Source organism: Oncorhynchus clarkii, chromosome 3 (assembly GCF_045791955.1).
Source record: "Oncorhynchus clarkii lewisi isolate Uvic-CL-2024 chromosome 3, UVic_Ocla_1.0, whole genome shotgun sequence".
Classification (NCBI taxonomy): domain Eukaryota; kingdom Metazoa; phylum Chordata; class Actinopteri; order Salmoniformes; family Salmonidae; genus Oncorhynchus; species Oncorhynchus clarkii.
The window spans coordinates 10,017,173-10,161,351 of record NC_092149.1 but is presented as its reverse complement, the minus strand read 5'-3'; the positions used below and the strand labels follow the sequence as shown (position 1 = coordinate 10,161,351).

Below are 144,179 nucleotides of genomic sequence, written 5' to 3'. Positions count from 1 at the left end.
AAGTATTGTGGTAATATGAACTTTATTCAACTGAAATATTCCCATTACAAATGGCTCCATATCAACACAAGTTCAGAGATGGATGGATGTACCAATCTCACACGGAACAAAAATATATAAATACAACATGCAACTATTTAACAGATTTTACTGAGTTACACTTCACAAAAGGAAATCAGTCAATGGAAATAAATGCATTATGTCCTAATCTATGGATTTCACATAACTGGGGATACAGATATACATCTGTTGGTCACAGTAGTTAATACTTCTGTCCTAAATGAACCTTTTTTTGTTTTTGCTGGTTTTCAACCTTCTTTTAATAATCATGACGTAATCTATACTTGTCTAATGATGTGGAGGGTAGATCAATTGATCATAACTGAGTTGTCAATACGGATTGTATTTTAGAGCCCCGTGTGTGTGTGTGTATGTGTGTGTTAGTGGATGCTGGCCCTGCCAGTTCGGTGTATCATGTAACTCTCCTGCATGCGTTCATATTCACGGAGCGTGCTCACTCTGTTGCCATATTACCATTGAACAAACCCTTAGTTTATGTTGTACTTGGTCAATTAGACCGAACAACCTGTTTCCCTGCCCTTGTGTTGCCTTATTTGAATGCCTGCGCCCACAGAGCCTGCCTGGCCCAAATGAGTGGCTGGGTGCTCCATCGGCTCCCCAGACGTCAGGCAGGTCTGCCACTAACAGACAGCACAGAGCTCATGTCCTCCATATCCTCTCTGGTTGTAGACCTGTATCTGGGTCTTAGTATGTCTCTGGGTCTTAGTATGTCTCTGGGTCTTAGTATGTCTCTGGGTCTTAGTATGTCTCTGGGTCTTAGTATGTCTCTGGGTCTTAGTATGTCTCTGGGCCTTAGTATGTCTCTGGGCCTTAGTATGTCTCTGGGCCTTAGTATGTATCTGGGTCTTAGTATGTCTCTGGGCCTTAGTATGTCTCTGGGCCTTAGTATGTCTCTGGGTCTTAGTATGTCTCTGGGCCTTAGTATGTCTCTGGGTCTTCATGGCCTTAGTAGTTGGTTACAACTTATTTCTTTGTTTTCAGAATTTAATGTATCAGTTTGTTTCAAATGTGTGTTTTATTTGTCGTTTTCAAATGCTGCCCCAGAGAGTACAACTGCAGACTGATCTTTGTCCCGATACTAGTAATTGGGTGAAAGTGTATTTTTAACACCTACACCTATTTTGCAAACTCTTCCAGCATCAAAGGTGGGACTTGACGGTGAGCCAGAGGCGTCCTCCCCGACCTCATCCTCACCCCCAGCCGACATGGAGGAGTCCTGAACCCCCCAAACCCTAACCCTCCCCGCCACCACACACCCACACACACTCGCTGGGTCCTCTCGCTCTTTAGACCCTCGACTGTCAGATGGATCAGAAGCTGGACTGGAAACAGAACAGAGCGGTCTTGGAGCGGTTGCCGTGAGACCGAGCCTTGCATGCCAATCAGTTGAACCACCACCAAAGCAAAACAACATGGACTTACTGGAAACCATCAATGTATTATATAGAAGATGAGCTCACAGGATATTGGAGGGAAATGGAGTAAGTCTGACTCGTTGTTGCTCTATTTTACAGCAACATTAAAATGAGAGGAACTGGATATCTTGCAGGTGGTCTTGAAGCCACTGTGACAAGTGCACATCCTTGATATCACTCTGAGCACTGTGGCTGTCTGCGAGGTGTTTTCAAAGTGGAGGAGATTGATGTTTGCCATTTGTGGAGATGGGTCTTTGGTAGACAGCAGTTCCATTGTTATGTGACGTCATAATGCACAGGAACGCTGATGGATGAAGACTGCTGTACAATCAGGCAGAGTGATGGAAATAGTTGGTGTTTTAGTGCTTATAATGGTCATAATCAAGGGTTCTGTTAGAACTCAAGAATCCAGAGTCAAGGATGATGCTCTAAAACCAGGGAAATTATTTATTCTTTATTTTTTTAACTTGTGTTAATTTGTTTGGATTAGGGCATAGGCAGACCTCTGGAGTGTTTTATTGACATAGGGGAATCATCTATCACAATCTTAAAGTAGTCAAGTTCTCATGAACTATTCAACTGTTAAATCTGCCATTATTCAATAAAGCTGTTTTACTAATCAGGACTCTGCTTTTGTCTCTGTCATGTTTCTTTAGGCCTACGGTACCTCTTGCATGGTGCAATAGCCAATGGTATTGTGTAACTTACACCACTAGTGTTGAGTTGTATCCTGGTACTGGCCGGGAAGTCTGAAATACGAAAAGGAGACGAGGTCGTGGAACGGGGTGCTTAACAAAATCATCGTCGTTCAGTTTCAAATGGGGAGAAGATCTTGACGAAACCGGGAGAAATCCAGTGGAGGTGGTTGAGCAACACTGGGCTATGATTGGAGCAGAGATGGATAGGAAGGTCGGGAGGTTAGGATTGAGTGAGGAAGTAGGAGAGGTTGTCTGCTAAAGTTCTTTGTGATGGAAGTTTGGTGTGTTTCAATGTTAAACAGTATGAGAAGGTGCTCAAACTCCAGCAGGTATGTAAAGTGTGGTTGATAGTAGCCTGCTGCCGGAGTTATTACCGGAGTTATTACCGGAGTTATTACCGGAGTTATTACCGGAGTTATTACCGGAGTTATTGCAGGAGTTATTGCAGGAGTTATTGCAGGAGTTCCAGAAAGTGTGAACATGCCAGAAATAAAGGACCACTTGAAGGTCGGCTCTCTTATTGAGGCAAAGCACCTCCAGATGACATGAGATGGGAGCAAGGTGGATAGCTTGTCAGTGCTACTATTGGTATTGCCAGGAACAGTTAGGATTGGGTGTGAGTTACTATGTGTGAACATATGTTCCGACACCAATGCGTTGCTGTAACTGTCAAAGGTTTGGGCGTGTGGTGTGTAAAGGCAAAAGGAGATGTGGGTGGGGACATACATACGTGGAGACGGTCCAGTTACAGTGCTGGAACTGTCAAAGGTTTGGGCGTGTGGTGTGTAAAGGCAAAAGGAGATGTGGGGGGGGACATGCATACGTGGAGAAGGTCCAGTTACAGTGCTGGAACTGTCAAAGGTTTGGGCGTGTGGTGTGTAAAGGCAAAAGGAGATGTGGGGGGGGACATGCATACGTGGAGACGGTCCAGTTACAGTGCTGGAACTGTCAAAGGTTTGGGCGTGTGGTGTGTAAAGGCAAACGGAGATGTGGGGGGGGGACATACATACGTGGAGACGGTCCAGTTACAGTGCTGGAACTGTCAAAGGTTTGGGCGTGTCCACAATGGAACGCCAGAAGTTTGATGGTGAATGGGCAGGAGTTCAAACAGGTTCTTGAGTTACCAGCCAACCTGATGTGATAGGTCTCCAGGAGACATGGCTAAAACCTCGTCTAGATGTCGTATTACAAGGTTATGTTGCAGTGTGTAAACATAAGAGGGGGGGGAATATGGTAATAGTCAACTTTTACAAGCAGTGTAAGAGTTTCTGGCCCTTGGAAATGTAGAAGGTAAAGATAGGAGACAGGTAATGTGATGGGGGGATTTTAATGCTCATAGTACGCTCTGGGGAGGGTTACAGACTGATAAGTGTTGGAGGAACTACTGGATGAGAAAGGCCTTGTGAGTTTTAATGACGGCCGGGGAACCAGGATTGACCCAGTAACTGGGATTGAATCAGCTCTGGATCTTACTTTATTCTCAAGTTGAATGGCAGGCAGATGTAGTTGGGAGGCTTTGGAGGAATCTACAGGGGGTAGTGATCACTGTCCTGTTGACTGTAGGATTGAGGGAGGAAGAATCAGTAGGAAATGGATTGAGGAGTAGGATATTTGGGAAAGCGGAGTGGGATCAGTTTCAGGAGTTGAGTGAACAGGAGCTCTCTCAGGTTGATCTCAGTTCAGATATAGAAACAGGCAATGATGTAGAGTAAGAGGTGCAATAGTAGGGGTCGCAAGGCAGGTGATTCCTATGGGTACAGGGGGGAGAAAGAGTAACGCAGGTGATTCCTATGGGTACAGGGGGGAGAAAGAGTAACGCAGGTGATTCCTATGGGTACAGGGGGGAGAAAGAGTAACGCAGGTGATTCCTATGGGTACAGGGGGGAGAAAGAGTAACGCAGGTGATTCCTATGGGTACAGGGGGGAGAAAGAGTGACACAGTCCCCTGGTGGAGTGTTGAGCAGCAGTGAAGAGTAGGAACAGGGCTTTCAGAATGTTGAAAAGGACCCATAATTACCAGCACCTGATACAGTAGAAACAAGCAGTAGTAAGGAGGATCATTAGGACAGCTAAGAGGGCGTATTGGCGCCAGTTCTGTGGAAACAAAGGCAGGACCACTCCTGTGGGAGAGGTATGGTGGATGATTAAGAGGATGAGTGGGGTCAGAAGAGATTGGGATCTCCCTGTGTGAAAAGGGGGAGATGCTAGCCCAGGCATTTGTGAAGGTGCACAACTCAAATAATCTGACAGAAGAGAGGTAGGGTGGGAGAGAGAGGGTCAGAGGAGAATATCTGGGGGTCCTGGATCAGAGAGAGATGGTGGGGGATACATTGAATGGCCCTTTTACGTTGGCTGAGATGAGTACATTAGCTAAAGCTGGGGTGTTACATCATGATGTGTTACATCATGATGGCTCATCTCAGTGACACTGCAATGGGGAAAGTATTAGGCCTTTACGATAAGGTGGGGCATGAAGGGAAACTGCCTGGAAGTTGGAAGCAGGTGGTAGTGGTGTCAATACGGAGACCAGGGAAAGACCCTACTAGTCCTTTAAGCTATAGGCAGATAGCGTTGACATCTCACGTATGTAAACGATAGAAAGGCTAACGTACGTTCTGTTGAGGACTAATGTCACCAGATCAAAGTGGGTTCAGGAAAGGCAGGGGAACGATGGATCCTGCACTGTGCCTAGAGTCAGTCATATAGAAGGCACAGGGAAATAAGGAGGTGGTGGTAGTCGTTTTCTTCGATGTAGAGAAGGTTTATGATGTGGAGGGAAGGCCCCCCCAGGGAAGTGTCATTAGTCCTTTGTTGTTCTCCGCTATGATTGATGATGTGTTCTCCCAGGTGAGACCTGATAATGGGAGGTCATTGTTTGCCGATTATGGGGCACTGTGGAAGAGTGGGAGAAATATTACCCATACAGCCAGGAGAGTTCAAGAAGTGATTCGTAAAGTAGAGCAGTGGTCCCTCAGGTGGGGCTTCAAGTTTTCAGTTGAGAAAACACAGACTGTGTTTTTTTCTAGAAGGAGGAAATTTACTTGAAGCTGTATGGAAGGAATCTGGAGAGGGTGGTAGGTGTTTAGGTTCCTGGGGGTCTGGTTTGACACTCAAATGACATGGGCGGAGCATATTAACTGAGTAGTTGTCAAAGGAAAGAAAATATTGAGTGTGATGCGTTGCTTGTCAGGAATGGAGTAACAGATAGAATGGTGTTGAAAATGATATATATATAGTGTTGTTAAGGTCATCAGTGGATTATGGAAGTATAGCATATGGATCACCAGCTCAGACATCTTTAAAAAAGCCCTAAGAATATGTTGTGGAGCCCTTAGGACCTCCTGGTGGCAGCGATGCAGGTAGATTTAGGAGAGATGCTGTTAAAGTTAAGAAAACAACAGTTAGCCATGACATATTGGGTAAATCTACAAGGACATAAGGTTACACATCCTACAAAAATGGTGCTCCTAGAGTGCTGGGAACATGAATAGAAATCTGAATACAACTTTGGGTGGATAGCAATTACATGGCGAGAGAGATGGGGTTGTTTAGGAGGGAGTTTAGCCCCTCTGTGGTTCTTCCTGCTATCCCACCTTGGTTTCTCCCTCAGCCAGTGATAGGTCTAGGGTTGCTTGAGAAGGTAAGAGATGTTGAGGAAGGAGTAGATTCAGTTGTAAGGGAACATTTAAGAACACAATACTATGCTTTCTTGAATATACCCTAAAACAGGAAGGACAGGAGCAGATTTTAAGTGTTCCTGAGTTTAAGGTGGCTGTGACGAAAAGAGCAACGGATCATTAATCTGTTTACACAATGGAGTTGTTGGCCATACTATTGGCTGCAGAGTGGGTGGAGGTGGTGTAATCTGCTCTGACTCCTGTGCAGCACGGGTGAGGTTTTGCACTGCTTGTATAGGGTGAAAGAGGCGGCGTATTTGTGATCTTCCTCTGGGTACCAGCTCACTTGAGATAGAGGGGAATGAGGTGGTGGATGTTATAAACAAGCAGGCTCTTAAACATCCTAATGTTGCGATAAAATTGTCAGTCGGTAAAGCCAAGGGGTTAATCAATCAATCAAATGTATTTATAAAGCCCTTTTTTACATCAGCTGATGTCACAAAGTGCTGTACAGAAACCCAGCCTAAAACCCCAAACAGCAAGCAATGCAGATGTAGAAGCACAGTGGCTAGGAAAAACTCTGTAGAAATACCAGAACCTAGGAATAAACCTAGAAAGGAACCAGGCTATGAGGGGTGGCCAGTCCTCTTCTGGCTGGGCCGGGTGGAGATTATAACAGAACATGGCCAAGATGTTCAAACGTTCATAGATGACCAGCAGGGTCAGATAATAATCACAGTGGTTGTAGAGGGTGCAACAGGTCAGCACCTCAGGAGTAAATGTCAGTTGGCTTTTCATAGCCGATCATTCAGAGTTCGAGACAGCAGGTGCAGTAGAGAGAGAGAGAGTCTAAAACAGCAGGTCCAGGACAAGGCAGCACGTCCGGTGAACAGTCCATGGCTCCACAGCCGCAGGCAGAACAGCCGAAACCAGAGCAGCAGCATGACCAGGTGAACTGGGGACAGCAATGAGTCATCAGGCCAGGTAGTCCTGAGGCATGGTCCTAGGGCACAGGTCCTGCGAGAGTTGAGAGAGAGAAGGAGATGATCATTGTCAAGAGGAGATGGAGACAGTGGAACATGTTCTATTTCAGTGCCAGAAATATGTGAGAGAAAGGGAGTGATTGTTATTAGATTTTAGGAGTAATGGGGCTGAAGAGTCAGTATTAAGTGAACTGCTGGGGAAATCTTCAGGGGATGTATTATTTAATTATGCATTTCATTTCCTTAGGGAGAAGAGATTATTGGGTAGGATTTAGACCTTCACTGTCTCTGGTCCACACTCCAGTCCAGTTGGTGGCAGTAATGCACCTTAACGTTGGTTGCCAACCGCCATATAAAATCCAAAAGACGAAGAAGAGTTGTATCCTGAATGCTTTATTTCTGTTCAAGGGATGCAAGGGGAGCCTTGATACGGAAGGGGAATGAGCCTGTGAATCTGGTGTAGGACAGGAGGAGGAAATGGCGACTGTGCTTGAATCCAAAAGTACGGCAAGTAAAGTGTGTAATAATGAATGGAAAATAGTGACATCAAAGAATGGAACAAAACAAGCAAAAGTTGTAGTAGAAGACAAGGACCGGTCCAATAAGGCATTTCTTATTAGACTGCATTTTTTTGGACAAGGAGATTCATTTTGGAAATCCATTTGTTAATATTGAGTACTGTGAAGAAAGCAGTGGGAAAGGTGGTTTCAATAAAGGTGACTAGAAGCGGCCTTGTTTTGGTTAATTGTGTTGATGAAGAACAGAAGAATCTTGCACTGGATCTGCCTAGATGTCTTGATCTTCGGAGCAGGGCACCTGCCAAAGGAGTTATAGCTGGAGTCTCGTTGGATGTAGATAATGAGTACCTTAGTCAGAAAATCCAAGGAGTGGCCTGTGCACGTCGCCTGACCCGTATGGTAAATGGAAGGGAGAAAAGCCTGTCGATATTATTGTTGTTTGAGGAGACTCTACCTGAATATATGAGGTATGTGGTGAGAACATTTGTGTCCAAACCATTACAGTGTGGAAATGGTAAAGGATATGGGTGTAACAGTATAGCTTCCGTCCCTCTCCTCACCCCAACCTGGGCTTGAACCAGGGACCCACTGCACACATCAACCACAGTCACTCACGAAGCATCGTGTGACGTCATCGATCGAAACGCTATTAGCGCGCACCACCGCTAACTAGCTAGCCATTTCACATCGGTCACATGGGCACGGGTTACATTTTTGCAGACGGAAGAAGTATGATATTGAAGAATCTGTGAATGGAAAATGTTGCAACTGTGGTGGGGATCATACTCCGTACTTCCTTGAGTGCGCTGTTAGGGTGAAGGAGGTCGAGGTTTCAAGGATCAGGGCTGCCAGCGGATCGCCGAGAAGTTTTTGGGGCTCCAAGACTTCACAGCAGAAGCACTACAAGGACTTTTGTCGCTAGGAAATGTCCCGCCCTCACCGGAGGCTTCTGAGGCTGTGTTGGGACCTGATTAGAATGAGTTTTTTACAGAAAAGCATGTTGATTTTGTTTAGTTAATTTCTTTTTTGACAGTTTGTATAATATTTTATTTATTTTTACCCAAATGTTTTCCTTTTTGGGATCCTTATTATCCACCTTCACAGTAGGTGGCGGAATGCACATCTAATTGTTGCGAATGCCATTATAGCATAGAAGAAGAAGAAGCCTTTTGACTTTCACAATATTGTTGCGTCACAGTATCCTGTATGAAGACTAGACTGTAGTCTATCTAGGCTAGACTACTCTACTATGGGGGGTGATAAGTGCCAGAATTAAGCCTTGTGAAGCTGCTGATACCTTTCACGAAGTCACTTAATGTCTTCCTAGCGCCATAAAATACCACCATAAATTAACATGGACTGTCAATGGAGACAGTTTTTTTCTAAGAAGTCAAACTGCTGACGTGTTCACTTCACGTTCATGTCACGTGACACGTACATGTCATGTAGACAGACGTAGTGTTCACGCCATGTAATGTGGCACTGATACATCATGTGTCAGTTTGCTTGTAAATTTATTATGAACGATCTTACCATGAGCGCCTTAAAAGTCTACATGTGTTACGCGTCATGTTAGTTTGTGTCTGTTTACTTTATTATTAAAGATCTCACCATGAACGCCTTACATCTAAATATGTTTCATTGCCAGAGTAATCTAATCAATTTCAATTGAAATTTGTCAATTGAATATCACCTCAATACAAAAATGATTAGGCTAGTTGATATCGCAGCCAGCCACCATGACTGTGATGATATGCCTATTTCTCACATCAATACAGACACAAGTGCTTCTTTGTTGGAGGTAGCCCTATTCAGAAATAAGAGGTAGCCTAGTTCTCTAGTGGCCATTCAAAAAAACTCAGAACTCTGCAATCTTCAGTGTGTTCAAGACAACTGGGAACTCGCAAAAAAGCAAGCTCAGACTGGGAAAAATAGTTTTGAATGGTCATCCAACTCGGAATTCCAATTCAGAAACTCTGGCATCTTTCTCTGACCTGAAAATCCCTGATATCATGACTTGAACTAGTTTTTCCCCCTGAGTTTCCTGTTTACCGGTTTAACAGACACAATCACTGTCACCATGCAATCGTTAGGCTATACGTTTCTGTGGAGATGTCTTATGGTTAAAAGCAGGGCTCGAATTGCAAAGAGAATGACCTTCAGGTTGTCCTCCCACCATTCCTGGAACCCGTCAAGGGACTTGCCCATTGCAGTCTTGAGGGTGTGGCTGGTCTGTTCATCCAAACCTAGAGGAGGGGCTAGGGAAGGGATATCTACTGACAATGGAAGATATTGAAATGTCTGATTTTGTACCATGGAAAAACAAATACTAATAGTACCTTGTTTCAGAGTTCATGACCTTGGTCAATCAAGATGACCTCAGGAGAACCGTAGGTGTTGAAGATGTCCATCATCACCTTGGAGGTGGCCTCGCCAGTCTTGTCCTTGATGGGTATCATACAAAATAAACTAAATGTTTGGTTCCAAGCACCCTTTTTAAATGGGTTACAGAAGGGAATTTAGAGTTAAGCACATTCTCTTCCTTTACAGACCTTAATGGGTATTGCCTCCCCCCATATGGTAAAATAATCGGTCGCCGTCAGACACCAGCTGTTGCCATTCCTGGATTTCGTCAAGGGTCCAATGAGGTCCACCCCAAACATAGAAAGTCGTAGAGAGAAGATTACTTAATTCTTACCCATATCTGTCGTTCAGTATGCAGATTTTCATATTTGTAAGGGTATGACACACAATCAATTTTTTTTTTTATCTCCTCCCCCATCTCTGTCTGTGTGTCTGTCTAGCAAAGACACCTAGTTAAGACACCTAGTTGGAATGACCATAATTGGTAAGACCTATCCATTTGATTGATCAGGGTTAACTTATAGCTAGATACCTCAATATGACAGACATTTAACTAAATGTATAACTAGCAACTTCTAGATGGAAAATGGTTGTTGAAAAATGGTTGTTCATAGCTGAATCCTTCCAGTTATGTAATAGAAGTTAACCGCTTTACGTTACCCTGAATAGTGAATTTCTGCCTCCTACGAATGTTGCGCCTCTTGTCGAGATCAGTGGTGCCTTCATAGTACTTCACCTGTTTGGAAAGATAAAATAACATCTCCTTGAGGGATGCCATTAAAGTGCAAGCTACATACAAACAGAAAGCTACAAAAACAGTTAGCTAGCTAGTTAACGTTAGCTAAACAAATCTGTCTGGCTAGCTAGCTAGCTGACTAGGGAGGCTGATGTAAGTAAATAAGTAACGTTACAGTAGCTAGCAATTTCAATCCAAAAGCAGTTTAATTTTCCCCCTATTTAATATTTTGTTATATAAAGACAAATATATGGTAAAGAAAAAATTTGTCAAACTACATACGGAGTCTTCTTCTTTGATACTATGGCGGTTTGCAAACAAATGTCACAGGCGCATGCTGCCATCCACTGCCCTGGCTGTATATCAGCCCAAATACTTAACAAAGTAAACAAAAACAAAACCCAACATAATCCTTTAGTCAGATTCAACTGCCAACACCCATCCCTACAGGATATGGGGCCTGAGAAAGAAAAGCATCTTGAATTGCCATGTTTGAATTTTTCAAGAGTTCACAAAGAGCTACACATGTGTATATATTTTATTGTAGTGTAAGTGCTATGGGATGTATTGTTACAGGGAGTGTTGTTTTGTTCGTCGGCAGCGTATAGTTTAAAGAGGGAGCGACACAAGGATGCACTCCTATCATTTACATTGAGTTGATTAGATTTGAATCTGGCTGTCTTCCTGTCTTTTGTTTTAAGCAGTCAAAAGTGCAAAGAAATGTTAATTCAGGTTGGGTATCAGTTTCTGCTTGAATTTGGTTTAAAGGACAGTGAATTTGTTCATAATTTGAGAACTTGCTACCAAGCTCCTGTGTGTATCAGACACACATTGTGTTTTCTCTTAGAGCCTATTCTGAACTGAAGACACGTGTTACCACGTTGTTTTAGCCTATTGGTGATAGTCATATACTTTGTGTTATTATGTAATGTATAATGTATTTCATGTACACTGTCATTTTTTGTGTCAATTATTTCATGCTATTAGTTAAATAGAGTAACTTCATTCCTTGTTTACAGAGTCATTATTTGATTGGTATTGGTAGTTGTTATTTACACTATACACATACTGTAGCATATTATTGGGTACCACCTTGACATCTCTGATCTGCTTGCCTCAATTCATTAATGCTAGAACATTGGTCGCCAGGATTAGCTATGTGTATCTAGTCTCTTAATAATTGCATAATGGTGCAGATTAGGCATGTTCATTATAGTCATACTGAGTAGGTGATGCATTCTTTCGCTATCTTGCTAGATCCTCCAGAGTCACGTGCCTGTTGCATTTATTTTGACAAAAAAACAGAACCACTACTGCAATATAGGCCTGCAACTTTGAACGTTTTCAGCAACCTCTGCTCAGACTTAAATAGCAGTGTTCCAAGATCTTCCACTAGGGGTGACTGTAGTATCCTCAAATGGACAAAAAGGAGACACCAGAGGCACCCCTCATTTTAGATCACAAGGGGTCTTTATTTTCATACTGTATGCTCTCACTCTCATCACTATCTCCTTTGCCATCTTCTCATGTCTTTTCTTGGAACTCCATCCACACACACACACACAACTTTAGCATCTTGTTTACAATTTTCAAATTTTAGGTGTCCAGCTGAGGCCTTGGATGGATCATGTTGCAAGGAGATGGGCACAGGGGTATGTACAGTACAAGTCCAAAGTTTGGACACACCTACTCATTCAAGGGTTTTAATTTTTTTAACAATTTTCTACATTGTAGATTAATAGTGAAGTCATCAAAACTATGAAATAACACATGGAATGAAGTCTCTTCTTCTTATTGGTGTCCTTTAGTAGTATTTTCTTTGCAGCAATTCGACCATGAATGCCTGATTCCTGCAGTCTCCTCTGAACAGTTGATGTTGAGATGTGTCTGTTACTTGAACTTTGTGAAGCATTTATTTGGGCTGCAATTTCTGAGGCTGGCAAAGCTAATGACCTTATCCTCTGCAGCAGAGCTAACTCTGGGTCTTCCTTTTCTGTGGCGGTCCTCATGAGAGTCAGTTTCAGTCAGAAAAATAAACCCATAGCTCCAGCACAGAATGGCATGTAGGGATAGTTTATTACAATGTAGAATATGTATATATCCTATAATACAATGTCATTTAGGAGTAATGTATTACAATGTGAAATACTATATATCCTGACGACATGTTAGTTACATGTAGGCGTCACGCAGACGTTAGTAAGGCGTTGGTATCATGTAATGTCAGTCAGACGTTCAATGGTAGGCAACAGCCACACGGTGGTACAGTTGCCTAAGCTTAATTCTGGCACTTGTAACCCCCCATACTCTTCTGTTAACGACAGGGGTGTAGACAAGCCGTTCATTTGCGGAAGTGTGGATCTAGGTTTTAAACAAGAACGCAACAACAAAGGGCATTGCTTTGGAAAGTCGTGGAAATACGATATCTATCGCCAAGGCATACATATTCAGTTGGTTGCTCCAAATTTGACACGTGAGTCCATCGTTTATACTTTTTTAGCCTTTATTAGTTTCCCCTTTCAATTTGATTGAATCTTTATTAGCTGCATGTTCTCACTTATGTGAGTGTTTGATGCAGTCTACCCTAGCCAAGATACCCGATGGAGTTGAGTACGGAGGCGATGAATTTTCGACTACATTGAGTCAGTATCAGTCGATACTTGTAAAATGTCCAGTGACAGGCTACCCTAAATTTAACAACAAGTTATTTCTTCCATCGTGACTTTTGAAGTTAACAAAATGCCACGCTTTCGCTTTCGCTCTGTAGTTTGCCGCGGGTCTGATACTGTTAATAAATGATAGGCCTACACTGTAACATGAAGTACATAGTTGCAGTCTTATTGAAGTTGTACTTTTTTTCTTCAAATCTATTCATTTCAGTCACACCATGGCTGCCGCGGAACCAGTCTACAGTCCAACAACAGTTTCAGAGACCAAATCCAAAAAGTGGTTAATTGTACCAACAGATAATTTGGATAAAGTCAGATGTTTGATAAAGGTGGTGGAAGTGGTAAGTCATATTCTTGTCATAGTTCTTGTTATGATACTGTTATTGTTAATGTTCCACTGTGTTGGGCAAGTCTTAATCCAAGCATAACATTGAACAAACAAATGTAAAGTGTTGGTCCCATGTTTCATGAGCTGAAATAAAAGATCCCAGACATTTTCCTTATGCACAAAAAGCTTATTTCTCTAACATGTTTGGCACAAATTTGTTTACCTCCCTGTTAGTGAGCATTTCTTTGCCACGATAATTCATCCACCTGACAGGTGTGGCATATCAAGAAGCTGGTTAAACGGCACGGTCATTACACAGGTGTACCTTGTGCTGGGGACAAAAGGCCACTCTAAAATATGCAGTTTTGTAACACAACACAATCGCACAGATGTCTCAAGTTCTGAGGGAGTGTGCAATTGGCATGCTGACTGACTCTGGTGGACATTCCTGACTGCAGGAATGTAGCTAGAGAATTGAATGTTCAACATCGTTTTAGAGAATTTGGCAGTACGTCCAACCGGCCTCAACCACAGACCCTGTATATGGCGTTGTGTGGGCGAGCGGTTTTCTGATGTCAACGTTGTGAACAGAGTGCCCCGTGGTGGGGGGGTTATGGTATGGGCAGGCATAAGCTGTGGGCCATGAACACAATTGCACTTTATCTAAGGCAATTTGAGTGCAGAGAGACACCGGGACGAGACCTGGAGGCCCATTGTCGTGCCATTAATCCTCCATCACCTCATGTTTTAGTATGATAATGCACGGCCCCATGTCGCAAGGATCTGTACATAATTCCTGCAAGCTGAAAATGTCCCAATTCTTCCATGGCCAGACGTCACCCATTGAGCACGTTTGGGATGCTCTGGATCGACATGTACGACACTGTGTTCATGTTACCGCCAATATCCAGCAACTTCGCACAACAGCCTGGCCAACTCTATGTGAAGGAGATGTCGCACTGCATGAGGAAAATGGTGGTCACACCAGATACTGACTGGTTTTCTGATCCACGCCCTTACTTTAAAAAAAAAAAGTATCTGTGACCAACACCTGCATATCTGTATTCCCAGTCAAGTGAAATCCATAGATTAGGCCCTAATGCATTTATTTAAATGGACTGATTCCCTTATATAAACTGTAACTCAGTAACATCTTTGAAATGGTTGCATTTTATATTTTTGCTCTGTGTATTTCAGAGGAGAGACCAGAAGGTTGTCTTCCTATCTGTCTGTCTGTTCTGATGGCACCAAGTAGTAAAACAGGGTTAGATCAACTCTGGTGACAATATTACTTTTATCTAGTGGTGTCATCACATGTTTACTTTGTGCTCCAGATAAGACCAGATGAACAAGTTAGTATGTAAAATGTCCAAGTATAAACACCTGTCTCCCTTGCCAGTTATGATACCACGTTCCTTGTAAGTGGATGGTCTGCGTGTAATAAATAGAATATGCCGATTTTCAAATGCTACCATTGTTTTGTATGTAACTGGATCTGGCTCCCAGAAACTGGGGGTTGTCTATCCCACAATTAACAGGCCAGTTTGTAAATCATAACCTTTGTCTTTCTTAGGGTGTGACCATTGTCAGCTGTTTTTCTTGATTATTCCTTGAAATGTGAAGGTCAGACCATTCTATAGAACAGTTGCAACAGCGATGATGCACCCATCAGAACACACTCATCACACCACCACCAGTCCTCCCACATCCCCTTCATGATGGCCTGGGGTATTTGTCAGCATAGAGATGACCCTCAGGAACCTTTAACTGATCGTCAGGCCTAAGACAGCTAAGTTGTTTTTCAGATTTCAGAGTCCAGATCAGTCACTATGGAGCTGCTGTAACCAGTTGAGGGTAGCTGACATCAGATCCTGTATCTTTAGCTCTATATAGCCTGTCTAGAACAGCACTCCAGTTGGACATATCACCTAGCTCACATATTAAAGAGGAGACTGGGTCGGAAACCATTTTAGACAATTGAAATGCCTCCGTGTTTGCCTATATGAAAGAGCAGCCGTGCTTAAGTCAGCGTGTGTGTGTGTGGTGCGCATATGTTCGGGGTGGGGGTGTCTTTAAAAGCAATTCTGTTGAATTGGGTGAGGCTACTACAGCTTGGAATTCTGTTGAATTGGATGAGGATACTACAGCAGACTGCTGTTGAATTGGATGAGGATACTACAGCAGACTGCTGTTGAATTGGATGAGGATACTACAGCAGACTGCTGTTGAATTGGATGAGGATACTACAGCAGACTGCTGTTGAATTGGATGAGGATACTACAGCAGACTGCTGTTGAATTGGATGAGGCTACTACAGCAGACTGCTGTTGAATCATGTTTGACCCCTTTCTGTGTCCCGCTGGTCATCACAAGTGGCAGAGCTGTGACATGTCTACATTTGAACTGGATATCATGAATGGCTTACTCTTATTCCTAGACCCCAATGTCAAGGCTTCAACTATTTGACTGCCTTCGTAACTGCAGTGAAATGTGATCTTCAATTGAATTCAAATCACATGGTTTATGGCTGCTATCTTGTATTTCTCCCCAGTTAACAAGATCTTGAAACAAACTCTTTCCCTGCAGAGGGAGGGCTTGTTTGGGTGAGGGCACCTCTTGTACTATTAGGTTGGCCTGTGAGTAAGCAGGTTAGAGGTCGATGTTTACTAGTTGCCATAGTTTGGGATTGAGCTCTTAGTCCAGGCAATTTTTAAATGAATTTCATCTCCTTCTGAAGCAGGAAATCTGAGTTGGTTCAGAGTTTGTCTCTTGTGGAACTGCAGTCTGGAGACAGACAGTGATGACACGGCTCTGTCTTCCTCAGATCACTGGGTCCTTAGTCAAGCTAATCAGAGTCAGGTGTTAGCAATACCATCTAGCGGTGCACTGAAAATGAAATTAGCAGCCAGATGCAAAATGTCATTACCAGGGTTATTTTAAGCCTTGCTGTTTGACCTTCTTACTGTGTGTGAGAGAAACGATGGATTCCTCCAAATATGATCGACATTGCAAGAATGCTTGGCAAGCTCATTGGACATAAATATCTGTGGATTTTAATGTCATGTAAAGCATTTCCCGCTTAAAGCCACAAAGAACCCTCAGATCTAATGCTTTTTAACTCTCTGCTCTTTCTCTTGCAACACAACACTTTGCTAGAGTTGTGTGTTCATATAACCTTGTGGAGAGCACACACAGTCTTACACAGCTAACCTTGTGGAGAGCACACAGTCTTACACAGCTAACCTTGTGGAGAGCACACACAGTCTTACACAGCTAACCTTGTGGAGAGCACACACAGTCTTACACAGCTAACCTTGTGGAGAGCACACAGTCTTACACACAGTCTTACACAGCTAACCTTGTGGAGAGCACACACAGTCTTACACAGCTAACCTTGTGGAGAGCACACACAGTCTTACACAGCTAACCTTGTGGAGAGCACACACAGTCTTACACAGCTAACCTTGTGGAGAGCACACAGTCTTACACAGCTAACCTTGTGGAGAGCACACACAGTCTTACACAGCTAACCTTGTGGAGAGCACACACAGTCTTACACAGCTAACCTTGTGGAGAGCACACAGTCTTACACAGCTAACCTTGTGGAGAGCACACACAGTCTTACACAGCTAACCTTGTGGAGAGCACACACAGTCTTGCACAGCTAACCTTGTGGAGAACACACACAGTCTTGCACAGCTAACCTTGTGGAGAGCACACACAGTCTTGCACAGCTAACCTTGTGGAGAGCACACACAGTCTTGCACAGCTAACCTTGTGGAGAGCACACACAGTCTTGCACAGCTAACCTTGTGGAGAGCACACACAGTCTTGCACAGCTAACCTTGTGGGAACACACAATTCAGTGCTATTCAAAATCCCATTTTCCCTAACCTGTACTCATACCCTAACCTTATCCCAAAAACCTAACCCTAGCTCCTAACGCTTAACGTATTCTAACCTGAACACTATTTCTAACCTTAACCCTAAACCCCCTAGAAATAGCATTTGACCTTGTGGGGACATTCAATGTCCCCAATTGGTCAACATGGTTGTTTATTTACTCTTCTTGTGGGTACTTAAAAATAAAAATTCAATTTGGTTTAACCTTTATTTAACTGGTCCCCACAAGAATAGTTAAACACACACACACACACACACACACAACAGACTGTAAAGAAAGTGTTAAAGGTGCTGCAGAAGATGTCCTGTTGAGTAGGAGGCCCAGTCTTTATAACAGTGTTGACGTCAGCCTGTAGGGTCATGTAATAAACTGCAGATATAGAGCTGTGGCTTCATTAACACTATGGCTGGGGGAAAACAGCCCATGGTGCATTTTACCTTGTAATATGGAACAAAGGCCTACATACTGTACAGTTTAGCCACTGTTTTTATAGACACACACACATATGGCACATTCTGCTCAGCACCGTATTACAGTGAGAACATGTTTGCTGTCTATTGTTTAGTTTTCGGTAGCCATTTAGCACTGTCTAGCTGAATAGTGTGAGGACAGATCCGCAGTATGCTGTCTGGCGTGGGGACAGATCCTCAGCGCAGTATGCTGTCCGGCGTGGGGACAGATCCTCAGAGCAGTATGCTGTCTGGCGTGGGGACAGATCCTCAGAGCAGTATGCTGTCTGGCGTGGGGACAGATCCTCAGAGCAGTATGCTGTCTGGCGTGGGGACAGATCCTCAGAGCAGTATGCTGTCTGGCGTGGGGACAGATCCTCAGAGCAGTATGCTGTCTGGCGTGGGGACAGATCCTCAGAGCAGTATGCTGTCTGGCGTGGGGACAGATCCTCAGAGCAGTATGCTGTCTGGCGTGGGGACAGATCCTCAGAGCAGTATGCTGTCTGGCGTGGGGACAGATCCTCAGAGCAGTATGCTGGGGACAGATCCTCAGAGCAGTATGCTGTCTGGCGTGGGGACAGATCCTCAGAGCAGTATGCTGTCTGGCGTGGGGACAGATCCTCAGAGCAGTATGCTGTCTGGCCTGTTCCTTCCAAACAATAGATAAGGAAACGAAAACAAAAAGCAGGAACCCATGAGTCAGTTAAAGTGTGTTTTTGCTGGCCTTGTGGCCTTTCTTAGGAATATTTATTAGTAGTGGCTATTGAGAAATCAAAATGGGGTCTGTGGGTGTTGTAAAGGGGTGGATCCTTTAGTTGGTCACCGTTCTAATGGCAACATGAAAAAGCTATTTTGTGTGTGGTGCGGTATGAATAGAGCCAGTATGTGGTGCTTCCATCACGCTGTGATGAGCTTTTAAGAACACTGTGATGGTCACACCAGAAGAATCCTCTCATTGTGAAGATTACATTAAAGAGTTGTCCCTTCCTCCAAGCCCAACTCTGAACAACGCATGAAATATTTAGACATTTACATATACCCTCATTTACATAGGGCTATGATAGTCACTCAATTCTTCAGTCAACTCTACTGATGTCACTATATTGGCACAACATATAAATATAGCATCAGAAGACAAAATCCTGAGTTCATCAGTACTCAAGCATGTTTGACGACACTAAATCACCTCTAACCTGTTTTATATCTGAGACAAAAAAATACAACTTCCCATTTAGGGTAGGCTGCAGGGTAGCCTAGTGGTTAGAGCTTTGGACTAGTAACTGGAAGGTTGCAAGTTCAAATCCCCAAGCTGACAAGGTACAAATCTGTCGTTCTGCCCCTGAACACTGTTCCTAGGCTGTCATTGAAAATAAGAATTTGTTCTTAACTGACTTGCCTAGTTAAATAAAGGTTAAAAAAAAGATATATATTTTTTAGCTCTGGTAGTACTACAGTGCCATCTGTTGTTGAGACTGAGGTAGTGCATGATCAGTTAGTTTTGACTTGTGTGTCCTCAGCTCCTGTCGTTTGTGGCCTTCATTCTTGAAGAGGTAGTGACGAACTGTATGAGCTGCTCTCCACTGTACTTCTTTGAGTTTGTCAGCTGCACAGCCTTCCTCTTCACAGCTCTCCTCCTCATCCTCCTCGCTACCACCCTGCACAAGAGAGTGGGCATCAGTTGCTGGCCCTCCCTGGTGAGTTGTGTGTGTGTGTGTGTGTATGAATATACACATATGTTGATACATGAGGCCCACTGACCTGCCTAACATTTGTATGTTTATCATTCATAAGACTTTGTGTGTGTGTGTGTGTGTGTGTGTGTGTGTGTGTGTGTGTGTGTGTGTGTGTGTGTGTGTGTGTGTGTGTGTGTGTGTGTGTGTGTGTGTGTGTGTGTGTGTGTGTGTTTGTGAGAGGATACTTGTATTCCCATTTAAATGTATGCTGGTGTATAACCATGCTGACTTGTCTCTTGCAGGACTTTGTGTACACAGCTTTGATGGCTGCATTCTTCCTCATCGCCTCCATTGTGTTTGCCTCAGATAATGGTGGAACTGACCTGGAGAATGCTGCTGTGGTAAATGAACATCTTCACTCAGACTGTCCTCATACCTCAGGGTCCTGGTTACTGTTTTTTCAAATGAAGACAACATATCAGCCCAAACCAAGCTGGGTTTAGATTGAAAGGAGAACCTTTTTGTTTGTTTGTTACAAGATGTTTTACTAATGTTAATACTTAGTAATAACTTATTACTATTTATTTTCAGGCATTTGGCTTCCTGGCCACTGTGGCATTCCTGGTGGATGCTGGCTGGTTTGTGAAGACCAGGGGTTTTCCTTTTAAAAAGACCAACCAGCAAGCTGCAAGCAATGGCGGGGCCCCTGTGGCAGAGGCCGAGAAACTCAACAGGGAACAGAACGAAGCAGACTAGGCCCAGGGATACCTAACGAGTGTAACACTGGTGTCTCTTTCTCCCACATTTACACACGCAAACAGGCAACACACTAAGACTATCAGAGGGCCACCTTATATCTGCTTAAAGGAAGGAAAGGAATCTCCAGTAGTTTTAACAGCGGGACCATTTTTGTAGGAGACATGGTCTGTGTTGTATACATTCTGTTTCCTTGGACCATGGAGCTGCTTGGAATGGGACCACTCATTGATAGAAATAGACCAAGGCTCTCCAACCCTGTTCCTGGAGATCTATCCTCCTGTAGCTTTTCACTCCAACCCTGTTCCTGGAGATCTATCCTCCTGTAGCTTTTCACTCCAACCCTGTTCCTGGAGAGCTATCCTCCTGAAGCTTTTCACTCCAACCCTGTTCCTGGAGATCTATCCTCCTGTAGGTTTTCACTCCAACCCCAGTTGTAACTAATCTGGTTCAGTTTATAACCATGTAATTATTAGAATCAGGTGTGTTAGATTAGGGTTGGAGTGTGAACCTACAGGAGGGTATCTCTCCAGGAACGGGGTTGGAGTGAACCTACAGGAGGGTATCTCTCCAGGAACAGGGTTGGAGTGAACCTATAGGAGGGTAGCTCTCCAGGAACGGGGTTGGAGTGAACCTACAGGAGGGTATCTCTCCAGGAACAGGGTTGGAGAGTCCTGGAATAGACTATTATGAGATTTTAAGATCACTGTATTGCCTTACCACTGACTGTCATTCCTGCATTTCTCAGTGTTACTGGGATGAGCACCTATCTGTACTTGCATCTTATCAAGATGGCTCCAGCTATGCAAAATGCTGTATCTAATCTCTCTCTAAAAAATGGTTTGGGAGTTGAAGAACAATATTTATCCAGTTATTTACAGTCAAACATTATTTAACCGGAAGAAATCGTTTAAAAAGTCGACATCATTTATTAGCCAGTTTAAGGAATGACAATATGATTCAATTCAAACTCTTTAGTAAGGAAAGGGAACAGTAATGCCAGAATCGTTTTTACAGAAATATGATCTTTTTTAATGGGCCCCTATGTCTGTCATTTTATTTTAGACCTATTTCTCACAAGTATCCCCAAGTCATAGATTTCTATGGTTTTAAAATTTCAGTCCATGCAAGCAAGCTCCCCAGTATTTCTATATGAGGCCAACTCCACGTTCCTTATTGGTGTTCATACCATATAGATTCATTTTAAATATAGCAATCAATGAAACTAACTGACTATATCTGTAATGTTTTTAAATGCTTTTTCAATCGCAGTTTATGTATTTTAATTGTATGTGTTTTTCTTTATTTCAGAAGTAACTTGGAGGGGTCAGGGAGGGAGGGAGGGAGGGAGGGGTCAGGGAGGGAGGGAGGGAGGGAGGGGTCAGGGAGGGAGGGAGGGAGGGAGGGGTTCAGGGAGGGAGGGAGGGCGGTCGGGAGGGGTCAGGGGAGGGAGGGAGGGCGGGGTCAGGGAGGGAGGGAGGGCGGGAGGGAGGGGTCAGGGAGGAAGGGGAGGGGGAGGGGTCGGGAGGGAGGGGTCAGGGAGGGAGGGAGGGGTCAGGGAGGGAGGGAGGGCGGTCGGGAGGGGTCAGGGAGGGCGGGAGGGAGGGGTCAGGGAGGGAGGGAGGGGTCAGGGAGGGAGGGGTCAGGGTTTTGGAAGATTTAATTATTTATTGTCCTGGATGGATTTTATCTTTCAGTTTTTCTTCTGTTCAGTCAGGTGACCTTGTGTGTAATGAATTTAGTTACTTTCAGCTTAGAATGAGACCTCAATGTTCATATTTTAGTCAACAGCTAACTTAGCGATATGACGTAGATGCACCAAGTGAACAGCATAGTGGGTCAATTTCCACAACTAAGAGCGTTGGCGTGCGAGTCTAAACTTCTCCTCTGTTCTGTTCCCGTGGCTACCACATTGTAAGAGGTTTAAGTGAACCTGTGCAGATATTGTGTGACTGTGTGAGAGTAAAGTCTTGCAGGGTTGCTTGTGCAACGTCATTTCGCTGACCTTTAACTCCCAGGTTGTAGATTAATAGTTTTGAAATGTTCGTTTCAGAGAATATCCTGGGATTGTACTGATGGACACCTCTTTCCCCCAAAACGTTCGTACACATTTGATTGGCCAATGAATTACTTACTTGATAAGTAGCATGGTTAGGGTCAGAAATCCAGATTTCTTAAAACATTTCTTTAAAAAATGTCATCGGAGTCAATCAACAGGGAAATAAATGATATGCTGGATTCATCCAACAGCTGATCTGAAATGTCTTAGGTGATAGTAGAAAGTAATAGGGTAGACATCTATAATACGTCTTTTTTCTAGTGTTGGAATAAGACAAGACATTCCCATCCAAGTACAGTACAATAAGTGTTTTCTCAGGACAAATACTGTAAAAGGTTGATTCATGTGGTGTTGTCGATGAAAGCAATGTGATACTAGTGCCCTATTCCTAATCCTATCAGATACACAGTACATTAAATAACTTGAAGGTTTGACTTGGAATTGGGCATATACATAGCCCTTATCTAAACCTGTGCCTTTATACTGACTAGTAATATTCATAGATAGCAATATCTACTCAATGTTTTATGCCTTCATTTTTGTAATTTAAAAAGCGTCTATACTGTGTCAATAATTCGTCATGCAATAAATGGCATCACTTTTCTGAAGTATTTAGTTTCATGGGATTACTGGTTAAGAGCTTATATCTGTACATCTATCTCTATCTATCTATCTATCTATCTATCTATCTATATATATATATATATATATATATATATATATCTATCTATCTATATCGATCTATATCTATATATAGAAATATATATATATCTATATATAGATATAATATATATATTAAAGATGAAGCGTGGCTGGGTCTTTCAGCATGACAATGATCCCAAACACACCGCCGGGCAACGAAGGAGTGGCTTCGTAAGAAGCATTTCAAGGTCCTGGAGTGGCCCAGCCAGTCTCCAGATCTCAATCCCATAGAAAATCTTTGGAGGGAGTTGAAAGTCCATGTTGCCCAGCAACAGCCCCAAAACATCACTGCTCTAGAGGAGATCTGCATGGAGGAATGGGCCAAAATACCAGCAACAGTGTGTGAAAACCTTGTGAAGACTTGTTGTTAACAAAGGAAATGTTGCCAACAAAGGGTATATAACAAAGTATTGAGATAAACTTTTGTTATTGACCAAATACTTATTTTCCACCATAATTTGCAAATTAAATTCATAAAAAATCCTACAATGTGATTTTCTGGATTTTTTTCCCTCATTTTGTCTGTCATAGTTGAAGTGTACCTATGATGAAAATTACAGGCCTCTCATCTTTTTAAGTGTGAGAACTTGCACAATTGGTGGCTGACTAAATACTTTTTTGCCCCACTGTGTGTGTGTGTGTATATATATATATATATATAGATCTCACTATATCTATCTAGCTCTATATATATCTATATATAATTGTTATTTAGCCCTTGTAATAATTCTACTGTATCAGAGATAGTAGCGTTGTGCTGGTCCAACCTCTCAACCTACGTGTGAATTCAGTTAGTCCACAAGGGGGCACATGTTATTCACGACAAAACCATCAGTAGTTCAACAGGAATTGCTTTAGGGAATGCGAACCATAATATAAACCTTTTTTTAACCACTTTAAAGATATTAATAAAATGTTCATCCCTGAGGTCATTTTTGCTATTTTAAATCCAAAGCTTATCATTTTAATGCAGTTTTAATTTTTGTATTAAAAAAATTCAATATACTATCCTTTTACTTAATTTTTTCATTTTAGCAATTTAGCAGACGCTCTTACCCAGAACGACTTACAGGAGCAATTAGGATTAAGTGCCTTGCTCAAGGGCACATTGACAGATTTTTCACTTAGTCAGCTCAGAGATTCTGTATTATATGGGTGGGTTGAGACAAAAGTCATGCCATGGATTTTATCCCCAGCTCATGCTTATGTAAATTACCTCCACTAATGAAACTGTGAATAACATGACTTTATTTCCTCAGCTTATATTGTGAGGCAGATGGAGCTATAGAACAGCATGTCAGAATAAATGCAGTTGGTGAACATGAAGCTGCTACTTTGGGCTGCTGAAAGTAAACAAATGGGGCCCCAGGGAGAGCAGGGCTGCTGGAGGCAGCACAGTGTGAGTAATGTTCTCCCTACTAGCCTCCCATCTCAAACCCAAACAAAGTTTCCACAGACATCTCACTTCTTCCACTGCTCCCTCCCTCCCATCCACCTTTCCTTCTCCCTTCTCAGACTGGACTAGGCTGCCTTCTCCTGACGTGTATGTAGCTGAAACCAAACAGAGCTTTCATGGAGGGTTTGATCAACAGGCCAACAATGGACACCATATTGCATGGGGGTAGTGGTACTGATATCTCTGATTCTCATACATAATGTCTCTGCTGCCATATTCCTGGCAGGTCTCTCTGTAACAGGCCTCTCTGCGCCAATAGAGTAGGTTGATATCAGATCGTCACGAGACCAAAAAAGTTTGGGCAGCAGTTTTTTTAAAATATCAAGAATATCTCCTCCATTTACATTAACACATACATAAGCCTGAAACACGGGAAGACAACATGATTTTGTCAACAACATAACTGTAATAATACCATCCAGCCTCTTTTAAAAAAAGTGTACAACCCTTTCCACAGAGGGTTCTACATGTAACCCAAAAGAGTTCTACCTGGAACCAAAAGGGGTCCTCCTATGGGGACAGCTGCAGAACCCCTTTTCTAAGAGTGTGTACTGTAAAGTGAATTCCCTTGCATCCACCAGGAATAGTGAGGAGGAGGTACTAATCAGTATTTCCCTGTGTTTAGGCCATGTCCCACCCGGCAACACAGGAATGTCTTGGACCTTTCCCAGGTCATTAATGGAAGTGTATGGACATTTTCAGCTGGGGATTTTGTACACTTGAATAGGGGAAGGGGCATTGGTTATAGATACACTACTGTTCAAAAGTTTGTGGTCACTTAGAAATGCCCTTGTTTTTGAAAGAAAAGCCCCTTTTATTGTCCATTAAAATCTCATCACATTGATCAGAAATACAGTGCAGACATTGTTAATGTTGTAAATGACTATTGTAGCTGGAAACGGCTGATTTTTAATGGAATATAGGCTTACAGTGACCCATTATCAGCAACCATAACTTTATGTTCCATTGGCACATTGTGTTAGCTAATCCAAGGTTATCATTTTAAAAGGCTAATTGATCATTAGAAAACCCTTTTGCGATTATGTTAGCAGAGCTGAAAACTGTTGTTCTGATTAAAGAAGCAATAAAACTGTCCTTTAGATTATTTGAGTATCTAGAGAATCAGCATTTGTGGGTTCGATTACAGTCTCAAAATGTCCAGAAACAAAGACCTTTCTTCTGAAACTCGTCAGTCTATTCTTGTTCTGAGAAATGAAGGCTATTCCATGCGAGATATTGCCAAGAAACTGAAGATCTCGTACAACACTGTCTACTACTCCCTTCACAGAACAGCTCCATCTCTACTACTCCCTTCACAGAACAGCTCCATCTCTACTACTCCCTTCACAGAACAGCTCCATCTCTACTACTCCCTTCACAGAACAGCTCCATCTCTACTACTCCCTTCACAGAACAGCTCCATCTCTACTACTCCCTTCACAGAACAGCTCCATCTCTACTACTCCCTTCACAGAACAGCTCCATCTCTACTACTCCCTTCACAGAACAGCTCCATCTCTACTACTCCCTTCACAGAACAGCTCCATCTCTACTACTCCCTTCACAGAACAGCGCCATCTCTACTACTCCCTTCACAGAACAGCGCCATCTCTACTACTCCCTTCACAGAACAGCTCCATCTCTACTACTCCCTTCACAGAACAGCGCCATCTCTACTACTCCCTTCACAGAACAGCGCCATCTCTACTACTCCCTTCACAGAACAGCTCCATCTCTACTACTCCCTTCACAGAACAGCTCCATCTCTACTACTCCCTTCACAGAACAGCGCCATCTTTACTACTCCCTTCACAGAACAGCTCCATCTCTACTACTCCCTTCACAGAACAGCTCCATCTCTACTACTCCCTTCACAGAACAGCTCCATCTCTACTACTCCCTTCACAGAACAGCTCCATCTATACTACTCCCTTCACAGAACAGCGCCATCTCTACTACTCCCTTCACAGAACAGCGCCATCTCTACTACTCCCTTCACAGAACAGCTCCATCTCTACTACTCCCTTCACAGAACAGCTCCATCTCTACTACTCCCTTCACAGAACAGCGCCATCTTTACTACTCCCTTCACAGAACAGCGCCATCTCTACTACTCCCTTCACAGAACAGCTCCATCTCTACTACTCCCTTCACAGAACAGCTCCATCTCTACTACTCCCTTCACAGAACAGCTCCATCTCTACTACTCCCTTCACAGAACAGCTCCATCTCTACTACTCCCTTCACAGAACAGCGCCATCTCTACTACTCCCTTCACAGAACAGCTCCATCTCTACTACTCCCTTCACAGAACAGCTCCATCTCTACTACTCCCTTCACAGAACAGCTCCATCTCTACTACTCCCTTCACAGAAAAGCTCCATCTCTACTACTCCCTTCACAGAAAAGCTCTAACCAGAATAGAAAGAGGAGTGGGAGGCCCCGGTGCATACAAGAGGACAAGTACATTAGATTGTCTAGTTTGAGAAAGACGCCTCACAAGTCCTCAACTGGCAAGCTTCATTAAATAGTACCCGCAAAACACCAGTCTCAACGTCAACAGTGAAGAGGCGACTCCGGGATGCTGGCCTTCTAGGCAGAGTTGCAAAGAAAAAGCACTGCACTTTCACTGGCTGTTGTCAAATTGATCCCGTTAATGGGATTTGATCCCTAAGATTATTAAGTATCAAAAGTAAAAGTATAAATCATTTCAAATACCTTAAAGCAAACCAGACTGCATTATTTTTCATGTTTGTTTAATTTACTGATAACCAGGGGCATGCTCTAACACTCAGACATCATTTATAAATGAGGCTTGTCCGCCAGATCAGAGGCAGTAGGGATGACCAGGGATGTTCTCTTGATAAGTGTGTGAATTAGACCATTTTCCTGCCGTGCTAAGCATTCAAAATGTAACGAGTACTTTAGGGTGTCAGGGAAAATGTATAGAGTAAAAAGTACAAATTGTCTTTAGGTATGTAGTGAAGTAAAAGTTGTCAAAAATATAAATATTAAAGCACAGATACCCCCAAAAAACACTTATTAGTATTTTTACTTAAGTACTTTACACAACTGCTAGAACTAACACATTAGTAAATCCGCTACAATCATGCAGAACAGTGTACAGTTAGCAAGCAGTTTAGCAGTTACACCTGCGGGCCACAGTGGCAATAAATTAATAAAACCAAAAGCTTACCTTGACTTGGAAGAGTTCCAGTGTTGGATAGCCAGCTAGGTAACATAGCACCTCTCTCTGTTTGAGCCAGGTGTTTGAGTAGGATAAACTAGCTAGCTGCATTCGCTAGCTAAGTAAGTGAAGAAAATATTAAATATAGCTAGCTCGCTCTTGCGTCTCCTTTATTTAAAAATTGAATTTTTCAAAACTGCTCAACCATTGTCTTTCTCTTTGAGTCAACTACTCACAGCAGTGCTAGATCGCTGTAGTTTATGCTTGCAGTACTAGATTCATATTCTTATCCTTTGATTGGGTGGTCAACATGTCAGTTCATGCTGCAAGAGCTCTGATAGATTGGAGGTCTTCCTCCAGAAATTGAAATAATTTATATGTAATTCTATGGAAGGGGGTGAGAACCACGAGCCTCCTATGTTTTGTATTAAAGTCAATGTACCCAGAGGAGGATGGAAACTAGCTGTCCTCCGGCTATATCATGGTGCTACCCTACAGAATGCTGTTGAGGCTACTGTAGACCTTCATTGCAAAACAATGCGTTTTAATCCATTTTTGGGATGACGTGAATATATTTATAGTTTTTATCTAAAAAGGATAACTTGATGTTTCACTATTTTTATGAAATTCACTGAGGATGGTCCTCCCCTTCCTCCTCTAAGGAGCCTCCACTGGTCTCAATATCTTATTTTCAACAAACAAGGATTCAGAGACATGGATGCTGTTGGGTTTCCCTTTTACTTCAGTCAACCAAAAGCATGTTTGAAATATAAACCCATATACAAACTCAAACACATCAGATAAAGAAGAGCTGTTTAAAGACATGTGATAGTGTGAGGCTGTATAAAGGTTGACCTTTTTATGATTATATTCTTCTCATAAGCAGCCTATAATACTGTGACAGACATACGTGAACATAAAAGCACAAAACTATCATCATAAAAATTTGCTCTCAAATAAATAATGTAAACAGGGGTGGCATTGACATATCTAACTCTAAAAAGCTTCAGGGCAACACTGAAAAACAGCTTATGTCCTCTTGATTTCAAAGCATTCAAATAGCCACCATTCAAGATGGAGGGGTGGTTTGGTCTGGCTCTCAGCCTAGCCCTTAGTTTAAACACTCTGGAGGCACTTATATGAAACAACAGCTGCCTGCTCTTCAAAGCACACACAGGTGACTTCTTATCCCTAACAACTGACCGGTCATCAGGATGGTGTATCTCAAAGAAGGAGAAATTACTTTAAGCATTCTTTGTAAACTGTACAAAATAGAGTGTTTAACAAAGTTAACTGGCTAACTTGTAACTATCCTGAAGTGAAACCAGTCTCGGGCTAAGCTGAAGTTCTGATTGTTTAATGGGCCCCGGGCCAGTTGTTGGGGTAAGAAGTTACTGTCGCACAGCACACTGACAATGAAGTCATCTTGGTACTTGAGGGGAAGAAATGATAGATCCGTTTTACACAGAAGCACCTACAGTTCGAGATAGAGGAAGAGTGATGGGGAAAGAGGAAACACTAGTTAACCAAAGTTTAGTCAACTCAGAACAAAAAGCACTTCCTAGCCCTTGTAACAGCGCTACGTAATAGCCGGCAGCACAGGAAATGGAACGGAATTAACTCCTGATCTGCGTTGCAAAAGAAAGCTCCACTGTAGCAAATATGCATCTATTTCATGATATGATTACAGGTTACAATTTCATTCCTTTTCAGTTGAGCGTCTGTCTTTCAGAGGCTCGGTACATGTCGCTAGGCAATTGAAGGAAAACCCAATAAGGATTTCAAAGAATTTCAGACTTACTGGTTGGCTGGGAACCACATGTGACCTTATAGGATGTCCATATGCTGACAGCCAGTAGGAATGTGGCGATGAAGCCAAATGCCTGTAAAGGTCAACAAGAAAGATGCCTCATTATAAACGCCCTACACGTTGGTCATCTGTCAAGCATTGAGGGGACAGCTGTAAGTCCCCAAGCGGGTTACTGGGTACAAGTGTAAGAAGAAAAGACCATTTTAGGAGAATGATTATTAACCGACTTTTTACATCTCAAAACTGTACTTGACAGGATGGGATGAACTCCTTAAAGGTGAATGGAAACACTAGGAAGTAAAGTTAAGAGATGTATTCCATCAACTAATACTAAACATGTTTAACATTCAATTGGGATTTTGATATTGAACAATGTTTATTCGAGTAGCACCATCTTGAATTGCTATAGTAACGACTGACGCCAATGCTGACACCAGGAAACGCCTTGTCTCCACTGGACCTGAAAAGTTTCTCACAACTTTGATAACTTTGTCATTGAGAGGACAAAAATATTAAGGCAAGAAACTGTATAGAATGCATTTTTATGTTGGTATAACATTTACATTTTAGAGTTTTTTTTTTGATTGATAAGATGAGGCTGTGAAATGACATTTATTTGATAACAAGCCGACTAGACAGTCAGCCAAGCTGAGGCAACTAGCAAGCTATTTTGTTGATTTAGCTAGCTCTTCTCTTGTCCTTTTCCATGTTAATGTTGTGTTCACTAACTGTAAAAAATAAAATGCTCATATTGGCAATTTGAAGAGCATTTGTCATTGGCATTAGCTAAGAGCTCAAATCAACTGGCTAGTGTCTGACTGAATTTGCAGCTAGCTAGCTAGACAGTGTCAAGGAAGATAGAGGCTGTAGAGACTGGACAACATGCTGCTTAGGCTGCAGACAGGGCCAAGGGAGATAGGGGCTGTAGAGACTGGACAACATGCTTATTAGGCTGCAGACAGGGCCAAGGGAGATAGGGGCTGTAGAGACTGGACAACATGCTGCAGACAGGGCCAAGGGAGATAGGGGCTGTAGAGACTGGACAACATGCTGCAGACAGGGCCAAGGGAGATAGGGGCTGTAGAGACTTGACAACATGCTGCAGACAGGGCCAAGGGAGATAGGGGCTGTAGAGACTGGGCAACATGCTGCTTAGGCTACAGACAGGGCCAAGGGAGATAGGGGCTGTAGAGGCTGGACAACATGCTGCTTAGGCTACAGACAGGGCCAAGGGACAACCACACCCTCACAGCCTAGGTGAACTTCATTGTACTGGAGGACAACTCTAGAAATTGTTAGATTTTTTTTACAGGTAAGATAGAAAGGAGATTATGACGTGGTTTGTTTGTGTTGCACCAGAATGCAAGGGCAAGTAGTTATGCATTGTAGGGGGATCCATTATTTTAGGTTGTGGTACTCCAGTGAGTGTGACTCATTGCAGACATAGGCACTAACTAGTAAAGGGACTCCTAGTCTTCAGTGACAATCTGAACTACTGGCTGGTCATTCCACCTCTCTTGCATGCTTTTAATTTGTTCCCATTCTGACTCTTGGTGTATAAGGCTATAAGCCCAGTGGAATGTATGTGCAGAAGAAATTGAAGTTGTCAAAGCCAATTATTGTTATTATATTACTTATTCTTATCATATTTTGTAATTCCAATTTTCGATGTGGACTTGCACTTTGTTTTCAGGCTTGAGTGAGACGATGTATTCCCCTCAGTTTTTTCAATAAAGTTCTTGATTTATTCATATTATATTACTTGTGTATGTCTTTCCTTATCATATGTGAGACTAAATGCCATTTGTAATATGTTTTGGTTCACATTTGTGTTTAATATACAATCCATATAAGAAAGTGTCTGATAACAGAACATTCCATAGAATTCTAGAAAAATACCACCGTTCACTAAAACGTCTGGAACTCAATCATAGTAGAACATATTACTATTCTGATTAGCAGTTGTTTGGGGGGGAAAAAAACAGATTTTCGTATCAGATTGTTCTTAACTGATTACCATTCGATTGATGTGGTGCTATTGTATGTAATATAATTTAAGGGCTGTTTCTCAGCTTTCAAAATATGTATAAAACTTTTGGATATGGTTTGAAACCAGCACATTTTCAGACAGTTTTCAAATTCGGCCTTTTTTGGGAAATCCTGCCAGTGATGCAACAATGCCAATATGGTGATTTACAGTTACAGTTAGCTGCTGTTCTAAAGCCTAGTGTTTCCATTCCCCTTTAATAGCCATTTGGCCTGCTTTAAAGGGAAATCCTGCCAGTGATGCAACAATTATGGTGATAGCCATTTGGCCTGCTTTAATAGCCATTTGGCCTGCTTTAAAGGGAAATCCTGCCAGTGATGCAACAATGCCAATATGGTGATTTACAGTTCCAGTTAGCTGGTGTTCTAAAGCCTAGTGTTTCCACTCCCCTTTAATAGCCATTTGGCCTGCTTTAAAGTGAAATCCCACACACTCACCACATAACAAACAGAAATAAACTATGGAGAGCTTAGATGTAAGGTTTCATTTTTGCAAACAGGGCCTCTCAATTATCTTCAGCTAAATGCTGAGATACTAGGATAGATAAAAAATAATTAACATTCTTCAGCTTTGGAATGGAGCACCAGAAAACAGGAAAGCATCTGCTATGTTACTCACCGAACCAGCTTCTAGTTCAGACACACCTCCACTCTTAACAGCTGCAACAATAGAGGCAATGAAGACCAGGATGGTCCCAACGCCATAATGCAGTAACTCCTGAAACAATGAATGGTATAGATAAGTGCTGGAACGTGTGTCTGTGGAAAAAGTACAGAGAAAGTTTAAAAGATTATGCACACTACTGTAAGTCTCTCTGGATAAGAAAGTCTGCTAAATAACTAACATGTAAACAATGTAAATGTGTGTGTGTGTATAGGCGTGTGTCATTTGCAGGGCCACTCACCGTCATTGTCCAGTTGATACAGGGGATCTTACTCTGCAGTCTGAACACATACATGAGGTAGAAGATGAGGAAGGCTATGAGGAACCATAGCGTCACCACCTCAAAGTACCGAAAGGCTGAGTAATCAGTCCAACCTCGTGCACAGTGTACACACAGGAACGCAATCAGGAGTGCTACCTGCAAACACACAGACAAATAACAATGTGTTTCCATGTCCCAGTAGGATTCCAATCATGGAGCATATTGGCACCATATCAACTCCTATGTTAAAAATGTATCTTAGTCTGCAATAGCGGACTGCAATAGCATTGAATAGTCTCCATGATATGCAACTGTTCAGGGAAGTCAGGAACCAATACACGCAGTCAGTCAGGAAAGCAAAGGCCAGCTTTTTCAAACAGAAATTTTCATCCTGTAGCTCTAACTCCAAAAGGTTTTGGGACATTGTAAAGTCCATGGAGAATAAGAGCACCTCCCCCCAGTTGCCCACTGCACTGAGGCTAGGTAACACGGTCACCACCGATAAATCCATGATAATCTAAAATTTCAATAAGCATTTCTATACTGCTGGCCATGCTTTCCTCCTGGCTACCCCATCCCGGCCAACAGCTCCACAACCCCACAGCTACTTGCCCAAGCCTCCCCAGCTTCTCCTTCACCCAAATCCAGATAGCAGATGTTCTGAAAGAGCTGCAAAACCGGGAGCCATACAAATCAGCTGGGCTAGACAATCTGGACCCTCTCTTTCTAAAATTGACCGCCGCCATTGTTGCAACCCATATTACCAGTCTGTTCAACCTCTCTTCCGTATCGTCCGTGATTCCTAAAGATTGGAAAGCTGCCGCGGTCACCCCCCTCTTCAAAGAGGGTGACACTCTAGACCCAAACTGTTATAGACCTATATCCATCCTGCCCTGCCTCTCTATAAAGTCTTCGAAAGCCAAGTTAATAAACAGATCACTGACCATTTCGAATCCCACTGTACCTTCTCCGCTGTGCAATCTGGTTTCCGAGCCGGTCACGGGTGCACCTCAGCCACGCTCAAGGTACTAAACGATATCATAACCGCCATCGATAAAAGACAGTACTGTGCAGCTGTCTTCATCGACCTGGCCAAGGCTTTCGACTCTGTCATTCACTGTATTCTTATCGGCAGACTCAATAGCCTTGGTTTCTCAAATGACTGCCTTGCCTGGTTCACCAACTACTTCGCAGACAGAGTTCAGTGTGTCAAATCGGAGGGCCTGTTGTCCGGACCTCTGGCAGTCTCTATGGGGGTACCACAGGGTTCAATTCTCGGGCTGACTCTTTTCTCTGTATATATCAATGATGTCGCTCTTGCTGCGGGTGATTCCCTGATCCACCAGTACGCAGACGCTGCTATTCTGTATACTTCTGGCCCTTCTTTGGACACTGTGTTAACAAACCTCTAAACAAGCTTCAATGCCATACAACACTCCTTCCATGGCCTCCAACTGCTCTTAAACGCTAGTAAAACCAAATGCATGCTTTTCAACCGTTCGCTGCCCACACCCGCCCGCCCGACTAGCATCACTACCCTGGACGGTTCTGACCTAGAATATGTGGACAACTACAAATACCTGTCTGGCTAGACTGTAAACTCTCATTCCAACTTCTCCAATCCAAAATCGGCTTTCTATTTCGCCTCCTTCACTAACCGCCAAACGTACCCTAATAAAACTGACTACCCTACCGATCCTCAACTTCGGCGATGTCATCTACAAAATAGCTTCCAATAATCTACTCAACAAACTGGATGTAGTCTATCACAGTGCCATCCTTTTTATTACCAAAGCCCCTTATACCTCCCACCACTACGACCTGTATGCTTTAGTTGGCTGGCCCTCACTACATATTCGTCGCCAGACCCACTGGCTCCAGGTCATCTATAAGTGAAGCTGGAGACTTATATTTCCCTCACTAACTTTAAGCATCAGCTATCTGAGTAGCTATCCGATCGCTGCAACTGTACATAGTCCATCTGTAAATAGCCCACCCAATCTACCTACCTCATCCCCATATTGTTTTATTTCTTTTTCTGCTCTTTTGCACACCAGTATCTCTACTTGCACATCCTCATCTGCTCATTTATCACTCCAGTGTTAATCTGCTAAATTGTAATTACTTTGTTACCATGGCCTATTTATTGCCTACCTCCTCACACTGTATATAGACTTTATTTTATCTACTGTGTTATTGACTGTATGCTTTTTATTCTATGTGTAACTCTGTGTTGTTGTTTCTGTCACACTGCTTTGCTTTATCTTGGCCAGGTCACAGTTGTAAATGAGAACTATCAACTGGCCTACCTGGTTAAATAAAGGTGTTATCAACTGGCCTACCTGGTTAAATAAAGGTGTTATCAACTGGCCTACCTGGTTAAATAAAGGTGTTATCAACTAGCCTACCTGGTTAAATAAAGGTGTTATCAACTGGCCTACCTGGTTAAATAAAGGTGTTATCAACTGGCCTACCTGGTTAAATAAAGGTGTTATCAACTGGCCTACCTGGTTAAATAGAGGTGTTATCAACTGGCCTACCTGGTTAAATAAAGGTGTTATCAACTGGCCTACCTGGTTAAATAAAGGTGTTATCAACTGGCCTACCTGGTTAAATAAAGGTGTTATCAACTGGCCTACCTGGTTAAATAAAGGTGTTATCAACTGGCCTACCTGGTTAAATAAAGGTGTTATCAACTGGCCTACCTGGTTAAATAAATGTGTTATCAACTGGCCTACCTGGTTAAATAAAGGTGTTATCAACTAGCCTACCTGGTTAAATAAAGGTGTTATCAACTGGCCTACCTGGTTAAATAAAGGTGAAATAAAATAAATAAAAATTCTGGTAACAGTAGGTTGGTCCAGATCCAGAAGTTTTCAACACAACCCAGCTCTCACATGGCTAATGTTCAAGGTTCACCATTTTCCCGTTCACATGCCGTTAAACATGCTTTATTGCTTCACATTGTAGGGCAGTTGCAGGTATATGGAACAACATTGACATTATTAAACCACAAGGGAGAGGCTGAAAGCCATTAGCCACTAAACACTTCTGTAAACAGGAAATAACCCCCAAAACCAGCTTCCTCCATTTTTCCTCTGAAACACCACCTTCATTCCTGTGATGACTATAAATAAGCAAGAATGTAACAGAAATGTAGTGAAGATTAAGATGCAAACCCACTGTATTCTACTGTGCCAAACACAGATATAAAGAGGGGAGAACAGACAACGTTTGTTCTCCCCTGATTTCACAACCGTTGTTATGAAGGTGTAATAAAGTGTCATTAATTACGAAATTCTGACATTCTGAGAGATGATAAACATTCATTTATTTGAAGGTAGACAGCAATATGACATCACCACACACAATGGGACAAGTTCCTCCATTACAGAAATCAACAACAACAAAATTCTAATCTGCCAAGACTTCCACTATTTTAAACAATTACTGGACATCTCAATCAAAACTGGATGTTGATCTGACTGTGGCCGGTATCACCTGCCCACCTGACATTTTGCCTCATGGAGAGTTAATGCACAGCTCAATCTTTGGAGGGGGGGGGGGGGCTCCCAGTGTAGATTTTAGTCGCAGTCACTTAAAATATTTTAGTAGTCCACTAAACTTGTAGTTTTTATAAAGGCTATTGGTTCCCACTGGTATAGGCCTAATTCAGGTTATAAAGGCTATTGTTTCCACTGGTATAGGCCTAATTTAGGTTATAAAGGCTATTGTTTCCACTGGTATAGGCCTAATTCCTGTTATAAAGGCTATTGTTTCCACCGGTATAGGCCTAATTCAGGTTATAAAGGCTATTGTTTCCACTGGTATAGGCCTAATTCCTGTTATAAAGGCTATTGTTTCCACCGGTATAGGCCTAATTCAGGTTATAAAGGCTATTGTTTCCACTGGTATAGGCCTAATTCCTGTTATAAAGGCTATTGGTTCCCACTGGTATAGGCCTAATTCCTGTTATAAAGGCTATTGGTTCCCACTGGTATAGGCCTAATTCAGGTTGTAAAGGTTATTGGTTCCCACTGGCATAGGCCTAATTCAGGTTATAAAGGCTATTGGTTTCCACTGGTATAGGCCTAATTCAGGTTATAAAGGCTATTTGTTTCCACTAGTATAGGCCTAATTCAGGTTATAAGGGCTATTGGTTTCCACAAGTATAGGCATAATTCAGGTTATAAAGGCTATTGGTTTCCACTGGTATAGGCCTAATTCAGGTTATAAAGGCTATTTGTTTCCACTAGTATAGGCCTAATTCAGGTTATAAAGGCTATTGGTTTCCACAAGTATAGGCCTAATTCAGGTTATAAAGGCTATTGGTTTCCACTGGTATAGGCCTAATTCAGGTTATAAAGGCTATTTGTTTCCACTGGTATAGGCCTAATTCCTGTTATAAAGGCTATTGGTTTCCACTGGTATAGGCCTAATTCATGTTTGCATGTTAATGTTTTGTAAAGTAGCCTAGTCGTAGCCTAACAGTCAGAGAAAGCCACCTAGCAGACAGTGGTGTAAAGTACTTAAGTAAAAATACTTTAAAGTACTACCTAAGTAGTTTTTTGGGGTATCTGTGCTTTACTATTTATATTTTTGACAGCTTTTACTTTTACTTCACTACATTCCTAAAGAAAATAATGTACTTTTTACTCCATACATTTTCCCTGACACCCAAAAGTACTCGTTACATTTTGAATGCTTAGCACGGCAGGAAAATGGTCTAATTCACACACTTATCAAGAGAACATCCCTGGTCATCCCCATGGCCTCTGATCTGGCGGACTTGACTAAACACATGCCTCGTTTATAAATTATGTCTGAGTGTTAGAGCATGCCCCTGGCTATCAGTAAATAAAGAAAACATGAAAATGATGCCGTGTGGATTGCTTAATATAAGGAATTTGAAATGATTTAGACTTTTACTTTTGATTCTTAAGTATATTTTAGCAGTTACATTTAGTTTTGATACTTAAGTATACTTTAAACCAAATACTTTTAGACTTTTACTCAAATAATATATTACAGGGTAAATTTCACTTTTTCTTGAGTCATTTTCTATTAAGGTATCTTTACTTGTACAACAATTGGGTACTTTTTCCACTACTGCTAGTAGTATACGAATGAATCAGAGTTTCTGTTACACACCTCGCTCCCCTTTATCCTCAATTTTTGAGTTCATTCTCCACATTTTGGATTAAAGATCACGAAGACAGCAGACAGTAAGCAATATAAAATACAACCCAACCCCAACATTAAAAATAAAAAAGTTTAAAAAATATGTATAATTCTGTGCAGAACATCAGTATAAATATCTGATCAAAAACTCTTACCACTTGGGCGATTTTCAGTAATCCTTGTACAGAGCGAGTATAGCCCAAATTCAAGAATCCTTCGCCCGAAGACGATCTCGTCGTGGTGGTGGTAGTAACAACAGTATGAGACATTTTGATATGTATAAATAAATAAAATACAGTGTAAATAGTCTAGACTACAGTGTATCGTGGCCCAAGAAACACAGTCAGCTGCTACTACTGTGCTTCGTCTACTTCATGGTCGTTCCTAGTTACCACCGCCACAAAGTCATAAACCCCGCCTGTTTCTACAAATCTTCTTAAAATGTGATTTTAAACCTAATCCTAACCTTATGCCTAACCGTAACCTTAAAACAAGACCAAAAAGCACAATTGCAGGTTATTTTACGATACATTTTTTTACGATAGCCAAGTTAGACTTTGCGGCTGTGGTAACTCGTGGAAACCCTACTTCATTGAGGGTGAGATTAAGTTGGGGTGGGGTTTCCAGGAAACAGTAGCATTTTTCAACTTCAACAGTTACAATGTTGCTTTTACTCAATGGGCCAGTTCGTTTTGCATGGCCCCAGGCGAGTGGTGAATTTATTTAAGGACCAATGGAATGGACTAAAATGTGTAAGACACCGGGTAAAGAAAAACGAACTCGCCCATGGACATAAAATGACTGTCTGGAAGAGAAAGCGCCATCAAAACACGTATAGTCCGCAAATCACTCACGATTGGGTCTCATTTCTAGCCGCATGCTACTGGCAGCATTACCGCGTGTGTTATGGATGTAAATGATGAAGCATTTACAGTCTCCACCTAAATAGTGTTCACATGATGGTTGAAGTGGATCTGTAGAAGATGATTAAGCATGTAGCTATCAATCTGAATATGTTTGAAGTTCATCAAACGTATTCCTACTATTGTTAAAGACACTTTAGGCCCTATATCAATGTAGCCTGCACCATAGACCCATACCTATTCGACCTCCGTACTATATCGACAGCTGAATTGTATTTGTCCCAGGTTAATTTAAGCATTTTTCCACCCACATGGCAAGCAAGCAAGAAGCTCACATTACTTTAAGGTCAGACCTAATGTAGGTTTTTGCATTGAATTGGTAACCATGTGGTGTCAACAGGTGTTAAACTATAGGCCCACCATCCTATCCCAAGGGGACTGCACTAATGGGACTACCCCAGGCCATGCTAAAATAGTTTCAGTGTAGTGTATTATTTACATCTACATGCTTTAAACATCATCATTATGTCATTCTGCCACTGAACAAGGCAGTTAACCCACTGTTCCTAGGCACCCACAGACACTTACAAAAAATAACAAACTAAGCACAGATGTTAGGCCCATGTCAATCAAGCTACATAACAAAATGGATAGCGATGAAATAAGACTGAACCCCATCAGGAAGGAGTTTTTCATATTTCGATGCTTTGCAGCAGTAGGGTTTTGTTTCTGTCACCCCCCATCCATAAACAGCTGTTACCATGGAGACGAGGGCAGGATGCTCTTCTCTGTCACCACTTCCCGGGACTGCTACAGAGCAGAATGGGAAAGAGTGCTTAGAAAACCTTACCACATAAAGGCGCGCACACACACACACTCTGGCTGTGCATACCAGTAGGCCTAGTCTCTATATAAGCAAGTGAAGCCAGATATGGGAACCAAACCACACCCTAAAAGGACATTACCATGGCGAGCCAAACAGTCTTATGCATCAGCTGTACAAACTTAAGAACCTGAGTGAGTTACTCTCTGCATGTGGTCCAGAGGAACTAGATCCTCTGTGACACTTTGAGAACACCAGAAACACTGCAGCCAAAGGAAACCAATACATTTACATGTACAAATGCACCACACTCTTTCTGCTTCGTGGTTCTACAGGGACGTTTAGTTTCGTTTAGTGATGCACCACATGGTAAGAACATGGACATGGACCCAAGCGACTTTGCGTCCTTGAAAAATGCTATATAAATACTATGTATTATTATGATTATTATACACCAATATTGTCACGACTTCCGCTGAAGTTGGTCCCTCTCCTTGTTCGGGCGGCGTTCTGCGGTCGAAGTCACCGACCTTCTAGCCTCTTTTCATTTTCCTTTGGTTTTGTCTCGTCTTCCATCACACCTGGTTCCAATCCCATCAATTACATGTTGTGTATTTAACCCTCTGTTCCCCCTCATGTCCTTGTCAGATTGTTTTATTGTAAGTGCTTGTGCACGGCTGTCCTGGTGTGAGTCGGGTTATGTACCCATTATTTGATTGTTCTGTTTTCCGGTCGTTTAATTTTTTTTTAACTGCGCCGTTTGGAAACACAGTTCTTGCTCTCCTGCGTCTGACTTCTCTGCCGCTAGTACACACCCCTTACAAATATGAGAAAACCCTTCAGTAGTTCGCTGACAGAGTTCCTTGCAGAGCTGGTGGATGACCACACTCAACCAGAGATACACTGAAGTTTTGCCCAGATAGCATCAGCTGGTTCTGTGGTGGTTGAGGCGAATGACCGCGCTGGAGTTCTTCTTTGGGTTCATGTGACGTGTGTTTAAAAGGAACGCTTCACTTCTTTGAAAGGAAACCCAGAAGTATAATGATGTAATGGCGCTCAGGAACAATAGTTATTGAGTAACATTTTTGACAATTACAATAACACTACAGTTACAATAACACCTGTAGGGCAATTATGTAATTGCACCTCCATAAGAATAACAATATAAAAACGGAATCTACCAAGTTGCCCCAATGTTGTGAACAATTTCAATAAGATTGACTGCTAAACTCTCGTTGATTACTTTTGAAAAATGTCTGTCAGAATGAGGGAGTTCAGTTTCCTTATGACAGACCTCCAGAGTTACATTCTCTCTGCTGTGCCTCGGCAGTTCACCCTAGCTTCACAATAGCATAGTGGACACCTGAAATGACAATGGACAGCATAATCAGAATAATGGAATGACAATGAAAAGGGTTGGCGTTATGTCATGTTATGTCATGTTAAGGACAGTGCTGTCTCAGCTGTATTATACAATCTTAAGACTTTCTTGTGTCACTTCAAGAAAAACACTAAAAATAATTCACCTTCATCTGGTATGGGGACACGAGAGCTTCTTTGGGGTGCTTAAAAGAAAAGAGGGCAATTTCACAAGCTTATCTGAGCTGGTTCTGGTACTTGGTGGTAAACCTATGGAATTCATGGCCCAAAATTGCAATAATTGAATACTTACATTGAGTGGTGGTGTTCAGTTGAACGTCTGAGTATACCAGATTTAGCTCCATGTCGCCATCTTCTGGTGAATTATGTTTATACAATGACTGTGGGCTTTCTGTTTGTGTAGAGAACAACAGTAAGAAACTGTGTGACACATTACAGATCTGAACCATCAGCAAATCCTTCACGGTCTTGTCCACTCACCCATTTCTGAGACATTGGCGTAGATAGAGGATTCACTGACCATAGCTTTAGAAACAGGGAAGTAAAATGTACAAATGTAAACTGCTGTGACGCACAAAGTTTATGACTGAATGAGAGGACATGAAGAGCTGTGCTCAGACTCGACACTGGAGCCGATCTTTTTGCCCACTTCTACAGAGGTGTAGTTGGGACACCAGGCAGGGATTGAAGGATACGGGAGAAGAGGGTGTAGAACACAGACAAGAGAAGTTGATGGACTGGTACATAGGGAAGCATATGTGTGGAGATAGTGAATAACAGGGCAGCAGGTAGTCTAGCGGGTTAAGAGTGTTGGGCCAGTTCGAATCCCTGAGCAAACTAGGTGAAACATCTGCCAATGTGCCCTTGAGCGAGGCACTTAACTCTAATTGCTCCTGTAAGTCGCTCTGGATAGAGCGTCTGCTAAATGACAAAAATGTACTGAATAGCCTTCCACTTAAACTGGCTTTCAACTCACACTCTGCCCTTTCATCTGAGGAAAAATTATTACTGATCAGAAATACTATTCAAAGACTCAGATTGTCTAGAAAGAGTAAGACCCCTTACCTATAGCAGGATCTGTGCACAACTCAGATTGCTGCTTAATCTTTTCTGAATTGCAGAATCTCAGGTATCCTTTTGGAAAAGACCAGAGATGGTATATGAATCTGTAAATACGCCAAAAATATAATATCTTAACTAGTATTTATTTTCTTACAGAGATCACCTACCTCTTTTTCTCAGGTAAAATAAAGCCACGCCAAGGAGCAGCAGCAGAAGCAGGACCCCACACACAGAGAGGGCTACGGTCAGCGCAGTGGGTCCAGGGGGGAACCGTCTCTCTGCCCTCCCCAGGCTGTTCTCTGCCCTGCAGGTGTACACTTCCTGGGTGAAGTAGGGGATTGAACTGGTCCACTGAAATGGGTGGGTTCCTATGGTGCTGACACCTGGGTCTATGTTGCCCTTAGAGGAGGAGAACCAGGTGATGGTGGATGGGGGGTTCCCCTCAACTACACACCTGAGGCTCCCGTTGCCTGGTCCGAGGGATGCCTCTACCCAAGACAGGCTGAGAATCTGGGCCTTAGCTAGGGACAAAGCACAAACCTTACATTAGTATCATTGTGGTAAAGAGTTTCATATTCCTAGACCACCAGACCCTTATTGCTGACAACGTAGTGAGACCTTTACCAATGATATTGAGCTGTGTGCCGCTGGCAGTCTGCCACTTCCCATCACCCCAGTAAGGGTCCAGCTCTACTCTGCAGAAGTATACTCCATTGTCTGTGACCACCAGATCTCTGATGAGGAGAGAGAGATCCCTCTGCTTAGGGTCTCCTTTGACTGAGAAGCGTTGGTATGACTCGGGAACTGAGCATTCATTCATTCCACCCGTAGTAACATTTTTCACCTTGCATTGGAAGAAGGGCGTATCATGGAATTGTCTGGTGATCCACTGAACTGTGATGCCTTTGGAGTAGTCTTGTTGCTTGGGGTGGGTGAAGGAGCAGGGTAGGACCACATCTCCTCCTATGGTGCTGTTCACTACAGGGGGAACTGTCATGGACCATGGTTGTGAGAAGGTGCCTAGTGGGAGGAATATTAGTTCACAATTAGAGAAATTAGAGAAATCAATCATATTAAGGATATTTCATGTTTGTTTTTTCTGATGGTCTCAAGTATTTTTTTAAACTTGTATTCTAATTGGTTCAACTGGCAATCTATAGTACTTTATCTATTGTACTCTATTGTACTTTATTTAAACACACACGTCACTACCCAAAGGATGGGGTGGCAGGGTAGCCTAGTGGTTAGAGCGTTGGACTAGTAACCGCAAGTTCATATCCCTGAGCTGACAAGGTACAAATCTGTCGTTCTGCCCCTGAACAGGCAGTTAACCCACTGTTCCTAGGCCGTCATTGAAAATAAGAATTTGTTCTTAACTGACTTGCCTAGTTAAAAAACATTTAAAAAAGGATCAACAAATCATCTCTTATGATACTGTATAAACACATACTCATGAATATTACAACACTAAAAATAGGGATAATTCCTTTATTCCCAAATTATTCAAGAATGCTAAAGCTTAAATAGAAATGTTTCACCAAAACTGAATCTGAATAGAAATAGCTAAAACTGGAGTTCGGCCTACCTGTAATGACAGAGAAGAGAGAGAAGAGTTGAGCCTGCACCATCCTAAAGGTAATCAAATATATACGGATCCCTTTAGCACTGAGGAGAAAGAAAGTCAAGTCAGGGAGAGGAAGTTCTACCAACACAATGCCTCAAATCAGGAAACAGTTGTGAAATGTACCACATGAGAATAGATATTTCCTGTTTAGTGCTTACTGTGAAACAAGTGAGGGCTTGGCTGAGCATCCGTTTAGTCTAGTGAGATTTGAGCAATATAACAGTCCTACAGCCCCTTCAGACAGTATTCAGACTGTCTTCAGACAGTATTCTCACCATTTCACTTGTTCCACATTGTGTTACAGCCTGAATTTAAAATGGATTACATTGAATACACAATACTCCATGATGTCAGTGTTCTTAGATTTTAACAAATTACACTGAACAACAATATAAAACGCATTATATAATGTGTTGTTCCCATGTTTCATGAGACGCAATCAAAGATCCCAGAAATGTTCCATACGCACACATTTGTTTACATCCCTGTTAGTGAACAGAGTGCCCCATGGTGGTGGTGGGGTTATGGTATGGGCAGGCATAAGCTATGGACGGAGAATACAATTGTATTTTATTGATGACAATTTGAATGCACAGAGATACCGTGATGAGATGCTGAGGCTCATTGTTGTGCCATTCATAATCTTCCATTACCTCATGTTCCAGCATGATAAATCACTGCCCCATGTTGCAAGGATCTGTACACAATTCCTGGAAGCTGAACATTTCCCAGTTCTTCCATACTCACCTGACATGTCATCCATTGACCATGTTTGAGATGCTCTGGATCAACATGTTAGACAGCATGTTCCAGTTCCCGCCAATATCCAGTAACTTCGCACAGCCATGGAAGAGGAGTGGGACATCATTCCACAGGCCACAATCAACAACCTGAACAACTCTACGTGAAGGAGATGTGTCATGCTGCATGAGGCAAGTGGTGGTCACACCAGATACTGACTGGTTTTCTGATCCACGCCCCTAGTTTTTATTTAAGGTATCTGTGACCAACAGATGCATACAGTATCTGTATTCCCTGTCATGTGAAATCCATACATTAGGGCTTAATGAATGTATTTCAATTGACCAATTCCCTTATATGAACTGTAATTCTGTAAAATCTTTGAAATTTCAGCATGTTGCATTTATATTTTTGTTCACTATTTTTTTAAATGAAAAGCTGAAATATCTTGAGTCAATAAGTGTTCAATCCCTTTGTTATGACAAGCCTAAATCAATTCAGGAGTAAAAATGTGATTTCTGAATGACTACCTGATCTCTGTACCCCACACATACTCGGTAAGGTCACTCAGTTGAGCAGTGAATTTCAAACATAGATCCAACCACAATGACCAGGGAGGTTTTCCAATGCCTTGCAAAGAAGGGCACCTATTGGTAGATGGGTATAAATAAAAAGCATGGTGAAGTTATTACACTTTGGATGGTGTACCAATACACCCAGTTACTACAAAAGATACAGACGTCCTTCCTAACTCAGTTGCCAGAGAGGAAGGAAACCGCTCATGGATTTCACCATGAGGCCAATGGGGATTTTAAAACAGAGTTTACATCAAATAAAATTGTATTGGTCACATGCACATATTTAGCCAATGTTATTGTTGGTGTAGCGAAATGCTTGTGCTCCAACAGTGCAGTAGTATCTAAGAATTCACAACAACACACAAACTGTTTTATTTTTATTTCACCAGGTAGACCAGTTGAGAACAAGTTCTCATTTACAACTACAAATCTAAAAGTAAAATAATGGAATTAAGAAATATATAAATATTAAGACGAGCAATGTCAGAGTGGCATAGACTAAAATAGAGTAGAATAGAATACAGTATATACATGTGAAATTAGTAAAGCAGTATGTATACATTATTAAAGTGACTAGTGTTCCATTATTAAAGTGGCCCATAATTGGGAGTCCCATAGGGCGGCACACAATTGTCCCAGCGTCGTCCAGGTTTGGCCGATGTAGGCAGTCATTGTAAATAAGAATTTGTTCTTAACGGACTTGCCTAGTTAAATAAAGGTAAACAAATAGATAATAATAACTCCTTTCCACCAGACACTGGGAGACAAATTCACCTTTCAGCAGGAAAATAAACTCAAACAAGACTAAATATACACTGGAGTTGCTTACCAAGACGACATTGAATGTTCCTGAGTGGCCTAGTTAAAGGTTGGACTGAAATCGGCTTGAAAATGTATGGCGACTTGAAAATGGCTGTCTAGCAATGATCAACAACCAACTTGACAAAACTTAAAGATTTTTTTAAAAATACAAAAATGTGCACATATTGTTCAATCCTGGGGTGCAAAGCTCTTAGAAAGACTCAAACCCAGAAAAACTCACAGCTGTAATAGCTTCCAAAGGTGATTCTAACATGTATTAACTCAGAGGCTTGAATACTTATCAAATCAAGATATATTAGTGTTTATTTATTTTTATGAATACATTTTTTTTCATACATTATTCTTCCACTTTGACATAGAGTATGTCGTGTCTTTGGCTATGCCGGATTAAGTGATATGACATGCTATTCTATGAAATAATTTCTCCGTAATTAATATTACCTGATTGAGCTAATCATGTAAATGTAATTAACTAGAGAGTCGGAGCACCACAAAATAATATTTATAGAGCTGTTATCTTCCGAATAAACTGTTAAAGACCTAGTAATATTTTACATCAATAGCAGTCAATATTAAGCGTCACCTTAATTCAGTCTCATCTGAAAGTTGTAAATTCTTGGTTATCTGCACGAACCCTGGCTAACAAGTTGAATCAGCAATACAAAATTGGGTTTAATTATTTATTTACTAAATACCTAACTAATCACACAGAATTACATATACACATAATTAATCATAACTTGATTACAAATTACAGTGCCTTGCGAAAGTATTCGGCCCCCTTGAACTTTGCGACCTTTTGCCACATTTCAGGCTTCAAACATAAAGATATAAAACTGTATTTTTTTGTGAAGAATCAACAACAAGTGGGACACAATCATGAAGTGGAAAGACATTTATTGGATATTTCAAACTTTTTTAACAAATCAAAAACTGAAAAATTGGGCGTGCAAAATTATTCAGCCCCTTTACTTTCAGTGCAGCAAACTCTCTCCAGAAGTTCAGTGAGGATCTCTGAATGATCCAATGTTGACCTAAATGACTAATGATGATAAATACAATCCACCTGTGTGTAATCAAGTCTCCGTATAAATGCACCTGCACTGTGATAGTCTCAGAGGTCCGTTAAAAGCGCAGAGAGCATCATGAAGAACAAGGAACACACCAGGCAGGTCCGAGATACTGTTGTGAAGAAGTTTAAAGCCGGATTTGGATACAAAAAGATTTCCCAAGCTTTAAACATCCCAAGGAGCACTGTGCAAGCGATAATATTGAAATGGAAGGAGTATCAGACCACTACAAATCTACCAAGACCTGGCCGTCCCTCTAAACTTTCAGCTCATACAAGGAGAAGACTGATCAGAGATGCAGCCAAGAGGCCCATGATCACTCTGGATGAACTGCAGAGATCTACAGCTGAGGTGGGAGACTCTGTCCATAGGACAACAATCAGTCGTATATTGCACAAATCTGGCCTTTATGGAAGAGTGGCAAGAAGAAAGCCATTTCTTAAAGATATCCATAAAAAGTGTTGTTTAAAGTTTGCCACAAGCCACCTGGGAGACACACCAAACATGTGGAAGAAGGTGCTCTGGTCAGATGAAACCAAAATTGAACTTTTTGGCAACAATGCAAAACGTTATGTTTGGTGTAAAAGCAACACAGCTCATCACCCTGAACACACCATACCCACTGTCAAACATGGTGGTGGCAGCATCATGGTTTGGGCCTGCTTTTCTTCAGCAGGGACAGGGAAGATGGTTCAAATTGATGGGAAGCTGGATGGAGCCAAATACAGGACCATTCTGGAAGAAAACCTGATGGAGTCTGCAAAAGACCTGAGACTGGGACGGAGATTTGTCTTCCAACAAGACAATGATCCAAAACATAAAGCAAAATCTACAATGGAATGGTTCAAAAATAAACATATCCAGGTGATAGAATGGCCAAGTCAAAGTCCAGACCTGAATCCAATCGAGAATCTGTGAAAAGAACTGGAAACTGCTATTCACAAATGCTCTCCATCCAACCTCACTGAGCTCGAGCTGTTTTGCAAGGAGGAATGGGAAAAAATGTCAGTCTCTCGATGTGCAAAACTGATAGAGACATACCCCAAGCGACTTACAGCTGTAATCGCAGCAAAAGGTGGCGCTACAAAGTATTAACTTAAGGGGGCTGAATAATTTTGCACGCCCAATTTTTCAGTTTTTGATTTGTTAAAAAAGTTTGAAATATCCAATAAATGTCGTTCCACTTCATGATTGTGTCCCACTTGTTGTTGATTCTTCACAAAAAAATACAGTTTTATATCTTTATGTTTGAAGCCTGAAATGTGGCAAAAGGTCGCAAAGTTCAAGGGGGCCGAATACTTTCGCAAGGCACTGTACGTCATAAAGGAAAACGTCCCTAGCGGGCGGAACAGATATGACAGCTGGTTACACAAAAGAAAAGGGGCTGGGTTTGAGTGAAAGAGCGGGAAGACTGAGGGACACAGGGAGAAGCTGTGCTATCGTAAATACAGTATCTTATGCATTCTAAATTACCACCCATTTGGAAAAGGAAAATGCAATAAATATTTACTCTGAGCTGAGCTTCGGTAGGTTGGTGGTAGATGGAAGGCGGCAGGGTAGCCTAGTGGTTAGAGCGTTGGACTAGTAACCGGAATGTTGCAAGTTCAAACCCCCGAGCTGACAAGGTACAAATCTGTCGTTCTGCCCCTGAACAGGTAGTTAACCCACTGTTCCTAGGCCATCATTGAAAATAAGAATTTGTTCTTAACTGACTTGCCTAGTTAAATAAAGGTAAAATAAAAAAGGCTGTAATAGCGTCGTTGTGTGGTAGACGGGATACTTGTTTGCAGCGGCTGTTGCTAATCATTTACATGGCTATATCACTGTGCAATTTAAAGGTATCACTTCTGTAGTGAATAAGAGTTCAAAGTTCATACCATTCTCAACCAAAGCTCACACTGATGTTGGCTTCGTTCTGTCGTTATTATCTGGACAATTCTGACATTGGATCGTCATCCCCTCGGAACAGGAGGTTACATTTTCATCAAGGTTTTATATGGGAAGGGAGAGGAGGGCGTGTTTGAAAAGTTTTACAGCCCATGTCCCTTCACAGGGGCGGGCCACTGATTGAGCCTCCCACCCCCACCTTACCTTATGAAAACCCAAATCTCACATTTTAGAAGCTACAATCACATTTCATCCCATCACGAATAATTTCATATTCAAACGTTTAAATTGAACAACAGTTCCACGTGAATCCAATAACTCTGATGTGTAGACTTTCCACTGTATAGTTTATGTCATTTTATCATTGATGAGAATGTCTCAGATGACAACCGAACTGACATCATATTCATTAAGTACCACTGGATATGTTCAATTGGTTGGATTACCAGAATATAGTTCATTTCCTTCCAACTTCTGATGTTCCCTCTATGTTAACCAAGGTGTTTGCAAATGTAACATCAGCAGGGTAGTGAGAGGAAAAAGGGGAGGGGGAGGGGTATTTATGACTGTCCTAAACCTACCCCCAAGCCAACGTTATGACAAGTATTTTGTGTCGATCGTTGACCAACAATTAAATCCATTTTAATCCCACTTTGTAACACAACAAAATGGTGAAAAAGTCAAGTGTTGTGAATACTTTGTGTGTAGGACAGTGTGTTAGATGAGGGAAATACGCTATAGAATCTCATATGATCTGTACTGGAATGACTGGCAGCCACGGGACAGTGTCTGAGAAACAGTGAGTCAGGTGAGGAGACAAACATAGAATCCTCCCTGCATACTCTATCCTTAACACAGCAGTCTCAGCATGGACACCCGGTCACTCTGCAGAATGGTGAATCTCCTATTGTTTTTCATGGAAGGTAAGTAAGCTACAGATGGACTCACGACTACACCATATGCGGATCAAATATTTGTCAGACAAACTGTGGGGTCACACTATTCAGAGATATCATTTTGCACTGCTTTTTTCAGAAGCAAATGGAAAACAGAAAGCAAAGTTAGATCAAAGTTAACTTTTTCTAAAGTCTTAATCCTTCCTCATTTTCAAAGCATGACTGATTTGGACACCACTACCAGATTTACATTTTGCTTACAGGATTACGGAACGATTCCTGTTTTCAAAATGTGTTTATATACCATAGTTGAAGTTTGATTAAACATACTTTAAATTGCAGTGATAAAGTTTGTATCACTGTGCAATTTAAAGTATCATATATCAGCTCCAGTTCTCCATCTGTCCTGAGCATTAATAGCATATATGACACATCCAGCCCTGGGCGCTGCTTCGAACGATGACGGCTGGTCTATGAAGGTTCAGGCGGAGGTGCGTGCCATGGAGGGCTACCCAGTGGTGCTGCCTTGCTCCTTCACCCACCCCCACCACACGCTGCACTCCTCCCTGCAGGTGGTGTGGCGGCTGGGCCACGGCCAGGGCTCTACGGTGCTCTACCACTGCTCCTCTCCCACTGGGGCCAGGACCTGCCAGCCAGGCCCTCAGCAGGACCAGCGTTATCGCCTGGAAGGGAATCCCCGAGAGCACGACCTCTCCTTGCGCATCAACAGCGCCGCCCTGCAGGACAACGGACGCTACTACTGCCGTGTGGAGGTCCCCGGACACGCACATGCCAGCTATGAGGATAAGATGGGCACACGGCTTAGAGTGGAGGGTAGGGGGATTCTGTATATGATGAGTACACTGTAGAATGTAGTACTACACAGTTTGTTTTAGACCTTGAAAGCGATCTAATGTCAACTCTGTATGGGTTTGTCTCTTTGTCTAATTGTAGATGGATTTATGCGTATTTCATGGACATGATTGTAATGATTTGGGGTGTCTGTGTTTGCCTTTCATGGTTAGCTGCCCCACGAATCCTGGGCCTGTCAGTGGAGGGCAGTGAGGAAGCTGGCTACAGGGCTCAGTGTCGTGTCCAGGGCTCTCCCCTACCTGACGTCCAGTGGCTGGGGCCTGACCAGCTCATGGAAGGCTCCGACATCTCTCCCCTCTCACAGGAGTCCCTCGAGCAACATCACACCACCAGTCAGCTCCGGGATGTCCTCCCTGGGCAGCAGTACACATGTAGTGCCTCCAACCCCCTGGGGAAGGACCAGGCCACCCTGTACATGCTGCCCCCCAGGCAGGTGCAGGTCTCTGGGGAGGCTCCTCCGCTGCTGCTCCTGCTCTCCCTCTCCCTGGGGTTCAAGGTGCTCCTGCTGCTGGGGATGGTAGTCTGGCTGCCGCAGGGAGGAGGCCCAGCATGGCTCAGATGCTGGTTCATATGATACACTGTTTGCATACGCATACACACTAATCCAAATGTTTTAACTTCTCATACATTTTTCCATTTGTCTTCAATATATAATACATTATGGACCTATTTGCATATAATTCAATCTCACCTCATTCCCTACCAAGGGTTTATATGTAATGAATAGAGTGTAAATCATTAGTTTATTGTTTATGAATCTAACTCATTGGTTGAAATGTTGTGATGATCTAACTATTTGTCAAGCCTCAAAATGGGGGCTACACACAAAACCTCTGTCCATTTAAAGGTGAGGATGGTATATTTATTGTGGTTGTGGTGGTTTAAAGAATACAGAACAAGCATAGCTTCTTTTACAAATATGTCACATTTAATGTCATTTAAAGGTAATATAACGAGACGCTGCCATGTGGGGAATAGTGCTCCAGGTGTCTCGTTTCAGCAGGTTTTTATCTTGTTCTTGATACCTTGTCTTGTTGAGGTGTTTTGACTGATTTCACATCTATGCTAATATGGCTAAAATTAGCTATCTAGCTAACCAATAACTGTAACAATGTATTTGAGAGACAAGTGCTCATTGTGCAAATGTATTCTTTTTTTTTTACAAACATTGAGATTAAATATAGTTTACATGTTGTCAATAGTCTAAGCCAACCAGGTGTTTCGCCCCATAATTGCGTAAGTTTCGGTTTTGCAGCTAAACAACCAACCGGTCTATAGCATTTGCAAAAGGAAAACATTTATCTAACTCCTCAGTATTTCAATATGTTACACCTTATCAAAGACTTTACACAAGACTACAGTAGATAATATTTCATTGATTTGATACAATCAGGTTTGGACCTGTAATATGAATAACAAGTAAAAACAGTCTTATTTGTCAAGAAGTCCTAGATCAGAGACATCAGAATGACTTTATCCAGATATGCCTCAACTCCAAATATGGAAAAGAAACACCAGACAGTCAATCATTCTGGATTGAGACATACAGTACAGCTGTTTAGAGAATATATCTTATGAAATGCCCTTCACAAAGGGGCTTGCATCTAGTGAGTATAATGTATGAAGGGTACTACAGAAAGGGACATGGTCATGTATAGAGCTCTACTGAAGGGGGAAGTGTAGTGGCTCTCTGTAGCAGACGGCTGGGAGAGCTTCACAGCAGCTCTGGTCGCTCCAGGTATAGTTTCCCTGGGGGTCCAGTGTCATCATGGCACACTGGCCCTGTATGGGGGTCCCTGGCTCACCCTGGGCCCAGTGACTGAAGGACACAGCAGCCTTGCTCAGCCAGTACCACTGCCCTGTCAGTGAGCTCCGACGGAGGCCTATCCACACCTGACCCTGCGTCTCCCTCAGTTTATTGGTCACTTGAAGTAGAAACTCTTCTGTGTTCAGGCTGACCAGACTGTAGCCCTGATCTTGGCAGTACTTCAGAGACTCGGGCCAGCCACCCTGCTCATCCCCAAGTGTCACAACCTCTGGCCTCAGCAAACAGCCCTTAGAATCTGTGCATACAAACGAGCATGCACACACACACACACACACACACACACACACACACACACACACAACAAGCACGCACACACACACACACACACACACACACGAGAGAGCAATCAATATATTCCTATAAAAAACTGGCATACAACAGACATGAATGATATGCATAATATGCATAATTCACAGCAATACAACACTATGAAACCTCTACAACACCATACCTGGATCTGTGCTGATGCTGGCAGCCGGATTCCCAAAAACCATGCCGTTTGTCTCTCCCAAGTAGTAAGCAGCCATTTTGGTGGAACTATGCCAGATGACATGCCTCCTGTATTCTGTTCCAAAGTCAATGAGTGCCCAGGAGTACTCGGTCCCCATCATGGGAGTCCATGTGACATCCAGGGCTGTGTTCCCCTGATGCACCCCCTCTGTCTGGGCTGTGGGGGCTACTAACAGGGCCTGGTTCTTCATGGCGTTGAGGGAGTGGAGGAGGTAGCAGGTGGAAAAGCTATGCGTTGGGATGAGGCTGAGGAGTAGGCCTGGCCTGTGGAGGGTCAGGGAGACAAGACTGGAGGTCTTGACCAGGGAGGAGCCACCAGAGAGGAAGGGATAAAAGGGCAGCTCGTGGGAAGACTGCAGTTGGAGGGGCTCTGTGGGGGGTTCGCTGAGTAAACTAACACTTTGGTTGGTTGTCAGCAGTAAGGTAGTTTCATTCAAAGCTCCATTCTCCAAAGAGGGGTGCACGAGGTATTCTGACCCCCAAGCTGTGACGGGGTACAGAGGGCTGAACAGAAAACTACAGGTGCAGTTAGTTGTGGCAGCACATGGGTGGCTGTACAAAACCGCCACGGGGTGGTCGGCCAACACGTGTGGCTCTGGCAGCGATCTATTGAGCCCGAGTTGAACCAGTTGGAACGGCTGGAGTGAGACAGTCTCGTTCTCACCTGCTGGCCCTGAGATGGTGACCTCGTTAGTTTCTTTATTGTTTATGATGATGAGCCTAAACAAATGGTTTCCTGGGTCTATTTGATGCTGAGGATGCTTCATCTCAGGTATAGGGGGGACATGGTACTCTGTACCCAAGCTCTCCACCGGTGGGACTACCGTGGCCTGGATGCTTTCACCTCTTTGGCTGATGGCAAGGACACTGATGTCTTTGTTGCTGGTCACATGGATTGTGTTGTTAGAGAACTTTGACCTCTTGAGTTCTGCACTTATCCAACTTGTCTGAATCACAACTTCCTGTGCTGCATTCAGCTTCCTGGTATCTGTGGAACCCAGTTCCCTCATTTTCACAATTACCGTGGTGTCACTGTGTAGTGCTGTGATTACAATTCTGTTGTAAGGCTGAGTGGGATGGTAAAAGGCGATGTTCTCCGGGAATGCAGTGATGAACTCTTTGCCAAAGCTATTAGGAAAAGAGCGTGCTGTGGACACTAAAGAGGGGTAGAAACTGCTAAAACATCCATTTTCATATGCAAACAAAACAATTCTGCTCCAGGATAAGATTATTTAATCAACAAAAATCCCCAAACATGTCGACAGACTTAAGAGTCTGTGTTCCATATTGGTTAACTAATAAAGGAAATTGTATTTTAGGTGACTATGTGCTGTTGATGATAGAGGTGGAGAACGCTCCAATACTACTAGTGTCAGACCAGCAGGGGGGACATACTACAGGCCTGAACAGCCTGTTTTCCTTTCATTCAACACAACAGGCTCATCTCAAGAGTGTAAAGTGGCTTCCTTTCCTATTCTCATTTCCTTCATCTTCAGTAATCTGAAAGGACAGGATAGGTGAAAGCTACAGCACCAGTCAAAAGTTTGGACACACCTACTGTACTCATTTAAGGGTTTATTTTCTAATAGTGAAGACATCAAAACTACAAAATAACACATATGGAATAATGTAATAACCAAAAAAAGTGTTAAACAAATCAAAATATATTTCATGTTATTTGAGATTCTTCAAAGTAGCCACCATTTGCCTTGATGACAGCTTTGCACACTCTTGGCATTCTCTCAACCAGCTTCATGAGGCAGTCACCTGGAATGCATTTCAATTAACAGGTGTGCTTCATGGAATTTCTTTCCTTCTTAATGCGTTTTAGCCAATCAGTTGTGTTGTGACAAGGTAGGGCTGGTATACAGAAGATAGCCCTATTTGGTAAAAGACCAAGTCCATATTATGGCAAGAACAGCTCAAATAAGCAAAGAGAAACGACAGTCCATCATTACTTTAAGACATGAAGGTCAGTCAATACGGAAAATGTCAATAACTTTGATAGTTTCTTCAAGTGCAGTCGCAAAAACCATCAACCGCTATGATGAAACTGGCTCTCGTGAGGACCGGCACAGGAAAGTAAGACCCAGAGTTACCTCTGCTCCAGAGGATAAGTTTATTAGAGTTTACCAGCCTCAGAAATTGCAGCCCAAATAAACGCTTCACAGAGTTCGAGTAACAGACACATCTCAACATCAACTGTTCAGAGGAGACTGCGTGAATCAGGCCTTCACGATCGAATTGCTGCAAAGAAACCACTACTAAAGGACACCAAAAATAAGAAGAGACTTGCTTGGGGCAAGAACATGAACAATGGACATTAGACCGGTGGAAAATAAACTATATTTTGTCATATGTACCGAATACAATAGGAACTGTGAAATACTTACTTACAAGCCTTAACTAACAATGCATTGTTGGTTAAGAAAATATTTACCAAATAAACTAAAGTAAAAAAATAACAAAGAAATAACAATAATGAGGCTATTTACAGGGGGTACCGGTACCAAGGGGAGTGTCAATGTAAATAGTCCGGGCGGCCATTTGATTAATTGTTCAGCAGTCTTATGGCTTGAGGGGTAGAAGCTGTTAAGGAGCCTTTTGGTCCTAGACTTGGCGCTCCGGTACCGCTTGCCGTGCGAACAGTCTATGACTTGGGTGACTGGAGTCTTTGAAATTTTTTGGGGCTTTCCTCTGACACCGCCTAGTATATATGTCCTGGATGGAAGGAAGCTTGGCCCCAGTGATGTACTGGGCCGTACGCAATACCCTCTGTAGCGCCTTATGGTCAAATGCCGAGCAGTTGCCATACCAGGCGGTGATGCAACTGGTCAGGATGCTCTCGATGGTGCAGCTGTAGAACGCTTTGAGGATCTGGGGACCCATGGCGTTGTTGTGCCCTCTTCACAACTGTCTTGGTGTGTTTGGACCATGTTAGTTTGTTGGTGATGTGGACACCAAGGAACTTAACTCTCGACCAGCTCCACTTCAGCCCCATCCATGTTAATTGGGGCCTGTTCGGGCCGCCTATTCCTGTAGTCCACGACCAGCTCCTTTGTCTTGCTCACATTGAGGGAGAGGTTGTTGTCCTGGCACCACACTGCCACGTCTCTGACCTCCTCCCTATAGGCTGTCTCATTATGTTGGTAATCAGGCCTACCACTGTTGTGTCATCAGCAAACGTAATGATAGTGTTGGAGTCGTGTTTGGCCATGCAGTTGTGGGTGAACAGGGAGTACAGGAGGGGACTAAGCGCGCACCCCTGAGGGGCTCCAGTGTTGAGGATCAGTGTGGCAGACGTGTTGTTGCTTACCCTTACCATCTGGGGGCGGCCCATCAGGATGTCCAGGATCCAGTTGCATAGGGAGGTGTTTAGTTCCAGGGTCCTTTGGTCTGAATGTGAGATTTTTGGTTCCAACCGCCGTGTCTTTGTGAGATGCAGAGTAGGTGAACAGATGATCTCTGCATGTGTAGTTCCCACCGTGAAGCATTGAGGAGGAGGTGTGATGGTGCTTTGCTGCTGACACGGTCAGTGATTCATTTAGAATTCAAGGCACACTTAACGAGCATGGCTACCACAGCATTCTGAAACGATATACCATCCCATCTGGTTTGCTCTTAGAGAGACTATCATTTGTTTTTCAACAGAACAATGACCCAACACACCTCCAGGCTGTGTAAGGGCTATTTGACCAAGAAGCAGAGTGGTGGAGTGCTGCATCAGATGACCTGGCCTCCACAATCACCCAACCTCAACCCAATTGAGATTGTTTGGGATGAGCTGGACCACAGAGTGAAGGAAAAGCAGCCAACAAGTGCTCAGCATATGTGGGAAAAGCATTCCAAGTGAAGCTGATTGAGAGAATGCCAAGAGTGTGCAAAGCTGTCATCAATGCAAAGGGTGGCTACTTTGAAGAATCTCAAATATAAAATATATTTTGATTTGTTTAAGACATTTTTGGTTACTACACAATGCCATGTGTTATTTAATAGTTTTAATGTCTTCACTATTATTCTACAATGTAGAAAATAGTAAAAATAAAGAAAAACCCTTGAATGAGTAGGTATGTCTAAACTTTGGACTGGTACTGTATATTGACAGGATAGCTGAAAGCTATATGGTGGATGAATTTGCTTCCACCCTGTTCAGTCAGTTTTTCAAAGGAGATGATGAAATGTATTTATTGAGATGAACCCAGTTTGTATTTTCTTCAGCATTTACAGCATCTCTAATGACAGAGTAACTTTGTAAAAAGTCCTAAAACAGGTCACAGTCATGTAGAGAGATACTGTATGGGATTGGTTCACCTGAGTCAAAGGCTGCCAGGACCAGGAGAATGACTGGCACCACTCCCATGGTTGTGACGAGGGCCATGGCCGCTAAAGCCAGAAGGGAGCAGGGGTGGTGTCAGATGGGTCGTCGAGGTTGGCAGGTAACTGGGCTGTGAAGGCAAATATTAGTTTAATTTGTTACAATTTCAGAAACATAGCAAAACAGCCCTGTCATCTAATATTTATGTGGCCGTTGGTTGTGGTTGTTTAGGTAGCAGCTTTGGTTAAGCACACTGTAGGTTGTTTACATATCAACCAATTTCCCTTTGCCAAAATTTGACCATATGCTTTGGCAAAGAAAACATTGGAAACAGGAGGCCTACAGGCCAACTCCTGTTGTTGCCATGGCAGGTCTTTGAGGACATGAAGTCATTTGCATCTCTGACAGGTCCTGTCATTTGAGAAAGGTGTGTAGCCAAAGTTGATGAATAAGGCTAGGTTCAACATACAGTGGGGCAAAAAAGTATTGTCAGCCACCAATTGTGCAAGTTTTCCCACTTAAAAAGATGAGGCTTGTAATTTTCATTATAGGTACACTTCAACTATGACAGACAAAATGAGAAAAAAAAAAATCAAGAAAATCACATTGTAGGATTTTTTATGAATTAATTTGCTAATTATAGTGGAAAATAAGTATTTGGTCAATAACAAAAGTTTCTCAATACCCTTTGTTGGCAATGACAGAGGTCAAACGTTTTCTGTAAGTCTTCAGAAGGTTTTCACACACTGTTGCTGGTATTTTGGCCCATTCCTCCATGCAGATCTCCTCTAGAGCAGTGATTTTTTGGGGCTGTTGCTGGGCAACATGGACTTTCAACTCCCTCCAAAGATTTTCTATGGGGTTGAGATCTGGAGACTGGCTAGGCCACTCCAGGACCTTGAAATGCTTCTTACGAAGCCACTCCTTCGTTGCCCGGCGGTGTGTTTGGGATCATTGTCATGCTGAAAGGCCCAGCCACGTTTAATCTTCAATGCCCTTGCTGATGGAAGGAGGTTTTCACTCAAAATCTCACGATACATGGCCCCATTCATTCTTTCCTTTACATGGATCAGTCGTCCTGGTCCCTTTGCAGAAAAACAGCCCCAAAGCATGATGTTTCCACCCCCATGCTTCACAGTAGGTATGGTGTTCTTTGGATGCAACTCAGCATTCTTTGTCCTCCAAACACGACGAGTTCAGTTTTTACCAAAATGTTCTATTTTGGTTTCATCTGACCATATGACATTCTCCCAATCTTCTTCTGGATCATCCAAATGCTCTCTAGCAAACTTCAGACGGGCCTGGACATGTACTGGCTTAAGCAGGGGGACACGTCTGGCACTGCAGGATTTGAGTACCTGGCGGCGTAGTGTTACTGATGGTAGGCTTTGTTACTTTGGTCCCAGCTCTCTGCAGGTCATTCACTAGGTCCCCCCGTGTGGTTCTGGGATTTTTGCTCTCCGTTCTTGTGATCATTTTGACCCCACGGGGTAAGATCTTGCGTGGAGCCCCAGATCGAGGGAGATTATCAGTGGTCTTGTATGTCTTCCATTTCCTAATAATTGCTCCCACAGTTGATTTCTTCAAACCAAGCTGCTTACCTATTGCAGATTCAGTCTTCCCAGCCTGGTGCAGGTCTACAATTTTGTTTCTGGTGTCCTTTGACAGCTCTTTGGTCTTGGCCATAGTGGAGTTTGGTGTGTGACTGTTTCAAGTTGTGGACAGGTGTCTTTTATACTGATAACAAGTTCAAACAGGTGCCATTAATACAGGTAAAGAGTGGAGGACAGAGGAGCCTCTTAAAGAAGTTACAGGTCTGTAAGAGCCAGAAATCTTGCTTGTTTGTAGGTGACCAAATACTTATTTTCCACTATAATTTGCAAATAAATTCATTAAAAAATCCTACAATGTGATTTTATGGATTTTTTTTCTCATTTTGTCTGTCATAGTTGAAGTGTACCTATGATGAAAATTACAGGCCTCTCTCATCTTTTTAAGTGGGAGAACTTGCACAATTGGTGGCTGACTAAATACTTTTTTGCCCCACTGTAAATAGGCAAAAGCATAAATACTTTGAGTGAAAACGATTGAGCCTAAATCTGTGACAAGTGAATTCCAGACTTACTCTTTTTACTAAAGTTAATACAGTAAATACACTGAGTGTACAAAACATTATGAACACCTTCCTTATATTGAGTTGCACCCCCTTTGTCCTCAGAACAGCCTCACTTCGACGGGCATGGACTCTACAAGATGTCAAAAGCATTCCACAGGGATGCTGGACTATGTTGATTACAACGCTTCCCACAGTTGTGTCAATTTGGCTGCATTTCCTAATACTTGTACACGGTGTATATTTGGGTGTCTCCAATTGAGCAAAATAGTTTTAGTGGCCCCCCTTTTGATGGCGGAGAGAAACATGTACGCTTTAAAGTACATTTCCTGCAATTCTACACATTTTGCCATGGGGATGAGAAACATTTTGTAGTTTTAAAGCACATTTCCTGCAATTCTTCCCATTTTACCTTAGGGTGGAGATAAAATTGTTTTCAATTTTAAAGCTAATTTCATGTAATTCTACACATTTTTCCATGACTTATGCCCTGTTAGTGAGAGTCACTAACAAAATCAATGGGGCCCCCTGGTGGTCAGGACCCCTGAGAATGTGTCCTGCGTGCTCGGTTGGTATTCGGCCATGATTACTACAAGTTTAGATAACTGGCTAGACCAACTTTCCAATCTAAAATTGTTACCTGACATGGCTAATTGAGTGACTGTCAGTGAATGACAAAACAAGTGAAAAACTGCTGATGCACAACCAAGTTTCAAAATGTCACCTTGTGTATTCTACTATTCTAACTCTCAACAGTAAGTTGAGACCCCGACTGAGTTCGGGGCCCCTAAGCACCCGCTTATGTTGCTTATGCCTAGAGCCGGCCCTGGGGATCTCTTCAGAAATACATTTTTTCATAAACACCACTCTTGTTCATTACTTTCCATGTATTACCTTTAATTGTTTGTTTTTATTTAAGCATTATTACAGATTTATACAGAATAATTATTTAATAAGATTTGAGTTATTTAAAAAAGCTATCAAACATTGGTATGCTACATTTGTAGAAGCTTAAAGACAGTCCGTATCCTCTTACCTTGGGTCAGAAACACTCTTCACCTTCCCTCAGTTAACTGACTCTAGATATACTCTGTCTTGCTTTTTCCTCCTTGGAAACACTGACACATTTGACAGTCAAACTTGACATTTGACAACTCTTTGCATAGAAGCAGACAGAGGCCTGGAAGACTGGGATGCGAGGGTGAAAGGTGACAAAGGAAAGTAAATGGTCATAGCACCTGCACTATGACACATCCAATTCCATTTAATAGCTTGTTGCCATTACTACATGTCAGCACTCTGATGTTGAATTGTATATTTTTGAAAGTAATGTTGAAATTCAGTTTTAAATTATTTTAAATGACTGAGAATGAAAAGGAGTCGACCCCAGTTCTTTAAAATGTTTGTAAAACACTGTCTGCATCGTGCATGGCACAACTGTCTTTTTTGGCCTCTAGTCTACCAGGTTGAAGTATATTAAAACAATAAGGCCCGAGGGGGGTGTGGTACATGGCCATTGGTTGTAATATGAAATAGAGGTAATTTACCTTATAAAAAAAACAATCAATCTTCACAATCACTAGTTAACTACACATGGTTGATGATATTACTAGATTAACTAGCTTGTCCTGCGTTGCATATAATCAATACGGCGCCTGTTAATTTATCGAATCACAGCCTACTTTGCCAAACAGGTGATGTTTTAACAAAAGCGCATTCGCAAAAAAAGCACAATCATTGCAGGAATGTACTTAACCATAAACATCAATGCCTTTCTTAAAATCAATACACAGAAGTATATATTTTTAAACCTGCATATTTAGTTAAAATAAATGAATGTTAGCAGGCAATATTAACTAGGGAAATTGTGTCACTTCTCTTGTGTTTATTGCATGCAGAGTCAGGGTATACGGAACAGTTTGGGCCGCCTGGCTCGTTGCGAACTAATTTGCCATAATTCTACATAATTATGACATAACATTGAAGGTTGTGTAATGTAACAGCAATATTTAGACTTAGGGATACCACCCGTTAGATAAAATACGGAACGGTTCCGTATTTCACTGAAAGAATAAACGTTTTGTTTTCTAAAATGATAGTTTCCGGATTTGACCATATTAATGCCCAAAGGCTCGTATTTCTGTGTTTATTGTATTATAATTAAGTCTATGATTTTATATTTGATAGAGCAGTCTGACTGAGCGGTGGTAGGCTGCAGCAGGCTCGTAAACGTTCATTCAAACTCACTGCGTTTGTCAGCAGCTCTTAGCAATGCTTGACAGCGCGGTGTATGACTTCAAGCCTATCAACTCCTGAGATTAGGCTGGTAATACTCAAGTGCCTATTAGAACATCCAATAGTCAAAGATATGAAATACAAATGGTATAGAGGGAAATAGTCGACGCGTCATAATTCATATATTAACTACAACCTAAAACGTCTTTACTGGGAATATTGAATATTTAAACCAAATTGAGCATGTTTTATTATTTATTTGAGACGAAATAGATTTTATTTACGTATTATATTAAGTTAAAATAAGTGTTCATACAGTATTGTTGTAATTGTCATTATTACAAAATATATATATATATATATATATATATAAAAATCGGCATCGGCTTTTTTTGGTCCTCCAATAAATCGGTATCGGCGTTGAAAAATCATAATCAGTCGACCCCTAATATAAATGCTACATGGCCACGCAGAGTGCCTGGATATGGCCCTTGGCCGTGGTATATTGGATATGTACCACAAACCCCCGAGGTGCCTCATTGCTATTATTAACTGGCTACCAACGTAATTAGATGTAAAAATAAAAGTGGTGTCATACCTGTGGTATACCATGGCTTTCAGACAAATCAGCATTCAGGGCTCAAACCAACCAGTTTATAATATAGGGGGTGGGGGTGATTGGGCTTTATTTTAAAGGGTTTCTTATCATCAACACCAAACGTGTGTGTGTGTGTGTGTGTGTGTGTGTGTGTGTGTACCAAAAACAATCACTTTGAATAGTAAATGAGCTTTTAAATCATTGCGCACACGATTTCCATAGAAGAAGCACAAACCAAACTGAATAGTCATCTGAAATATCTGAACACTTAAATCTGAGTTTGTGCAGAGAAGCCTATTTGGTATTGATAAGGGGAACCAGATGTAGTCACTAGAATAGAGGGACTCAACACCGACTGCTGCTTCCTTTTAAAGTGGCACTCTGCAGCTCCAACAATCACAAAGCGGACACCTGCCACTGAGGGGGTGGGGCTGGATAAATGTTACCACTCAAATGGAGAGAGCAATGATACCAGTACTGACCATCCATGACATCAAAATAATAGTTTTACATTTACATTTAAATTGTTTACTAAGGAATAAAACAAGCTTTTGGGTTCGGATGGGGAACGTCAGGTTAACTAAGCTCAAAGTATTTATAAGTTACATTCTTCAAGACTCAATGGATATATTTAAAAGTAAAACATTTAAAATAATAAAATGATGAATGCCACATTCACAACAACAGGGAACTCTGGGCAACAGGGAAAAATGGGCTCCGTCGGGGAAATATCGATTTGAAAGGTCATCCAACTCGGAAAGTAGGTCCTCTTTCTAGAGCGCCAACTTCCCGACCTGAAGATCACGGACGTCATGATTTGACCTCTTATTTTTCTGAGGCATTTATAGGTTACAGTGCATTCAGATCTCTTAACCTTTTCCACATTTTGTTAGACTTGTTCTAAAATTGATTCAATGTTTTAATCCATAATGACAAAGCGATAACAGTTTTGTAGACATTTTTGCAAATGTAATACAAAACAAATACCTTAGTTCCATAAGTATTAGGACCCTTTGCTGTGAGACTCAGGTGCATCCTGTTTCCATGAATCTTCCTTTAGATGTTTCTACAACTTGGGAGTCCACCTGTGGTACTGTCAATTCAATGAAATGGACATGATTTGGAAAGGCACACACACCTGTCTATATAAATGTCCCACAAATGACAGTGCATGTCAGAGCAAACACCAAGCCATGAGGTTGAAGAAATTGTCCCTAGAGCTTCCGAGACAGGATTGTGTCGATGCACAGATCTGGGGAAGGGTACCAAAAGATTTCTGCAGCATTGAAGGTCCCCCAATTCACAGTGGCATCTCTCATTCTTAAATGGAAGAAGTTTGGAACCACCAAGACTCTTTCTAGAGCCAGCCGCCAGACCGAACTGAGCAATCAGGGGAGAAGGGCCTTGTTCAAGGAGGTGACCAAGAACCCGATGGTGACTCTGATAGAGCTCCAGAGTTCCTCTGTGGAGATGGGAGAACCTTCCAGAAGGACAACCATTTCTGCAGCACTCCACCAATCAGACCCTTAAGCTAGAGTGGCCAGACAGAAGACACTCCTCAGTAAAATGCATGACAGTCCCCTTGGAGTTTGCCAAAAGGCACCTAAAGGAGTCCGACTACGAGAAACAAGATTCTCTGGTCTAATGAGGGGTCACGTCTTAGGAAACTAGGCACCGCTCATCACCTGGCCAATACCAATCCTTACAGTGAAGCATGGTGGTGGCAGCATCATGCTGTGGGGATGCTTTTCAGCAGGAGGGACAGAGACTAGTCACAATTGAGGGAAAGATGAACAGAACAAAGTACAGAGAGATCCTTGATGAAAACCTGCTCTAGAGCGCTCAGAACCTCAGAATGGGGTGAAGGTTCACCTTCCAACAAGACAACGACCCTAGGCACACAGCCAAGACAATGCAAATCAAAGTTTGTCACGTGCGCCTTACAGTGAAATGCTTACTTACAGGCTCTAACCAATAGTGCAAAAAAGGTGTTAGGTAAGTAAAGAAATAAAACAACAGTAAAAAGACAGGCTATATACAGTAGCGAGGCTATAAAAGTAGCGATGCTACATAGACACAGGTTAGTCAGGTTGATTGAGGTAGCATGTACATGTAGATATGGTTAAAGTGACTATGCATATTTGATGAACAGAGAGTAGCAGTAGCGTAAAAGAGGGGTTGGCGGGTGGTGGGACACAATGCAGATAGCCCGGTTAGCCAATTGAGGTAGTATGTACAGTGCCTTGCGAAAGTATTCGGCCCCCTTGAACTTTGCGACCTTTTGCCACATTTCAGGCTTCAAACATAAAGATATAAAACTGTATTTTTTTGTGAAGAATCAACAACAAGTGGGACACAATCATGAAGTGGAACGACATTTATTGGAGATTTCAAACTTTTTTAACAAATCAAAAACAGAAAAATTGGGCGTGAAAAATTATTCAGCCCCTTTACTTTCAGTGCAGCAAACTCGCTCCAGAAGTTCAGTGAGGATCTCTGAATGATCCAATGTTGACCTAAATGACTAATGATGATAAATACAATCCACCTGTGTGTAATCAAGTCTCCGTATAAATGCACCTGCACTGTGATAGTCTCAGAGGTCCGTTAAAAGCGCAGAGAGCATCATGAAGAACAAGGAACACACCAGGCAGGCCCGAGATACTGTTGTGAAGAAGTTTAAAGCCGGATTTGGATACAAAAAGATTTCCCAAGCTTTAAACATCCCAAGGAGCACTGTGCAAGCGATAATATTGAAATGGAAGGAGTATCAGACCACTGCAAATCTACCAAGACCTGGCCGTCCCTCTAAACTTTCAGCTCATACAAGGAGAAGACTGATCAGAGATGCAGCCAAGAGGCCCATGATCACTCTGGATGAACTGCATAGATCTAGAGCTGAGGTGGGAGACTCTGTCCATAGGACAACAATCAGTCGTATATTGCACAAATCTGGCCTTTATGGAAGAGTGGCAAAAAGAAAGCCATTTCTTAAAGATATCCATAAAAAGTGTTGTTTAAAGTTTGCCACAAGCCACCTGGGAGACACACCAAACATGTGGAAGAAGGTGCTCTGGTCAGATGAAACCAAAATTGAACTTTTTGGCAACAATGCAAAACGTTATGTTTGGCGTAAAAGCAACACAGCTCATCACCCTGAACACACCATCCCCACTGTCAAACATGGTGGTTGCAGCATCATGGTTTGGGCCTGCTTTTCTTCAGCAGGGACAGGGAAGATGGTTCAAATTGATGGGAAGCTGGATGGAGCCAAATACAGGACCATTCTGGAAGAAAACCTGATGGAGTCTGCAAAAGACCTGAGACTGGGACGGAGATTTGTCTTCCAACAAGACAATGATCCAAAACATAAAGCAAAATCTACAATGGAATGGTTCAAAAATAAACATATCCAGGTGTTAGAATGGCCAAGTCAAAGTCCAGACCTGAATCCAATCGAGAATCTGTGGAAAGAACTGAAAACTGCTGTTCACAAATGCTCTCCATCCAACCTCACTGAGCTCGAGCTGTTTTGCAAGGAGGAATGGGAAAAAAATTCAGTCTCTCGATGTGCAAAACTGATAGAGACATACCCCAAGCGACTTACAGCTGTAATCGCAGCAAAAGGTGGCGCTACAAAGTATTAACTTAAGGGGGCTGAATCATTTTGCACGGCCAATTTTTCTGTTTTTGATTTGTTAAAAAAGTTTGAAATATCCAATAAATGTCGTGCCACTTCATGATTGTGTCCCACTTGTTGATGATTCTTCACAAAAAAATACAGTTTTATATCTTTATGTTTGAAGCCTGAAATGTGGCAAAAGTTCGCAAAGTTCAAGGGGGCCGAATACTTTCGCAAGGCACTGTACATGAATGTATAGTTAAAGTGACTATGCATATATGATAAACAGAGAGTAGCAGCATCGTAAAAAGAGGGTTTGGGGTGGGGGAGGCACACAATGCATAGTCCATGTAACCATTTGGTTACCTGTTCAGGAGTCTTATGGCTTGGGGGTAAAAACTGTTGAGAAGCCTTTTTGTCCTAGACTTGGCACTCCGGTACCGCTTGCCATGCGGTAGTAGAGAGAACAGTCTATGACTGGGGTCATAGAATTTTTTTAGGGCCTTCCTCTGACACCGCCTGGCGTAGAGGTCCTAGGTGGCAGGCAGCTTTTCCCCAGTGATGCACTGGGCAGTACGCACTACCCTCTGTAGTGCCTTGCGTCAGAGGCCGAGCAATTGCCATACCAGGCAGTGATGCAACCATGCTCTTGATGTTGCAGCTGTAGAACCTTTTGAGGATCTCAGGACCCATGCCAAATCTCTTTAGTTTCCTGAGGGTGAATAGGCTTTGTCGTGCCCTCTTCACAACTGTCTTGGTGTGCTAGGACCATTCTAGTTTGTTGTTGATGTGGACGCCAAGGAACTTGAAGCTCTCAACCTGCTCCACTACAGCACTATCGATGAGAATGGGGCGTGCTCGGTCCTCCTTTTCCTGTAGTGAAGTGGCTTCAGGACAAGTCTCAAGGTCCTCGAGTGGCCCAGCCAGAGTCTGGATTTGAACCCGATCGAACATCTCTGGAGACCTGAAAATAGCTGTGCAGCAACGCTCCTCATCCAACTTGACAGAGCTTGAGAAACTCCCCAAATACAGGTGTGCGAAGCTTGTAGCGGCATACCCAAGAAGACTCGAGGCTGTAATCGCTGCCAAAGGTGCTTCAACAAAGTACTGAGTCAAGGGTCTAAATACTGTACTTTTGTAAAATGTGGTTAGTTTTTTTTTATTGGTAATACATTTGCAAACATTTCTAAACCTGTTTTTGCATTGTCATTATGGGGTATTGTGTGTAGATTGAGGGGAAAAAACATTTAATCCATTTTAGAATAAGGCTGTAACGTAATAAAATGTGGAAAAAGTCAAGGGGTCTGAATACTTTCTGAACGCACTGTATATTCTTCACGACTCAATGGAAATGAATTTAAAAAGTCTAAAAATGGATAAAGCAACGGCAGATTGCCCCTTTAAATCAAAATAGTGACTTTCAGTCTGTAGTGTATGTTTTGTATGTATTTTAGTGTACTAGCAGATCAGTGATACAATACTACTTCTGTTCATCACCAAGCAATGTAGCTACAACAACTTGTCAAAGACTGAGGCCAACCAACACAGCTACAATGTAGTAACCTTTATTGCTTTCCTTCAACAACTTCATTTCCATTACAAAAAAATTCAATGGTTCATCTGCGTTATCCCCCGGTTCCCGCCCTCCCAACCCCATAAGAATAGTACAGATACCATTCATTGTACAGTTTAAGAACAATTCATTAAAAACTTCACTGATATCAAACCGAATGGCAACATGAGGCCAATCCAAGCCACCTTATAGGGGACTGAAATGTCTAGTCACACGGTGCTGAAAGATCGCCTGTCCTCAGTGATCGTCACCGGTTTAAGAGTTTCACATAGCAGTACTATGACAGTTTATTCTGTGTTCTATTGTTGTACAGCGTAGGTTAGATACGGAGAAAAATGCACCTTGGACCGCTCTTAATAACAAGCTCCCCAGTAGGCCACGTTTCCTAGTCCCAGCCTGCTTAAGTACTCAACTACCAAGAGATAATGCACACCAAGGCAATGCCAATGATGGGAAAAAGTACCCAAATGTTACCTTAATAGAAAATGACTCAAGTAAAAGTCACCCAGTAAAATACTACTTGAGTAAAAGTTTACATTTTGGTTTTAAAATATACTTAAGTATCAAAAGTAAATGTAATTGCTAAAATATCCTTAAGTATCAAAGCAAAAGTAAGACTAATTTAAAATTCCTTATATTAAGTAAACCAGACGGTACAATTCTTGTTTTTTAAATTTACGGATAGCCAGGCCACACGCCAACACTCAGACATCATTTACAAATTAAGAATTTGTGTTTAGTGAGTCTGCCAGATCAGAGGCAGTAGGGATGTTCTCTTGATAAGCGTGTGAATTTAACCCTTTTCTGTTCTGCTAAGCATTCAAAATGTAGCAAGTACTTTTGGGTGTCAGGGAAAATGTATGGAGTAAAAAGTACATTATTTTCTTTAGGAATGTAGTGAAGTAAAAGTTGTCAAAAATATAACTAGTAAAGAAAAGTACAGATACCCCAAAAAATGACTTAAGTAATATTTAAAAGTATTTTTACACCACTGGTAAGCACAAAGTCAGAAGGAACGAGAACGTAGGTAAATTTCCAACATTCATAGTATGGGGCCCATAATTGACCCAGAGGGCAAAACAGCTGCTAAAACAGATGACTGTTTGTTTTCATCAAGGTGTTCAGATGGAAGCGGTCAGTCAGTTATTGAACTTGAGGAGTCTCCTCTTTATTGAAGTCAAAACAAATTCTTGCCCCCCGTACGACTTACACCCAATGTTTCATAACCTTCATTCCATATTTGTATAACACTATAGATTTAAATAAAACTAATTCAATCACATTATTCAAACTCATGAATTAAACTCAATCACAGAGCCATGAACAGCAGACTGATGCCATTCCCAGTAGGACTCCTGTAACAGTATACATATTGAATAATCAACCAAAAGCATTGCTATTCATTAACACTAAATCCACGGGACAAAATTAATTAAGATCTTTTTTTCTATACAAAACTGCCTACAACAGAATAGCCAATAAAAGAAGAGCACAGAGAAACCCACCTATCAGTGTTGTCCAGTGTCAAATAGGTAAAAAGGGTTTACAGCTGAAAGGGAGGGGCAGAGAAACACACAGCAACATCTTCTAGCAACACAAGTGGATTGACAATGAGGGAGTCAGTCAGTGAGCAACAGAGTGAACGTGAGACAACACACAGAGACAACAGAGAGAGACAACACAGAGGGAGAGAGAGAGACAACACAGAGGGAGAGAGAGCGACAACAGAGGGAGAGAGAGAAAGGGAGAGAGACAACACAGAGAGAGAGAGACAACACAGAGAAAGAGAGGGAGAGAGCGAACACAGAGAAGGGGAGAGAGAGAGACAACACAGAGAGAGAGGCCGAGAGAAAGACAAAAGACACAGAAAGAGAGTGACAGGGAGAAAGGGAGAGAAAGAAAGACTGACAGAGACGGTGAGAGAGAGAGAAGGGCCTCATTGAGCCCATTGGTTCCTGAGACTGATCTAAATAGATACATGTATATAAAAAGGTACATATAGCCTGCCCACCCCTCTCGTTGTGCGGCAGGCGTATCTAAAGTGCACAGATATAAAGACAGGAAATAAAGAACATTAATTACCGGCCAGCAACAAAACAACGACACTGCTCCCCCCCCCCAAACTCTGCAACGTTGACCCACTCAAAATAAATTAAATGCATTACATTTTGTAATGATAAAAAATATATATATATAGACAATCTAAAATATATACCCCATAACAGAAAATATTCCATTGGATGTAAACCGTTTAAATGGATAAAAGTGGGGTTCCCCTCGTCATCATAACCAAGGGGAGGCTACAGCTCTGGTAAGACTTCCTTGGTGCAGGTGCACTACACTAGATTAAACCCAGGCTACCACAGCCATGTACAGTAACACTATTGAACAGCTTTAAACCTGCCCTAAAGAAGGCATCAGTTTTAGAACCCTCCATAGACTTACTCTATACATATTTTCTTCCTTCCATGTATGGACATGGACACTGCAGGCAATACCCTCACCATTACACCAAAATAACAAGACCGCTCAATCGAGAAATGTGAGAACATTTTGTTTTTGAAACGTTATCTTATTATAGTCCGTTTCCAATTTGGGATTGTTTAAGATTAGTAAGAGATGTTTGCCAATTAATTCAAGAAATATTCTGCACACTATGGGCTATGCTGTGGTCTGTCATGTTCACTTTGACAGAACATCTTCAGTCTTTCAACCTACTGTGACTGATAATCTGAATCAACAGCACATCGTACACATGACTCTGATATTGTGAAAAGACATCTTAAGCTGCTCTTAAGTTTCTCACACACACACACAAATCTAATATGTGCTCCAAATGTATTTGGACCTTTTGTTGAGCGTCACCTGCTTTCTCAAACAGAAAGTGTCTATTGTTCAGAGTGAGCCAGATAGAGTGCTGTGAGTAGTAGCCGTCGTTGTGGTCAAGCCACCCGGGGTGCTTGGACTGCTGTTAGGCCTACTGCTTCCTATAAACCACCTGGGGACAGTCTTGACAAGTTTGAAATGCTTACAGCAACTCCTCTAATATAATGCACTAAGGGCGATAGAGGCCACTACATGCATTCATAATGCATTGCCCTCGAAGTAAGTGTTACGAGGACAGACTGTACACCATATCACAGAGACTATGGATATGTTGGTAAAAAGCCTGATGAAAGTCATTCCAAGAAGACCAAGTGGTTCCTTAAAAAAGGCACACCTGAATCTAAAGTTAATGTTTTTTCACCTTAAAACGATGATAAAATTAAAAAACAAATTTCCCTCCGACTAATTTCACAATAAGAACTAAAGAAACATGGCTAAGTAGAAGTGGTTGTGTCTTTGTGTGCCCCCTTGGCATTGGTATGGTAGCAGCTGTTAGGGCAACGGACAGGGCCATGAAGGACACTGCCCCCTGCTGTGTGGGAGGACAGGAGGACAACGCCACCTGGTGGGCTAGAGGCTGAAGTGGTACTCTCCCTGCTCCTCCCGTCCCTCCTTCATAAGGAGGTCTCAGCATCCCCATACTTCTCCCCCTGGTCATTCTCCAAGTTTATCTTCACACAGGACACCTTCGCCTGGCTGGGAACAGAGAATAGCACCATCATCATCACCACCACCAAAATTCAGTTCATTCTTTCAAATGTTTTAATTATATCTAAATATAGCTGTTTAAAATTAATGAATTAAACTTGAATTTTAGTAAGTTAAATCCTCCAAACTCATTCAAAAAATGACAACCCAATACAGTGAGTATGAACCCACTCACCATCCCTTTGCCACACAACGTGCAATGTTGCAAAATGTTTAAATGCAACATTGCAAGACTGAATGTACCCCAGGTGGACCCAAATGCTCTTATCTTTGGTTTATTTGAAAATATTGGCAGTTCTAAGACATTTGCCACACATCCAGTACAATTGATTTGCAAGTTGGTGCATCATAGTATCGCGATTGTGGGTGGGAGTGTTATAATTAGCCTTTATGCTCTTAGTTCATTGAAAGGTTATTCAAAGGTTAATATACACTGTCAAGCACAAAAAGGTATGGGTTCAACTTCTGGACTATATAGGACAATAAGGTGGAGACAGAAACACCAGGCTGGATTACAAAATTCTCCGGCCCTCAATCTTGAGAGTAAGCAATAATAGCCTTATACAAGGTTTCATCAACATTCCCTCACACGTAAAAGCATGTGATTGAGACACATATTGACATGCATGAAATTAATGTACATTTTTAAATAGTTTCAGAATTCATTTTCAAAATATTTAAATAGAAAAGTATTTATTTATTGGTTGAAATATTTAGTCAAAATGATTATCAGGGTGTGATTTTCTGAGAGGGATGGGAGCATGCTTCTGGGTTTGGCCCCAGCAGCCAGACAGGAAGAGGAAGGATGAGCACCTGAACCATACCGAGGAGGAGTTATAGCTACCTGCCACTATGCTTCAGAGCTTTGGCACTGTCAGAGTTCATGGAGACAGACTTCCAATTGGCAGTTTTGGCCATTTCATCAGAAATGTTTACCATAGAGGGGTCCAAACTGCAGGGGAACAAACACACACCACAACACCCTAAGCTGGCGTACACAAACACACATTTTCAAGGACATCACACCCAGTGTGGTTCTCATTTCTGAAACAAACTCATGAATGATCTTTGCATTGCTGCAGTCAACATACATTATTACAGAGGACCCTTAGAGAACTATCATAACCATTATAAAATGCAATACTAAGGGAAATGAGCTATTTAGTATTACTTCAAATAAAATAGTTGGATGAAATAGTCGCTTGTTTGCAAGGACAGTCTGTGATTGGTCGTTTTTCTGGTGGTTGTTATGGGGCTGAGGGTCGGGGGGGGGGGTCATGTTCAACAACAAATCAAACACGAGGGCTGTATTTCATTCCACAAGGCTGTCCACTTCCATAGGCCCTTCAGAGGGGAGGAAACTGCGGTGTGGAATGAAACCGGTCCGAGGTGGTCATGGGCAGTTAATCAACCAGGTGGAAGAGCAGCTGTATGAGGAGTGCATAGTGAGACTAGAGCAGGCCTGAGACTGAGACCAACCCCTGCTCTCTCCTCTGCATCGTGTGGCATGTCCAACTCAACACTGCTGTCACACCTGCTTTGGGAGAGACGGGTCAGTGCTTCAAAAGGGGTTACTCTTCCCTGTTACATGAATTTACTAGTCCATAGTTCTCCAAAGTGCTTCACAACGCATTACAGAACCCGTGAGGAACATCACTGATGGGCTATGGTGAATGGGCCGTGACTTCCTCCAAGTATAATCGACATTGATATACTGCATCAAAATTGTCCCCAACCACTAACCTGACTTTGAGGGTCTTGAGGATGCCCGGCCCGTCGCAGGGGTGTGTTATGCCCTCTTCCACGTCCAGCAGGCGCTGGGCCTCCTGTAACCATGGAAACAGAGGGAAAGTGTCAGTGGGACCGTCACAGCTCTCTGCAGTAGTCTGTGAGAAGTTGGACCACACCTCCTTGGCTTTCTTCTTCTTGTCGTCCTCCTTCTTCTTCTTGCTCTCAGGCATCAGGTCGTCCAACCAGCTCAGCTCCCTGTTGGTGAAACATAGGTCCAGCAGCTTCCGTATAAACACCAGGGCCAACACCTAGAGACACCAAAACAAAATCAGTGACTTGTACTTTTAACTCTTCATTAAAATGGCATCATCCTGACAATCCAATTCTGTGCCATCTCTTTGCTTGACGTATTCTCTGTCTTCAGTTCAGACTTCTGTTTCTGGAAGACATGGCCTGTGAAATGTCTTTCTAGCGCCATACTAACAGCATATCCATATTCTTACCATCATGGGGAAGACGACGGCGGCGGCGGACGCCTTGATGACCCACAGCAGCACCAGGCAGGTGAGCTGCACCAGGGTGAACACATGGACCTTCCACAGGGGAACGTAGCGCAGGTAGATCAGGTCCGGCTGGTGCTTAGCTGGCATGCAGAACAGCTTGATACGGTCAAAGAACTACAGGAGAGGACAACCACAACACAACCATGTTGAGACCACAGGAGGCTGCTGAGGGGAGGACGGCTCATAATAATGTCCCAAACGGAGCAAATGGAATGGCATCAAACACCTGGATACCATGGAAACCATGTGTTTGATACCATTCCACTCCAGCCATTACCACTAGTCTGTTCTCATTTACCCTTTATTTAACTAGGCATCTTTAATTAGGTGCCACCAACCTCCTGTGGTTCAGATGTACCATTGTGCAAGTGTGGGGGGGGGGGCAACACTGCAGTGTAAACCTACCGCACTGACCACATGACATAACACACCACACAGACTGACCTGGATGCCTTTGAGTGAGGACACACCCATGTAGAGAAACACCCCATAGAGGACTGGCATAGGGATGAACTAGAAAGACAACAAAGGGGACAGAAGGTACTTTTTAGTCATTTAATCATAGTCCTCACCCTTTTCTAATTTCTTTACCCACAAACCACTGGGGTGTGCCAAATAATACCTCCCTTTCCTCATCACTCTGGTATCAAAAATAAATTATGTTCCAAAACAGTGAAAGGATGTTGAGGATCTGATCAAGAAACCAGCCTGCAATCCTATAAGAGCGTCTCTTCTTGATTTGGAACACCATTCCAGTCTATAAAAGAGTCTCATCTCACCTTGAGCACCGAGGTCATGAAGACAGAGCAGCCCATGAGGATGAAGATCATGAAGCTGGTGACCCTCTGCTCTCTGATCCCCAGGAACTTGGGCTGTTCCCCAGGGGCCGAGCACTCTGACTCCAGCTTCAGACTGTTGACGTGGGAGATGGAGAGCACGGTGGCCGCTACAAACCAGGGCAGGCCCATGATGGAGCACACCCCCAGCATCACAGACACCACCAGAAGATCCAGGTGGTAGCCACAGCCTTTCTGATGGGGGGGGAGACAGTCCATCAGGAGAGAGGCCAACCAGGGAGGGGGTGAGAGTCAGTCAGGAGAGAGGCCAACCAGGGAGGGGGTGAGAGTCAGTCAGGAGCGAGGCCAACCAGGGAGGGGGTGAGAGTCAGTCAGGAGAGAGGCCAACCAGGGAGGGGGTGAGAGTCAGTCAGGAGCAAGGCCAACCAGGGAGGGGGTGGGAGTCAGTCAGGAGAGAGGCCAACCAGGGAAGGGGTGAGAGTCAGATGAGAGGCCAACCAGGGAAGGGGTGAGAGTCAGATGAGAGGCCAACCAGGGAAGGGGTGAGAGTCAGATGAGAGGCCAACCAGGATACAACAGAACAAAGATGTCCTTGATACTAGTACCTCCAAGCTCCAACTCTCTGGAAAGGCACACGCACACGTTGCAAGCAAATCATAGATTTGTATAAACTTATTGCAGTTGTTCTATAGTTATGTAAGGTAAATAGTAGATGTCTCCCTTAGTCTGGAAATCCAGAACTTGTGTACCTGGTCAGGGTTCATGTAGTGACCTGATCTAGTACACAACATGCAAGTGCCACTTTTCTTCTTTGTCACAACCTCTCTCTATATATATATATCAGCCTGTCTTCCTCTATGCCACAACCTCTCTCTCTATATATATCAGCCTGTCTTCCTCTATGTCACAACCTCTCTCTATATATCAGCCTGTCTTCCTCTGTCACAACCTCTCTCTCTATATATCAGCCTGTCTTCCTCTGTCACAACCTCTCTATATATATATCAGCCTGTCTTCCTCTATGTCACAACCTCTCTCTATATATCAGCCTGTCTTCCTCTGTCACAACCTCTCTCTATATATATCAGCCTGTCTTCCTCTGTCACAACCTCTCTCTCTATATATATATCAGCCTGTCTTCCTCTATGTCACAACCTCTCTCTCTATATATATCAGCCTGTCTTCCTCTATGCCACAACCTCTCTCTCTATATATATCAGCCTGTCTTCCTCTATGTCACAACCTCTCTCTATATATCAGCCTGTCTTTCCTCTGTCACAACCTCTCTCTATATATATCAGCCTGTCTTCCTCTGTCACAACCTCTCTCTATATATATCAGCCTGTCTTCCTCTATGTCACAACCTCTCTCTATATATCAGCCTGTCTTCCTCTGTCACAACCTCTCTCTATATATATCAGCCTGTCTTCCTCTATGTCACAACCTCTCTATATATATCAGCCTGTCTTCCTCTGTCACAACCTCTCTCTATATATATCAGCCTGTCTTCCTCTGTCACAACCTCTCTCTATATATATCAGCCTGTCTTCCTCTGTCACAACCTCTCTCTATATATATCAGCCTGTCTTCCTCTGTCACAACCTCTCTCTATAGCAGCCTGTCTTCCTCTGTCACAACCTCTCTCTCTATATATCAGCCTGTCTTCCTCTGTCACAACCTCTCTCTATATATATCAGCCTGTCTTCCTCTGTCACAACCTCTCTCTATATATATCAGCCTGTCTTCCTCTGTCACAACCTCTCTCTCTATATATCAGCCTGTCTTCCTCTGTCACAACCTCTCTCTATATATATCAGCCTGTCTTCCTCTGTCACAACCTCTCTCTCTATATATATATCAGCCTGTCTTCCTTTGTCACAACCTCTCTCTATAGCAGCCTGTCTTCCTCGGTCACAACCTCTCTCTATATATCAGCCTGTCTTCCTCTGTCACAACCTCTCTATATATATCAGCCTGTCTTCCTCTGTCACAACCTCTCTCTATAGCAGCCTGTCTTCCTCGGTCACAACCTCTCTCTATATATATCAGCCTGTCTTCCTCTGTCACAACCTCTCTCTATAGCAGCCTGTCTTCCTCTGTCACAACCTCTCTCTCTATATATATCAGCCTGTCTTCCTCGGTCACAACCTCTCTCTATATATATCAGCCTGTCTTCCTCTGTCACAACCTCTCTCTCTATATATCAGCCTGTCTTCCTCTGTCACAACCTCTCTCTCTATATATCAGCCTGTCTTCCTCTGTCACAACCTCTCTATATATCAGCCTGTCTTCCTCTGTCACAACCTCTCTCTATATATATATCAGCCTGTCTTCCTTTGTCACAACCTCTCTCTATAGCAGCCTGTCTTCCTCTGTCACAACCTCTCTCTATATATATCAGCCTGTCTTCCTCTGTCACAACCTCTCTCTCTATATATATCAGCCTGTCTTCCTCTGTCACAACCTCTCTCTCTATATATATCAGCCTGTCTTCCTCTGTCACAACCTCTCTCTATATCAGCCTGTCTTCCTCTGTCACAACCTCTCTCTATATATATCAGCCTGTCTTCCTCTGTCACAACTTCTCTCTATATATATCAGCCTGTCTTCCTCTGTCACAACCTCTCTCTATATATATCAGCCTGTCTTCCTCTGTCACAACCTCTCTATATAGCAGCCTGTCTTCCTCTGTCATAACCTCTCTCTATAGCAGCCTGTCTTCCTCTGTCATAACCTCTCTCTATAGCAGCCTGTCTTCCTCGGTCACAACCTCTCTCTATATATATCAGCCTGTCTTCCTCTGTCACAACCTCTCTCTATATATATCAGCCTGTCTTCCTCTGTCACAACCTCTCTCTCTATATATCAGCCTGTCTTCCTCTGTCACAACCTCTCTCTATAGCAGCCTGTCTTCCTCGGTCACAACCTCTCTCTATATATATCAGCCTGTCTTCCTCTATGTCACAACCTCTCTCTCTATATAGATCAGCCTGTCTTCCTGTAAGTCACAACCGCTATATATATCAGCCTGTCTTCCTCTGTCACCAACCTCTCTCTCTAGATATCAGTCTTCCAGTCTGTCTCTCACCTTGAGTTTGTGCTCCTTCCTGTTGATGATGACGGCGGTGATCTGCTGGTCCATGAAGATGAGGATGGTGCAGAGCAGGGCAGGGATGGCTGCAGCCAGCATGGTCCACCAGGGGTTGGTCCCCAGCGGGGAGATCACCCAGCCACGGTTCTCAGACGTGGGCTAGAGGAGCAGGCACGGTCAGGAAAGAACGTCACAACACACACAGTAAACCGGGACGTCACAACACACACAGTAAACCAGTCAGTCACAACTAGAGGTCGACCGATTAATCGGAATGGCCAATTAATCAGGGCCGATTTCAAGTTTTCATAACAATCGGAAATCGTTTTTAAATAAATTTTTTTTATGCCTTTATTTAACTAGGCAAGTCAGTTAACAACACATTCTTATTTTCAATGACGGCCTAGGAACGGTGGGTTAACTGCCCCGTTCAGGGTCAGAAAGACAGATTTTCACCTTGTCGGCCCCGGGGATCCAACCTTGCAACCTTACAGTTAACTAGTCCAACGCAATAACGACCTGCCTCTCTCTCGTTGCACTCCACAAGGAGGCCCTGGTTGGCCCCCTTGCAACGTGTGCGTGTGCCTTTCCAGAGAGTTGGAGCTTGGAGGTACTAGTATCAAGGACATCTTTGTTCTGCTGTATCCTGGTTGGCCTCTCATCTGACTCTCACCCCTTCCCTGGTTGGCCTCTCATCTGACTCTCACCCCTTCCCTGGTTGGCCTCTCTCCTGACTGACTCCCACCCCCTCCCTGGTTGGCCTCTCTCCTGACTGACTCCCACCCCCTCCCTGGTTGGCCTCGCTCCTGACTGACTCTCACCCCCTCCCTGGTTGGCCTCTCTCCTGACTGACTGTTACGCAAATGCAGTAAGCCAAGGTAAGTTGCTAGCTAGCATTAAACTTTTCTTAGAAAAAACAATCAATCAATCATAATCACTACTCAACTACACATGGTTGATGATATTATCTAGCGTGTCCTGTGTTGCATATAATCTGACTGAGCATACAAGCATCTAAGTATCTGACAGCGGTGGCAGGCAGAAGCAGGCGCGTAAACATTCATTCAAACAGCACTGTCGTGCGTTTTGCCAGCAGCTCTTCGTTGTGCGTCAAGCATTGCGCTGTTTATGACCGAAGTGAAATGGCTGGCTAGTTAGCGCGCGCTAATAGCATTTCAAACTTCACTCGCTCTAAGCCTTGGGGTGGTTGTTTCCCTTGCTCTGCATGGGTAACGCTGCTTCGATGTGGTGGCTGTTGTCGTTGTGTTGCTGGTTCGAGCCCAGGGAAGAGCGAGGAGAGGGACGGAAGCTATACTGTTACACTGGCAATACTAAAGTGCCTATTAGAACATCCAATAGTCAAAGGTTAATGAAATACAAATGGTATAGAGGGAAAGTCTTATAATAACTACAACCTAAAACTTCTTACCTGGGAATATTGAAGACATGTTAAAAGGAACCACCAGCTTTCATATGTTCTCATGTTCTGAGCAAGGAACTGAAGTATTAGCTTTCTTACATAGCACATATTGCACTTTTACTTTCTTCTCCAACACTTGTTTCTTGCATTATTTAAACCAAATTGAACATGTTTCATTATTTATTTGAGGCTAAATAGATTTTATTTATGTATTATATTAAGTTAAAATAAGTGTTAATTCAGTATTGTTGTAATTGTCATTATTACAAATACATTGTTTTTTAAATGTTTTATTACTATTATTATTATTTTTTATATATATATAAAAATCGGTATCGGCTTTTTTGGTCCTCCAATAATCGGTATCGGCGTTAAAATCATAATCGGTCGACCTCTAGTCACAACACATACAGTAAACCAGTAGGTCCCAACACACACAGTAAACCAGAACGTCACAACACACACAGTAAACCAGAACGTCCCAACACACACAGTAAACCAGAACGTCCCAACACACACAGTAAACCAGAACGTCACAACACACACAGTAAACCAGAACGTCACAACACACACAGTAAACCAGAAGGTCACAACACACACAGTAAACCAGAACGTCACAACACACACAGTAAACCAGAAGGTCACAACACACACAGTAAACCAGAAGGTCACAACACACACAGTAAACCAGAACGTCACAACACACACAGTAAACCAGTAGGTCACAACACACACAGTAAACCAGAACGTCACAACACACACAGTAAACCAGTAGGTCACAACACACACAGTAAACCAGTAGGTCACAACACACACAGTAAACCAGTAGGTCACAACACACACAGTAAACCAGAACATCACAACACACACAGTAAACCAGTAGGTCACAACACACACAGTAAACCAGTAGGTCACAACACACACAGTAAACCAGTAGGTCACAACACACACAGTAAACCAGTAGGTCACAACACACACAGTAAACCAGAACGTCACAACACACACAGTAAACCAGTAGGTCACAACACACACAGTAAACCAGAACGTCACAACACACACAGTAAACCAGTAGGTCACAACACACACAGTAAACCAGTAGGTCACAACACACACAGTAAACCAGTAGGTCACAACACACACAGTAAACCAGAACGTCACAACACACACAGTAAACCAGAACGTCACAACACACACAGTAAACCAGTAGGTCACAACACACACAGTAAACCAGAACGTCACAACACACACAGTAAACCAGTAGGTCACAACACACACAGTAAACCAGTAGGTCACAACACACACAGTAAACCAGTAGGTCACAACACACACAGTAAACCAGTAGGTCACAACACACACAGTAAACCAGTAGGTCACAACACACACAGTAAACCAGTAGGTCACAACACACACAGTAAACCAGAACATCACAACACACACAGTAAACCAGTGTCTCAAATAGTAGGTTGATAATGCTCTAAAATAGGGCAGTGCTATCCAGGTTTCTCTCTTTATAACTGGAAGTTGACTAAATAAATGAGTTCATATTTTCCATACCCTGATCTCATTCAATCAAATCCATTGATAATCAGGACATGGTTCGTTATCTTATCTATATAGGACATTCTTTATCTATTCAGAGTGTCAAGGTTTGTTCGAGTCCCAACACAAATACATTAAACAAACTACTCTGACCCAGATCAGCACAAAGACACAAACAGGCTCCTCCTGCCTGTTCTAGTTTAGTGAACTTGGCACATACCTGACAGATTCTGTTGGCAATCTGATGTACAGTATCATAGTAGGGTGTTAGGGGACTACATGAAACGTTGGTTTTAGTGTTAAACAGAACACTATTTCATGAGGATAGGACTGACCATTGCTGAGATATTTTATTTTCAAGTTATCGGAAAAGGTCAAAAATGTTGGACAGGTCGATGTTAATCCCTAGTCAATAATGGCAACAAACCACCTGTCTGGATTCTTAGATTCAACACGTTTTGTTCAATATCTCAAGATGTGGTTAATTTGACAAGCCTATTTCCATCCACGGGTTTTACGCGAGTAAAGAGTACGTCTGAAAATAATTATCATGACAGCTGCGATGGAAACAGTTTCAGTACAATTTTATAAATGGTGCAATCATTTTGTGTCTCAAATTAATTATGCAAGTAATGATGGTGGAAACACCTTTATACACAAATATTGATATAATAACCATCATATCAAAGTAAACTTGGGAGTCTCGATGAGATGGTGTGTTATCCTCCCACTACAACTCAGGAAAACATGCAGTTTATTAGGCTACAGATGAAATACATTCTGATGAACTTCAGTGATGACCTTGATGCTCCTTTCCAATAAATATTGAGGGTCTTATTCTGGCGACATGATGGTCAATCCTTGACTGCCGCTTGCAAATAAAAACAAGTTCTTCTACAGAATCTATAAATGTAGACCTGCCTCCCCACACCGCCTTCCCCAACTGTATCAGAGCTGTTAGCTGGAGCGCAGGTGCCAAGACCAGAGTAAGCACATTTGCTATTTTACGCAACAGTTTTTGTAGAGTTGACAATGCGATGGAAATACATTGAACTTTAGATTTTTTATTCAGTACACGAAAAAGTTAATTTTGTGTGCACTACGTCATCACACGCTGTTTGGTGAAAACACCACTGCTGGGAAAATCCGCAGATTGGTGTTATGTGGCTAATTGGATGGAAACCTAGCTCCTGTTAAGGAACTTTCAGGACTGATGGAGAACACCGAGATGATTCACATACAAGTCAAATCGATTCAATTAAAATGCTGTATTAAGCAAATGATCCTAAATGTTTTCAGGTAAGGTGGTCATATTATTAACACATTTTAATTCTTTATGCAAAACTTAGTAACAATTTGAAACCATTTATGAAATGATAACTTTTGATAGTACTTTATCACACACACTGAACTGTAACACAGAAGGCTACAATGGAGTTAGGTTATACAGTAATGTTATTTTTGGTGTTGAGTTACTTTGGTGATGAGAGGATGAACTGCAGCAAATTATTAGCCTAGTCATAGCTAAATAACAGTGAACTAAGCCTGTTTCTAAACGATTGTAAGGCTGTTGCCACTGAATTCTGGTAGTTTATACTTGAAAGAATAAAACCATGAATCACAAAAAATTCCCCGCTGGCACATTACAGCCACTGCAGAGCAGCGCTGCCTCTCACCTGGGTTATTACCTCAGCGAACTGTGTCAGCCACTCCCACACAGCTAGCACCCATCATGGAAGTGGGGGTGGCAAAAGGGGAATTTGGACCAATCCCTGACAACCCAGTAGCTATGAAGCTCTACTTTGTAACTGGCTGTGTTTTTTTTGTTTCTCTGAAAACACCTGAATGACAGAAGTGAAGGAAAAACATTTCACCTGATATTTCAGTGAAAAGACGTCCGGTGACCATGAAACAACCTCAGGACTTTCCAATGTCACATCGATCATACTCTGATCGGTTGAGGAATACCTTCCGCCAAGAGTAAATATGAACTCGCGGGTTTCACAAAAAGGTCTTTGAACATCCTTGGCATGGCACTATACCCCGCAATGTCACATTCAGTATTGTGATTGCCACGTTAATGTTTTCAAATGATTTAATATGTATTTTGATGACCACATTATTGACATTAAGTCAAACAGATTTTTACAATTCTCGCATAATGTCCATTGTATGTCGTGTCACTCAACACAATAATAATAATAATAATAATGTATTCGGATATAATCATCTAGACTTTTTATTTTAATGTTAAACAATTTAAAGGCCCAAACTAAACGAAATTCAGAGTTAAGTGTTTGAAACCAATCCATACCTGAAAGCGGTCAGGCACATTCAGTTTGGGGGAGGGAATGCCCACCAGGTAGTCCACCAGGACCATGATCATGATGGTCAGGAAGACCGCGAAGTCACTGATGGTCGACCGTACCTGGAACACAGAAGGACAGAGTGAGAAGGAGTGCACAGCTGAAAAGAAGAGAGGTAAAGGTTTAAGTATAGAGGATCAAACCAAGGGAGAGAGCAGAGTGGTAGGACCTAAACTCACTAGTACACAACCCTGACAGACACATCACTCCTACTCTAATGCCAAACCTTGGTGGGAAAGTAGAGCTTGGTCTTGAACTGCTTGAGGAAGGAGGAGAGGAAGAAGGTAGTGAAGAAGAGGATGACGGACCAGAAGAGGACGTCAGGGATGTAGGGACCATGGTGGCCGCAAGCTGGCCCAACAAACTCCCCACGCAGCCTAGAACACTCCTACAACACAGACCGGGGGAAGGACAGTTGAGGGTTGTCAAAATCAACTTTATGTCCATGCATGAAATCAATGTCATTTTACTATTGAAATGGAAAACCAGTACGAGACAGATTACAACAATAAGAAGGTACCATCGACGCCCCATAAGCACACACACGCAAGCAGACACACATAAAAACACACACAAACACATGGGAAAAAAAACACAACTTACATCGACATCCAGTTGGGTCCAAGATATTGATTCTGGTGCGACCCCGCTGTGGTTCCAGACCTGCTGGATCTCAGGCGTGGCGTTAACCGGCGGAGAACATTGACATCTGAGACAGAGACTAAATATTAACCGACACCGTTCACCTACTACAACTGACCTAACTATCAGCTACAGTGCCTTGCGAAAGTATTCGGCCCCCTTGAACTTTGTGACCTTTTGCCACATTTCAGGCTTCAAACATAAAGATATAAAACTGTATTTTTTTGTGAAGAATCAACAACAAGTGGGACACAATCATGAAGTGGAACGACATTTATTGGATATTTCAAACTTTTTTAACAAATCAAAAACGGAAAAATTGGACGTGCAAAATTATTCAGCCCCTTTACTTTCAGTGCAGCAAACTCTCTCCAGAAGTTCAGTGAGGATCTCTGAATGATCCAATGTTGACCTAAATGACTAATGATGATAAATACAATCCACCTGTGTGTAATCAAGTCTCCGTATAAATGCACCTGCACTGTGATAGTCTCAGAGGTCCGTTAAAAGCGCAGAGAGCATCATGAAGAACAAGGAACACCAGGCAGGTCCGAGATACTGTTGTGAAGAAGTTTAAAGCCGGATTTGGATACAAAAAGATTTCCCAAGCTTTAAACATCCCAAGGAGCACTGTGCAAGCGATAATATTGAAATGGAAGGAGTATCAGACCACTGCAAATCTACCAAGACCTGGCCGTCCCTCTAAACTTTCAGCTCATACAAGGAGAAGACTGATCAGAGATGCAGCCAAGAGGCCCATGATCACTCTGGATGAACTGCAGAGATCTACAGCTGAGGTGGGAGACTCTGTCCATAGGACAACAATCAGTCGTATATTGCACAAATCTGGCCTTTATGGAAGAGTGGCAAGAAGAAAGCCATTTCTTAAAGATTTCCATAAAAAGTGTCGTTTAAAGTTTGCCACAAGCCACCTGGGAGACACACCAAACATGTGGAAGAAGGTGCTCTGGTCAGATGAAACCAAAATTGAACTTTTTGGCAACAATGCAAAACGTTATGTTTGGCGTAAAAGCAACACAGCTCATCACACCATCCCCACTGTCAAATATGGTGGTGGCAGCATCATGGTTTGGGCCTGCTTTTCTTCAGCAAGGACAGGGAAGATGGTTAAAATTGATGGGAAGATGGATGGAGCCAAATACAGAACCATTCTGGAAGAAAACCTGATGGAGTCTGCAAAAGACCTGAGACTGGGACGGAGATTTGTCTTCCGACAAGACAATGATCCAAAACATAAAGCAAAATCTACAATGGAATGGTTCAAAAATAAACATATCCAGGTGTTAGAATGGCCAAGTCAAAGTCCAGACCTGAATCCAATTGAGAATCTGTGGAAAGAACTGAAAACTGCTGTTCACAAATGCTCTCCATCCAACCTCACTGAGCTCGAGCTGTTTTGCAAGGAGGAATGGGAAAAAATGTCAGTCTCTCGATGTGCAAAACTGATAGAGACATACCCCAAGCGACTTACAGCTGTAATCGCAGCAAAAGGTGGCGCTACAAAGTATTAACTTAAGGGGCTGAATAATTTTGCACGCCCAATTTTTCAGTTTTTGATTTGTTAAAAAAGTTTGAAATATCCAATAAATGTCGTTCTACTTCATGATTGTGTCCCACTTGTTGTTGATTCTTCAGAAAAAAATACAGTTTTATATCTTTATGTTTGAAGCCTGAAATGTGGCAAAAGGTCGCAAAGTTCAAGGGGGCCGAATACTTTCGCAAGGCACTGTACTACAACTGACCTAACCAAAACACCGACTACAACTGACCTAACAGCTACTACAACTGACCTAACAGCTACTACAACTGACCTAACAGCTACTACAACTGACCTAACTAAAACAGCTACTACAACTGACCTAACTAAAACACCTACTACAACTGACCTAACTAAAACACCTACTACAACTGACCTAACTAAAACACCTACTACAACTGACCTAACTAACTAAAACACCTGCTACAACTGACCTAACTAAAACACCTACTACAACTGACCTAACCTAAACACATGAGGTAGTTTGGATGTGCAGAATACACTTCCTTTAAACTATGTAGAAGGTCGTAGCTCAACGTTCTAACACGTAGAAGGTCGTAGCTCAGCGTTCTAACACGTAGAAGGTCGTAGCTCAACGTTCTAACACGTAGAAGGTCGTAGCTCAGCGTTCTAACACGTAGAAGGTCGTAGCTCAGCGTTCTAACACGTAGAAGGTCGTAGCTCAGCGTTCTAACACGTAGAAGGTCGTAGCTCAGCGTTCTAACACGTAGAAGGTCGTAGCTCAGCGTTCTAACACGTAGAAGGTCGTAGCTCAGCGTTCTAACACGTAGAAGGTCGTAGCTCAGCGTTCTAACACGTAGAAGGTGAGGTCGTAGCTCAGCGTTCTTACACGTAGAAGGTCGTAGCTCGGCGTTCTAACACGTAGAAGATCGTAGCTCAGCGTTCTAACATGTAGAAGGTTGTAGCTCGGCATTCTAACATGTAGAAGGTCGTAGTTCGGCATTCTAACACGTAGAAGGTCGTAGCTCAGCGTTCTAACACGTAGAAGGTCGTAGCTCAGCGTTCTAACACGTAGAAGGTCGTAGCTCAGCGTTCTAACACGTAGAAGGTCGTAGCTCAGCGTTCTAACACGTAGAAGGTGAGGTCGTAGCTCAGCGTTCTTACACGTAGAAGGTCGTAGCTCGGCGTTCTAACACGTAGAAGATCGTAGCTCAGCGTTCTAACATGTAGAAGGTCGTAGCTCGGCATTCTAACATGTAGAAGGTCGTAGTTCGGCATTCTAACATGTAGAAGGTCGTAGCTCGGCGTTCTAACACGTAGAAGGTCGTAGCTCGGCGTTCTAACACGTAGAAGGTCGTAGCTCAACGTTCTAACACGTAGAAGGTCGTAGCTCAGCGTTCTAACACGTAGAAGGTCGTAGCTCAGCGTTCTAACACGTAGAAGGTCGTAGCTCAACGTTCTAACACGTAGAAGGTCGTAGCTCAGCGTTCTAACACGTAGAAGGTCGTAGCTCAGCGTTCTAACACGTAGAAGGTCGTAGCTCAACGTTCTAACACGTAGAAGGTCGTAGCTCAGCGTTCTAACACGTAGAAGGTCGTAGCTCAGCGTTCTAACACGTAGAAGGTCGTAGCTCAGCGTTCTAACACGTAGAAGGTCGTAGCTCAGCGTTCTTACACGTAGAAGGTCGTAGCTCGGCGTTCTAACACGTAGAAGATCGTAGCTCAGCGTTCTAACATGTAGAAGGTCGTAGCTCGGCATTCTAACATGTAGAAGGTCGTAGTTCGGCATTCTAACACGTAGAAGGTCGTAGCTCGGCGTTCTAACACGTAGAAGGTCGTAGCTCGGCGTTCTAACACGTAGAAGGTCGTAGCTCGGCGTTCTAACACGTAGAAGGTCGTAGCTCAACGTTCTAACACGTAGAAGGTCGTAGCTCAGCGTTCTAACACGTAGAAGGTCGTAGCTCAGCGTTCTAACACGTAGAAGGTCGTAGCTCAACGTTCTAACACGTAGAAGGTCGTAGCTCAGCGTTCTAACACGTAGAAGGTCGTAGCTCAGCGTTCTAACACGTAGAAGGTCGTAGCTCAGCGTTCTAACACGTAGAAGGTCGTAGCTCAGCGTTCTAACACGTAGAAGGTCGTAGCTCAGCGTTCTAACACGTAGAAGGTGAGGTCGTAGCTCAGCGTTCTTACACGTAGAAGGTCGTAGTTCGGCATTCTAACATGTAGAAGGTCGTAGCTCGGCGTTCTAACACGTAGAAGGTCGTAGCTCGGCGTTCTAACACGTAGAAGGTCGTAGCTCGGCGTTCTAACACGTAGAAGGTCGTAGCTCGGCGTTCTAACACGTAGAAGGTCGTAGCTCGGCGTTCTAACACGTAGAAGGTCGTAGCTCAGCGTTCTAACACGTAGAAGGTCGTAGCTCAGCGTTCTAACACGTAGAAGGTCGTAGCTCAGCGTTCTAACACGTAGAAGGTGAGGTCGTAGCTCAGCGTTCTTACACGTAGAAGGTCGTAGCTCGGCGTTCTAACACGTAGAAGATCGTAGCTCAGCGTTCTAACACGTAGAAGGTCGTAGCTCAGCGTTCTAACACGTAGAAGGTCGTAGCTCAGCGTTCTAACACGTAGAAGGTCGTAGCTCAGCGTTCTAACACGTAGAAGGTGAGGTCGTAGCTCAGCGTTCTTACACGTAGAAGGTCGTAGCTCGGCGTTCTAACACGTAGAAGATCGTAGCTCAGCGTTCTAACATGTAGAAGGTCGTAGCTCGGCATTCTAACATGTAGAAGGTCGTAGTTCGGCATTCTAACATGTAGAAGGTCGTAGCTCGGCGTTCTAACACGTAGAAGGTCGTAGCTCGGCGTTCTAACACGTAGAAGGTCGTAGCTCAACGTTCTAACACGTAGAAGGTCGTAGCTCAGCGTTCTAACACGTAGAAGGTCGTAGCTCAGCGTTCTAACACGTAGAAGGTCGTAGCTCAACGTTCTAACACGTAGAAGGTCGTAGCTCAGCGTTCTAACACGTAGAAGGTCGTAGCTCAGCGTTCTAACACGTAGAAGGTCGTAGCTCAACGTTCTAACACGTAGAAGGTCGTAGCTCAGCGTTCTAACACGTAGAAGGTCGTAGCTCAGCGTTCTAACACGTAGAAGGTCGTAGCTCAGCGTTCTAACACGTAGAAGGTCGTAGCTCAGCGTTCTTACACGTAGAAGGTCGTAGCTCGGCGTTCTAACACGTAGAAGATCGTAGCTCAGCGTTCTAACATGTAGAAGGTCGTAGCTCGGCATTCTAACATGTAGAAGGTCGTAGTTCGGCATTCTAACACGTAGAAGGTCGTAGCTCGGCGTTCTAACACGTAGAAGGTCGTAGCTCGGCGTTCTAACACGTAGAAGGTCGTAGCTCGGCGTTCTAACACGTAGAAGGTCGTAGCTCAACGTTCTAACACGTAGAAGGTCGTAGCTCAGCGTTCTAACACGTAGAAGGTCGTAGCTCAGCGTTCTAACACGTAGAAGGTCGTAGCTCAACGTTCTAACACGTAGAAGGTCGTAGCTCAGCGTTCTAACACGTAGAAGGTCGTAGCTCAGCGTTCTAACACGTAGAAGGTCGTAGCTCAGCGTTCTAACACGTAGAAGGTCGTAGCTCAGCGTTCTAACACGTAGAAGGTCGTAGCTCAGCGTTCTAACACGTAGAAGGTGAGGTCGTAGCTCAGCGTTCTTACACGTAGAAGGTCGTAGTTCGGCATTCTAACATGTAGAAGGTCGTAGCTCGGCGTTCTAACACGTAGAAGGTCGTAGCTCGGCGTTCTAACACGTAGAAGGTCGTAGCTCGGCGTTCTAACACGTAGAAGGTCGTAGCTCGGCGTTCTAACACGTAGAAGGTCGTAGCTCGGCGTTCTAACACGTAGAAGGTCGTAGCTCAGCGTTCTAACACGTAGAAGGTTGTAGCTCAGCGTTCTTACATGTAGAAGGTGAGGTCGTAGCTCAGCGTTCTTACATGTAGAAGGTGAGGTCGTAGCTCAGCGTTCTTACATGTAGAAGGTGAGGTCGTAGCTCAGCGTTCTTACATGTAGAAGTTGAGGTCGTAGCTCAGCGTTCTAACATGTAGAAGGTCGTAGCTCAGCGTTCTTACATGTAGAAGGTGAGGTTGTCCAGCTTGTTGTTCATGTTGATGGGGTAGAGTTCCCCCAGGTGAACCAGCTTCTCCAGGGCCTCGTAGATGAAGATGATGCAGATGAGCGCTGCGAAGGCTTCCTCCGTGAAGCGGGTGATGTAACAGACCAGGGAGCTGGCGTCCGTGGCAACCAGGACGAGGCACAGGAAGGCCGTCCACAGGCCGATGCTGGTCCTCAAGGACAGGTAGGACAGGTCGTAGTCACTGGACAAGGGGAGATAGGGACAGAGGGTTAGGGAGACAACACACACACAATCCTAAACGTATATGGACAACTTAAAGTACTGGCATTGGTCCTATACAACCCCGATATGTCACAAAATGAGAAATAATTTCAAAACTTACAGAAGTAGGAATCCTAAAACTGAATAAGCAACAACCCTCATCCTGAAAAGCAATACTAGATCAGGTCACCTGTTGAACCCTGACCAGGTACACAAGGTCTGGATTTCCAGACTGGGGGGGACGGGAGATACACTATTTACCTTATTGAAGACCTAGGTTTAGAAAAAGCAATGATTTCGGGAATCCCTGTTTGCTTGCAACATCTCTGTGTGTGTGTGTGGGTGTATGTTTGACAGAGAGTGGGTGTCTGTCTCTATAAGAGCTAAGGAGAGTTTGAGCCGTGTTACATTCTTCCTCTTCTCTCTGCGACCCTGTTGATCACACACACACAGAGGCAAGCGATAATGGCACCCTGCAGCCTTCCACTGCTGGCCCTGGCCTGCCTGTTTCTGTTGGTCACAGCTCAGCCCACCTGGGGGGACCAGGACATCCCCTCCATGTTCAGACAGATCATGGACACTGTGGCAGAGCTGAAGGCCAAGTCTGACCTAAAAGCCAGCGTGCTCGGTAAGATGGACCTGGAAAACATTATGCTGTGACAATTTAGGTTGTGTGTGTGTGTGTGTGTAAGCCTGAATTGCCACTGTGTATGTGCAGTGGAAGAGAGAGTGGGGCTGTGTATAAAGATAGATGTTACTACAGTGAAAGTGCTGTGTATTCTCCATGTTTCTAGCTATGAAAGAGAGAATGGAATCCATGGAGAAAGAGCTGCAGGCACTGAAAGGTGAGAAAGCATCATCTGTTGTGTGGAGTGTGGTAACTGATAAGAATGTGGTGAGGTTTCACACACGCAGATGCGTAGACAATTACATGACAACCAATGGTGTGTGATCTGGAATATTGATGTGTGTTGATAAATGAATGAAATGTGCATTCCACAGACATTCCTAAGGTGGCGTTCGCAGCATCACTGGGAGGCAATGGACTCCAAAAGGCAGGAGACTTTAACAAAAAGCTGGTCTACAGAGAGGTCTTGACAAATGTTGGTGGTGCATACAACGTAGAGACAGGTAACACACACACACACACACACACACTTTAACCCTCTCCTCATTCTTCCCCTGTTAAAAACAACCCTGTCCTCTCAGGTGAATTCACGGCTCCGGTTCGTGGAGTCTACTACATCCGGTTCACGGCCAACGCTCCTACAGACGTCACCTTGAGCTCCATGCTGTATAAGAACGGCGGCAAAGTCATTCTGGCCGCTCACGAGAGTCCGTCCGGCGAGGGCAGCGACACGGCGTCTAACGGAGCCACTCTGCTGCTGGAGGAGGGAGACAGTCTGCAAATGATGCTGTGGGCCAACACCCAGGTCTGGGACAACGCCAACCACCACAGCACCTTCAGCGGCTTCCTCCTCTTCCCCATGCCACAGCAGCTGAAGCAATAGGTCTACATCCCTCTTCCCCATGACACAGCAACCAGAGACAGAGGTGTACATACACAGTAGCATTGTTTTCAACTGTTGTCAAATCAGACTGAATTAAAAATAACATTGAGGTGAAAGTCTGCTTATTCAGTCATTATAAATAACAATTTGTTCTTAACTGACTTGCCTAGTTAAATAAGGTTAAGCTTCTGAAGCTAAGCAGGGTTGTTCCTGGTCAGTCACTGGATGGGAGACCAGATGCTGCTGGAAGTGGTGTTGGAGGGCCAGTAGGAGGCACTCTTTCCTTTGGTCTAAAAAATATCCCAATGCCCCAGGGCAGTGATTGGACACTGTGTAGGGTGCCGTCTTTCGGATGGGACGCTAAACGGGTGTTCTGACTCTCTGTGGTCATTAAATATCCCATGGCACTTATCGTAAGAGTAGGGGTGTTAACCCCAGTGTCCTGGCTAAATTCCCAAGCTGTCCCTCATACCATCATGACCGCCTAATCATCCCCAGCTTACAATTGGCTCCTTCATCCCCCTCCTCTCCCCTGTAACTATTCCCCAGGTCGTTGCTGTAAATGAGAACGTGTTCTCAGTCAACTTACCTGGTAAAATAACGTTAAAAAATAAATAAAATATTCTGCATATTAGACTGGGATTTTAGCTTATACCTCTTACCTCCAGTGGGAACATCAGTGATTGTCCAGTAGATGAAAGATCATTTATCTTAACCCCTGGCATGATCTTTTCTCATTGAGTACTTGGGGCTAATACCATAATACACCACAACTTGATTACAGACGATGGTCACTTCTGTTTCAGTTGAGTGTAGGAGTCAGTCTTCTCTTTACCAGCAGATGGCGCTATAGTAACACCATTTCTAGATCTGGTTTACAGTTGTCTGGCCACCAGCCCTGTCCCTTTACAATGTGAACAGGCTTTCAAGTTGTAGGCCACCTTTAAATCTGATGTTAGTGCTGGGCTGTATAGGTTCCCATCATATTGCTCATCAAATCCTTCCAGATGAAGGAAGGAAAGGAGACAAGAGAAGGTGTTCTTAGGAGGGAAAGGAGACAAGAAAAGGAAAGGTGACAAGAGAAGGTGTTTGAGGAAGGAAAGGAGACGAGAAAGAGTCAGGGTTCACATTCTGACACATGGAATTCCATGACTTTTAAAATTTCCATCAACCAACAACTGGCGGCGTCTATATGTATAAAAAAATCAGTCTCTGATCCCATATACAATCTCCTGTCGTCAGCGTAATGTGGTAACACTGGGAGGCTGCTCTCTGATCCCATGTACCATCTCCTGTAGTTAAGCAAGGCACTTAACTTAGCAAAAAAAGACGTCCCCTTTTCAGGACCCTGTCTTTCAAAGAATTCAAAAAAATCCAAATAACTTCACAGATCTTCATTGTAAAGGGTTTAAACACTGTTTCGCATGCTTGATCAATGAACCATAAACAATTAACGAACATGCACCTGTGGAACGGTCGTTAAGACATTAACAGCTTACAGACAATAGGCAATTAAGGTCACAGTTATGAAAACTTAGGACACGAAAGAGGCCTTTCTACTGACTGACTCTGAAAATCACCAAAAGAAAGATCTGTGTGAATGTGCCTTAGGCATGCTACAAGGAGGCATGAGGATGTGGCCAGGGAAATAAATTGCAATGTCCGTACTGTGAGACGCCTACGACCGCGCTACAGGGAGACAGGACAGACAGCTGATCGTCCTCGCAGTGGCAGACCACGTGTAACAACACCTGCAGAGGATCGGTATTTCCGAACATCACACCTGCGGGACAGGTGCAGGATGGCAACAACAACTGCCCGAGTTACACCAGGAACGCACAATCCCGCCATCAGTGCTCAGACTGTCCGCAATAGGCTGAGAGAGGCTGGACTGAGGGCTTGTAGGCCTGTTGTTAGGCAGGTCCTCAACAGACCTCACCGGCAACAATGTCGCCTATGGGTACAAACCCACCGTCGCTGGACCAGACAGGACTGGCAAAAAGTGCTCTTCATATGACGAGTCGCGGTTTTGTCTCAACAGGGGTGATGGTCGAATTCGCGTTTATCGTCGAAGGAATAGCGTTACACCGAGGACTTGGTGATTTGGAGGTGGAAGGGCCGTCATGGTCTGGGGCGGTGTGTAACAGCATCATCAGACTGAGCCTGTTGTCATTGCAGGCAATCTGCGTTACAGGAAAGACATCCTCCTCCCTCATGTGGTACCCTTCCTGCAGGCTCATCCTGACATGACCCTCCAGCATGACAATGCTACCAGCTATACTGGTGGCCACACCAGATACTGACTGTTAATTTTGAAATCAACAGGGGAAAAAAAGGCTACATAGAATATTTTTCCCTAAAATTAATATTCACTATTCACAAATAATTACTTTGATTCACACAATCCAATTCACCACGATTGAACCGAATCCCAACTAATACAATAGCAAAGTGAATCCTTTATTTAGCCAAACTGGAATCGTTTAAATGAATCATGAATTGTTCAAAAAAGTTAAAATCAACTTTGTATGGCCTTATCGGTGTAAAGTTTTTGGGGAGATAACTGTTTAGCTATTATTAGCATGTATGAATGTTAACTAGAGGATAGAATACATGTTTTGAATTAGCTACCTAGTTAATTTGTTCTATCATATTTTGATGATGCTCGCCATTACCGACACGCTAGTGTCATTCCGATCCTGGCTGATATGTAGATTTTTATTTGATTGATAAAATATTTAAAAACGGTGCCTAAAAAATTACATTAACAGAAATTATTAAATGAATTTCCATGACATTTCAAAAACGTTTTGGGAATTTATAATTTCCCAACTTTTATTAGGCTCCTGAGTGGCGTAGCGGTCCAAGGCACTGCATCTCAGTGCTAGAGGCGTCACTACAGAACCTGGTTCGATTCCATGCTGTATCACAACCGGACGTGATTGGGAGCCCCACAGGCCGGCGCACAATTGGCCCAGTGTCGTCCGGGTTAGGGTTTGGCCAAGGGTAGGCCATCATTGTAAATAAGAATTTGTTCTTAACTTACTTACCTAGTTAAATAAAGGTTAAATAAAATTCCAAGACTTTCATGACCATACAAACCCTGAGGAGGTGTTTGAGACAGTTGGGACACGGCTCCAGCAGTAGCCTGCACACTCACCTGCAGAACTTAAAGAGGATCTTCTCAAAGACCAGGACTGGTCCGGTGCTGCCCAGGATGGTGAGTGGCTGGCCCGCAAACATGGAGAAGGCCACGCCCGTCAGAGACGCCCCGAACAACGACTCGATCGCACTCTGAGTGTGAGTGAGAGTGAGGGGAGATTAGGCAAAGGACGGTGAGCAATTAAACATTTTTATCACAAAGTCATCAATAACTGTAGCCAAATACAATATCTCCCATTAGCTTCTGGTGACATCACTCACAATGTTTCCCTTGGTGGCCTCGCCCAGCAGGCCTCCGAAAGTGATGACAGGGGACATGCAGGCGCAGTAGAGGAACAGCACAGAGGCCAGGCACTGCAAGCTCAGAGCATCCCTAATATCTCCCCACAGGAACGGAGCTTTCCTCCTTACATCCATCACCAGGCCCCCAAAGATCCTGACAGAGGAGAGAGAGGGAGGGAGGGGGAGAGAGAGGGAAGACGTCAGAGAGCAGGGAAGCCAGTGAGGGAGTTAATAATAGTTTCATTGCTAGAGAGATGTGATATCATCTCTGCACCATTAGTATTGGGGACAACTCTAAATCAGAGCCAACTCAAAAAACTGGACAGACTAAATGTAGTAGGCAGTTGGAATATAGCCAGCAATGGAAACCGTGCCAGCTGAGGGGACATAAATAATTGTCACACAGACACAGCTCCTGTACAGGCCACATCAGGTAATGTTTCAGAGAGGGGTCAAGAACAGCATGTCTAAAGCCTGCATAGACTCTAAAGTGATGTCACCCTTAATGCCATAGTTATTAACTAATTTCTTCACTGAGCAGAATGTCATTACTCAACATTACACAGTAACTGCTGCTCAATAATATACAACTCTACTTAGTAGGTACCATGAAATAACCTACAATTGAAGACAAGTTAGTAAAAGTAAGAAAGAAATCTAGTATATTTTTGGTCTTTTTCATGAACTAGAAATACACTATGGTGTGGTTTCAGTATTATGGGAGCGTGAATGGTGTGTGGGGTACTGGTGTGTAGACGGTGTGTGTGGGGTACTGGTGTGTAGACGGTGTGTGTGGGGTTGTGGGATACTGGTGAAGTGCTGCTAGATGAAAGGCTGCAGTAGACCTCTTCAGCTTCTACATCAGACTCATGAAAGACTTTCCAGACCTCTAGTGAACAGCTCTCTTCATGTTCATAATGCTTTTATAATGAGCTGCCAAGGTGACCACTCAGTCTGGCAGCTCCTTTTCATCAAAAGGGACTTAAAGAAAACCCATTGTGTGTGTTTGTGTGTGAGAGAGACCCACCTCCCTGTCCTCTGTAGCTCTGGTCCTGCTTGGTGCTGGTCTTCCTTGAAGGACTCATTATGGGCAGAGCCGTTGGGCAACGAGGGCATCTTCCTCTTGTCCTGTGTAGAGAGAAAAGCCCCCCACAGGCCAGGTTACTGCACAGCCCTCAACATTCTAACCATCCGTACTGTACACACACCGTGTCCACAGCGGTTCTCTTACAATATTACCCATCAGCATGTCTCACACATTCAATAGCAGCCAACCAACATCTTCGTCCAGATCCCTCACCTGAGATGGGACACTCTTGGGGGGCTCGATTCGTATCGTAGGGTCCCACTCTCCTGGGGGTAGGACGGTCACCTGGTCCAGAAACTCATCTATCCCCGACAGCAGATCGTTCCGGTCTTTGGCCTTGTACGCTACATCATGGAAGACCTGGCACAGGACGACAACAGCAGTCTCTCAAACGACATGTCGCTGCTTCTGACGCCACAGCATGGGACCAATTGGTGATTGGCCAAGGTTGAAATTGGACCAATCCAGAGCTGTGTTGTAGTGCTCCTCACCTCGTCTGTCATCAGCGTGGCGATGGAGCGGCCGATCTCGTGGTACTGAGGACCCTTCCCAAACGGACCCAGCAGCAGGAACAGGAACCTGACCAATAGGAGAGCAGGAGAGAATCAGAGTCCATCCAAGCACACCCCCCTCAACACACAATATATTTTTCAAAAATTGTTGTCTATTGCCATAACTCCTTCACAGTCAAAATGACTAAATGCCTGTCATACGATTCAGATAAGTGTGTGTACACACTTACCTGGTGGGTACGGGCACCTCAGTGAGACCAGTGAGCAGCACGGCGGGGGACAGCCTGATGAAGGCTATGATTGGTCGCTCCAGGAATTCCACCTCTCCCACCAGCACGTTGGACGCCTCCGCCCCAGGAGGGATCTTCTTCATGAAGTTCATGTCCACCTGGGAGGTTGAAGGTCACAGGGTTAAACAGGAAGTATACATGCTTGGATGTTCCTGAAGTTGAATTGTATTGGCCATGCAGGGTTCATAGACATTTAGACAGATTGAATTTCAGGACTTTAAACTAAATTCCCATGACAACAATTGGTGGTGTTTAAATTGAAGTATATATTTTTTGGCAGAAATGTGGTATCAACACTTGGAGGCTGGAGGCTGATCCCATGTAGTCTACCATCTCCTGTCATTGTACAAGGCACTTAAACCCCCACAAAGTAGAATCCCTGTTAGGCAACTGTATAAACACATGTGGTCAACCCTCAGTCTGGAGAGCTGATGGGTGTGCAGGCTTTTGATACAGCCCTGTTCAAACACGTTGCAGTCAGTTTATCAAGGTCCGGTTGAGCAACTCATTTCTAAAATGTTTTGTTAGAGGACTAAAATAAATACATGGAATAAAAGCCTACACTCATTAGCTCTCCTGGAGAATGGTTGACCTCCCTGGATGTAAAACATACTTAATGGAAATGTTGCTCTGGCTTTGTCCAATAATTAGCTCATTCAATATATCAAAGATCATATAGGGGGAACGCATAGAGGAAACACTGAACAGTTAACTAGAGAGAGAACTAGCCAGGCTACAAGATTTGAATTGGCTACCTACTCTGTTCTCGATCATATTTTATAGGCCTCTCCTTGAGCAATGGCCCACTGGTACACATGCAGGTGAGGACACACAGATGCACTGAAGTTGATTTTTATGTGATTGGTAAAGAATATGTGCCCAAATAAAATACACAAAAAAAAAAGTATTCTTTTCAGATTTGACCATTTTCTAAACGTTTCCAGGACTAGAAAACATTGTAAAATTCCAAGACTTTTCCAAGATTTACCCGCTACCCCTACACCGTGGACCATACCCCTACACCGCGGACGCTACCCGCTACCCCTACACCGCGGACGCTATCCGCTACCCCTACACCGCGGACACTACCCGCTACCCCTACACCGTGGACGCTACCCGCTACCCCTACACCGTGGACGCTACTCGCTACCCCTACACCGCGGACGTTACCCGCTACCCCTACACCGCGGACGCTACCCGCTACCCCTACACCGCGGACGCTACCCGCTACACTGCGGACGCTACCCGCTACCCCGCGGACGCTACCCCTACCCGCTACACCGCGGACGCTACCCGCTACCCCGTGGACCCTACCCGCTACCCCTACACCGCGGACGCTACCCGCTACCCCTACACCGCGGACGTTACCCGCTACCCCTACACCGCGGACACTACCCGCTACCCCTACACCGTGGACCATACCCACTACCCCGTGGACCCTACCCGCTACCCCTACACCGCGGACGTTACCCGCTACCCCTACACCGCGGACCCTACCCGCTACCCCTACACCGCGGACGTTACCCGCTACCCCTACACCGCGGACCATACCCGCTACCCCTACACCGCGGACGCTACCCGCTACCCCGCGGACGCTACCCCTACACCGCGGACGCTACCCGCTACCCCTACACCGCGGACGCTACCCGCTACCCCTACCCGCTACCCCTACACCGCGGACGCTACCCGCTACCCCTACACCGCGGACACTACCCGCTACCCCATGGACCCTACCCACTACCCCTACACCGTGGATACTACCCACTACCCCGTGGACCCTACCCACTACCCCTACACGGGGGACACTACCCACTACCCCTACACGGGGGACACTACCCACTACCCCTACACGGGGGACACTACCCACTACCCCTACACCGCGGACGCTACCCCTACACGGGGGACACTACCCGCTACCCCTACACGGGGGACACTACCCACTACCCCTACCCCGTGGACACTACCCACTACCCCTACCCCGTGGACACTACCCACTACCCCTACCCCGTGGACACTACCCACTACCCCTACCCCGTGGACACTACCCACTACCCCTACCCCGTGGACACTACCCCTACACGGGGGACACTACCCACTACCCCTACCCCGTGGACACTACCCACTACCCCATGCACCCTACCCACTACCCCTACACCATGGACACTACCCCTACACCATGGACACTACCCCTACACCATGGACACTACCCACTACCCCATGCACCCTACCCCTACACCATGGACACCACCCACTTACACTGTACTATGGATGCTTCCGTCAGAAGCGATGACCTCAAACAGGACACCTAATAAATAATAAATCACAGAATATATGCGGTTGCTGTGCTGCTGCACAAAAAAAGATGAAAACATCAGATTCTCTGAACCACGGTCGGACCACTACATACAGATCAACACAGTCACAACACTACGGTCACACACACGGCACTGGCAGGTAACATGTCATGTACAGTCACGTCACGGAACAACACAGTCTCATGGATCAACACAACAGCACTGATTGGCCAGGGCCAGTGATTGACAGGAGAGAGGACTTACTGCAGGCCTCCTGGCACCCCCGCCCCAGGAACCACAACTATAGTGGCAAGCATGCTGAGAGCGGGACAAACAGGGGCACAACTTAATTCAGATCACACCATAAGCTCAGCTCACTCAGCTAGGGTCCAATCTGGATCCATGATGTCACCTCTTATTAGAACATCATCCTCATAATACACTGTTCTCATACCCATCAGTCTCCCAAGGAGTGGAAACCAGTTACTTTGTTCAGTATCCAGCATGTGTTACTTCAAATGAGATTGAATACTTTCCCGAATGCATTGTATAACTGACCCATTGACTTTTTCCACTTGTCACGTTCAATTCATTATTTACCTCAATCTACACACAATACCCCATAATGACCAAGCGAAAACAGGTTTTTAGAAATTAATCTTTGAAATGTTTCTACAACTTGATTGGAGTCCACCTGTGGTAAATTCAATTGATTGGACATGATTTGGAAAGGCAGACACCTGTCTATATAAGGTCTCACAGTTGGCAGTGCATGTCAGAGAAAAACCAAGCCATGAGGTGGAAGAAATTGTCTATAGAGCTCCGAGACAGGATTGTGTTGAGACACAGATCTGGGGAAGTTTACCAAATAATTTCTGCAGCATTGAAGGTCTACAAGAACACAGTGGCCTCCATCATTCTTAAATGGAAGGAGTTTGGAACCAAGACTCTTCCTAGAGCTGGCTGTCCGGCCAAAACTGAGCAATCAGGGGGGAAAAGGGCCTTGGTCAAGGTGACCAAGAACCCGATGGTCACCCTGACAGAGCTCCAGAGTTCCTCTGTGGAGATGGTTGTCCTTCTGGAAGGTTCTCCCATGTCTGCAGCACTCCACCAATCAGGCCTTTATCGTAGAGTGGCCAGACAGAAGCCACTCCTCAGTAAAAGGACAAAGAGAAACAAGATTCTCTGGTCTGATGAAACCAAGATTGAACTCTTTGGCCTGAATGCCAAGTGTCACGTCTGGAAGAACCTGGAACCATCCCCTACGGTGAAGCATGGTGGTGGCAGCATCATGCTGTGGGGATGTTTTTCAGCAGCAGGGACTGGGTGACTAGTCGGGATCGAAGGAAAGAGATCTTTGATGAAAACCTGCTCCAAAGCGCTCTGGACCTTGAACTGGGGTGACGGTTCACCTTCCAACAGGACAACGACCCTAAGCACACAGCCAAGACAATGCAGGAGTGGCTTCAGGACAAGTCTCTGAATGTCCTTGAGTGGCCCACCCAGATCCCTGATTGAACCCGATCGAACTGGAGAGACCTGGAGAGACCTGAAAATTGAGCTTGAGAGGATATGCAGTGTCATAGCCAAGAAGACTTGAGGCTGTAATCAATGGCAAAAGTGCTTTAACAAAGTACAGAGTAAAGGGTCTGAATACTTAAGTAAAATGTGATTTCAGTTATTATTTTATTTCTAAAAACCTGTTTTTGCTTTGTCATTATGGGGTATTGTGTGTAGATTGAGGGATTTAAAAAAAATAATTGTAGAATAAGGTTGTAACGTAACAAAATGTGGAAAAATTCAAGGGATCTGAAATCGTATTGAATGCAATGTATAAACCCTGGATTTCTGATGCTATGTATTGGCCAATCAGAGGATTTGAAGCCAGCGGCAACCATATTGACTTCTCTGAAGAGCCCTGCATGGGCATGAATTTTAAGCCCGAGCCCTACCTATGCTGTGACGCTCAGGTCCTACCCAGGCCCGATTGCTTCAACCATATTAAAGCCCCGTCCCTGACCGAAACCAAAAATAACTTCCTCCATTAGCTGCTCTGTCAGTCTCACCCTGCGCGCAGCTCGCTCTGCATGCACTCTACTCATGGTGGCTCTGAGCGAGTATCCATAGCAACGGCTCTGCTAGGGCTGCTCTGCTCAATGACGAGACATGACAGAGCAGTTAACTACTTTGTCACTAACAAAACTCAAGGAACAATATTTTCTGTGAAATAATCTCGGTCTTATATTTGACGAGGTTGAAGCACTTCTGACACCATGTTATGATCGTTGTCAGATATAACTATTGCGCAGCAGAGCATGAGCAAATGGCTCAGCTTCAAAATGTTTGTGATCAATTTAGTGATATACGAGCACCACCTGTTCCCTAGTTATTGATTTAAAAAAAAGGCCCTACTCGGCCCTAACCCAATGTATAATGTCGGGCCCGGGTCGGGTAGCAGAGCTCTACTTGTCTGTCCTCGTGACCGTGGGTCTACACACTGCTCAGCAGTGGGAGGAGAGACGTTACCTTGCTGAAGTCCACAGTGCTGTTCTCTCTGCTTCCTCCGTTGATGCGGCTCTCACTCGGTTTACTGTTCTCCAGGTTCCCAGGAGCTGACTGGGGGGATGCCAGGAGGCCTGCCCAAGGGGAGGAAGGGGTAGAAGAAACCAGTGGTCAATTGAACAGTAAAAATGAACTGTGTGTATGGCCGATATGAATGGGGAATTGGTACAATTTGTAGACGTACACAATTATATGTGTCTGAGAAGGAGAGCGGGGGGGCTATGCATGTGTGACTCGGTGAGTTTGAGAGTTTGTTCAGACATGCAGCTGCTCTGTACATGCTGGGTGAGAAACTCCACGTATCACAACAGTCATTAGAGATGGTAGAAATAACTAAACAGTGGGGGGTCAATTAGGTAGACACTCATAGACATCCTCTGTGTTTACAGGACCAACCCTACAGAGGCTGGAGTTGGACAGAAAGGTTTCAGAGGGAGATTAGTGGTGGAATGTGCTCCAATGGGGACCTGCCTGTCAATCCCCTGCTTCTTACTGAACCAGTCAGCCAAGATACACCATATGGTCCAGTTAGACAGCACATTTAAAGCTGGGAAAAACAGAACACACTCACGTGTTGGTATTTACACACACACACACTTGTGGAGGTCTTCAATTTTTTTTCTGAGGTCTTGGCTGATTTCTTTTGATTTTCCCATGATGTCAAGCAAAGAGGCACTGAGTTTGAAGGTAGGCCTTGAAATACATCCACAGGTACACCTCCTATTGACTCAAATTATGTCAATTAGCCCATCAGATGCTTCTAAAGCCATGACAATTTTCTGGAATTTTCCAATCTGTTTAAAGGCACAGTCAACTTAGTGCATGTAAACTTCTGACCCACTGGAATTGTGGTACAGTGAATTATAAGTGAAATAATCTGTGTTTAAACAATTGTTGGAAAAATTACTTGTGTCATGCAAAAAGGAGATGTCCTAACCGACTTGCCAAAACGATAGTTTGTTAAGAAATGTGTGGACTGGTTGAAAAACTAGTTTTAATGACTCCAACCTAAGTGTATGTAAACTTCCAACTTCAACTGTACACATCTCTGCCCCATGTGGGATTAGAACTCAAAACCATTGAACTATGACCATTGTCATCTATTTCTTGTAACGATGGATGTAGCTACAAATAAATGTATAATCCTCATAGCCTCCATGTTTTTTTTCTTCGTAAAAGATGCATGAAACGGTAAGCAAAAACGTTGAATTTGGTCATATGCGGAAATGTGCCTTCCTGCCTTTAGAATTTTGTGTAACGCCAGTAGTCTAGTCAAGGAAGCGTCATGCAAAATATACATTGGCACACTCCACTTACCAAGACCATTGCCAAATAAGGCGTGCGGTCGCCTGTTTTTATAGTAAGCCACGAGGTGGTACCACCAAGCACATCCAGAAGGGAGTGCATTTCATTCCGAACCGCTCGCTTGAGATGACGTAGAGGAACCTTCTCAAGGTGTGATGTAACCGCTGGGGGGAATGAGATTAATAGTAAATCAAAATAACAAAATATAGCCCTTTTGCAACCAACTGTGGAAATGAAGACCAGAATTGACATGTTTCACTAAGTCTAAAACATCTGGTTTGTTTTGATGAAATGTACTCTTTAAGTGCTTCACAAGTCATCATGCACACAGACAGACACATACAATGTTAAGGACCGAGAGGGGTCAGATTATGTAAGGTGAAGAAGGTGTGGAGGGAGGGTTTCATGCTATTTGCAGGATATTTAACCTGCTGGAGGTGGGGGGAGGAGCTGCACCAGACGGGCAGGGTCTGCACCCCAGACTCCTCCATGTGGTCCTTGACTAGACCGGACCGGAGCTTCAGTTCCTCCCCATCTGGAGCATGGACCTCCACACTGGGGATACTCCAGCTCCTAACCCCACTGGTCAATCAGAGTAGGGGTGGGGGACAGGCAGGGAGGGTTGGGTCTGGGTCAGTCAGAAGAGGGGTGGGGGACAGGCAGGGAGGGGTGGGTCTGGGTCAGTCAGAGGAGGGGTGGGGGACAGGCAGGGAGGGCTGGGTCTGGGTCAGTCAGAGGAGGGGTGGGGGACAGGCAGGGAGGGCGAGTCTGGGTCAGTCAGAGGAGGGTTGGGGGACAGGCAGGGAGGGCGAGTCTGGGTCAGTCAGATGAGGTTTGGGGGACAGGCAGGGAGGGGTGGGTCTGGGTCAGTCAGAGGGGTGGGGGACAGGCAAGGAGGGGTGGGGGATCTGCACCTGGTTAGGGGAGGGGTGTTCTGGGGGGTGCTAAGGGGGGAGGAGGGGGTGCTGGCGGTGAGCAGGAAGCGACTGAGGAACTGAGACCCCCTGGACTCCCTTGAGGAGGGAGGGGTGGGAGGTGGATAGACTTCCTATGGAGGGGACAAGGGTAGTTGGGAAAGCAGAGAAGACAGGATGGAAAAAGGAAAGAGGGAGAGGAAAAATACATCAAGAAGGGTAAGAATACTAAATGTGTGTTGGGAACAATGCTCTTCATGCAGCGAAGCCCAGGCCTTGGAAGTGTCTTGTTAGTGGAAGTCAAAGACAAAGAGCAGGGGCATATTCAGTACATCCCAAAACGTCACAGGGAACATTTGCACAACGTACAGAGCCGCAGTAAACAAGGAGAGACTAAGTCAAGATCAATTAACATCTGTCATAATGCCAACTACCCACAAACAGCAGCAAACATGTTCAGAACACACACAAAAACGCTGTTTAGCAACCTTTTGCAACAATGTTACAAAAAGACAATAAATGCCGCGGTTACATCACACTTTAATAAGGATATACTATTGGTCACTCAAACGGACCAATCACAAGCAAGGGGAAGCTGACCAATAATCTTCAACTGTGATTTAACTGCTACATGATGGCATGTGCACATATTTACTTTGGTTTTAAGTTATTAACTATTAGCCTATTACAACATTTCAACACAAAATCCTAATCACAAAACCATCTTTCCAGGAGAAAACACAATCCAGCACACAAAACAAACTCTCAGACTTATCACTGCAGTGTTCAAGAACAGTCATGATGGGAAAATCACATGGCAGTAAAAAGCTCATGCACCAATCAGATCTTGCCCATCGTCTTGTCACTCAGATACCTCAGCCAATTGACACCTCTTTGAAAGACCCAACCCACTTCATAAAACAACATGCGCATAGTACATACATTCAATCTGTCAAACACAACCAAAAAGGTGTAAATAAACCCTTATTTTGTAGAAGAGCTGAAATGAGGGGATGAAGAGCAGAAGAGGAAAAAGGAGAGGTGCAGCGAGGGCCCTCACAGTTTCTCTCAAGCAGGTGTGGGTCAGATTGTTTCTTGCCGATGTCAGCGAAGGAGCGCACCAGAGGGATGCGGTTGCTGAGCTTCTTCTCGTTCTGGTGGTGGTGTCTCTTCAACATGGCCTCCCTCACCTTCTGCCTCAACTCCTCCTCCAGCTGAGCCGACGCCACCATGCTGTCTATCACCATGTCTATGGGGTACAGGGTAGACTGCATGCTTTATTCAACAGTTACATGCTTTCTTCAACACATTCAACTTTCAGACTCACACACACACAGTAAAATGTCTGCAGAGACATACATACACACTCACCTGCGATCTCCTCAATGGTGTTAGCTCTCATGTCCAACATGACAGTGCCGTTGAGGATGCAGCTGCGGAGCTCGAAGAGGCTGTGGAGAGACAGCGTGGCTACGTAGGGCTTACTCCAACGCTCCCCTCCATCCTCCACGTCTTCCTCAAACTTTAACCACCTACACACACAGATGAAAGGAGCTGTTGATGTTTCCTCATCCAACCACATCCACTAGGAGTAGTGAGGAAGGGTGTGCGTCATGCCTGGCTGTCTCCCTCCACTCGTAGACGTGTCCGTCCCGGAAGAACAGCTCGTCCAGCTCAGTGAACAGGTCGTGGGGCATGTGCTCTTCATCATCATCCTCTGTCCCCAGGATGAACTGGACCCGCTGGGACGGGGTGTCTGAAACACAGGGGGTACAGGTGGAAGATGGGTAATGTAGTACAACCAAGGGGAATATTAGTGGAAAAAGGACAGTAAAAGGTTTGTTATAGGAAACAGGGCTGGAGAACGGATATATGGCAATAGAGCTGATCTGAGGACAGTGAATGAAGCAGACGTTGAGGTGGGAGAGTGAACTGGTCTTAGCTACCATAGGAAGGAGACTCTCGTCCATCTTCATGGTCCGAGCGGTCTCTCCTCTTGCGGTGGTGTCTGTGGCCGCGGTGGCTGCGGTGGTGCCTCCGTTTGGTCTCTCTGCCCAGAGGAACATGGACACCCACATAGACCGCTCTGTGACCTGGAAACAGGGTAGAGAGAGGCATGGTCAATCACGGCCTACCATGTATAATAGTCTTATCTGCAGTTGGGCTGGGTATATACACTGTGCATTTAAAATCTGAATTGTCAATACGGTTCTTGGTAATACATATGGTCTGATTTCAGCATTTTACAATCTTTAGATCCCCTTTCTTTACAGGCCCAAAATGGCATGAGACAAATGCAGTTGTTTTCATACACTGCAGCCACCCTAGAGTTACCGTCACAGACTGTGCCACCCCCCTACACACGTCTTCCTGTCTGTTGTTTAAGTACGTCACACACAATGGTAACCCTTCCCTCTTATCCTCCTCTCAATTTCTGGCGTGTCAAGTGGCCATACCAGAAGCGTTAAATGAATGGACGAGTTACGTGCCGTTCTGACAGCAGCTAAGAACGGATAGAAAGGACGTCACTACCAAAGACCCGCTACTCTCTACTCACTGCTCGTTGTCAGGACATGGGGAAAGGAGAGAAGGCTCAAAAGGAGAAGGACATGTAGCCTGCTCTTTGTGCTTATAAACACACTATCTTTTGAGAGCTGGGACCGTTAAACCGTTCTGGATTGCATACTACTGACGTCAGTCTGGACAGAGCAGATAAATGGACCAGGAGGGAGGTGAGGACTACAGCATGGTGGGTCTTCATCACGCCCCTGTCACATACATGTAATATGTCATAGCCCACTAAGCTCAATGAGGGGAAAAATATATATTACAAATTATTATTATTATTATTAATAATATTATTTTTTATCACACTAAAAACATAGTATTTGTGAGTGGGGGCCTGTGTCTTCCAATGCTTTCCCTATTATGAGCCACGGGGAGTTTTTAGCAGTAATAAATATCTGAATACTTCAGTTGTGATCTCCTTAAATGAAGTGTTCCATGCTGTGGGTGCCACCCTTAAAGGTGAGCTGTGAGCCTAGCATAGGAAGCATAGCATAGAGAGAAACATTACCTACCCCCCCATCCCCAGTTCCTCTCTGGTGTCTGGATCAGCTAAAAAAGGTCTGTGATACTCAGCTGATACCCCTGCAGGGTTTCCTGTCTAAAAGTACTTAGTTCCTTCCATTTACATGGATGACAGAGACACACAACAGCCCTAATAATATAACTAAAATCGTTATTGTTCCAGGCTTCCAGCTAACATCTTTATTGTATCTCTGGGCGTTCCTATGAATAAATAACATTCAGAGGTTTTCCTCTGTGGTTTCCATTAGCACCTCTGGGTTGTCAGCTGTAATGTTCTGCGCAGTAGGAGGAGTCCCTGGGCCACACACACGCACACAGCCAGTAGATAAACAATTGTCTCCATAACACTGCCGCTGGCTGGGGTCAGGTCTCCTGCAGGCTGCCAATGTCTCCACTGAGACACAGTGCACATCAATTACTATGTAGGCCTACCCCGTACCCGTGCATATCTACTCACAACTGGTGACTCTTGAATATAAAACAAGCTTTCGTTACTCATTGTGGATTTATTATTACGTTTCTATTATTATTTTCTCTCTGTGTGGTTAGGAAGGGCCTGTAATGAAACATTTCACTGTTAGTCTAAACCTGGTCTACGTAGCACGTGACCAATACAGTTTGACGTTACCTCCCACCTGTTACCTCCCACTATAGACAACCAGTAGTTAGAGACCAAAACTCACTATTTCCAGTCTATCACATTTCAGAAACAATCATCTGACTTGTGAGACTAGGCTCTTAGGCAGGCTCATGATCAATGTTCCCTGCCTCAAATTATTTCCGCCACTGAGCAAATGTCAGTTATGCTGAGCACAAACGTGAACGTTTTGCGTTTACTGTGAACACGGAGGCTGTACCCGCTTTAAGTTAGTTTTAACCGTGGCCAAGTAGGCTACCGTGGCCAATCGATCATTATGTAGTCCTACCAGAGTGGCTGTGAGACCGGCGGTAGGATTTTACAGTGAGGAGGCAACAAGGCAGAACATTATTTCTTGCCCAGAGTGACACTTTCTATTTGCAAGTGAAGATAATAACAGCCGACGAAATGTACAAGTATTTAGAAAATAATAAACTGGATCAAATAGAGCTCTTCAAACAAAACCCAGCAGCAAGCTGACCTGTCCCCTGTCCCACAAACAATGAGAGGACAGGCTTCTTATGTGGAACCTTTATTTAACTACGCAAGTCAGTTAACACTACCCTGGCCAAACCCGGACGATGCTGGGACAATTGTGCACCACCCTATGGGACTCCCAATCACGGCCAGTTGTGATACAGCCTGTATCACAACACCCATGATGCAACTAAACGGGAAACCCTTACACGTATCTGGTCAATTGACATTCAGAGCACATTAAATACAGTACCATACATACACGTTCAGATAATAAACATATGTAGTTCTACCAGCACACCTCAGTAACTATGATAAACCCATGCTTTAGAGCAGTGTTGACCAATCCCGGTCCTCCAGTACCCCCAACAGTACACTTTTATTGTAACCCAGGACACACCTGATTCAACTAGTCAACTAATCATCAAGCCCTCAATGAGCTGAATGAGGCGTTTGTCCAGGGTTACAACAACGTTTACTGTTGGGGGTCCTGGAGGACCTGGGCTGGGAAACACCGCTTCATAGCATAAATACTATCTGGGATATAAAAACGTACGTCCCCCGGGTTTAAGTTCCTACCGCGCCACCCGTACCATTCATTAACTATGAACAGAACCCTCTTCAAAACGAGGACATACAAGGTAATCATACACATTTCTGACCATCTACCTTCACGTTTTAATTAGTAAACAATATCACATTGTATCTAGAACTTGGTATCACCAAAATGTATGACCAGAAAGAACCTATATTAAAAAATCTGGAGAAAACAAAAAACAATTCCCGGTGCGCCAAACTAAAAACTCTTGTTACTTCTCATTCACGGATGATCGACCAACAAAAAGAACATCGATGCCCAACATTATCATCAATAAATAAATGTCCTTCTCATAAACCATGTCTGGTCCTTTATCAAAGGTTTTAGATTTATGTGACAGAGTACATAGGACCATCGTCACAGTGCCCTACGATTGTGGGGAAAATGCATCCCATTTTAACATAGAAATAGCTTTTGAAATAGTTGAAATAGTTAGAAATACGATACAGCCACTGTGTGGTGTTCTACGATACAGCCACTGTGTGGTGTTCTACGATACAGCCACTGTGTGGTGTTCTACGATACAGCCACTGTGTGGTGTTCTACGATACAGCCACTGTGTGGTGTTCTACGATACAGCCACTGTGTGGTGTTCTACGATACAGCCACTGTGTGGTGTTCTACGATACAGCCACTGTGTGGTGTTCTACGATACAGCCACTGTGTGGTGTTCTACGATACAGCCACTGTGTGGTGTTCTACGATACAGCCACTGTGTGGTGTTCTACGATACAGCCACTGTGTGGTGTTCTACGATACAGCCACTGTGTGGTGTTCTACGATACAGCCTACAGTAGCAGCCACTGTGTGGTGTTCTATGTCAGCCTACATTCCATGAGACTTGTGCAGCGCTGGAAATGAACCTGTTTAGCAACTTGTCCTTCAGACAAGGAGGTGACCGAAAATGTTTTATTGTGCTTTTTGATGAGGAAACCACTTTACAAATCAAAAATCATTATTTGCATACCATTATCACAGAGTCAGACAAAAAATGTATGCTACCATCTGCCTATTGACTACGTAGCTTATTCAAGCCCTTCTCAAAATACATCACTGTCCCTTTAAGATATAAAAAAAGCTCTTTACCTGACTGGCTTTTCAAAGATGGCTAGAAGTGTATATGTTTTGTGCTCTTGTAGGAAGCAATCACTTATCACTACCCATTGCTGACCAGAAATTGCTATAACTGGGCTAATAATGCACTAATTAGCAAAGGACATGAACAAATGTGCACACGTGGCTACATGCGGCTCTTCGCTTTGATCTTTGAACAATCTCAGACGGTCTTGCATAGTTAGGTTTATTTCATTATGTTGCATTTAAAAATGTTGATTTGGTCACAATTCCTACAGTAGAGGGAAACGGTGTAAACTAACAGGGAAACTAGCAGAGTGAAGTTCAATCTCGTGAGTCTCTGCGCGGGCTGGTATTTCTTCTGCAAGGCAGTCCTGGGGAGTGGAGCACCCACACACAGCTTAAGGGGAACATTGATCATGATGTATAACAAAACACAAGTAAATATTACTTTAGAGAAGTATGGAGGGACAGAGAAGCGGAAGGGGAACATGGAGGTTGGGTCTGCCTCTACCAACCGTGTGATTATGTGAATGAGTGGTAGTGTTCTAGAGAGAATGAGTGAATGAGTGTGAGAAAGAATGAAGGGGGAGGGAGTGAAAGAGAAGGCTCTATTAAATTAGTGGAGGCTAGAGCTGCAGGCTAATCCTCAGTAATGCTGTTAGAGCTAGAACCAGGGTGTGTGGGGGGGGGGCAGCTTACACATTACATTCTCACACTTCTCTACCTCATTAACCAGGGTTCCAAATTACACTGTGCTCTAGCTCATTAACCAGGGTTCCAAGTTACACGGTTCTCTAGCTCATTAACCAGGGTTACACTGTGCTCTACCTCATTAACCAGGGTTCAAAATTACACTGTGCTCTACCTCATTAACCAGGGTTACACTGTGCTCTACCTCATTAACCAGGGTTACACTGTGCTCCACCTCATTAACCAGGGTTACACTGTGCTCCACCTCATTAACCAGGGTTACACTGTGCTCCACCTCATTAACCAGGGTTCAAAATTACACTGTGCTCTAGCTCATTAACCAGGGTTCCAAATTACACTGTGCTCTAGCTCATTAACCAGGGTTACACTGTGCTCTACCTCATTAACCAGGGTTCAAAATTACACTGTGCTCTAGCTCATTAACCAGGGTTACACTGTGCTCCACCTCATTAACCAGGGTTCCAAGTTACACTGTTCTCTACCTCATTAACCAGGGTTCCAAATTACACTGTGCTCCACCTCATTAACCAGGGTTCCAAATTACACTGTGCTCTAGCTCATTAACCAGGGTTCCAAGTTATACTGTTCTCTACCTCATTAACCAGGGTTCCAAGTTATACTGTTCTCTACCTCATTAACCAGGGTTCCAAGTTACACTGTGCTCTACCTCATTAACCAGGGTTACACGGTTCTCTACCTCATTAACCAGGGTTCCACTGTGCTCCACCTCATTAACCAGGGTTCCAAATTACACTGTGCTCTAGCTCATTAACCAGGGTTCCAAATTACACTGTGCTCTACCTCATTAACCAGGGTTCCAAATTACACTGTGCTCTAGCTCATTAACCAGGGTTACACTGTGCTCTACCTCATTAACCAGGGTTCCAAGTTACACGGTTCTCTACCTCATTAACCAGGGTTCCAAGTTACACGGTTCTCTAGCTCATTAACCAGGGTTCCAAGTTATTAGTGTTCAAGTTCACCTCACAAAGCCTGGTCTCCCCAAACACAGTTTCTTGGGAGGGGATGCAGCTACCGCTTGTGTGTGTGTGTGGAAGATAAATTGTTAAGAATTCCATTGTGGATCCTATAAAGTCTGGAAATTGTGCCAGGGCTTTTCCCCTGCAGTCAGAGCTCAGTGGAATGTGGGTGGAAGCAATGCATACCTCAATCACCAGACCAAGCCAGACAAACGTGACTGAATTTCTCACGATATTACAGCGCATGAGTAAAAACACGTGTGTGTGAGTGTGTGAGTGAGAGCATGCATTTGTAGAATCCCCTCTGTCCTATGGCCATACAATGTCATTACACATGGGCCCCCTTGATACTGCTCTGTGTATACTGTCAACATGAATAGGATCCGGGCCCATGTGATACTTTGTGTGTATATATAAACACTAAAATCAGACTTACTCTCTAGCTCCTCTTTCTCAAAGTTGGTGTGAATGGTGGAGCTAGTCTTCCCCAGGTCCACCACCGCCTCATCATCGTTCCCCTGGAGACAACAAGGAGAAATACAAATTCATTGGGCAGATTGAAACGAAACAAAGAGAACAGAATGTACATATGGTGGAGATGCAGAGAGAAAGGACATTTATTCAGTCAATAGCCTAAATCTTCATAGTTCCCAAAGAGCAATATTTTTTAAAGCTGCAATATGTAACTGTTTGAGAGACCTGACAAAATGCACATAGAAATGTGAGTTATAGATCTGTCATTCTCACTAAAAGTATAGTCTAAGAAGCAGTAGATATGGTCTACGTGCTCCATGCTTCCCGTTCTTCAGTCATTTTTGTGTCTTTTGCTTTCGGTTTTGCACACCAGCTGCAAACAATACTTCTGGTTATGGAAAATATATATTTCACAGCAGTTTAGATGGTACAATGATTCTCTACACTATACTTGCTTGTTTTATCACAAACTGAAATTAGGCAAACTATTAGAATTTTAGAGTGATTTCTTCATAGTGCATCTTTAAGCATTGAAACAACTGTACAACAACCTAGACACTAGTGGGTAGGAAGGAAATAAATGAGGTACTTTAAAAAAAATGGGCCTACGTAGTCATTCCTATTGACGACGCAGCACAGCACCAGATACACAATGGAAGAGAGTAATACAGGTCACATTGGGTGACAGTTGGAGCTGTGTGACGTTAACTTCCTGTTCTTGGTCTTCCACTTCCTATTAGGTTACAACTTTTAACACAGCAGTCAAATTCAATAGGACTACTTAATCTAGCCATCTCACTAAGACCACACAGGCAATAGTATAATAGTAGAGCTTCATCTGCTTCAAGACTGGACCCAACAAAGAAATCATAGCTATATTCTGATAGGCTCTTAAACAGTCATGGGAAAGACCCTGCATTGTCCATACAACTACACCATGTACAAGAACAACTCCAAACTGTCATGGTTCAGTTGATATGGGAGATGCCATTACCACTGCTTTTCAGGGGAAATGGAAAAAGAGCCTGTGACGAGACTTCAGCTTTTGGACATTAACAAGGTGACACTCCATCTTAACTCCTCCATATTTACTGGATTGGTTGAACAGTGCAGAAGAGAACCTCCTGACAAGACCAGTATGTAGGGGGATATAGTTTCAGGTGTTTCTCTTACGCCTACTAGGTTAGATTAATTATAAGAGACAGTGTATCCTACAGTATCGGTCTAAACAGGAGAAAGGCCTTTGAACACTATAGCCAAGGGGAATGATTCAGAGGGATGTCCCTGCTGAATAAAGCCTAGGCGGCTGGACACCACCTGCGGGGGTAAGCGCAGAGGTAAATATTTGTGTTGGGCACAAGCCAGCACGCCCCGAGTCCAAAGACAGGCTGTCTTAGCCACACAACACAGACACAGTGTTTAGATTTTAGTTACTTATACTTTACAAGTTGTGTTATCCAGCTCTCCAGCTTGCATTCCCTCTTGGTCTCTACATCACTCTGCATTCTCCTCCTAACAAGGGACAATTGTTCTGTAACAGCTATGAACCCAAGAGAAGTCCAACCTGTTGGGTTTATTAGGTTTAGTCTACTACTTATTGAACTCATTGAAGTAAACTCTAGGTCTATTTATTAGAGACCAACTCAACAGACAGATATTAAACTAAGTGGCAGTTGGCAACATTTTGCTAACTTTCTAGGCAGATCAGCCTCCTGTCACATATGATAGATGCCACTGACTGACCTGTCATTTTCATGGCTATTCTAGGCGTGGTGCACTATTTCAGGGCACTACAGCAGAGTTCAGAGTTTAAAAATAGCTGCCAAGCTTTTTTCTAGAACCAAGGTGTGCCTTGCAAATATAATTAGACACAAAGGGTTAAATAGATAGGCTACCTCCTGATGATGAAATAAGCCATGTGGTCCAGTCAGTGCTACTGCTCTGGAAAGCACTAACAATCCAGTCAGTAGGAGCCTACCTAGAATACCACCACTACCTAGACGACCACTCTGAACTTCTGCCCCACGGCACTTTTACATTCATGATTTTTAAAGCTTGAATGTGCTGCATTAGAACATAAAGCAATACGTTCATGAAGTGGAAAGTTATTGATTTAGCTAGTACGGTTGCTGGGCCTGCTAGCTAAACAATATGGAAAGAACTTCTAGAGAACTACCCATTTAGCAAGTGCTGCTTCTACTGAAATAGCTAAAAGGCGATGGTTTCAGAGTAATTCAGTGGGCTTAACTTTGAGATAGTTTGCTTGTTTATTTGGGTTACAACTCTTCCATCACTGGTACAGTAACAGACTCTCAAACTAAACTGTATTAAAAACCACACTGCTATGAAAAAAGCACATGCCTATTCCCAATACAGACCAGAACACACATACCACACATGGAGCTTTGGCTGCTGTGGTGGTCTTCAAATTGACAATATCTCCCCAGAAGTCCATGGCTGGCAGACTCCGCAGAGTGGCGGAACCTCCGCCAACTAAAGAGCACCCAAGTCCTGCTGTAATCACTGGATGGTGAATAGGTGGTTGGAGTGGGGAATCGAGGTGGCAGTGAACGCAAATAGTCAGGTCTGAGCAGACAGTCTGGATGGGTGCCCAAATAGTCCTACAGGTCTGAGCAGACAGTCTGGGTGGGTGTCCAAATAGTCCTACAGGTCTGAGCAGACAGTCTGGGTGGGTGTCCAAATAGTCCTACAGGTCTGAGCAGACAGTCTGGGTGGGTGTCCAAATAGTCCTTGAATGTGTGTAAGTACACGTGTTCACAATTTGCATCTGCTTTCAGGAGTGTGGTCCAAATATATTTTTATTTTTAGCTGTGGGTGTGTCCTGAGAGCTGCTTTAAAAGGGTGGGGGGCACCCACACAAATTAAACAGCATGTGAGGCACGGGGGGCAGCCGGACTGGAGGTCAGATGTAAATCAGTCCACGTGCCACATTTGGGGTGCTAATAAATCAATCCATAATTATTTTACAGTTAAAAAGCTAGGCTACATGGGATTTGGAACATTAGGTTATACTAAATGTAGGTTTCTGCACCCAAAATGTAAGACATTCGTCAGGAAGATAGATTGTTGAACTTGAAGCATTTGTACATGGGATATTGTTAACTGTTTTGTACCTATCAAATCCAACGTGGAGGGATATTTAGGGTGTTTTATGCTAGTTTGCTAGACCACTAGCCAGAATCAAAAATGTGTGCACTTATGTACAGCGCATTCGGAAAGTATTCAGACACCTTGACTTAACCCACATTTTGTTACGTTAGAGCATTACTCTAAGATGGATTAAATTCCGTTTTTTTCTCAGCAATTTACACACAATACCCCATTATGACAAAGCAAAAACAGGTTTTTAGTAATAAAGGAAATACCTTATTTTACATAAGTATTAGGCCCTTTGCTATGAGACTCGAAATTGAGCTCAGGTGCATCCGGTTTTCATTAATCATCCTTGAGATATATTTCTACAACTTCAGTGGATTGGACATGATTTGGAAAGCACACGTCTGTCTATATAAAAATCCCACAGTTGGCAGTGCATGTCAAAGCAAAAACCAAGCCATGAGGTCGAAGGAATTGTCGGAAGAGCTTCGAGACAGGATTGTGTCAAGGCACAGATCTTGGGAAGGGTAACAAAATATTTCTGCAGCATTGAAGATCCAAGAAAACAGTGGCCTCCATTCTTAAATTGAAGACGTTTGGAACCACCAAGACTCTTCCTAGAGCTGGCCGCCCAGCCAAACTGAGCAATCAGGGGAGAAGGGCCTTGGTCAGGGATGTGACCAAGAACCCGATGGTCACTCTGGCAGAGCTCTAGAATTCCTCTGTCGAGATGGGATTCCAGAAGAACAACCATCTCTGCAGCACTCCACCAATCAGGACTTTATGGTAGAGTGGCAAGACGGAAGCCACTCCTCAGTAAAAGGCACGACGGCCCGCTTTGAGTTTGCCAAAAGGCACCTAAAGGACTCACCATGAGAAACAAGATTCTCTGGTCTGATGAAACCAAGATTGAACTCTGTGGCCTGAATGCCAAGTGTCACGTCTGGAGGAAACCTGGTACCATCCCTACGGTGAAAGATGGTGGCAGCATCATGCTGTGGGGATGTTTTTCAGCAGCAGAGACAGAAACTAGTCAGGATCGAGATTCTATATCAAAGTCATCAGACTGCTAAACAGCAATCCCGAACTCAGAGGCTGCTGCCGACATTGAGACCCAATCACTGGACACTTTAATAAATGGATCACTAGTCACTTTAAACAATGCCACTTTAAATAAAGGTTTACATTACTCATATCACATGTATATACCATATTTTATACCATCTACTGCACCTTGCCGCCCATGCCGCTCGGCCATCGCTCATCCATATACTTATATGTACATATTCTCATTCACCCCTTCAGATGAGTGTATTAGGTAGTTGGGAAATCGTTAGATTACTTGTTAGAGATTACTGCATTGTCTGAACGAGAAGCACAAGCATTTCGCTACACTCGCATTAACATCTGCTAACCATATGTAGGTGACCAATAAAATTTGATGATTTGAGAAAGATGAACGGAGCAAAGTACAGAGAGATCCTTGATGAAAATCTGCTCCACAGCGCTCAGGACCTCGGACTGGACCTCGGACAGGACAATGACCCTAAGCACACAGCCAAGACAACGCAGGAGTGGCTTCGGAACAGGTCTCTGAATGTCCTTGAGTGGCCCAGCCAGAGCCTGAACTTGAACATCTCTGGAGAGACCTGAAAATAGCTGTGCAGGAACGCTCCCCATCCAGAAGAATGGGAGAAACTCTCAAAATACAGGTGTGCCAACTTGTAGTGTCATACCCAAGAAGACGAGGCTGTAATCACTGCCAAAGGTGCTCCAAAGTACTGAGTAAAGGGTATGAATACTTATGTAAATGTGGTTGATAAATGATAAAAAATAAACTAAAACATCTAAATACCCGTTTTTGCTTTGTCATTATGGGGTATTGTGTGTAGATTGATGAGGGAAAAAACGATTTAATCAATTTTAGAATTAGGCTGTAACATAATGTTGAAAAAGGGGTCTGAATACTTTCTGAAGGCAATGTAAACTAAGAAACACCAGCGAGCCAGTCAAATAAAAAAGTGGGTCTGTCAATCAGCCTAAACACATCCCGCCAGTCAAGTTTGGACAACTACTCATTCAAGGATGTTTCATTATTTTTACTATTCTACATTGTAGAATAATAGAAGACATTACAAGTATAAAATAACACATATGGAGAGCTGTCGTCATGGCAACGGGTTGCTACTTTGAAGAATCTCAAATATATTTAGTGTAACACTTTTTTTGGTTACTACATGATTCCACATGTTTTTCATAGCTTGTCTTCACTATTATTCTACAATGTAGAAAATAGTATAAATAAAGAAAAACCCTGGAATGAGTAGGTGTGACCAAACTGACTGGTGCAATATATAACTATTAAGTTAACTAATATGTGCCAAATAAATTCTCTCCAGCTGGGCGTTGCTAACTTGCTAATGTTAGCTAAGTGGCTAACATGTTAGCTTGCAAGATCAAGCTTCTTGGTAAGAGCAGCAGAGAACATCTCTGGGATTAAGATCCCTGCTCCCTAACAGTTGTTTTGTGCATGCTGAAAACTGTGTTTTGAGATACTTGCATAACTCTGAGCTGGGTTGTCTGTCCTAGTAGTAAATGTTTGAATGTGCTCGTTAGCACTTACCTAGCATCCTCTATGAGAATTCCTTAGTACTCATAGCATCCTCTATGAGAATTCCTTAGTACTCATAGCATCCTCTATGAGAATTCCTTAGTACTCATAGCATCCTCTATGAGAATTCCTTAGTACTCATAGCATCCTCTATGAGAATTCCTTAGTACTCATAGCATCCTCTATGAGAATTCCTTAGTACTCATAGCATCCTCTATGAGAATTCCTTAGTACTCATAGCATCCTCTATGAGAATTCCTTAGTACTCATAGCATCCTCTATGAGAATTCCTTAGTACTCATAGCATCCTCTATAAGAATTCCTTAGTACTCATAGCATCCTCTATGAGAATTCCTTAGTACTCATAGCAACCTCTATGAGAATTCCTTAGTACTTATAGCATTCTGGTAAGTGACGTTTTGGGTCTTTTTCTACGTACATTTTTTTAATTGCGCCCCTTGTGTGCACTACCAGTAATACCATATATCCCGGGATGGCACAGGCATGGCATGAAGGTATGGACATCTGGATACCACCCAACCCTAGGAGGAAAGTGAAAGCAATAAGCTACAGTGAGCTACCGTCAGAATCCAAAGTGTCCTCAAGTGCCCTGTGACCCGACGCTGACATCTGTCATCCTCCAAACACAGAGCCGTCCAGGAGTCACTGTAGTCCCTGGTTCAAATCCAGGCTGAATCACATCCGGCTGTGATTGGGAGTTCCATAGCGCGGCACACAATTGGCCCAACGTCGTCCAGGTTTGGCCGAGGTAGGCAGTCATTGTAAATAAGAATTTGTTCTTAACTGACTAAAGCTAAATGAAGGTTAAATTAAAAAAAACAATTTTTATTTTATATAACACAATGTAGAAGGAAACAGATGGCTTTGATAATCAAGACAGGTGACTCTATTCATCGGTTTTAAATTTCTCTCACACAAAAAAAAACATTTTTAGGCTCCATGGTGGCACAAAACAAACAGTCAGACAATCCATGGGAGGGCGAGGGCCCAGGAAGCAGAGCATTCTTCTGGGAATAATGTCTGGAGGGCTGACAAGTCTGGGTCTGGGTAATGCCATGGTAATAGTGACACAGACTCGGATGTTACTTTAAAAGTATGCCAAAAAAATGAAATTGATTGTAAAGTTAAACAAACCATACAACTCTATGCACAAGGACTACTTTTAACAATTTCCAATAAGGGCTGTAACTGTTCACCAAACCCATGGTTCGGTACGTATTGTGGTTTTGGGGGTCACGGTTTGGATCGGTTTCAGTACAGCAGGAAAATGAAACGCCATTCACAATGTTCTGGGCATTGTCTCTTGTGACAGGATTGTTATGTTGGGCCTCTCAAGTTTCCACTGTGATGCTGCGTTTGTAACCATGTGGGAGGTGGGGAATTTATCAGTTGTGATGTTGTAAATACCAGCTGAATGCATTCATGTCATTTGAACTGGTTGAGAAAGCTGGTTGGCTAATGGCCAACAAGCGGCGCCAACAAATAACTAAAAGTACAGCTATTATGATTGTAACCAAACTATAAAAAAATAAAAAGCAATCTACTTAACTGTCAAAAATGCTGTTAGAGGCCATTTCCTTACTGGGTGACGTCAGAGGTCACCATCTGGGAGAAAAATGTATGGAGTCAACTAGTGTAAGTTGCTCTGGATAAGAGCTTCTGCTAAATGACAAAAATGTATGTATGTAAGTGGGTGCTCCGGATTAAAGACGAGTTTCACACTAGTAATTACCAGTTGGAGGGCCATTCAAATCTAATTTTATTAGTCACATGCACCGAACAAATGTGTACTTACGAGTCCCTAACCAACAATGCAGTTTAAAAAAAGAATAAGAAATAAAAGTAACAAGTAATTAAAGAGCAGCAGTAAAATGACAATAGCGAGACTATATAAAGGGGGGTACCGGTACAGAGTCAATGTGCGGGGACAACGGTTAGTTGAGGTAATATGTACATGAAAGTAGAGTTATTAAAATGACTATGCATAGATGATAACAACAGAGAGTAGCAGCGGTGTAAAAGAGGGGGGAGAGGGGGCAACGCAAATAGACTTGCAAATCAAATAGCCATTTGATTAGGTGTGGAGGAGTCTTATGGCTTGGGGGTAGAAGCTGTAAAGAAGCCTCTTGGACCTAGACTTGGCGCTCCGGTACCACTTTCCGTGCTTTAGCAGAAAGACTGTTCTATTACTAGGGTGGCTGGAGTCTTTGACAATTTTTAGGACCTTTCTCTGACACTGCCTGGTATATAGGTCCTGGATGGCAGGAAGCTTGGCCTCAGTGATGTACTGGGCCGTTTGCACTACCCTCTGTAGTGCGTTGTGGTCGGAGGCCGAGCAGTTGCCATACCAGGCAGTGATTGCAACCATGCTCTTGATGGTGCAGCTGTAGAACCTTTTGAGGATCTGAGGACCCATGCGAAATCTTTTCAGTCTCCTGAGGGGGAATAGGTTTTGTCATGCCCTCTTCACGACTGTCTTGGTGTGCTTGGACCATGTTAGTTTGTTGGTGACGTGGACACCAAGGAACTTGAATCTCTCAACCTGCTCTACTGCAGCACCGTCGTTGAGAATGGGGGCGTGCTCGGTCCTCCTTTTCCTGTTGTCCACAATCATCTCCTTTGTCTTGATCACGTTGAGGGAGAGGTTGTTGTCCTGGCACAACACGGCCAGGTCTCTGATCTCCTCCCTATAGGCCGTCTCGTCGTTGATCAGGCCTACCACTGTTGTGTCATCGGCAAACTTAATGATGGTGTTGGAGTTGTGCAGTCATTGGTGAACAGGGAGTACAGGAGGGGACTGAGCACGCACCAGTGAGGGGCCCCTGTGTTAAGGATCAGCATGGCAGATGTGTTGTTTCCTACCCTTACCACCTGGGGGGGGCCCGTCAGGAAGTCCAGGATCGAGTTGCAGAGGGTGGTGTTTAGTCCCAGAGTCCTTAGCTTAGTGATGAGCTTTGAGGGCACTATGGTGTTGAACGCTGAGCTGCAGGCAATGAATAGCATTCTGGGAAAGGGCAGTGTGGAGTGCAATAGAGATTTAGATTGTGGTTCTGTAGGGGCGGTATGCAAATTGGAGGGGGCTTAGGGTTTCTGGGATGATGGTGTTGACGTGAGCCATGACCAGCCTTTCAAAGCACTTCATGGCTACAGATGTGAGTGCTATGGGTCGGTAGTCATTTAGGCAGGTTACCTTAGCGTTCTTGGGCACAGGCACTATGGTGGTCTGCTTAAAACATGTTGGTATTACAGACTCGGACAGGGAGAGGTTGAAAATGACAGTGAAGACACTTGCCAGTTGATCAGCGCATGCGTGCAGTACACATCCTGGTTATCCGTCTGGCCCTGCGGCCTTGTGAACGTTGACCTGTTGAAAGGTCTTACTCACATTTATCGTCTGGTAGGCTCGTATCACCGGGCAGCGCTCGGCTGTGCCTCCCTTTGTAGTCTAATGGTTTGCAAGCTCTGCCACATTCGACGAGCGTCAGAGCCGGTGAAGTACGAGTCGATCTTAGTCCTGTATTGACACTTTGCCTGTTTGATGGTTTGTTGGAGGGCATAGCAGGATTTCTTATAAGTTTCCGGATTAGGGTCCCGCTCCTTGAAAGCGGCAGCTCTAGCCTTTAGCTCAGTGCGGATGTTCCCTGTAATCCATGGCTTCTGGTATGTACGTACGGTCATTGTCGGGACAACGTCGTCGATGCACTTATTGATGAAGCCAATGAATGATGTGGTACTCAATGCCATCGGAGGAATCCCAGAACATATTCCAGTCTGTGCTAGCAAAACAGTCCTGTAGCTTAGCATCTGCTTCATCTGACCACTTTCTTATTGATCTAGTCACTGGTGCTTCCGGCTTTAATTTTTGCTTGTAAGCAGCAATCAGGATGATAGAATAATGGTCAGATTTGCCAAATGGAGAGCGAGCTTTGTCTGTGTCTGTGTCTCTGTGTCTGTAGTAAAGGTGGTCCTGAGTTGTTTTCCCTCTGGTTGCACATTTAATATGCTAATAGAAATTTGGTAAAACGTATTTAGATTTCCCTGCATTAAAGTCCCCGACTACTAGGAGCGCCACGTCTGGGTGAGCTTTCTCTTGTTTGCTTATGGCGGAATACAGCTCATTCAAAGCCTCTGACTGTGGAGGTATGTCAGCTACGAAAAATACAGATGAAAAGTCTCTAGGTAGATAGTATGGTCTATAGCTTATTATGAGATGCTCGCCTGTGGTAGAGTAATAGCTTGAGACTTCCTTAGATATCGTGCAACAGCTGTTATTTACAAAAATAGTCTGTCGCCCCTGGTCTTACCAGACGCCGCTGTTCTATCCTGCAGCTTTTAACCAGCCAGCTGTATGTTGATAGTGTAGTCGTTCAGCCACGACTCTGTGAAGCATAAGATATTACAGTTTTGAATGTCCCGTTGGTAGTTTAATCTTCTGCTTAGGTCATCCATTTTATTGTCCAAAGATTTCACATTTGCTAGCAGAATGGAAGGAAGTGGGGGTTTATTCGATCGCCTATGAATTCTCAGAAGGCAGCCCGCCCTCTGGCCCCTTTTTCTCTGCCTCTTCTTTATACAAATCACGGGGATCTGGGCTGTTCCCAAGAAAGCAGTATATCGTCAGACTCGTTAAAGGAAAAAAAGGATTCTGCTAGTCAGTGATGAGTAATCGCAGTCCTGATGGCCAGAAGGTATTTTCGGTCATAGGAGACGGTAGCAGCAACATTATGTACAAAATACGTTTTCAAAAATAAGTTAAATGCAAATAAAAATATACTTAAAAAAAAAAACACGTTGGGGGCATGTAAAACGTCTGCCTTCTTGTCCGGTGCCATTTAAGTATTTTTCCCCAGTCTTATGTGGCAAATTCTCACTTCCATCTTGGTGACAAAATGCACCATGTCACTGCCTCCATTAGTGCCAGATAAGCACCCTTTCCGGGGTAATGTGATGGGCTGTCACTGTTAAGTAAGCGCAACACATGATGCATTAGCCAATTCATTGAAAACTTTGGCTTGCTTATACAGAGAGGGTACTAGGCCTAGCAGTTTGCAGAAAGGCGGGGGAAAAAAGGAAGTTGGTCAACAAGGTTCGAGGACAAGGTGCTGAAACCCCCCATTCTCAAACACCAAGAATGGGTGCATATCCACAGCTATAAACCGAGGACAACATAAACATAGCCTAAAAGTGCTCTTCTAATTTATTTAGCCTGGTCAGTCAGCTGCCAAGGGCTGCTTGAATACAGAAGGGAAGCAATGTTGTGTTGTGGTTTATTTCCTTTTCCGTCTTGCTCTAGTGTACTGGGGTGATGTAGGCATACATTTGTCAACATATGAAGTGTTGGCAGCTAGGCTATTCTTGTTGAGCGTGGTGAGATACTGTTAACTTTTTATTATTTTACCTTTAACATTTACAGACAAAAATGTTCCCAAACTGGAGGATTCAGGTTTAAATTGACCCCACCACTCATCATACAGAACTAGTCCCCAGCTGCGCTTCACAAAAGGACCGTTTGAAATGCGCCAATTAAGATTAGAATTTTGATGACAACATGCATATAGGCTCTAGTTGTTTTAATGGAAGAGCCTGAAACGATTTGAGCTCAGATTTACTCAATGTACTTATTAATAAACAAAACAATAATGTATTAATTCGGGTTCACAGCGCGGACCGAACAGTTTGATAAGAATACCTGTACCATTACACCCCTAATCTCCACTGACAATTTGACAAAAAAACATTGAGAGAAAAAAAAAAGTGCAAATGTTCGGTAACAGAATGACAGTAAAATCTTTATTTTTACCACGTTTTCCAGAAACTCACGTTAAATATCCCCTCAGAATTAATATTCAAAGATAGCTGACAGCCCATTCTTTCTGCAGACATGATGCTACATTGAGTTTTAACTACAGTAAGTGAAGTGGAATAACACCCGGCAACAGAATGACATCACAAGTCCCTGATCTATACTATACAGAAATGTATAATTATAAATTGCCATTCTCTTCATGGTGATGTATCCTTAATAGGTACCCAAAAGGTAGAAACATGTAGTATCCTCCTTAGCATGTTTAGGTATTACTGTACACACTGGCTATTATTCTAATAAACTCTGCCCCCAAACAAGACCAAATTTGGTTGGTCCGGCCCAAATCATAGACGGCTAAGTTTGGCCATCACACTATAGCACAGTTCAGTACAGTATACACACACCTTAGTGTACAAAACATTAAGAACACCTTCATAATATTGAGTTGCACACCCTTTTTGCCCTCAGAACAGTTCGTTGGGGAATGGACTCTACGAGGTGTCCAAAGCGTTCCACAGGGATGCTGGCCCCTGTTGACTCCAAAGCTTCCCACAGTTGTGTCAAATTGGCTGGATGTCCTTTGGGTGGTGGACCATTGTTAATACAAACATGAAACTGTTGAGCGTGAAATACCCAGCAACCTTGCAGTTCTTGACACAAACCGGTACGCCTGTCACCTACTACCATACCCCATTCAAAGGCACTTAAATATTTTGTCTTGGCCATTCACCCTCTCAATGGCACACATACACAAGCCACGTCTCAATTGTCTCAAGGCTTAACAAAATGATTTAAACCCGTCTCCTCCCCTTCTTCTACACTGATTGACGTGGATTTAATAAGTGACATCAATAAGGGATCATAGCTTTCACCTGGATTCACCTGGTCAGTCTCATGGAAAGAGCAGGTGTTCATAATGTTTTGTACACCGTGTAGTTCAGTACAGTAAATTGTACACTACTGTATAAACATGTAAAACAGATCTATGATTGATTCAGACTGACCAAATTTTAAAAAAACTACTTTTCAACGTCCATTGACATTGGTCCGCAGTGGGTGAGACGGCTGGTTACATTGAATGGAAAGGGGGGAGGCTTATAGGTAGGTGTCAATAAGAGCTGGGAGAGGTGGCATTAACGAGAGGAAGTTAGGTTGTCCAGACTGTTTTTCACACTTGTGCTTTGACCACCAAGTGACAGAAAAAAAACAGTTATGAGCTTAACATAACAGTATGCCAGTGGAAGGGAGGACAGTTGGTTTGTGACTCACAGTTGGTTTGTGACTACTATGAATTTCCATTGTAGCCCATTCAATTGCAGTCATTCCGTTAGGGCCCGATTCCGACCTGAAGTGCGCATTAAATGGAATGCAATTCCCCATTTAATGCACTTTTTTCTATGAGTATTCTGACCTTGAACTTAAGCATGACAATAGCGTACTATTCACCTGCTATACGTTTTGGGTCAAGATCGAATAAAAAGTGAAACATTAAGTTATCCTTTTTAGATAAAACTATACTAGAATGTATTCACGTCACAAAATGACGTGAATGAAGGGCTACAGTAGTCTAAACAGCACTCTGGGGTAGTACCATGGTGTAGCCAGAGGACAGCTAGCTTCCATCCTCCTCTAGGTACATTGACTTCAATACAACACCTAGGAGGCTCATGGTTCTTGCACAGTAATTATGACAACTTCCGGAAGACGTCCTCCAACCCATCAGAGCGCTAGCAGCATGAACTGACATGTTGTTCACCCAATCTAAGGATCAGAGAAAGAATTTAGAACTGAAAGCATAGCCTACAGCTAGCAAGCATAGCAGTGCATAAAATGGAGGTGAGCAGTTGACTCAAGTAGAGATTAAGACAGTAGTTTGACATTTGAACAAATGAATGTCTTCAAAAATGAAGGAGAAGCAAGAGAGAGTGTAAGCTAGCTATATTTTGTTGTATTTTCATTTTGTTAGCTAGCGAATGCAGTTAGCTAGTTTAGCCTACTCAAACAGCCGGCTCAAACAAACAAACAAAGAAGGGAGTTATGTTAGCTAGCTGGCTATCCAACAATGGAACTTTTCCAAGGTAAGCTTTTGCAAGGTAAGTTTCCCTCGATCCTAACTAGTTTCCCAGTCCCTGAAGTCCCTGCCGTTACCCGGACTATTTGCATTGTGTGCCCCCCCCAGCCCCTCTTTTACGCTGCTGCTACTCTCTGTTTATCTTATATGCAGTCACTTTAACTATACATTCATGTACATACTACCTAATTGGCCCAACCAACCAGTGCTCCCGCACATTGGCTAACCGGGCTATCTGCATTGTGTCCCACCACCCACCAACCCCTCTTTTTACGCTTCTGCTACTGTCCATCATATATGCATAGTAACTTTAACAATACCTACATACATACTACCTCAATAAGCCTGACTAGTAGGTGTCTGTTTGATTTGAAAAACAGCCCCACAGCATGATGCTGCCACTACGCTTCACTGCAGGTGATGAAGGGTGCCTGGTTTCCTCCAGATTGAACTCTTTGGCCTGAATGCCAAGCGTCACATCTTGATTTCATCAGACCAGAGAATCTTGTTTCGCATGGTCAGAGTCCTTTAAGTGACTTTTGGCAAATTCTAGGCAGGCTTTTATGTGCCTTTTACTGAAGAGTGGCTTCCGTCTGGCCACTCTACCATAAAGTCCTGATTGGTGGAGTGCTGCAGAGATGGTTGTCCTTCTGGAAGGTTCTCTGATCCCCACAGAGGAACTCTAGAGCTCCTTCAGAGTGACCATCGGGTTCGTGGTCACCTCCCCGACCAAGGCCCTTCTCCCCAGATTGCTCAGTTTGGCTGAACGGCCAGCTCTAGGAAGAGTCTTGGTGGTTCCAAACTTCTTCCATTTAAGAATGATGGAGGCCACTGTGTTCTCGGGGACCTTCAATGCTGCAGAAATGTTTTGGTACCCTTCCTCAGATCTATGCCTCGATACAATCCTGACTCTGAGGTCTACGGACAATTCCGTCAACCCCATTGCTTAGTTTATGCTCTGACATGCGCTGTCATCTGTGGGACCTTATATAGACGTGTGTGTGCTCCGTTCCAAATCATGTCCAACCAATTGAATTTACCACAAGTGGACTCCAATGAAGTTGTAGAAACATCTCAAGGATGATCAATGGAAACAGGATGCACCCGAGCTCAATTTTGAGTCACATAGCAAAGGGTCTAAATACTTATGTAAATAAGGTATCCTTCATATTTTTAATACATTTGCAAACATTTCTAAAAACCTGTTTTCACTTGGTTATTATTGGGCATTGTGTATAGATTGAGGAATCTTTTTAAAGATTTAAACCATCTTAGATGGGCTGTAATGTAACAAAATCTGGCTAAAGTGAAGGGGTCTGAATATTTTCCAAATGCACTGTGTGTTCTATTTACATAGTCCAATCCCATCAACAACAGAATCAACATCAAGCGCAGCACAAGGAACTAGTGTAAGTCACCTTTGCTAAATCTTTCCATGACTCCATGATGGGAAAATAAATATACTGGAGCTAGGCATAAACATGGTCTGTGTTTTGTTGTCATAGTTGGTGTGTTAGAAGTAGGCTACATCTTCTACTGTAGTTCTCTGTATTTTGGAGGATTAGTTGATTGTTAAGTCTAAATTGGAGAAAAGCAGAGTTATTAGTAAGGAGGGGTTGGTGTGGGTGACTAATGGGTGCCTGTTGGGGGTGGGTATTTTGTGTGAAGGTTAGTCAGCATGAGCAATTGACATGTGGGGGGGATTGGTGGATATACTGTGCATTCGGAAAGTATTCAAACCCCTCGACTTTCCAAATGTTGATTGATTATATACATACATACATACATACATACATACACACACACCACACACACAGCGAAAACAGGTTTTTAGAAAATTCCCAGCTATCTCCAATACAGGTATGATTGGAGAATGAAACAGGTGTTAAACATGGGCAGCGGAAAGCAGCAGTCGACAACTCCATTGTTGTCACAAATTAATAGACCTATAATGAATATCTTAGAAAATACCATTTAGGTATCATTCACTTTTAAAACAATTTAATCTATTTTATCATCATTTGGACTAGAGTGAGGCCATTTCTCCACTAGCCTATCTATTGTTCCTGCAGTGAGGAGGATACACCATCTAATGTTTCATCATTTATCTGAACATACATCTCAAAAAAGCATACCAGTATGCAAATTAGGGAGACAAATGAGCAGCGCTCTTAACAATGCAATTTGTTAGGATACTGACGAGTCACTCACTTTAAACGTCACTGCCTGGCAAGTCCTAATGGACTTCATATCGATAATAAAAACAAGATGTTTAGTTGACTTGTCCCGATGCAATACCATAGTTCTATATCTATGTTATAGGATTTATAAATGGCAGGGATATACACAAGATCAACTTTAATCAGTTAATTCGTCACCTTTTATAAACTAGTCAAGCTTGCTGTTCGTCAATCAAAGCACTGTAAACAGCCATTTACTTTTTCCCTGTTGGTCAAAAATCTACTGTCCCGAACAGAATATATACTGTCCTGGACATGGACAGTCCAATACATTGAGGTCATGCAGGGCCTATAGGTTGGCATGTTTTCTCTATATTTCAGCTATTACTGGGCTTTTGGGGATTATTAAGACTTGTATTAAAAAGCTGTGTAGTATAATTTAGCAATGCAAGTCATTACTCTATTCTTTATAATTGCATTGAAGTAATTGCATGCATTTGTTTCTGAAGTGTAATTGAGAAGATTTGAAAAATAGGACGCTACCCCTTTAATACAGATGTTCCAGAAGATGTCGCCACAGGTCGACAGTAGGCTAGCCAAGACGAATGCTAGGTGTCTTTTTGTAACTTCCTTTTTGCAGACTCAACAGTGGCAAGTGTATCGCTAGTATGTTCACTATTGAAGGTTTACTTTTGTAAATCACTTTCCTTAAAATAAATAAACTCAGCAAGTAGATTGATGGGCACTTCTTTTGCTCTGGAGAGCACGCATGTGCTGTGTGAAGGCATCAACTCAAATGTTATTGGTTCATACACATGGCTTGCAGATGTTATTGTGAGTGTAGAGAAATGTACTCATGTACTAATCAAGACGCCGACTGCTCGAGAAGTTGTGACTCGCTGGAGCTTGAAATGAACAGCCAATCATATTGTTCAAATACAAATAACATGACATTTACGCATCTAGTCTTCAATGGTAGACTGCAGCAGAGCAGGTAAATGTTTAACTGGAATGTAAAAATACACTGAAAAGTCTAGCCCAGGAGACTCATCGTTACCACATTATATGGGACGAGCAAATTCACTCACATTATATGGATGTGCAAATGTATGCGCTCTCCCCTGCGTGTAAAGACATGACTGCAACCACACACACCATCAGCACAGACAGAAGGGGAAACACAGACATGTCACAGGGGCTATAAGGCTGAAGCATCCGTTAAGAACATTTCTCATCAAATGATAGTGAGAGGAAGTCCAGTTGCAGGTAGTGGGAGAGGATGGAACTAGGTGAAACTGGGCTGCCAGTATGCAGATTCTCATTGATGAAACATCCGATCACAATACCATCTTTTGTTGCCAAAACCCAAATCTGTTACAAAATGCACTAAGTTGTATAGACTTGTCGCTTTGCCAAAGTAATAAAAAATGGCATCGTATTGGAATGCATGGTCGAATTGAGTCTGTGCACGCGCTTCAGAGGAGGCGCTCCCTAACGGAAATATGCAAATACATGCTACAATGGGATCATGCTAGCTTGTGCTTGGCCATGGAAACCAATTTCATGAAGCTCCTGAGGAACCATTCTTGTGCTGACGTTGCTTCCAGAGGCAGTTTGGAACTCGGTAGTGAGTGTTGCAACAGAGGACAGATGATTTTTATGCGCTACGTGCTTAAGCACTCGGCGGTCCCGTTCTGTGAGCTTGTGTGGCCTACCACTTCACGGCTGAGACATTGTTGCTCCTTTGGCGTTTCCACTTCACAATAACAGCACTTACAGTTGACCAGGGCAGCTCTAGCAAGGCAAAAATTTAACAAACTGACTTGTTGGAAAGGTGGCATCTTATGACAGTTCCATGTTGAAAGTCAGTGAGGTCTTCAATAAGGCCATTCTACTGCCAATGTTTGTCTATGGAGAAATTAATGGCTGTGTGCTCAATTTTATACACCCGTCAGCAATAGGTGTGGCTGAAATAGCCAAATCAACTTATTTGAAGGGTTGTGTCCACATACTTCTGTCTGTGTGTGTGTGTGTATGCAAACACACCAGGTGTGTGCGCGCCTTTCCAAATCATGTCCAATCAATTGAATTTACCACAGGTGGACTCCAATCAAGTTGTAGAAACATCAAGGATGATGCCTAGTTAAATAAAGGTTAAATAACAAAATAATCAATGGAAACAGGATGCACATGAGCTCAATTTCGAGTCTCATAGCAAAGGGTCTGAATACATTTGCAAGAACTTCAAAAAAACTGTTTTTGCTTTGTCATTATGGAGTATTGTGTGTAAATTGATGATACAAATATATATATATTTAATCCATTTTAGAATAAGGCTGTAACGTAACAAAATGTGGAAAAAGTCAAGGGGTCTGAATAGTTTGAATGCAACACACACAGTATTTTAATACCAAGACTTCCTGGTAGATGTTTTCTAAGACCCATTTTCCATCGGTTTCACCAGAAATCAGATCCTTTGCCTATTCCACATTTTCAGGACGGAAAATGGTCAAACAATTAATATATACCTTAATAAATTACTCAGCTTCCACTTGACACCAAATTGTATGTGCTGCTATGAATGTCACTTTAGTGCCCATTGGTTCCCGTATGTTATGTAAAGTCCCTCGTGCTCTACGAATGAGAGACTATGAGTGTATGTAGCGCCCTACGAATGAGAGATTATGAGTGTATGTAGCGCCCTACGAATGAGAGATTATGAGTGTATGTAGCGCCTTACGAATGAGAGATTATGAGTGTAAGTAGCGCCCTACGAATGAGAGATTATGAGTGTATGTAACATCCTATGAATGAGATACTGGCCCCTGTAACATCCCTCTATTCTGTTTCAGTCAAGTAGTCAGGAGGACAACCCATGGGGCTTTCTTTAGCTCTGTCTCCAGGCTACAACCCACCAGTGCTGCTATTGCTGACACTTAATCCGCTCTGGGTAGGCCTGGGTGATATATGATTTATAGGCCTACACACACCCATGTCGCAATTACACTGAAGAGGCCTATACACAAAACTGTAGGTCTAAACCCCTCTGATAAAAATAACAGCAGAAGAAAACAGGAAAGTTGTTCTACTCTACTGCTACGCTGATGGTTAAGAGCATTGGACCAGTAACCGAAAGGTTGCTGGTTTGAATCCCCGAGCCAGCAAACTGGAAAAAAATCTGCTGTTTTGCCCTTGAGCAAGGCAATTAACCAACAACTGCTCCCTGGGCGCTGATGACATGGGCGTTGATTAAGGCAGCCCCCCCTCACCTCTCTGATAAATGCTGAAGACACATTTCGGTTGAATGCATTCAGTTGTGCAACTGACTAGGTGTCCTTATCCCTTCCATTATCCCTTCCATTTTCTGATGACAGTCTCCTGATGCCTAATCTGAACGTTTTCTGAACATTCTGTGAACCCGCCACTTAACCTAGTTTTGATCAGGATAATGATATACAGGCATGCAAAGTAAAACACCATCACCACCAAGCCATCTGAGATATCAGAATATGAACAAATTTCGAGCAAACACACAACCTGTCATCTCTACTGTAATATCCTCAAACTCTCACATTGAACCATTCACAGTGAAACAAGTGGTGTATCACACTAGTCAGTAAACCAACCAAGTTCCTCAAACTGCTTCTCTTGTTCTCACTCAATCCCCTGTTCCATTTTAGGACAACCAGCTGAAAAGAAATGGATACAAACACAACATGAACCCACTAAACTCCTGGCTACTTGTAGATTGCAATCTAGACCTATAAAGTAATACATTGATGCCACACACAGTTTGGTATTGCTATCCTTGTGGGGACCAAATAATTGATTCCCATCTAAAATCATTTTTGTCCTAAATCTATGCCTAACTAACCTTTAACACTATGCCTAACCCTAAATTAGCATTTTTCCTCATAGGGACTGACAAAATGTCCTTGTTTTACTATCCTTGTGAGGACACACAGAGTATAAAATGTGACATTTAAAGAAGGTAGTGAAACATTTTAACAGCTGTGAAACAGACTCAAGGATGTAGCATAACCTACCAAACGCTGAATAGAAACTATTTTCCATTTCACACTACTGCCACCCACCTCTGTTTATCTTCTCCTCTTACTTCCTGTCTCCCCCGATTGCTCTTCATCTCTCCTCACAGATGTAAACAGACTTACCGTCTGCAGCACATGCTCTCCTTCCCCCTTCTCCATAACTGGGAAGAATCACTGCAGGCAGGGTAACTTCTGTTCTTACTGGAGGGGTATCCTAGGTTAAGCTTCCACAGTGCGTTTCAGAATCTATGCATCTCCAGATAGCCATGTATCTCCCAAAGACCATCCCACAAGTGCGAAGAAGAAGAGGAGAAAGAGTGAGAGGTGCACGGAAAAAAGGGGACAGACCGATGCACACTATTAACCGGCTGCTCGCTCAGCAACCAATCCACTCTATGATTTACTAATGTCCCCCGTCAACCAATCGCTGTCGGTCTGGCACACCAGAAAGAGGGAGAGATAAAGGTGGGGGTTGGCCATTAAAAAGAGGTAAATGAAAAGAGGGGGGATTTGGAAGTCAAAGGGAGAGAAAGCGCAAGAGAGAGGGGAGGGGGATGGAGTTCCTCAGGGTCCAGTCTCAATAGCTTAATTATTCAGTTCCTGATAGCAGGGACGGTCATACCGACCGGCAGACACACAGTACGTGTGAGGGAGATGTTCAACACGATGCAGAAAAAAAGAAGTCAGAAACAGCTCTTTTTGGTGTTTTGAAAGGAGCAAAAAATATCACCATGGGTGAATATGGCTGCGTTCACACAGGCAGCCCAATTCTGATATTTTATTAACGAATTGGTCTTTTGACCGATCACAGATCTTTTCACGTTTTCAGAGCTGATCTGATTAGTCAAAAGACCAATTAGTAGGAAAAAAAAGGTCAGAATTAGCTGCCTGTCTAAACACTGCCAACGCATCAAAAAAAAGGGATTAAAATAGAAATACTGTGAATCACCTTCTAGCAGGTTCGGTAACTTACTGATGAGTCGTACAGAAAACCATACAATTGCTACCTATCTCCCACTCTGTTCTAAGTGTTTGTATGCCGTCTGCGAGAGAGGGAAGTCAGTAAGACTAATTTGCATGACTCACTGTACTCAACAGGGAAGTGAAAACAGTCAGATGAAAAACCAAATGAGACAGATGGAGATCAGCCTCCACCGTGGGAAACATAGCCTAACCTTAATACACCAGGCGTAACTCAATAGACCTTGAAAAGACAAACATGTCCCCTTCAGCCCTCTACTACAGTGTAATAACAGGTCAAGGGGCCTCCGATCATAGCAACATCCTGAATGAGGCATGTCTGTGTGAGTCAGAGAAATTCCATTAGAGCCAATTTACATCTGATAAGATAGATGTAATTGTAGAAATCATTCTGTGCATTCACTTTTCTGAAAAAGCTTTTTATTTTTTATATATATATTTTTTTACATAAATGACCTTTTAGTAGACTAACGTTTGGTTTTGATTTGTCCCAGTTAGGTTCTCTGAAGCAGGGCTCTCCAACCCTAATCTAGCGTACCTGAGATTCTAATAATTAGCTGGTTGATAAGAGGAATCAGGTTAGTTACAACTGGGGTTGGAGCAAAAACCTACAGGAGAGTAGCTCTCCAGGAACAAGGTTGGAGCAAAAACCTACAGGAGGGTAACCCTCCAGGAACAGGGTTGGAGCAAAAACCTACAGGAGGGTAGCCCTCCAGGAACAGGGTTGGAGCAAAAACCTACAGGAGGGTAGCTCTCCAAGAACAAGGTTGGAGAGCCCTGCTCTAGTGTCCTTCCTGAAAGCTGTCAGGCAGAAAAAAAAGACTGGACAAGAAGTCAAAGTTCATGAACCCCTGGCTGTCCTCACAGAAGGGGTTGGAACTTGGAAGGCTTGGAAAACAGTGTTCAAATGGAGAACAGGTGATGTCATGATCATTCCATTTCCAGACAGGACTAAGAACTCATTCACATTTCGCTAGCTCCTTGACATGGAAGTGTGGACTAAGAACACAAATGCTTATCAAATGGTTCATGGCATACATTTTCAGTACAGAGGACTTGACCCCTAATATGACTTGTCTGTGACAGGCTACACGCTCAATATTATGACAGTTTATCCACAAATGGTAGGCTTCTGGCTCGCTGTTCTCGCTCTCTCATGGTGACGAATATAGCAGCTCCAGTGCAGTCAGGAGTGTAGCTGAACCAGGAGGGGGAGGTCCTTGCTATTGTCCTGTTAGCAGCCACAAGCTGCAAGGGGAGGTCCCAGTCCCAGAGCCCAGGGTACCAGACTGCAGTAGGCCTCAACCTGCTGAGCTCATGACTGTCTACCAGTCCCCAGTGTGTGGGAGTGAGTTCTGACGTTCCCAGTGTGTGCCTGTGTCAGTCAGCCGGCTTTACCCCTGCCTTTGTCTGCTCAGCCCTGCCAGCACCAGAGCTGCAGTCTCCAGACAGACACAATGATGCTTCCTGGTGTCAAAGCTCCCTTTAGAAAGGGCTAGACATGTGCCCACTTACCCAACCATTTACGTCAACACATTTGACCCAAAACAGAGGTGTAAAGGGTCAATTTTGTAGTATAGGATTAGCATTCACAGATTATGCCCACTACAATAAAGCAGCCTTGTGCCTGGTAATTAGCTAGTAACTAGTCAGCATATGAACAATGTCAAGAGATGGAGATTACTTCAAATCTCACAGAGTTAGTCTGATAATTCAATGTCTAGTCCAGACAGTGTCTGTAATGGAACCTTGTCTTACACGTGACAGCATTGAGCACTTCAAACTTTAAAGACCATCACAGTGATACTACATAACATGCCCTACACGCTGTCATGTTATTGTGCTTTGTTGTGTATGTAATACATGTATCACTAGCCACTTTAACTATGCCACTTTGTTTACATACTCATCTCATATGTATATACTGTACTCGATACAATCTACTGTATCTGCCTATGCTGCTCTGTACCATCACTCATTCATATATCCTTATGTACATATTCTTTATCCCCTCGCACTGTGTACAAGACAGTAGTTTTGGAACTGTTAGTTAGATTACTTGTTGGTTATTACTGCATTGTCGGAACTAGAAGCACAAGCATTTCGCTACACTCGCATTAACATCTGCTAACCATGTGTATGTGACAAATAAAATTTGATTTGATTTGATTTGTTTAGAGGTCAGGGTCCACACGCAATAAGAAAGATTTGACGCTCCAGAGTCTACACAGCAAGGAAGAATCCCACAAACATAATCAGAAAGCATCACCATGAAGGCAGAACACAGTGGATTTCTATACGTATTCACCAACTATCTGTACTCTACAGCATTGTTTTACTATCTATGTCTGCAATTTGTTTTATTTAACTAGGAAAGTCAGCGCCGGCTACGCTAATTATTTTGTTTACGTCCCCTTTGGGTATTTCGGGGGTTGCATGCTATCAGATAATAGCTTCTCATGCTTTTGCCGAAAAGCATTTTAAAAATCTGACATGTTGTTTTAATTAAAGTTTTAGTTGTATCGAGTACTATTAGTTGTCACTCTGAAATTTCCGCTGATGTTGATCCCTGTACAGGGACAGCAGCCATAAAAGGTTATTAAGAACAAATTCTTATTTACAATGACGGCCTAGGAACAGTGGGTTAACTGCCTTGTGCAGGGGCAGAACGACAGATTTTTATTGGGAATTCAATCTAGCAACCTTTCGGTTACTAGCCCAACGCTCTAACCACTAGGCTACCTGCCACCCATACAACAGCCTACTGTACCAATAGCATCCTATATTCAAACCAGGTGAATATATGCTCTAAGAAAGGTGCTGCGTCATTCACATGGCAAAGTGTTGGAAATTGAATTATAATTTCCCACCACACCCACTCAGCTAGCCTAGCATTTGGAGCGTTGGTCCCACAACCGAAAAGCTCGCTAGTTCGAATACCCGAGCCAACAAGATGAAAAATCTGTCGGACGTGCCCTTGTGCAAGGCACTTAACCTACATTTGCTCCAGGGGTGCCATACTACTATGGCTGACCCTGATAACACAATTCACTGCAATTGCACCTTGTATGTGAAAATAAAACATGTTATGTATTTTTTACTCAAGTGTTGACTATTTGTAGGTCTATAACAAGTCTGGTCCTGTTCTGCATCAGACCCTATAATCTAGGCCTAGGCTTACTTAGTACAAGTGGGGTTATGTTACCAGGTGGGCTATAGCCCAAAAAAAGAGCCCATGTGTGGCTGTACTTAGAAAAATGGTAATTGCATCTTTCTGTGGGCACTAACTCTGCCATTGGTTTGTTCAACAAAGCCTATAAGGGAATTTAATGGCGTTTTTGGAGGGTTTGTGGATAAACGCTGAAGGGTCTGTTGCAAGCACAGGTTAAGGAGATGTTATATGTGTTGTTCTATGAGGCTTTATGAATGTTAACATCAGTTTGGGATACAGCCAAGCAATAAACATACACAGGCTGAGCGAGAGGACTTAAAGGAATAGGCTAGTTCCCTGTTAGAAAACTGTAAATCTAGATAGTATTTGGTAGGTTAACGTCATGACCACACACAGACAGACAGACTCATGACAGAGTTTGGGAAATATTGAGCCTTAATTTCGAGAGGACAGAAAAGAAGGGCACAGACAATGATCCATTTGAGGCTCGCATATGTGATCCAGTCAGCTCAACAAAGTTCTGGCCCGGATATGGACTACCATCTCTCCCAACTGCACAATCGTCAGGGTCTTATTACACTAGCAAAACGTTTTCTGTTGCAAAAACGATTAATGAATATGACACTGCCGAACTCGAATGTCAGGAGAACAGGGAAATACCCCGTGTGACACAATGGTAAACTGCCTTTCAAGAGTACTCAGTATCTTCAATAAAATAATTTGAGGTCAGGGATCCAATAGTGATGAAACGGTGGATTTAAACATCGAAATGTCCCATAAGAAGTTTTAGCTACAGTAAACGTCCTGTAGCTACGGTAGAGAGGGGGAGACATGAGACATTGGGAGTCCACGAGGTGATACCCTCTGACCACCCCGGGCGGGCGCACATGTCCTCTTAACAATAAAAGGTTTTCCTCTCAGTTTCAACACCCTCTGAATCATCGCTAGAGAGGCCGACGACATATAGGCTACTTCCTGGCACACACATGGTACCCAACAACAATTACAAAGGAAAACATATGTGCATACCTATGTCTCACGTTTATACCACGTATTAAGTAACAGCAATGAAGTTGTTTCCTATTGTAAGTTCGCTAACTACATGTTTATTGTCACTTCCATCTCGATATGCCTTGGTAGCAAAGCATAAATGAACCCCCACCCCCATTTCGTACCCATTCCTTTCTCTTGAGAAATGCGCCCTCAAATGAACCGCTAGCCACCAAGCTAACAAGTAATTTCCAGAAACTTTAAAAAAGGTGAACAAAACAAAAAACGTGACCACGACTTGTTACTTACGGATGTCAAGAGGGGTCGCATCTGTTCACTGGCCTCTTCTTCCATTTGTCCAAATTTCTGTCCCCTATCCTCTGGGAGAATTTGAATATCGAATACCGAAATAACCTTTTTTGACGTGTCACCGACACTAACTCGACTGACTGGCATTTTCACTAACCTAACGTAGCGATTTTTACATACAGAGCATAACCCGCCCTATTTTGATTGACAGTTTATGTTCTCCTTTCATATCCAAGCAGCCGGTTTCCTTTGACCAATGATAAGAGTAGAAAAAACAAATGGGCGTGTACGACACGCCTATTCCGGAGGGGCTGGTGAAAGAGCAAGGATGCTGTGTTGATTGTCTGGCCAAACTTTGCGCCAAAGGTATGATGCTGTATCTGTGAACTTTCAACAGATTAATAGAATTCTGCCAGCAAATAACCACAAATGGTCTTCTTGTTTGGTCAAAAGCATTGTTTTACCAAAGCCATGCCAAGTCTATTGATTTAGCTATGTAGCCTATCTCTGGTTTTACTGTCAACCCTTCTGGCCCATGAGTTTATCTGAAGGTAAGCAAAATAGTGAACTCATATTGGTTTTCTTATATACATTACAAGTAATGTCACTTTAACCATATCTACATGTACATACCACCTCAATCAGCCTGACTAACCGGTGTCTGTATGTAGCCTCGCTACATTTTTAGCCTCGCTACTGTATATAGCCTGTATTTTTTACTGTTGTTTTATATCTTTACCTACCTATTGTTCACCTAATACCTTTTTTGCACTATTGGTTGTTCACCTAATACCTTTTTTGCACTATTGGTTAGAGCCTGTAAGTAAGCATTTCACCTGTTGTATTCGGCGCACGTGACAAATAAACTTTAATTTGATTGGATTTTCCAAGATTAACGTTGAATTTAATGTAAGTATGCATCCTAAAGCCACTCTAACAAGGTGCGTATGGTGGGAATCTGTCATCAGTAACTACATGTATGTGGTGCCTGTAAGGAGCTTATTAGAGATTAACTGATTCATATTCATGTAGAGTTTGCCCCCTGATGTTTGTGTTGGCAGCATAATTCTGACAGATTACCTCAATATTTCAAGATCATTATTGTTCCCAAGGTTTAAGTTTGATTTTATTTTTTTAAACTCTGTTATGAAATATCTGCTCATAGTGGCTTACAAATAAACAATCAATTGCTGTGTCACCTCAGAGTAAACACAGCTGTTCTAAGAAAGTTAAAAGGTAAGTGCATAAAATAGGCCTACATATAAAAGTAATCTGAGCATTTTTAGTCCCATGAAAAGACATGCATGTTTACTTTTGATCATCATCATCACCATCAACATCATCATCATCATCGCCATCCTCATTGTCATAGTCCTCATCATCATCATCACCATCCTCATCATCATCGCCATCATCATTGTCGTCATCATCCTCATCATTGTCGTAGCCCTCATCATCATCACCATCGTCATCATCATCGTCATACCCATCATCGTCATCATCATTGTCGTCATCCCCATCATCATCGCCATCATCATTGTCGTCATCATCCTCATCATCGTCGTAGTCCTCATCATCATCTTCCTCTCGTGGACATTGTAAACAGAGTAGTTTAGATATTGTGATATAGGGTTCCATGCCATTGCACCAGATAAGGAAAAAGAATGTCATTACATTAACCACTGATACGGAACTTCAGACGTAGATGTCCGCTGCCGCATGCATTCCCAATGATCAATCAGGATGGCAATACAAGTGTGTGTGTGTGTGTGATTAATAAGACTGCTGGAGGGCAACCCTCTAGGGACCAAAGGTGCAGAGTCTAAACATTGTAATCCCCTTAATTTGGTCTCAGGTTATTTCTATAGCCTGTTACTGGAAGTGATGCTGTGGCATTAGAAACGCTCACTAGGGGTTGGAGGTGACTTAATACCTGCTAGCTCTCTGAACATCAAAGGTGACCTTAGTTGGATCAAAATGTATATTTCAGCCACCTGTTGACCCTAGTTAAAACAATTATTTAACATTTTAGGAAAAATACATCATTTTAAATGTAATTTCTGAACATGTAAAAAAAAAGATATTGGACAAGTAAAAGAAGAAAAACTGCCAGCCATGGCTCAGAGGACCATCCCTGGTTTAACATGTATGTTAACAGCCTATATGAGACAGCCTATAGGGAGGAGGTCAGAGACTGGGCAGAGTGGTGCCAGGATAACAACCTCTCCCTCAACGTAACCAAGACTAAGGAGATGATTGTGGACTACAGGAAAAGGAGGACTGTAGTGGAGCAGGTTGGGAGCTTCAAGTTCCTTGGTGTCTACATCACCAAAAAACTATAATGGTCTAAACACACCAAGACAGTGGTGAAGAGGGCACAACAACTCCTATTCCCTCGAGAGACTGAAAAGATTTTCCATGGGTCTTCAGATCCTCAAAAAGTTCTACATCTGCATCATCGAGAGCACTGGTTGTATGGCAACTGCTCGGCCTCCGACTGCAAGGCACTACAGAGGGTAATGCCAGGCCAGTACATCACTGAGGCCAAGCTTCCTTCTTTCCAGGACCTCTATACCAGGTGGTGTCAGAGGAAGGGCCCTAAGAATTGCCAAAAAGTCCAGCCACCCTAGTCATAGACTGTTCTCTCTGCTACCGCACGGCAAGCGGTACCAGAGCACCAAGCCTAGGTATAAAATGCTTCTTAACAGCTTCTACCCCCAAGCCATAAGACTCCTGAACAGCTAATCAAATGGCTACCTGGACTATTTGCATTGACCCGCCTATTTTTACACTGCTGCTACCCTCTATTTATTATCACTTTACCTCTACCTACATGTACATATTACCTCAATTACCTCGACTAACCTGTGTCCCCGCACATTGACTCTGTACCAGTACCCCCTGTATATAGCCTCGTTACTGTTATTTTATTATTGCTCTTTAATTATTTGATATCTTTCTATTTAATTTTGTTTTACTATTTAGTAAATACTTACTTAAGACTTATTTTTGTTAGAACTGCATTTTTGGTTAAGGGCTTATAAGTAAGCATTTCACTGTTGTATTCGGTGTGTGTGACAAATATCATTTGATTTGATTTGATTTTATGATTTTGGTTGAGCCAAATCAATGTTTTAGCGTCTATCCTATGGCTCCCCCTCCTGTCTGAATAGATTCAGTAATAATTTGAAACAAAACGTGAAACATTTAAAAACGTATTTTTACCCAAATAGCATTTAAGCCTTTATTAGATTAGTTTCTGTGTATTATTTCTAAACAAGCGAGTATATTATACTGCTGTACATGTTTATAACATTGCATTAAACATTTGACAACAATAATAATACAGTCATTAAGCTCACATTTGATCCAATACAACTTACTGTTAAACAGGATATGCAATGGCTCCTTCTTGGCCTGAGCTGGAGGCAACAATATCATATGACTCTACAGACTTTCAATTATATTTCAAAAACCTAATCACATTAAAAGTTGATACTGATACAAGTGTTGTACCATGTGACTAAATTAAATAGTATGTCTGATTTTGCACATCATACCTCAGAACAATAAATATGTAGAAAGCTCAAAAGTGTTGCAAAAATATTGCCTTGCATTCCACCCAGAACCATCTCACCCACATGGCTACTGGTCGCCATAGAGACTCCTGCCAAAGGTATAGGCCTGCAGTCACCATTCTTCAATCTCTCAGGTGAGGGAGGTCTGAGTACCTGCATGTCTTAGCCTTGACAAGTGAGCATCTTCCTGCTGACTCCTCTATCACTGATTCTTCCTACTGAATTACTGGAGCGCCACCTTGTGGATCATCAAGCCCATTGATGTTTACCATCAAATTACATTTGCAATACTTCAGGAGAAAAGTTTCAGGCCACTCTTTCTGCGCCTCTGGGTGTCACCCAATGAAAAGAGCTTCCTTAGGTGGACAAATACAAAATGTTTCACACCGGCCAGCTTGGAGGAAGATATGGCAATGAACTCTGGAGGATTGGGCCTGTGAAGAGAGAGTTTAAAGGTTTGATGCCATTTTAATGGCGGACAAAAAAATGGTGATATTAAAGATACACTGTAAATGAGTTCTATTACATTCAACAATTCAAAATATGCGCCATTAACTCCAAACATGAAGATGTCGTTCCCATAGCAACGATTAAAACATTCCCTAACCAGAAACCGTGGATTGATGGCAGCATTCGTGTGAAACTGAAAGCGCGAACCACTGCTTTTAATCAGGGCAAGGTGTCTGGTAACATGACCGAATACAAACAGTGCAGCTATTCCCTCCGCAAGGCTATCAAACAAGCTAAGCGCCAGTACAGAGACAAAGTAGAATCTCAATTCAACGGCTCAGACACAAGAGGCATGTGGCAGGGTCTACAGTCAATCACGGACTACAGGAAGAAACCCAGCCCAGTCACGGACCAGGATGTCTTGCTCCCAGGCAGACTAAATAACTTTTTTGCCCGCTTTGAGGACAATACAGTGCCACTGACACGGCCTGCAACGAAAACATGCGGTCTCTCCTTCACTGCAGCCGAGGTGAGTAAGACATTTAAACGTGTTAACCCTCGCAAGGCTGCAGGCCCAGATGGCATCCCCAGCCGCGCCCTCAGAGCATGCGCAGACCAGCTGGCCGGTGTGTTTACGGACATATTCAATCAATCCCTATACCAGTCTGCTGTTCCCACATGCTTCAAGAGGGCCACCATTGTTCCTGTTCCCAAGAAAGCTAAGGTAACTGAGCTAAATGACTACCGCCCCGTAGCACTCACATCCGTCATCATGAAGTGCTTTGAGAGACTAGTCAAGGACCATATCACCTCCACCCTACCTGACACCCTAGACCCACTCCAATTTGCTTACCGCCCAAATAGGTCCACAGACGATGCAATCTCAACCACACTGCACACTGCCCTAACCCATCTGGACAAGAGGAATACCTATGTGAGAATGCTGTTCATCGACTACAGCTCGGCATTCAACACCATAGTACCCTCCAAGCTCGTCATCAAGCTCGAGACCCTGGGTCTCGACCCCGCCCTGTGCAACTGGGTACTGGACTTCCTGACGGGCCGCCCCCAGGTGGTGAGGGTAGGCAACAACATCTCCTCCCCGCTGATCCTCAACACTGGGGCCCCACAAGGTTGCGTTCTGAGCCCTCTCCTGTACTCCCTGTTCACCCACGACTGCGTGGCCACGCACGCCTCCAACTCAATCATCAAGTTTCTGGAGGATTGGGCCTGTGAAGAGAGAGTTTAAAGGTTTGATGCCATTTTAATGGCGGTAAAGATACACTGTAAATGAGTTCTATTATCAACAATTCAAAATATGCGCCATTAACTCCAAACATACTAGGTAATAGAGTAAGATGTTTACCTTGGAGCTCTAGGCCGATTCTTGGCCTCTCCGACAGGCCTTTGGGTGATGAGTCTTCCCCTAGCTCGCAGTGGCAGGGTTCTAGCCTGTGAACTATGCCTCCTGGTGTAACTGGGAGCCATGACGTTCCTGGATAGAGCTGCCATGGACTCCCTGTAGACAAGGCCATGTCTGGAAGATATGCTGCAGTGGTGACACGTGGCCAACTGAGAGAGAGGTAAAATAAGGGCAGAGGTCAATGTAAAAGACACTGCCATAGGAGTTAGCTATTCAACGTTACAGACATGCTGAGACAATTCCCAAAGAGATTCAAAGAAGGAAGTTGAGGAAAGTAAGTGAGTAAGGATGATAAACAAATCATTCAAACCAGGCCACGCTACTCCCTGTAATAATGAAAGTCATGCAGACCTGGTTAAAAGTAAACCAAGACCCTAGAGGCCTCTCTCCATAAAGAACACAAGGCTAAATTCAGATGTGATAACACACATGTTGGCCCTAGCCCACTGTCAATTACTTCCCTCCACCAATAGGATATCAGGACAGCTCTCTAGAGTCTGGAGAGCATCAGGCGCATCATAGCCCCACTTCTAAACCAGAACATGCTTATTTATTTTACAAGTTAATAATTTAGCAGACTCTGTCATCCAGAGTGACTTACAGATAGTACATTCATCTTAAGATAGCTAGGTGGGACAACATAGTAAATAAATTGAATCTATTGTATGTCGCACACTGGATTAAAGGCTATCATCACATTATGTTGCCCACAAATTTTCTTATGACATTTATATGGAGAACAGTGTTTCACTCTTTCTCTGCTTAGTTTATAAAAATAGTAGCGGCAATAACTTATGTTTTTATAATAACTATATGTTTTGGTTCTATGCATAGTATTTGTGTCACATGTAAATTAAGCAAGGATAAGCATGATACATTCAGAAACTGTTACAGTAGCCTACAGTAATATGTTGTCTCTGGAAAGAGAAAGACATCCCTAAATTATAAGACTAGCCCTAAATGATTCCCATCTTCTATCAGACATTCCTTAAATTTACCATGGAAACGATAAAACAAAGTATGCATTCTTTACCTAGCACAATTCAACAATCTGCTACCACACTCCCAAATGATCAACTCACAAACAATGCTTGTATCAAAGCATTGAGAGTCAACAAAGTTGTGTAAATGCCTGGAAGAGAGGAACTCACCGAGACAAAGGCTGCCATGCTGGGCTGTTTCTGTTCTTCTTCACAAGAGTCACAATGTGTGACAGTCCCTCTAACACAAAACGCTCTGTCATCCTACATATGGGTGGAGCCAGAGGGCGATTAAATAAATGACATCTCAGCCCACTGCTTCTTAAGGATGTCACCAGTACATGATTCCTGCCTACAGCCATAATCTTTACTCTAGACTGTGGATTAGGGTCTGAAACAACCCCCACACCAAACCAATAGGGTTGTGAACAGGCTGTCCTATTTTAACCTGAATAATCTTGGAAAGTGAACCAAGCTGTCAGTGTTACATCAACAACAATTGATTTGATGTTCTGTTCTGTGTTTCTGGGTTAGATAACGGGATATATCCTTTTGTGTGATTACACAACACTACAATTTCATGTCAGAAAAGGATATTACAGGGTTGATTTTCTGTCCTAAAATGTCATCTTGCCAAATGTGTTTCTGATGTGTCTTGGCTGCCTATTTATAGGTTTGTGATCCAAGAATACCACTATGCAGATGGGAATCATGATAGAATACCACTATGCAGATGTGTTTCATGATTGAATACCACTCTGCAGATGGATAGCATAATAGAATACCACTTTGCAGATGGATACCATTATAGAATCCCACTCTGCAGATGGTAGTCTTTCATGATAGTGTTTCATGGTTAAGGGTTGAGGAGAAATGGACTACTTCTCTTCTAGTCTTCTTAAGAAACATTTATGTTTGTATAATATTTTTTCATATACTTCAAACAGACTTACAAACCCCACCATACTACATGCCTTTATGGTGTATCTTCACAGTATCCAAACGAAAAACAGATTTAATGCATCGCTCAGTTATGTATCAAATCAAAAATTGTATGGTCACATACACATACTTAGCAGATGTTATTGCAGGTGTAGCAAAAGGCTTGTATAGAGCCATGTCATGGTGGAATGCTCTGCCACCAGAGGTTACTCAGGCAAAAAGCAAGTTCAGCTTTAAAAAACAGATACAGAAAACATCTTGCATCAAAGTGCCTCTCCTATTTCTAAAGAGATATTGTAATTTAACTATACTGTATATAAGAATGAATATGGATATATAAATAGTGTGTAGATAGTATTTTTGTTGTCTCTTGGTGTCTTTCCTATATAAAACTCTTATTTTATTTGTAAACAAATATTTTGAATTTAAAGGAATATATTATGTTGTTCTTGTCTATTTCTGTTGTGTACTTTAATGTATTTGTACGTTTTATGTGGACACCAGGAAAAATAGCTGCTACATGTGCAGTAGCAGGATCCTAATAAATTAAACTAAAGCATTTTAATAATTATTCAGTCTCTTGATGATTAATGATGTTGATTGTTTTTAAATTGGTTGTTTTTTGTTGTTGTTGCTTTGCATCGCTTTGAGATGTATTTATGTAATGATTAGCACTATAACAGTTAAAAACATTTTATATTATTATTACTAATCTCCAGAACCATGAATGAACAAAGAGATCATTATGACATCATTGCTTTTGGAATTTGGAATTCCAATCCATTCTAGAACATTTGTAAAACCACTTGACCCATTTTCTTAGCTAGGTTCTATACCATGGTTCCATGATCCATTTATTGTAAAAAATGAAGTCCTCACAAGTTTTCTTAAGAGAACCTTTTGTCACTGAAAGGCTAAGGAAG

General features: G+C 43.2%; 7 protein-coding genes across 10 annotated transcripts in view; 4 read left to right on the top strand and 3 right to left on the bottom strand.

Moving 5' to 3' along the window:
- Positions 1-2,121, top strand: part of LOC139405699 (cytoplasmic dynein 1 light intermediate chain 1-like) — a 12,155-nt gene extending 10,034 nt beyond the window's left edge. The window contains exon 13 of the mRNA XM_071148121.1: positions 1,219-2,121. Within this exon, the coding sequence (XP_071004222.1) occupies positions 1,219-1,301 (83 nt within the window). The 3' untranslated portion in view covers positions 1,302-2,121. The remainder of the gene's footprint in view (positions 1-1,218) is intronic.
- A 10,609-nt stretch (positions 2,122-12,730) lies between these two features.
- On the top strand, positions 12,731-21,510 carry LOC139405697 (CKLF-like MARVEL transmembrane domain containing 6). 2 transcript variants are annotated; one of them, XR_011633898.1, is made up of 6 exons: positions 12,731-12,885; positions 13,293-13,422; positions 19,280-19,456; positions 19,738-19,836; positions 20,027-20,753; positions 20,791-21,510. XR_011633898.1 is itself a non-coding variant. In XM_071148120.1 (5 exons), the coding sequence occupies exons 2-5, from the start codon at positions 13,300-13,302 to the stop codon at positions 20,189-20,191; spliced, it is 564 nt and encodes a 187-aa protein (XP_071004221.1). In that variant the 5' UTR covers positions 12,731-12,885; positions 13,293-13,299; the 3' UTR covers positions 20,192-21,477. The 2 variants fall into 2 exon arrangements, 1 of the variants encoding a protein (XP_071004221.1); XM_071148120.1 differs by having other exon boundaries at positions 20,027-21,477.
- Positions 21,511-28,314: 6,804 nt separating this feature from the next.
- On the bottom strand, positions 28,315-38,164 carry LOC139387593 (CKLF-like MARVEL transmembrane domain containing 7). The gene is made up of 5 exons (XM_071133948.1): positions 37,714-38,164; positions 32,357-32,533; positions 32,071-32,169; positions 29,397-29,478; positions 28,315-29,069 (listed from the first exon to the last, which is right to left on the bottom strand). Exons 1-5 carry the CDS (start codon positions 37,825-37,827, stop codon positions 29,056-29,058), a joined length of 486 nt encoding a protein of 161 aa, XP_070990049.1. The 5' UTR covers positions 37,828-38,164; the 3' UTR covers positions 28,315-29,055.
- Positions 38,135-43,399, bottom strand: LOC139387580 (sialic acid binding Ig-like lectin 15, like). Of its 3 annotated transcripts, none has more exons than XM_071133926.1 (9): positions 43,272-43,336; positions 42,311-42,706; positions 41,854-42,207; positions 41,690-41,758; positions 41,105-41,149; positions 40,917-41,015; positions 40,771-40,809; positions 40,539-40,607; positions 38,135-39,231 (listed from the first exon to the last, which is right to left on the bottom strand). In XM_071133926.1, the coding sequence occupies exons 1-8, from the start codon at positions 43,312-43,314 to the stop codon at positions 40,576-40,578; spliced, it is 1,077 nt and encodes a 358-aa protein (XP_070990027.1). In that variant the 5' UTR covers positions 43,315-43,336; the 3' UTR covers positions 38,135-39,231; positions 40,539-40,575. The 3 variants fall into 3 exon arrangements, with proteins under 3 accessions (XP_070990027.1, XP_070990017.1, XP_070990035.1); XM_071133934.1 differs by lacking the exon at positions 38,135-39,231 and adding an exon at positions 40,204-40,260; XM_071133916.1 differs by lacking the exon at positions 38,135-39,231 and having other exon boundaries at positions 39,565-40,607; positions 43,272-43,399.
- Positions 43,400-49,276: 5,877 nt separating this feature from the next.
- Positions 49,277-50,751, top strand: LOC139405594 (sialic acid-binding Ig-like lectin 15). Its single transcript, XM_071148007.1, has 3 exons — positions 49,277-49,331; positions 49,743-50,138; positions 50,330-50,751. The coding sequence occupies exons 1-3, from the start codon at positions 49,277-49,279 to the stop codon at positions 50,749-50,751; spliced, it is 873 nt and encodes a 290-aa protein (XP_071004108.1).
- A 16,196-nt stretch (positions 50,752-66,947) lies between these two features.
- On the bottom strand, positions 66,948-136,030 carry LOC139387564 (sodium bicarbonate cotransporter 3-like). Its single transcript, XM_071133891.1, has 25 exons — positions 135,884-136,030; positions 110,539-110,620; positions 104,479-104,625; positions 104,150-104,288; positions 103,904-104,064; positions 103,593-103,781; positions 100,278-100,387; positions 95,398-95,555; positions 95,147-95,234; positions 94,869-95,015; positions 94,596-94,696; positions 93,548-93,722; positions 93,285-93,418; positions 88,348-88,593; positions 82,676-82,781; positions 82,299-82,460; positions 82,021-82,134; positions 76,745-76,906; positions 73,639-73,890; positions 73,304-73,372; positions 72,800-72,973; positions 72,473-72,604; positions 72,309-72,391; positions 71,410-71,517; positions 66,948-70,553 (listed from the first exon to the last, which is right to left on the bottom strand). The coding sequence occupies exons 1-25, from the start codon at positions 136,028-136,030 to the stop codon at positions 70,472-70,474; spliced, it is 3,468 nt and encodes a 1,155-aa protein (XP_070989992.1). The 3' UTR covers positions 66,948-70,471.
- Positions 89,023-90,240, top strand: LOC139387571 (complement C1q-like protein 4). Its single transcript, XM_071133904.1, has 4 exons — positions 89,023-89,241; positions 89,408-89,458; positions 89,616-89,744; positions 89,823-90,240. Exons 1-4 carry the CDS (start codon positions 89,079-89,081, stop codon positions 90,122-90,124), a joined length of 645 nt encoding a protein of 214 aa, XP_070990005.1. The 5' UTR covers positions 89,023-89,078; the 3' UTR covers positions 90,125-90,240.
- Positions 136,031-144,179: the final 8,149 nt, after the last annotated feature.

Excerpts from the sequence above, each read along its gene's own strand:
- LOC139405697 (XM_071148120.1), top strand. The coding sequence starts at position 13,300 with ATGGCTGCCGCGGAACCAGTCTACAGTCCAACAACAGTTTCAGAGACC. Across the intron at positions 13,423-19,279 it reads TGATAAAGGTGGTGGAAGTG|CTCCTGTCGTTTGTGGCCTT; the intron begins GTAAGTCATATT and ends GTGTGTCCTCAG. Across the intron at positions 19,837-20,026 it reads ACCTGGAGAATGCTGCTGTG|GCATTTGGCTTCCTGGCCAC; the intron begins GTAAATGAACAT and ends ATTTATTTTCAG.
- LOC139387593 (XM_071133948.1), bottom strand. The coding sequence starts at position 37,827 with ATGTCTCATACTGTTGTTACTACCACCACCACGACGAGATCGTCTTCG. Across the intron at positions 32,534-37,713 it reads TACTGAAAATCGCCCAAGTG|GTAGCACTCCTGATTGCGTT; the intron begins GTAAGAGTTTTT and ends GTGTGTTTGCAG. Across the intron at positions 29,479-32,070 it reads CTGAACTAGAAGCTGGTTCG|GCATTTGGCTTCATCGCCAC; the intron begins GTGAGTAACATA and ends TGACCTTTACAG.
- LOC139387580 (XM_071133916.1), bottom strand. The coding sequence starts at position 43,314 with ATGGTGCAGGCTCAACTCTTCTCTCTCTTCTCTGTCATTACAG. Across the intron at positions 41,150-41,689 it reads GTGCACAGATCCTGCTATAG|CTATGGTCAGTGAATCCTCT; the intron begins GTAAGGGGTCTT and ends CTGTTTCTAAAG. Across the intron at positions 40,608-40,770 it reads TGTCCCCATACCAGATGAAG|GTGTCCACTATGCTATTGTG; the intron begins GTGAATTATTTT and ends TTGTCATTTCAG.
- LOC139405594 (XM_071148007.1), top strand. The coding sequence starts at position 49,277 with ATGGACACCCGGTCACTCTGCAGAATGGTGAATCTCCTATTGTTTTTC. Across the intron at positions 49,332-49,742 it reads CCTATTGTTTTTCATGGAAG|CCCTGGGCGCTGCTTCGAAC; the intron begins GTAAGTAAGCTA and ends TGACACATCCAG. Across the intron at positions 50,139-50,329 it reads CACACGGCTTAGAGTGGAGG|CTGCCCCACGAATCCTGGGC; the intron begins GTAGGGGGATTC and ends TTTCATGGTTAG.
- LOC139387571 (XM_071133904.1), top strand. The coding sequence starts at position 89,079 with ATGGCACCCTGCAGCCTTCCACTGCTGGCCCTGGCCTGCCTGTTTCTG. Across the intron at positions 89,459-89,615 it reads AGAGCTGCAGGCACTGAAAG|ACATTCCTAAGGTGGCGTTC; the intron begins GTGAGAAAGCAT and ends TGCATTCCACAG. Across the intron at positions 89,745-89,822 it reads TGCATACAACGTAGAGACAG|GTGAATTCACGGCTCCGGTT; the intron begins GTAACACACACA and ends CTGTCCTCTCAG.
- LOC139387564 (XM_071133891.1), bottom strand. The coding sequence starts at position 136,030 with ATGCCAGTCAGTCGAGTTAGTGTCGGTGACACGTCAAAAAAGGTTATT. Across the intron at positions 104,626-110,538 it reads TGAGAAAGAGGAGCTAGAGA|GTCACAGAGCGGTCTATGTG; the intron begins GTAAGTCTGATT and ends CCCTGTTTCCAG. Across the intron at positions 70,554-71,409 it reads GCTCTGAAGCATAGTGGCAG|CCAGGCGAAGGTGTCCTGTG; the intron begins GTAGCTATAACT and ends CTCTGTTCCCAG.